General features: G+C 36.6%; 1 long non-coding RNA gene across 1 annotated transcript; it reads right to left on the bottom strand.

Annotated features, from left to right (window-relative positions):
• Positions 1-32,586: 32,586 nt before the first annotated feature.
• LOC125122199 (uncharacterized) lies at positions 32,587-115,768 on the bottom strand. Its single transcript, XR_007133726.1, has 3 exons — positions 115,706-115,768; positions 105,127-105,267; positions 32,587-32,677 (listed from the first exon to the last, which is right to left on the bottom strand). It is a non-coding gene; the product is annotated as an uncharacterized LOC125122199 (long non-coding RNA).
• Positions 115,769-144,179: the final 28,411 nt, after the last annotated feature.

A 144,179-nucleotide genomic window follows, 5' to 3' on the forward strand; every position in this document is an offset into this window, starting at 1 on the left:
TGATTTTGCAGAGGCAGCTCTTCACCAGTCAGCTCAGTTAGAGTTTTTGAGTGTATCTGATGGTAGTATCCTTGAGTAGGTGGGGCCTCCTATTATAGTCTATTTGGGGGCAAGGTACTGTTTGAACTCTGAGAATAGAAATGAGGAGGTGTCCCACTGGCTGAGAACAGTTGGATAGGACTTCTGGCTTGATTCTCTGCCAAATTGAGGCTGTAGGATGAGAGCTCTGAGCTCTGTGGTTGCCTGGACTCTATTGTCAGACTTATTAGATGGTCAGGACTGGGTACTATATTCAGTAGTAGATTGGGCTGTGAATTATCTTCCCTGCCCTTGCAGGGCAGTAGGATGAGACCCAGGGCCTGTACAGCTCATTGTTGGATTCTTGAATCAGGCCTGAGTGTTCACTGAATTCTCTGGTCAGGTGAGGCCCTGGTTTTGTTATTCAGGTGAGGGAAGCCATCAGCTGTGCTCTTGGTTCAAGTACCACTGTACATAGAGCTACTGAATGAGCTCTGCAGCTATGCCTCTTTTCTGCTTAGATTCCCAGCTTGAACAGGCTGAAGGATGGGCCATATTGAGCAATGAAGAGCACTATGAATTGGATTCCTCGACTGGTCATAGTGAGAGAAGCAGCCCCAAAGCTCTCTGTTGTCTTAAGCTTACCTGCACTCCAAGTTCCCTGAATGAACAGGACCACTAGGTTTTCTCAGCAAACTATCATCTCTACCTCTCTGCTTGAGTGCCACTGGGCCACACAGCCTCCAGGAGTTTCTGCCAGCCCTTCTTGTCAGGTGGGGCCAGAACATACTCTCCACTTCTGGTAGAGTTATGGGGAGAATTGGGAGGGGCCACTCCAGGCTACTTTCAATTTCTCAAATGGACTTCTCGCTCAGGAGAGGCTGGGAAAAACCCTGTGTTATCTATGAATTAATTCCCCTGCATGTGCATAGCACAGGGATGCTCCACACCCAGTACTGGCTTTTCTCTCAGGGCAATCTGTCTGCCTTCCTCTTGGTTTGAGCACTGCTGGACCACATGGTTTCCAAGAGTTGTCACTAGCACAACTTCTGTTCAGAAGGAGCAGGAAGACACTCTCCATAGCAGGTAGGGCTGTGATTCAGCTTCTTACCTGGGCTTGAGTAAACTGAGATCTAGGGCTGGCAAAATTCCTTGCTTGAGGGTTCAAATTAGGCCATCAGCACCCTGCTGGGTTTCTTGGTCAGAGTGGTTCTGCAGAGAAGCAAACTGCTGAATAGGATCACCACTTAGGCACTGTAGGTATGAACTGCTGCCAAGATCCATGTACTAGTTGTTGCAGGCCCCTCCCCTTCTCTGTCTTAGTCAGACTCGCAGTGGTTGAGCCCCACATATTCCCCTGAAATGCCTGTGGTGAGAGATTAGAGTAGGGACTACTGCAAAGCAGCCCACAATCCTGGAGCAGGAGGACTGGCAGGCCCCCACATTCTCTTTTACCACTGGAGGAATCAGAGGCTCAAGGGAGACCTCCCTCTGGTGTTGCACTGACCTGGGGGAGGGGCAATGTGGTCAGTGTATAGCTGCTTCTCTTACCTTTCTAATGAAATCTGTCTTGGACTCTGTGATGCAAGGGGTTGCTTCAAGTTCTGGGATCCTCTAGGTTGCATCTTGTTCTTCAATTGTTGTTACTTGTTAGTTCTTCTTCTGAGGGAGAGACAAGTCAGGAGCAATGTCTGTTGCCATCTTTGTGATGTCACTCCTTTGTGAGATTTTACAAATGTAAATATTGTTTTAAATACACAATTATGTGCAAAAATGGGCAGAAAAAAATGCAAATTCCTTTGGAATCCTGAGTATGGAGGTGAAAGGGAACTGGCACAGTCAAAGAAAGATTCAAGGAGTAAAATTTAACCTGGTCCTCAAAGATTGGTTAAGATTTGAATAGATAAGGAAATTGTGAGCATCACTCTCATTAAAAAGAATTGGTCTTTACAATTCCTACTTACTGTCTGGAAAAAGCAAGTCTCACCAAGAAGCTCTAAAATGACAGCAGAGGATAAGAAAATGATGTTCTCTCTACTAAGGACCTTTTCTTCCAGAAAGGAACTATGTCTTTTGATACTTTGCTTAGAAAAAAGGGAAGGTTAGGAGTTCCCGTTGTGGCGCAGTGGTTAACGAATCCAACTAGGAACCATGAGGTTGCAGGTTTGGTCCCTGCCCTTGCTCAGTGGGTTAACAATCCGGCGTTGCCGTGAGCTGTGGTGTAGGTTGCAGACGCGGCTCGGATCCCGCGTTGCTGTGGCTCTGGCGTAGGCCGGTGGCTACAGCTCCGATTCAACCCCTAGCCTGGGAACCTCCATATGCCGAGGGAGCGGCCCAAGAAATAGCAACAACAACAACAACAACAACAACAACAAAAAAGACAAAAAGAAAAAAGGGAAGGTTAGATGAGTTTCATTAAAAATAAAAATAGGAGTTCCCATTGTGGCGCAGCGGAAATGAATCTGACTAGGAACCATGAGGTTGCGGGTTTGATCCCTGGCCTCGCTCAGTGGGTTAAGGATCCAGCATTGCCATGAGTTGTGGTTTAGGTCACAGATGCGGCTCAGATCTGGCATTGCTGTGGCTGTGGCGTAGGCCAGCGGCTACAGCTCCTATTAGACCCCTAGCCTGGGAACCTCCATGTACCATGGGTGTGGCCCTAAAAAAAAATAAATAAAAAGACAAAAAAATAAAAATACAAAGACATGTCTATATCAAAGGTACAATCAAACATGGATCAAAAACATACTGACTCTGTTGAAAACAAGTGTTGAACAACAATTTACTTCTATAAAAAAGTTAAAAATTCCAGTTAAAATATATCATTATATGTGTCAGCCAAGAGCAAAACAGGAATACAAAACATTTTTAAAACACCAGCAAAGATTAAAGATCTCTAAAAGTTATTTTAAATGGATCTTCTACTTCCTCCCACAATTCATTTTTGTTAATTTTATACAGTTTGGATTAGACTCATGAAGGCTGTAAATTGTTGGAATTATAATACAGATGTTTTAGATGTTCCTGACAAGTTGCAAATAGTAACTCTCTATAATTTTACTGACTGAAGTAAATTCTTAAATAAAGCAAATAATTTCTTTCTTATTATGACTCAAATGCTCATAAATTTTTGTTTAGAGTCTTAGATGATGCCAAGTTTTATTAAAGTTAAATATGACATAGCATTCTCTTTAACTAAAAATGAATACAGACCTCTCTATGAGAATGAAGTATGAATAAGCATTATTGGCTCTTAAAGCATTGTGTAGGGATTTGAAGGTATGAATTTTAGATAATTTATTTCTTTTAATTTTGGATAATTTATTTATTTTTTTCTCTCCATTATTATAAACTGACAGCATTAATGATAAATGGTATTCATCAAACTCTACTAACTGAAAAATACCATGCCTCTTTGAAACAGTCTCCTACATTTAATGTTGTTGAATACATGTGAAATACTTTTTACTCTTTGGTAGGACTTTCCCAAAAAAATCTGCCATGTTAAAAAAAAGAGAAAAAATTGATGTCATTTGTATGCAATAAAATCAGACTAGAAAGACCCTCTCATCACCCTCATAATACATTGATATTTTCTTGCATTTCTTCTCATGGTACATTTCAACAAGTTTCATTCATCTTCTCTCTCCCTCAGTAATAAGAACTACTCATTTTGCTTTTTGTAAGTGGATTCATTTGAAGATTTCCATTGAGTACTCTACGTAAACCCCACAGATGGATGCCATATAATTGTTGCTACATTCTTGATTATCATCAAGATACATTGCCATGATAACTTGAAATCCTTGACAAATTTAATGGATATTTTATATAGTACATCTTGGCTTGAAAATTTCAAGCAAAAAAAAAAAGTTAAAGCAACACAGTCTATATAAGCTCTCCACTGAATGTGAAGGGCTGCCTCTAACTGCCAGGTTTCTAATCACAAAGCTAAATGACTCTGGACTTATCAAACTTATTTCTCCCAAGTACTCAAGTACTAAACTGACAAATCATAGGGGTGGCTGTTACCTGAAGACACTTCTGTTCTATTATTTAAAGTCTGTTTTTTTTTTAATGTCTGAGATTTCCATGTGGAAAAATAATGAACTTTAAGAAATGTCACTTTTACTAACAAAAATTATGGCTTGAACACCTGAATATGAATATTAAATACAAAAAAGTACATTTAAATAATGTTAAGGTTGTGACACAAACTGACAAAAGCAGCAAAATTCAAAGTTAAGGATGACACTCTACCTTAACTCACCCTGTTATGAGGGGAAAAAGGGCACCAGAGAGTACAGCTGGAAACGCTATCTTGGCCTTCATTCTCTGTCGCCTGATTGTGTCAGATAGTGTTTTACTCTTCACATTATTTAATTGGTTTTTGGCATTTGATTCCCTCTCTTTTGCTTAAGAGAATTTTTGGTGCCCATTTATAAAATGTCACTTGGAATCCTACACATACTGATACTGTACCTTTGGGGTCATTCTTGGAGGGAGATCATTTGAGTTACTTAAAGAACGTGTTATAGAGTGTGTGTTAGGAGATAAATATTTAAGAAAGGCATGTAAGGAAAAAGAGAAATAAAAGCTAACCATTTTGGGGTGATGACTCTATGCCAACCAGTATTTCAAATGTTTACGGGTATTAAATTCTTCAGCACTGACATACACAAAAAAATCTGTGAGAAAGTTACCACTGTCATCATCTTCATCACCATTATATTCATTACAGATGAGGAAACTGAGACACAAAGTCTCTGGCTAAGGTCACATAGCTAATGGCTGCCAAAGTCAAGATTCAAACATGGACTCAAAGCAGTCAAGTTCTTAGTCACCATGGCCAACAGATATAAAAATGACAGGAATATCATAAAAACCCCTTCTATAGAAACTAGTGCAATAGCCAATTTTAGAATTTCTAGGTCCCACCAAGCAGGCATCTGATATATATAAAGCACCTATTATATTCAAGGTATTGTAGTATGACCTTTGAATAAACAGAAGGTGAGAGGGACTGACAATTATAAGGAATCTGCTAAACACCAGATGCTTCACTGAAGAATATTTATATAAAATCTATCCTAATTGTTTCAAATTCACTCGAAATGTATTATAATCCTACTCTTAAAGAAGAGTAAACTGAGGGAGAGGATAAAGACGGCAGAATAGAAGGACTGGAGCTCAACTTCTCCCCTAAAAACAACAAAATTCACAACTAAAGACTGAGCAATCTTCAACCAAATGGACCAGAAACCTTAAAAAAGATACCCTAATCCAGAAGACAAAGAGGAGGCCACATGAAGAGGTAGGAGGGGCGATTTCACAATATAAACAACCCCATACTTCCTGGGTGGGAAGCCCTACAGACTGGAAACTAACTGGTTCACAGAGACTCACCTACAGGAGTAAGAGTTCTGAGCCCCATATCAAGCTCTCACATGTAGGGATCTGGCACTGGGAGAAAGAGCCCCTGGAGCATCTAGCATTGAAGTCCAGTGGGGCTTGTGCGCAGGAGCTCCACAGGACTGGGGGAAATGGAGACACCATTCTTAAAAGGCAAACACAGATTTTCACGTGCACTGGGTCCCAGGGCAGAGCAAGGTCTCCATAGGGATCTGGGTCAAACCTGACTGCAGTACTTGGAGGACATCCTGGGAAAACAGGGGTGAATGTGGCTTGTTGTGAGGGAGGGACATTGAAGGCAAAGCTCTTGGGAATATTCTGCAGCTGCCTTTCTCTGGAAGTGGCCATTTTGGGAAAATCTGGCCCCACCCATCAGTCAGCCATGAGTAGCCCCAGGGAAAATAACAATACAGGTGGGATCACTGCCCCACCCCTCAGTAAACAGGCAACCTTTAGACCCCTCAGGCACACAGCTGCCTCTAACCCCATCCAGAGACTAAGCCCTACCCACCAGAGGGATTAGAATTGGCTCCACCTACCAGTGGGCAGGCATCAGCCCCTCCCATCAGGAAGCCTACAGCAAGCCCCCCATACTCACTTCAGCCACAAGGGGGGCAGACACCAGAAGTAAGAGAGACTACAACTCTATTATCTATAAAAAGGTCACCACACCAAAAACCTATAAAAGTGAAAAGACAGAGACCTGTAACTCAAATGAGAGAGAAAGGAAAAACCCCCAAAATCAGCTAAGCGATGAGGAGATTCTCAGCATCCAGGAAAAAGACTTTAGACTGTCAATGCTGAAGATGATGCAAGACATTGGAAATAAACTGGAGGCAAAGATGGATAACTTACAGGAAACACTGAGCAAAGAGATACAAGATATAAAACTTAAACAAGAAGAGATGCAAAATACAATAACTGAAATAAAAAAATCACTAGAAGCAGCTAACAGCAGAATACAGGAGGCAGAAGAACGAATAAGTGAGGTGGAGGACAGATTAGTGGAAATTACAGATGCAGAACAGAAAAGAGAAAAAAGATTGAAAACAAATGAAGAGAGTCTCAGAGAACTCTGGGACAACGTGAAACGCACCAACATCCGTATTATAGGGGTGCCAGAAGGAGAAGAGAGAGAGAAGGGGACAGAAAAAATAGTCCAAGAGATATTAGCCGAAAACTTCCCTAACATAGGAAAGGAACCACTCACTCAAATCCAGGAAGCACAATGAGTACCACATAAAATAAACCCAAGGAGGAATACCCCGAGACACATAATAATCAAACTGACCAAAATTAAAGACAAAGAGAAAATCTTGAAAGCAGCTAGGGGAAAGAAACAAGTAACATACAAGGGAACCCTGATAAGGTTATTGGCAGATTTTTCAGCAGAAACTCTGCAGGCCAGAAGGGAGTGGCATGATATACTTAACATGATGAAAGGGAAAAACCTCCAACCAAGATTACTCTACCCAGCAAGGCTCTCACTCAGATTTGAAGGAGAAATCAAAACCTTCACAGATAAGCAAGAGTTGAGAGAATTCAGCAACACTAAACCAGCCTTACAACAAATACTAAAGGAACTTCTCTAGGCAGAAAAGAAAACACAGCAACAGGAAACAAAAATGCCACAAATGACAAGGCTCACCAGTAAAGGTATATATACAGTAAAGATACGAAATCATCCATGCACAATTATACCACCAAAATCAGAAATCATGAGACGAGGTGGGTACAAATGCAGGACAGTGGAGATGAACTTGCAATTAAGAGAACAACTTAAAACAATCTCATATACATATAGACTCGTCTATCAAAACTTCAGAATAACTGCAAACCAAAAATCTACAATTGATATACAAACAAGGAATCTCTGGAGAAGAAATATATCTCATAGTAAATAAGAGCATAATCCACCATGAAAGGGGTCATTTGACATCATTCTTGGAATGCTGAAGTCTTCTTACATCTGATTCTGATTTCCTCTCCATCAAAGAATTTATGAGAATTATAATTAAACAATGCAACTGTATAATTAAATAATACAGTTCTACAATTGTATTATTAATAACCATTTCTGTCCATGGTACAATGTAAGGTCTATACTGTCTTGTTTATCACATCACCTAGAATGGTGTAATGCCTATATTGAAGAATCAATAAGATGTAACAAATTGTGAGGACATATTTATATAGTTACACTGTTTTTTAACCAATTTATGCATTTTATATTTTACTTATTTTCAGAGGGTGTATTATTTTCGTTATTCTACCAGTCATTCTTTTTATTATGCTATATAAAATATTTAATGGTATATAAGGCCTTCTTTATAAATTTTAGTTGCATAATATACACAATTTTAAGCTAATTGTTAGAGAAAAATTGGGGCGTTCCTGTCATGGCTTAGTGGTTAACGAATCCGACTAGGAACCATGAAGTTGCAGGTTCGATCCCTGGCCTCACTCACTGGGTTGAGGATCTGGCATTGCCATGAGCTGTGGTGTAGGTTGCAGACATGGCTCAGATCCTGCGTTGCTGTGGCTTTGGTGTAGGCTGGCGGATATAGCTCCGATTGGACCCCTATCCTGGAGACCTCCAAATGCCACAGGAGTGGCCCTAGAAAACGCACAAAGACAAAAAAAAATTGAAATTTAATAGATAATACTAAATAGTAAAAATGAAAGCCATATAAAATGGGATAAAGTATAGAATAAATTTCCTATTTGTCTCAGCATATTTTCCATTCCACTTCTCCAGAGGGAGTCACTTAATCTGTTTCTTAAGATCCATGATATAATAATCTATGTGAATGTAATTGTGTTTAAATATATGTATTTTATTCTGTAAAAAAATAAAATTTCAAAAAAAAATAAGAGTAAACTGAGGCTCAAAAAGATTTTTAAAAACTGGGCAAGATTACACACAAATTCTAGTGTTCCTATATGCTAGCCGTGTACACTTTTTCAAGATACCTAACTTCTCTGTCTCTTGCTGTTCTTAATATAGAGATAAATGACTCTTTAGAATTATTGCGGTTTACTCTATATTGCATTTTCCAAGGGAATCCTACTGCCAATCTAGAAATCAAGAAACATTTGCTTGAAACCAACAATATGTCAACTTATTTTTCCTGGGATTGAAATATTTAAGGATAAATTAATGCTGGTCATGGTATATATCTAGACTTTCTTGGTGAAAAAATGGTGACCAACTCTATCTTGCTTCCACCTCTATTAATATTCATCTAATAAAAAAGCAAATGAGACATAAAAGCATTGTGTTGTATTACTAAAAAGGATCCTAAAAACTATCTCAAACAATCTTTTTTTTATTGATGCATAAACTGCATTTTCCCCACAATTGTTAGCCTGCCTACAGTAGACCAAGCATTAGAATTAAAGTTCCTAACTCCCCAGTAAATACATTTTTTCACTTCATCATTCTTCATCATGAATTGTAGAAGCTATCTCTGCTTTAGAAATTATACACTGTCTTCTGATCCTTTTCATCCAAATCTACTGAAGCAAACTTATTTGACACTGATGACAATGGTACCAAATTATGCTATGGTGATTAAAAAATAAACACCCGTCTAATTCAAGATATTTGCAGCAACATGGATCAACTAGACATCCTCATGTAAGTCCAAAAGAGAAAGACAAATACCATATGATATCACTTATGTGTTAAATCTAAAATATGGCACAAATGTACCTATCTACAGAACAGAAACAAACTCATGGACATAGAGAACAGACTTGTGGGTGTCAAGGTGGAGAGGGAAGGAGCAGGAAGCACTGGGAGTTTGGGGTTACTAGATGCAAACTATTCCATTTGGAGTGGACAAGCAATGAGGTCCTGCTGTATAACACAAGGAACTATATCCAATCACTTGTGATGGAATATGATAAAAAGAATATATATTTTAAAATATTTATATATATATATATATATATATATATATATATATATATATCTGAGTCACTTGGTTGTATGGCAGAAATAGAACATTGTAAATCTACTATAATTAAATTTTTTAAGATAATTAGAATTATATTTAACTCAGCAGGACATCAAATTTGTATAATGTGGGATATACAAGGTAAAGATAAAAACTTTTCATACTTGGTCAGTTCGCATTCCTGCACATTAATGAGTGGAAAAGAGTATAGAGATGATTAGACAGCATATAAATTAAAAGTCACTAATGAAAACTACTTATAAATTGGTAATTCTGTTTGCTGCCAACCCCAGATCCAGGCTCTACACTTTCCTGCCCTGTTCTGGGCCACAATGGAATGACCTGTGCAGACACAAGAGGAGTTTGGAGGCTTCTGTTTCTGTGCCTCTTTTAAGCAATGGCTATCCTCACTACATATTTTCTTTCCTACTGAGCCTTCTTCCAGTGGTCCAAGTTGTCCCAGCCTCCAGAAACTCTTTATTTTTCCATGACTTTTTCTAGCCTGGAAGTGGTGATATAGGTCGTATTATTTTTTACCTGTAATCCAAGGCATCTCACTATAAGTGAAATATACATCCACATCCTGACTTATTAAAGTTGAGCATGACAACACAACCAAATTTGGCCTATAAAGAGCAAAATAACTTTGTCATTTCTCAGCCAGCCTCTGTTATATTACCAATCCGCTCCTCCATGGTGACAAGTAGTGTTGTCCAGAGGAATTGTTTTTCAGCTTATTTCCTAAAATGAAGACAAGGAGAAAAGCTGCAATTCACCTATAACAAACATGTCCAAAATGGATATGCAGCATGAGCTGGAAATAATGTTTTTGGACTCATTTATTTGGAGCCCCTTAATACCAGAAAATAACTTAGCTCAGTGATTGTCAATCTTCAGCATCTATCACAATCACTTAGTTCACATCTACAGTTTCTCATTCAGTGAATCTGGGGTAAAACCTGAGAATTTGCATTTCTAACGATTCTACGATTCTAACAATTCTGCTAGTTCAGGGACCAGACATTGAGAGTCACTAACCTAGGCTACTCTGACTGATACAAGTGCAATGTTTTCATGCTGTTGTTAGCCTCTGTTGTTAGTCTCCATTACCTTTTTTTGCTTTTCTAACCTTGCCATCATTTCTGTACAGACTGATTAAATGTGATTAAATGATCTTCAGTTGAAACCATCTAAATGGAAATTCTCCTTCATCTCCTGAATGATGCACTTTGTATGAAATTAGTCTTGATGTTATCCAAAAGCTGTCCACGTAGGTTATCTCTTATTACCCACACAACTACCTTGAAAGTTGATAGGGTAAATAAAACTTAGCAAATGAGGAAATTGAATTTCAGACAGAGTGAGACTAGTCCCTCCCTGATGGCTAATTTGTTTCAGATCTTGGATTGAATTTAAATAGCTCCTACTTCATATATTTGTTCCATGATGATGTGTTATAGATCTTGTTAGAAGATATCCTATGAGTTTCTTTTTGGTTTTCCTCATTGTAGTTTATTGCATTCCTAATTACATTTTACTGCAAAATTACAGGAACTAGTTTCAATTTCCAGAGGACAAAAACCACATTACAAGCTTTCTGAAAGATCCACAAAAGTAAATATGTTATGGGAGCAAAATTAATTTGACCAATAGTGGTTCAGCAAAGAATGGAAAGGCACTTAGTAAGGGGATTTAGCTAAACCTGAATTAGTTTTACTCTCTGATCATTACACACTAGGAAGATGCAGCACATTTCCCAGTGCTCAACATTGAATTAGATATTTTTATTAGTAGTATAATAATCCTGGATTCCTCTCATCAGGACCACTATTCACATACATAAATAAAGTAAATTATGAACTTGAGACATTTCACTTTTATGGGAGAATATGTAAAGAAGGTATATAACCTTATTAGATTGCTTAGGGTTAGGGTTAGGGGTTAGGGGTATTTGTAAAAATTTCAATATCAAACACTAGGAATTATTGTACAAATATAAAAGTATATGTAAAAGAATGTTCAATGCAATAAAAAATTATAGATAATCTAAATGCCTGTCAATAATGAAGTAAATTACAGTACATCCATTTGATGAATGCATATATCATAAAGTTAAAGAAAAGTATAAATTGAATAACAGTGTGCAAATTATGCCTCCATTTTTTCCAAAGTGTGTGTGTATGGGATGTGTGAATATACACAATTATACAGTAAATATTTGCTAGTATTTATAGCAAAAAGTAAAAAATGGTCATCTTAGCTTTGGGTAATTATACATATATTCATTCTGAATTTGTAAATTTCTGCATTTTCAAATTTTCTAAATTTTTGACAATAAACAGTATTACCTTTATAATATTTATGTAACAGTGTACAGGGAAATATAATGGCATTATATTAAAATTAAAAAACAGTATTAGAAAGGCAAATATCATATGTAACCATAAAGGACCCAGAATTTCCAAAGCAATCCTGAGGAACAAAAACCAAGCAGGAGGGCATCACTCTCCCAGACTTAAGGCAATATTACAAAGCCACAGTCATCAAGACAGTGTGGCACAGGTACCAAAACAGACATACTGACCAACGGAACAGAACAGAGAACCCAGAAATAAACCCAGACACCTATAGTCAATTAATCTTCAACAAAGGAGGCAAGAATATAAAATGGGGAAAAGACAGTTTTTTCAGAAGTGGTGCTGGGAAAACTGGACAGCTGCATGTAAATCAATGAAACTGGAACACACCCTCACACCATGCACAAAAAGAAACTCAAAATGGCTTAAGGATTGAAACATAAGACAAGACACCATCAAACTCCTGGAAGAGAACATAAGCAAAACATTCTCTGACATCAACCATACAAATGTTTTCTTAGGTCAGTCTCCCAAGGCAACAGAAATAAAAGCAAAAATAAACCAATGGGACCTGATCAAACTGGCAAGCTTTTGCACAGCAAAGGAAACCATCTAAAAAACAAAACAAAAAAAAAAACCCCATGGAATGGGAGAAAATGGTCTCAAACAATGCAACTGACAAGGGCTTCATCTATAAACTATACAAGCAACTTATACAACTCAACAGCAAAAAAAAAAAAAAAATCAACAGCCCAATGGAAAAATGGGCAAAAGGCCCAAATAGACATTTCTCTAAAAAAGACATGCAGGTGGCCAATAAGCAGATGAAAAAATGCTCAACATCACTGATTATTAGAGAAATGCAAATCAAAACTACAGTGAGATATTACCTCACACCAGTCAGAATGGCCATTATTAATGTCTACAAATAACAAATGCTGGTGAGGGTGTGGAGAAAGGGTACCCTCCTACACTCTTGGTGGGAATGTAAATTGGTACAACCACTACGGAAAACAGTATGGACGTACCTCAGAAAACTTAATATAGAAGTACCACATGATCCACCAATCCCACTCTTGGGCATATATCCAGATAAAACTTTCCTTGAAAAAGACACATGGACCCATACATTCACTGCACCACTATTCACAATAGTCAAGATGTGAAAAAACATCTAAATGTCCATCGACAGATGATTGGATTAGGAAGATGTGGTATTCAGACATAATGGAATACTACTCAGTCATAAAAAAATAAAATAATGCCATCTGCAGCAACGTGGATAGAACTAGAGCCTCTCATACTAAGTGAAGTAAGTTTGAAAGAGAAAGACAAATACCATATGATATCACTTGTATCTGGATTCTAATATATGGCACAAATAAACCTTTCCACAGAAAAGAAAATCATGGACATGAGAACAGACTTGTGGTTGCCAAGGGGGATGGGGAGGGAGTGGGATGAACTGGGAATTTGGGGTTAATAGATGCAAACTATTGCCTTTGGAATGGATAATCAATAGATGATGCAGTATAGCACTGGGAACTATACCTAGTCACTTATGATGGAGCATGACAATGTGAGAAAAAAGAATATATATATATATATATATATATATATATATATATATATATATGTATGACTGGGTCACCTTGCTGTACAGGAGAAAACTGACAGAACACTGTAAACCAGATAGAATGTAAAAAATAAAAATAATTTTAAAAAAGACATTGTGGTACATATACTTAATGGAATACTACTCAACCATAAAAGGGAATAAAATAGTGTCATTTGTGGCAACCAGAATGGAACTAGAGATTCTCATACTATGTGAAGTAAATCAGAAGAAGAAAGACAAATACCATATGATATCACATATATGTGGAATCTAAAATATGGCACAGATGATCCCACCTACAAAACAGAAGCAGATCACTGACATGGAGAGCAGACTTGTGGTTGCCAGGGGGGAGGAGAAGGAAGGGAGTGGAATGGAGGAGGATTTGGGGGTTGGTGGATACAAACTGCAACACTGGGAGTGGATAGCAGTGGGCTCCTACTGTTCAGTAGATGGAACTGTGTGTGATTGTTTCACCTTGCTGTACAAAAGAAATTGAAGAAACATTGTAAATCAACCATATTTTTTAAAAATATATACAATCACGGTCCTTAGAGCAGGGTAAATTGATGGTTTAGGCCAAGTTGTGAACTACATATGCATCTTGGTATTGAGGTTCTGAAATGCCTCTTCTTCTTCCAAATGTCTAATGGTTTACCATGGTGACCCTCCAAGGTCACTATGAATAGGCTCAATACCTGGGAAACACATAGGAACTTACTAACAATTTAAATCACATCAGCATACTTGATAATGTTTCACACTGTATAGTCAGAGTCTTTTAAATCAGAAATCTGAGAAAACGTAAATGCAAGCCCATTCACTTTGGTTACATGGAGGAAAATAAACAAAACTCCCCATCCCAATCATTAGCTGTGGCTGCTGATGGGCAAGTCAGGGAAATCCTGCCTTGAGGCCTCTCTGTATCTGGGTCTAGACACAGGAGGTATGAGTATGGGGGTGTTGAACTAAGGTAAAGATGCAGCCTAGGACTTCCCAAAGCCTATTCATCAAACAGAGATTGCTGGAGAAATTAATAATTTTTTTTTAACAAAAAAAGAGTTCTTGGGATACGGTATCTTCAAGTTAAACAAATATCTTCCTATCAGAGTTTGTCAGAACCTTTAATATACTAACTTTCATCACAAATCTTTAAGAGTATTCTATAATATGTTTAGTTTCCCAGTGTTATTAGAGAGCTGCTCAACAGTAAAAAATTTTTTCACTCTTCTCTGTGTATCTTTTGCCATCCTAACACCTAGTACAGTGCTTTGAGCAGAAAATTTTAAAAGTAAATAAATTCATCTTCCTAATTCTCCAATTAACTTATGCTTAATGAAGGCTACAAAGGTACATGGCTTTATCTTAATACATAAAATATCAGAGAGCGATAGCATCCCCAGAAAGAAGAGTCATAGGCTGTGGCTTTAATCATTCTGCTTTCTTTTTCTCTACAGACCCTGGATTGTGTAATATACAAAATCTTTCTCAGTAGTTAGTCCATGAATACTAAATGCTAATACACGCACATATATGTGTATAAATGTATACATACACACACACACATACATACACATTCCTAGAATTATGATGTATCTTTTCGAAATAAGCTCTTAACTTCAAGGCCTACCATATACATCATGATTGCTCTATCTCTTGAATAATAGTAGTTGAAGCAATTAGGATACTTGTCCTCTGTCATCCACTATGCAAGATAAAATGAATAAGAATTTAACCCAGCGTGTGCTGAGTCAAAGTCAATGTTTTATCTACTTCTAAAAAGTATAGCATGAAAACAGAATATAAAATAGGCTAGGTATTAAACTATTTTTATAACACACTTATAACAAGTGATGTGAAATTCATATTACCACACATTTTTAATCCATTAAGTAGTTTTGTTTCAACTATCTGAATAACTATAGATATCATTAAAAATCTTTGAGCCAATCATTTAGAAACTTCAGTACACCCATAATTCTGTTCTTCAAGAACACACATATGGGCTTGCCATTGTAACTAATGAATTTACATATGTTAAGTCCTTGCGCCCATATACCACATACCATAAAGGTCGGGTTTACTTCCTGAATATACTGTCTCTAGTATGAGCATTGAAATAAATATACAGGAAATATTTTTCTTTCTATAAAATAACAGCAACAGTTTCCTTTGTATAAAATAAAAGCCAATGTTCTTCCACCTGTTATGTCATGTTCATTCTAAAATGAACAATAAATTCATAGTAAAATATCTTTTACTATGTAATTAGAAACAGATTCTTCGAACAAGTAAAATGACTTCTAAATTAAAAGCATCTACCAAAAGTCCTAACTTCTAAGAAGAAAAGGAACTCTTGAAAGTTTTTGGAAACTTAACCAGTCAATATACTGGCCACAGGATGTCTCCAAAAAAAGTATATGTACCTCTACCCAAAAGGGGTCCTGGAAAACCCTCTTCTGAAAGTCTGCACTCCCATAATGGGGCAGGAGCATCTTCTTCCAATACATAGGATGGAACTTTATGGCATCAATGGGAGAGGTACGCAATCATATAGGTTTGCACACCTGTGGAATGCAAAGTTCCTGGGCCAGAGATCAACCCAAAGTCATGGTAGTGACAATGCCAGATTCTTAACCCACTGAGACACCAGGGAACTCCAAGGACTTTTGATATTGAATAACACTTTTTATTAATACAGTTGACAGCATTTGATATGCTGTAGGTAGAGCTTATGCATCACCCATAACAATTCCCAAAACTCCTTAAGGTGAAAAAAAATTTTAATGAAAAGAAAATGAAACTTCTTGAAGAGATGCACATTGGGAAAATTATGATGTCCTTTTAGTAAGTCAGAATGTCAGCTGAGTAAATAAATAAACAACAAAAAACACTCCTGAACTTTCTCTGTAAGTTAAAATGGTTTAAATAAATTTAGTCAAAGTAAATGATACCTGGTAAGGAACACAAAAAAACTGTATTTACCTATAAATGTATTCTAAACTTAAATTCTAAACAAGTAATTTACCAAGCTATAATTTTAAGAATTTGTGACGTGGTTCTGACAAAGAAGATCAAAAATTTTAAATGGCAGGAGGTGGTAGGTGGAAAAAAGAATATAGGTTGATAAAAAGATTAATCTACAGGCTCGGGCATCTTAATGTTACATTCTATGGCTATGAGTAATCATTTGGAAACAAAAACTCCTTAAGTGGCTCTTGTCCTTTTCCTGCCCTCACAGTACCTAACCAGCTGTAGCTGACATCAGTTTAGAAATAAGCCATGTTTCTACAAATCAGAGGCTATAAAAAGAGATATATGTTGTTAGCCAACCCACAAGATTTTAATGGCGTATTGAGATGCAAACATTACTATCTAACGCAGACTGAAGATTAGCTTAGTTGTGATTTTAAATGATTGTTTTACTTAGCAGATCTTTAAATTTAACCAAACAAAAATCAACGTGAAATGCAAAGATGAAAAATAACAATGTGAGTAGGTTATTAAGAATTAAAACTAAATGTACCTAAACCAGCTTGTTCCCAAATGAGTCTGACATCAGAGTGTAACGTGATTAATCAGTGTCACGGATAAAATAAATGCCATAGACAGAAGAAGTCCGATGTGGTACAGGACAAATAACATAATTATTCAGCATTTTGCTTTAAGATAAGTTTGATCTCTTGGTTGTAGTTTTGCGTTTCTTTAAACCTTACCGAAAGACTCTTAGCCTTTGAATGTCATCTTACCAATACTCAAGTTCAGATATTCATGATACATGGAACTCTCTGTGTGTTGTAAAAAAAAAAAATTGTTGTGACACCCTTGTGTGGTCATTTATCAACATCCAGAATCACTTCCCACACTTCTTAAAACACTTGAACACGAGGCTCATTGTCACCCTTCCCAGAGTTACTTTCAAGGGTCTGGGTAATGTCAGTATCCACACTGATGGCTCTTTTAACACTCAGGTCCTTCATTCCTTGATCCCTCTCAACTTCAGCAGTCTTATATCCCATTCTACTCCAGTAACTCAGGCTCATGGGCATACATACCACAGACCAAGAGGATGACAATTACTCCCATGGGCCAGCCATTTGTTTTTTCTTAAAAGACTTTATTTTTAAAAAGCAGCTTTAGGTTCACAGAAAATTTGAGCAAAAGGTACAGATTTTTCCACATATATACTGCCTGTCCCCAAACATGCAGAGACTCCCCTACTATCAGTTTTCCTCACCAGAGTGGTACATTCGTTACAATGAACCTACAATGACATGTCATTATTATCCAAAGTTCATAGTTTACATTAGAGTTTACTTTTGGTGTTGTGCATTATATGAGTTTTGACAAATGTATAGTGACATGCACCCACCATTGTAGTATCGTGTTATGCAGAATTGTTTGACTGCTTTAAAAATCCTCTGTGCTTTGTCTATCCATCCCTCCCTCCCCTAATCCCTGGTAACTACTAGTCTTTTCACCCTCTTCATAATTTCACATTTGCAGCCTATCATATAGCTGGAATCATATAGCCCCTTCAGATTGGCTTCTGATACTTAGTAATATGCATTTAAGTTCCCTCTATGTCTTTTCATGACTTGATTACTAATGCTTTTAGTATTGAATAATACTCCTTCATTTGGATGTACCACAGTTTACCCATCTACTTATCTATTCAAGGATATCTTAGTTGCTTCTAAATTTTGCCAATTATGAATAAAACTGTTATAAACATCTATGTGCAGGTTTTTGTGTAAACATAGTTTCAACTCATTTAAGTAAATGCCAAGGAGTGTGACTGCTGAATCATATGGCAAGAGTATAATTAATTTTGCAAAAAACTTGACAAACTGTTTTTCTCAAAACGGCTGTACCATTTTTCATCCCTGCAAACAGTAAATGAAGGTTCTTGTTGTTCCGCATCCCTTGACAGGATTTAGTGTTGTCAGTGTTCTGCATTTTGACCACTCTAATAGGTATGTATTGATAATTTGAAATTCCCTAGTGGTATATGATGCTGAACATCTTTACCTATGTTTATCTACCTTGTGTATATCTTCTGTGGTGAGGTATCTACTCAGGTCTTGTGGTCTATTTTTTAAAATCAGTTGTTTGTTTCCTCATTATTGAGTTTTAGGCATTCTTTGTACATTTTGGATAACAGTATTTGTTAGATACATCTTTTGCAAATATTTTCTCCCAGTCTGTGACTTGTCTTCTCATTCTCTTGACATTGACTGTCACAGAGCAGTTTTTATTTTTAATGAGGTCCACATAATCAATTATTTCTTTCATGGATCATGCTTTAGAGTAGTAGCTAAAAAGTAATTGCCAAGTCTAAGGTCATCTAGGTTTTCTCCTATGTTTATCTCTAGGAGTATTACAGTTTCATGGTTTGTATTTTGGTCTATGATCCATTTTAAACTACTTTTTATAAAGGGTGCAAGATCTGTATCTAGATTCTTTTTTTTTTTTTTTTTTGGCATGTGAATATCTAGTTGCTCTGACACCATTTTTTGAAAAGATTTTGTTCCATTGTTTTGCTTTTGCTCCTTTGTCAAAAATCAGTGACTGGGTTGAATGGGTCCTTTATTCTGTTCCATGGGTCTGTTTTTCCTTTCTGTTGCCAATACCACACTATCTTAATTATTGCAGCTTTATCAAAGGTCCTAAGACTACATAGGGTCAGTTCTCCAATTTTGTTATTCTTCCTCAATATTGTGTTAGCTATTCTGGGTTTTTTGCCTATTTCCTACTTTTTCCATCTTCCTCCAAATATTTTACCCTCTCCCCTCCTGTATGTCACAACTGATAAATGAAAACAGAAGAAATCAGAAATTTCACAAACTCCTACCACATCTAGTCACTTATCCAAATTTGTATCCTTGTACTCTTTTTCCTTTGTTTTCCATAGATGACTGTCCATGCTCCCAACAACTTATCCACTCTTTCCTTCTAGACTACTCAAAAGCATTATTCCAGGAATTATCTCTTCTTTTTTATACACCATTATTTTACCCTGTCTACTGGATCAACTGCATCAACACACAAACATGCTGTAATTCCTTACATGTTAAAACAAAACAAAACAAAACAAAATCTCTTGACTCTATATTACTTCCAATTACCTTTCTGTTTCCCTTTACCATAAATTCCCTAAAAGAGTAGAGTATAATTCACATCCTTACTTCATTTCCTTCTCTTCTTTCTTGAAGGCAATCTAATAAAACTTTCACTCTAAACCTTCCATTGAAACCATTCTTCTCAAGGCCACTAACACTAACTCCAAGGAACCAAACACTGCCCTCAATCAACTTCCTGAATCTTTCAGCAGCATTAGTTTGGGTTTTTCCTGATACAAAGTTTCAAATGAAAGTATTTATTTAGAAATTGCAATAAACACTAATAGGTAAGTGGAAAGTTATACAGGAAAGGAAAGCCAGCCAATGAAGGGTGTATTATTAAAATAGCTACCACTGTAATTTAGTCCATTTAAGACACTCTTAGAAACATTATAAATATTCAACTCAGCAGTATTCCCACCTATGAATCTAGAACTGGAATATTTATACACTGATGCCCCCAGTCATTGATTAAGGGCTTCCGAGTAGGAGGATTGTACTAATTTCCCAGCATTTCTGGGTCATGCTTGGGCACAGTGCATTTTCCTTTGTTTTGGAAACAATCCCCAGGTATGAAAGTGTGCATATTGATAACTGAAAGTTGTCAGGAACACTCAGAATAGCAAGGTCCAAAGGATGTGAATGAGGCACCAACTTCCCGTTAAGCTGTCAACCTTCTCCTTCTTAAAATACTTCCTCTGTTGGCTTTAGAAGTAACATAGACTCTTGGTTTCCCTTTTATCTTTCTGATCCGTCTTATCAGTCTCCTTTACCTCTTCTCCTCATCCCTAACTACCAAATATTCTCCTTGTTAGCTACACACATTCCCAAGATAATCTTATCCAGTTTCTACATGTTGATATCTTCAAGATGTACAACTTTAACCTAGATTTTTCTTTTCTTAAAAGTCAGACTTATATATCCAACCATCTAGTTGACATCACCACTTAGAAGCATCTCAAACATATTATGCCTAGGACCTGATCTCCCTATAGTCCTCCTTATCTTAATGGAATTCCCATTTTCAAATTCCTCAAGCCCAAACCTGGGAAACAAGCTTAACTCCTTTCTTTCTCTCAAATCCATTCCTAATCCATCATAAATTCTATGAAATCAACAGTCAACTTAGATATTAAGGATCCTATCTTCTCACCACCCCCTCCATTAATAACCTTGTCCCATGTTTTGTCAACAAATTAACTACAATGGCCTTTTAATGTGTCTAGCTGTTTTCATCCTTACCACTCCTAATCCACACACATGCAAATACACAGTGTATGCTCAATGTAACACTTTGAATGATCTTTAAACTTTAGATCTTAGGACTCCTCTCTTCAACTCTCTAACAGTTTTCTATCTCACCAAGAATAAAATCATTCTTTAGTGATCTGGCCTCCACTACCTAAGTGATCTCATCTGCTGCCATATCCCTTTCACTCAGCTTTGCCCTGTCAATGCTGACCCTTTACTTTTCCTCAAACATACTAACCATACTCTTATGTCAGGACCTTACTGGTCCCTCTGCCTGAAAGACCTTCTCTCCAATATCAGCATGGTTCATATCCTTACCATCTCTGTCATCTATACAAATATCTCTGTAACAATGACCCTTGCCCTGACCAGCCTATTAAAAGAAACAAACAAATCCCTGGCACACACACACACAAAAGTTCTCCTTTTCTCTTCCTGCCATAATTATTTGATATATTACACATTTTATTTTTTGATCTCTCTCTCTTCATCTGAATGTAAGCCCAGTAGAGTTAGGATTTTTCTTCATTATTCGCCACTTTATTTTCAGACACCAAAATAGTACATGTCACAAGGCTGACACTCAATTAATACATCAAAAATAGGTAAAAGAATTAATGAAAATAATTAAAATTTAACAATTAGCGTTTTGTCATGGAACTTACTCAGATTACCTAATTATAAACAAATCCAGATGAAAGAAAAAAGTACAACCCTTTTGGTCTCTTTACTTTTTTACATCTTTTTAGCAAAAAGTTCACATTTATGAAAAGATGGATCTAACCAAAAAATAAGGTCAAACAATTTCCTCATCTTTCATTGAATTTGTATTTTTTATAATTTATTATAAATTGGGGAGTTCCCATCACAGCTTAGCAGAAACAATCTAACTAATATCCATGAGGATCCAGGTTCTATCCCTGGCCTTGCTCAGTGGGTTAAGGATCCAGCATTGGCATGAACTGTGGTGTAGGTCACAGATGCAGCTCAGATCTGGTGTTGCTATGGCTGTGGCATAGGCCAGAGGCTGCAGCTCCAATTTGATTCCTAGCCTGGGAACTTCCATATGCTGTGGGTATGGCCCTAAAAAGATAAATAAATTAAATATTTCAAAAGAACTAAGTAAAATAAATAAATAAAAATAATTTGGAGAGGGTAAGATGAGAAGATGATATATGCTTTATGGCCTGTAATTATTTAAGTTGAAATGTTTTCAACTTCCTAGGGCTTTAATCATTTCCTCACTATTGCTTCATAAATTTTCCAAATTCTAATTACTCCGAATATCACACTTTGATATGTGACACATATGTAATTTCTACTCTTTGGATCAAACATTGCGTTTTTTTCCTCCCTTACACTATTTTACAAACAATGTTGGCTAGAGTTAAATTAACAGAAGGCAATATGACAAAATAAAACAGAAATTCCTCCTTTCTTGAAATTACATGGTTCTTTCTTTTTTGTGTTTTGCATGTGTCTTACCTTGTTCATGACTATAAACATGGAAATTTTTTAGTTTGGCACTGGCCACCTCTTCCACATGTGCCCTGGTATCCACCCTATGTGTGCTCCACACCCTCCATCACATGCTAGAACCATGTGCTTCCTACCACGTTGACCCCCATGGGCCAGTCACTGATTTCACATATTAAAAACCAAAGGGACACATTCATATCACTCTTCTTTTATTACCATGTTCTCTTACCATCCACACCAATGTATTTTCTTCCACTTTAATACTTTGCTTAATTTCACTGTTTTTTTTTTTTCTGCTTCTGTGATATTAATGCCTAACTATGATCTTCTATGGAATAGTTATTGTGCTTATTTACTTATCCTAAAATGAATCAATAATTTGGGTTTTTTCAAATAATTATTTGTAGAGCAATCTATTTCTAAATTATTCCATGAAAATATTATTAAATTTACTTTAGAATGTTAACAAAGATTTAAAAAAAATAAGGTAGAAAGAAAGAACTTTTATGTAATGGTTAGTGCTTTTTTTTTTTTTTTTGGCTTTTCAGAGCCATACCCATGGCATATGGAAGTTCCCAGGCTAGGGTTTGAAACAGAGCTACAGCTGACGGCCTACACCACAGCCACAGCAACATGGAATCTGAGCTGCATCTGTGACCTATACCACAGCTCGCCACAATGTGGAATCCTTAACCCACTGAGTGAGGCCAGAGATCGAACCCACATCCTAATGGATACTAGTCGGATTCATTACTGATGAGCCTTGACGGGAGCTGATTAGTTCTTCTATGTAATGGTTAGTGCATATTTTGAAACCCAGTCCCCAAGGCGATGGTACTTGGAAGTGGGGACTTTGGCAAGTGATTAAGTCTTGAGGGCAGATCTGTCATGAATGGGATTGGTGCCTTTTTAAGAGATCACAAAGAAATCCCTTCTCCCTTCCCCCACTGAGAACACAGGGAGAAGACAGCCATCTATAAACTAGGAAGTGAGCCCTTTTAAGAAACTGAATCTGATAGACCTCATTCTTAGACTTCCAAACCTCCAGAACTGTGAGAAATAAAGTTCTGTTGTTTATCAGCCACCCAGTCTATAATTTTGTTATAGTAGTCCAAATAGACTAAGACAGCCTAATCTATAAGATAATCTTCAGTAGCATGTAATAAGAGTGATATCTTCCCAAAATTATTGTGAGAATTAAATGATATAATGCATCAAAAAGACATCAGGGTTTGGATTTCCCATTGTGGCTCAGTAGTTAATGAATCTGACTAGAATCCATGAGGATGTGGGTTCTATCCCTGGCCTTGCTCAGTGGGTTAAGGATCCAGCATTGTGTGAGCTGTGGTGTAGGTCACAGATGCAGCTCAGATCCCGTGTTGCTGTGAAGCAGGCCAGTGGCTACAGCTCCAATTCAACCCCTAGCCTGGAAACCTCCACATGCCACAGATGGGGCCTAAAAAGAAAAAAAAAAAAAAAAAAAAAAGGAAATCAGAGTTGACATTAGTTCATCATAGATGCTTCATAGAAGGTGAATCTAGTGCAAGATCTTTCCATAATGTGTCCACATTAGCTAGGCAGATATCATGACTTTGCTCAAAATGTCTGAGAAATTGATAACCTTGGAATGGCTGAGCACTATTTGATATAGTCTAAAGAAATTAATGGAAAAGCTCAAGAATATTAAACCTCCTCATTAATATTGAGTAAGTGTACCATTTTGAAAGTAATTGAAATTTAAAGCACAATAGCCTCATCAGGATGAAAAAATGATTACAGTATAGTATAACTGTTTCATATTAAATTACAATAACATATTGTATTTTCAACAATCAAGATTTTTTAAGCCAAACAAAATAAAAGCATGCACTGTTTTTTTAATGCATATATCAATAAAACTTCTGAAATCAAACTATCATTTATCAAATCTTGAAATTACCTTTCAAGAAGAAGTCTAAAAATAAACACAAGTGAAATATTTGAAGCTTTCAAGTTGTCCCTAAATAATCAAAACTATAAATATAGTATTGATGATGAAGAACTATTAACATATAATCTACATTTCCTCTTTCTATTAGATATCAGAAAACAAAGTCTTCAATCTCAGTTTAGAATAATACTCAATTTTATTTTTCTTCTTAGGTCCACACCTGAAGCATATGGCAGTTCCCAGACTAGGGATCACATCGGAATTCACAGCTTCCAGCCTACACCACAGCCACACCAGATTCAAGATGCATCTGTGACCTACACCACAGCTCGCCACAATGTTGGATCCTTAACGCACTAAGCAAGGCCAGAGACCACACCTGCAGCCTCATGGATACTAGTCAGGTTCTTAACACACTTAGCCACAATGGTAACACCCTCAAATTTTTATATGCATTTTAAAATCTTTTGTTAAATTGTACCAATTCTCATTTCAGACCATAAAAATTAATTTAATGATTTACTCAAATCACCTGTATGAAATACTTTATAAACTAATTTTTTTGTAAATTTTGGTAGAATTATTTCTAATAAACATAACATTCAATATCTTCTACTGTTTTTATATTCTTCCCTAAAATTTAGTTCAAAACTTCAAATGTGTTTAAACAATAATTCTGCTCAATTTTGTTAAATGGAAGTAAAATACCACTAAGATAATTTTTTAAATAAATGGTTTAAAGAATACATACTCTTCATTTTAAAAAACAATGTATAAACAGCTGGTTCAAAAATTATCAAAGCGGAATTCCCGTCGTGGAGCAGTGGTTAACGAATCCGACTAGGAATCATGAGGTTGCGGGTTCGGTCCCTGCCCTTGCTCAGTGGGTTAACGATCCGGCGTTGCCATGAGCTGTGGTGTAGGTTGCAGATGCGGCTCGGATCCCGCATTGCTGTGGCTCTGGCGTAGGCCGGTGGCTACAGCTCCGATTCAACCCCTAGCCTGGGAACCTCCATATGCCGCGGGAGTGGCCCAAGAAATAGCAACAACAACAACAACAACAACAACAAAAATTATCAAAGCACTTCTTGAGCAATCTCTATCCTCACTAAGAAAATGATCTAAATATAATGAGACTGTTTGTGTGCTTTCAGGTATGCTTGGTATATATGGAAGATGAAAGAGAAAGTCTCACTGAGAAAACAGAATCAACAAAGAAATAAGATATTTCTAAAGGGGGAAATTTTCTCACTGATCAGAGGGATTATTCTTTTAAGAGTATGGTAGGAAATCCTGCTGTGCTTCTTCTCTCCCTCCAATTTCTCCACTCCTCTACCATTTTTTCCTCTCTCTCCCCTTACTGCTTAACCCTAGAAACAGGTATAGTCACACGAGAGGCATGTCAAAGCAAAGAAACTAAAACCCAAAATTTCCAGCTGAGGAAAACAGAAACACGTTGGGAAATCAGAGAGGAGGGATTTAAAAAAATGATTCTATGAAGTTGTGTGTGAACTCCTAGGCTCACCACTAAGCTGAGCATGCATAGACCTGATCTTGCCAAAACAAACAAAAAACAAGAGATATTCTCCATAGGATTAAATGAGACCTAGAGTCATAAAACTAATATTAAAATGTCTAAGATACAATCCAAAATAAACTGACATGCAAGTACCAAAAAAATTTCAGCTTCTCATGTTTAGGATAGTCAACAGATGGTAAACTTAAGATGACACCAATATTGGACTTATTAGACAAAAAGGCTAAATCAACTGTTAAAACCTTGCTAAAAGAAGAAACGTGAAAGAACTGTCTTTCAAGCAGATATTTTTCACTGTTGATTTCTAGCAATAATTTAAAGAATAAATGACACCAATTCTAAACAATTTCTCCAGGAAAATAAAAGAGGACAGATCATATCTCATTCATTATATATACCAGCATTACTCACAATACAGACCATAACAGAAGAAACTTAACTATTAGCCAATATCCTTTAGAAATATTCAAAACAAAGTTACCTAAAAATATTAACATATCAAATCCACCAATAAATTTAAAAAATAATTCATCATGACCAAGTGGGGTTTATCTCAGGAATATAAGGTTAGTTCAATATTGAAAATCAATTTCTGTAATCCATCATATCAACAGATTAACAAAGATAAATTAGATGATTATATTAATCAGTGCGGAGAAAAATCTGACCAAATTTAATACCCATTCATGGTTAAAAAAAAAAAAAAACTCTCGGCAAATGAGAAATAGAATAAACTTCCTTAGTCTGATAAAGGAAATTTAAAAACAAAAATAAAACAAAACAAAAACACACATAGCACACATTATTCTTAATGCTAAAGAGTAATTGTTTTCACCTTAAAATCAACCACAGGACAAAAATATCATTCTCATCCATGCTTGCCAACAGTTTATTGGAAATTCTAGCCAGTGTAGTCAGTAAGAAAAAATAAAGTAAAAGCAATACTGTTTAGAAAAGAAGAAATAATATGTGTGTGTAACTGCGTTACCTTGATGTACAGTAGAAAATTGACAGAACATCCAGCTATAATGGAAAAAAATAAAAATAATTATAAAATTTAAAAAAGAAAAGAAGAAATAAAACTACTCCCATAGGTTGATAATATGACTGTCTATGTAGAAATCTCCTGGAATGAAAATTAAATTCTTATAACTACCAAATAAGTTCAGCAAGTTCATAGGAAGATAAAATGCCAATATTTAAAAAAAAATAAAAACTTATGCTCACACCAACACCTGTACTTGAATATTTATTTATAACATTTTTAATAGTATTATCCAAAAATTAATTTTAAAAAAAAGTTCCAATGTCCTTCAATGGATGAGTGAAAACAAACTGTGGTACAGCCATACAATGATGGTATAGCTGTGTAATGAAATACTATTGAGTAATGAAAAGGAGCAGCATAGAGTTGCACACAGTTACATGGACAAACCTCAAAAGCAGTAATGCTGAGTGAAAGAAGCCAGTCTCAAAGGTTATAAATTCTATTTGTATGACATTCTATAAAAGGCAAAACCATGAGGATATAGAACATCAGTGACTGCCCAAGGTTAGGGGAGGGGGAAGTTTTTGACAACAGACATCACAGAGAAGTTTTTGGAGCAATGGAACTATTCTTTACCCTGAATGTTATGGTGATTACATAAATCTATATATGTATGGAAATTCACAGAACTGAACACCAAAAAATAAAAGTTAAGTTACATATGTAAAGTTTCAAATTTTTTTAAAAAAAACAAAGCATACATCTAACCTATGACCCAGAAATTTCACTCTTAGGTATTTACCAAGATAAATTAAAACATGTCTCCACAAAATGCATGTATTTAATTGCCTTATTCATAGTAACCAGAAAGTGGAAACAGGCTGCATATCCTATAACAGAATTAATAAACAAATTGTTCTGTTTTAGATAATAAAATACTACTCAGAAATAAAAAGGAACAATATGAATGAATCTCAAAAATATTATTTTGAGTAAGAGGAACCAAATAAAAAACAGAACATATGAGTGCTATGACTCCATTTATAAGAAGTCCAAAAACAGGTACACACATACAAACTATATATACAGAGAGAAAGAGAGTCATGTATTATTGTACAACATATATATATACATATATATATATATAGTATGGGTTTTGGGTGAGGGGTATAGTTGTTTATTAAAAATCAAAACATTTGATTACCTAAGGACATAAGGGAGGAGTATGGAACTAATTAAAAGAACATTGGGGGAGCTTTCAGAAGTGATATATATGTTGTATATCTTATTTGGGTTATGGTAACATGAGTGTATATAATTCTCAAAAGTCATCAAACTGAACATGTGAAGTATACTTCAATACTAAAAAGTACAGCAGAAATTGACAGAACACTGTAAATCAATTATAATTTAAAAAATTAAAAAATCAACTAAAAGAAGAAACCTGTATAAACTTTGAAATTAAACTGAGACACTATAATTGCTTCATCCCCACAAACACAAAATGGAGCACATGTGGGGGATGTGGATCAAAAAGTCAGCCTTAGACATGAATTCCCTGAAAAGTCATTCATTCCCTAAATGTAGTTTATTAAAATAACACTAACCTTAATTAGTTTCAATGGCTTCTGCTCATAAGAGCTGAATCACGTTTTGGACATTTGATAGTACCTTTTAAATTATATCTCATACAAAGTCACTATATTGACTCTGAGAGAAATCCTGTATGGCTTCTAAACAAAATATTTCCTTTTTTATCTCTCCTAAACTTAAGGGTATAAAAAGTTTACATCCTTAGGCATGAGATTTTAATTTCCTTTATGTTAACCACAGCTTCATAACGTACTTTTAATTCCCTGGGCCATAAAGGAAATGAAAAGTATTTGGAAAAAATGAATTTTTGTAACGTCAGTGCCTTCGGTAAAAGGGCACCTGCTCCGTAGTACTACCAACCTGTTCCCCCCTCCGAGGTTTTAACTTGCCAACACCACTGTTGTGCCATTGGAGTAAATGAAGACCCTGGCTCCCCTAGTAATCACACTGCCTCAATACCACTTCCCTTGCCCATCACAAATTACCCTTAACTATGGAGATTTCTGTGAGACAAACATGTGTGGAAGAGAAGTCAGAGAAGAGCAAAGATAAAAGTTATATACAAATTACTATAACAATTAGCTATGACTTACACCACTTTGAAAAAAGTAAAGTGGTCATGTGCTATAACTTTCCCATCCTACGTTTAAGGCAATTGTCACTAACACCTCATTGTATTTGTTCCTGCTAAGCTTGGATAGAACCCCAGAATCATCCTCCTCTCATCATGTCAGGAAAACACTACAAACTGGTCACAATTAGTATGCAAGGAAAAATCTATCTGCCATCCTTTGAGAGTTTTATGGTAACTTTATAAGAATTATTTTTGAAAATTATTTATTACTGGTATTATTTACTGAGGAAAACTTTAAAAGGCATTTTTAAAATTGGCCCTCACATAGCTGGGTTGCATAAGAAATTACTCTTTCTACAAAAACCATATCACAACCATTTGAAACCTAAGAGTGTCATGAAAGCAATTCCTAAATCCTTCTAATAATGAAACTATTTCCTCTCTTTTACCCCACGGACACACTACAAACCTCACCATTTCTACAGGATTTCTAACCCAGTATTTTTCAAGTCAACACACTAAAATAATGTGAAATACAGTGTGGTCTCCAAAGTTCCAAATAGTGAATATTAATGAAACTATTCATTTAAAAGCAAATGTCTGCTTCTATAAATTGTTCTCAATCGGCTATGGAGCCATTCCCATTGTCAGTGATGAAAATTTTATAAATAATCAAAGAGCAATGAGCATCCTTAGGTCTAAAGAGCTTTAAATAGTCTTAACTAGTTCCATTAAGTCAACATCTAAAATTATGACTCTTCTAGTTCTGCAAACAAAATATCCACTATGGCTTATGTATTTAGGTTCTTCAGGAAAATTCAGATTGATATTATTTGCAAATGTACAAATACTTTCATTTCAAGAAAGCATGAAAGATATCCTTTGGATATGATGTGAGAAAGCAAAGGTTCAATAAAGATACACAAATTATAGTTTTAATTTCCAAACCACCACAAATCCAATTATGCAGCATTTTCATCTCAAATACACCAAGAAATTAAAGATTATTTGACTTGCAGCAATTAAACAAAAGCACAGTCATTATGGAAGCATTGCTTTTCAGGCACGTAGACTAGTTTTAAAGATTTGTTTATTTTGTTTTGTTTTTAAAGCAAAGACATTATCTGCTCAATTGCCCAGCAAGAAGGTTTTACAAATTTCTCTCAAGTTTCCATAGAAATGCATTGATTAGGGCATAATTTCCGTTAATATTTTCTTCTTCTTCAGACTCCTCTGCCCGCTTAAACTAACAGTGCACCTGCCCCTTGCAGTCGTTTTCATCTTTTGTTCGGCTCAGTAGGTTACCTAACTGGTGGATTTTATTGAGTTAAATCAAGCTGTCACTTCATCTGCCTGAAGGATGACTCAAATACTACACATAATAATAAAAGAAAAGTAGGATAAAATAATCTTGTCAAGCCAGAAAAACTGATTGCTTGAAGTTGTAGCCTTCAATCAATACACTAATTCCACAATTTATACCTTTTTCAATTGAAGAGGAAAGAAACCCTGATATGGTATTTCTTGGCTCACTGACCAACTTTGACCTTCTATCTATGTGAATGTAGGATTAACAAGGGCTTCTGCTTAGTGAAATCATCTATGAAAATAAGAAAACAAATGTGGGCATTTGTGGCTGCAAGTAACTATTAATTTCAGAAAGGCAATGAGCACACAGTATTTGTTTTGTATGTCTACTAAAATAAAGATTTTATTTAGCTAGAGGTAGATGCTCTTTCCTATTTAGAAATAATTTGAGGCTGGAATTGTGGCACAAAATGTTTTAGAATTTGGCATGGTGTTATCCGCTAAGGATTTTTTTCTATTTGATCTATTCATTAAAGGCTTATGCAAAAGAATGGGTAACTAAGCAATATACCCCTCTGTCTTTCAAACTGTATACTTATTTGGCTTCTAACAAAATCTGTCATCTATGATAAAACAGAGTTATATCCTTCTACTGAGCTTGAACTATCAGTTCTTAGAAAGTATAATGAACTGTCTTTTTATGGTATTTTTTAATAATCTATTATTTTCAAAAAGCTTAGGTTTTTTGTAAATTGTAATTAATTTGCATACCTTTTAAAATCAATAAAAATGCTTTATTTTAAAACTCTGGACTCTCTTTGGCTGTCAGATTTCTGTTTTCCTTTTGTACTTCCTCTCCTGAAGGCACCAACCAGGAAATAAAATTCTTTGTTTAGCAACCCTTTTATATTTCACTAGGCCACCTGCTTACCTTGAACTGTGGCATGCAGTCAAGCAGGGTCCCCCAAAATTAGTACTTTTTCTCCCACCTCGTATCTTAAACGGGTGTATGAGCGTGTGTTTGTGTACAGGTTGTTTGTGTAAAGCAACCTATAAGCTGGGCCATTAAAATTCTGGTTAAAAACACTGTCAATTACAAAAGCTAAGATAGATTTTTTTCAAATAGTTTTGGCTTTAAATAAGTCATATTATCGAGCAATAATATTTTCATCAAAACGAGAGCTATATTATATGTAATATACATGCATTGTATATATGCATCTACATATATATATATATATTTCTAAAATAAGCTTCTTTATTGGCTGCTGTGTAAACACAAGACTGCCTTTGTCCTTCTGATATGCTTAATCACATCTCACTTCCAGTTTTAGCTTCTTAAGCCCAGATTTAAACTTCTGAAAAAGCTGGATGAGACCATCCTGTCATACAAACCATCTGAACAGGCTGAGGTCACTGAATGAAGCTGAACACAGATCTCTAAATGTTGCTAGGTTTTAAGAGCAGTAAATCAGAGTTTGAGATGGGTGAACAAAAAAAAATGGGTCTTTTTTTTCTGCACAGCAAGCATATACTTGCCTTGCCTAACCCAAAGCACAGCCCTCAAATGAGACTATGGTTTCTTACTTCTACATATTTGGATTTGTAAGAGGGAGAAAGAAGGGGGGAAAGAGAACCAAGAAAAAAGTTTAAAATCTTAAGTGCTTCTCCTCCCTACCAGTCACCTACACCCATACGCATACATTTCTTCTTCTTACCTTCAGTAAGAATTAAGCCAAATCATCTCTTAGAAAAGTTTGTATTTACACATATGGAAACATATGTTCATTTCTAAATGGTGAAGTACATTTAAATCAGTACCAAAATTATCTAGCAACTAAATTCTAGGATGTATTTAAAGATCATCAATGGCTTCCTGTTTGCACAATCCAATGAACTTGATGCACACTTTATTCTATATGATATTTCTGTAGAATTTCATTCGTTTGACTAATTTCTTCATGAATATATTTATTCCCCTTTATGCTCTTCCACCTTTTCTGTGTCTTTTATCCCCTTTTTATTCTCTACTTCCTTTCCTTTACTTTGAGCATTTCACAAGGTTTGACCCAGAGACCTGTACTTATGTATTTCTCCTCTCTTTGATAATTCATTTATTCTAAAGGCTTCCATTTTCTGACTGAGCTGTGGACAGCAGTCAATCTAGGTTCAGGGTATGGTTCCTAGGAGTCATGGAGAGGTCAAGCATTAAGCACAAGGTCAGGCCAAGCAGACAGTCTGGAACCAAAAAGAGTACGAAAGTCAGCAGTCAAAGGCCAATTGGGAGATCAAGGCTGAATGAAATGAAAAGAAAGGGATCATGCCTCAGCCAGATGTCAAGCTAGTACAGTGGGCTTTAAACTGGGACAGGTAGCACAGGCCAGAAACACGCAGTTTCATATACCAAACACCTTAAAGAAGGAAATCCTACCTTCTGTACCCTTCATGCCAGGCAGAAGCCAGTGACCAGCTTTCCCAGAGATCCAACCTCCAGAATATGGATATCCTCACTGTTGTCTTTAAGTCACCTGAAAAAAATGAAAAGATCCCAATAATTTTCTCCTTTATATAAATATCTCCCAAATCCCTATTCTTATCTGACCTTTCTACAGTCTCATATTTTCAAAAGCCAGCTCTCCCTGGAAGCTCTGTTTTTACTTCAATTTTTTTTTTTGTCTTTTTGTTTTAGGGCCTGCACTCGTGGCATATGGAGGTTCCCAGGCTAGGGTATGAATCGGAACTGTAGTCTCTGTCTTGTGCCATAGCCACAGCAATGCCAGATCGGAGCCATGCTGTCACAGCTCGCGGCAACACTGGATCCTTAACCCACTGAGTGAGGCCAGAGGTCGAACCTGGGTCCTCATGGATGGTAGTCAGATTTGTTTCTGCTGAGCTACACTGGGAACTCCTGTTGTTACTTCAGTTTGACAGAAGCCAACTATCTCCTCACTTGAGTTCTCTATTTCTGTTCATTCATTTGTTTATTTAACAACATGTATCAAGTGACTACACTGTAATAGACAGTGTTCTGGGAAATAGCAGAGAAAAAGGTGACAAAAATTTCATCCCTTGTGGAGCTTGCATTCTAGGGGTGGAGGGAAACAGACAATAAATAAATGGGGAAATCATATAAAACGTTCCATTAGACTATGATGAATAGGGAGTTCCCATTGTGGCTCAGCAGTAATGAATCCAACTAATATCCATGAGGATGCAGATTTGATCTATGGCCTTGCTCAATGGGTTAAGAATCCAGCACTCCCATGAGCTGTGGTGCAGGCCAGCAGCTATAGCTCTGATTCCACTCTTAGCCCAGGAACTTCCAAATTCTGCTGCAGCTGCAGGTATAACCCTAAAAAGCAAAAAAAAAAAAAAAAGAATAAGAATAAGATGCATAAACAAGGCAGTGTGGATATAGCATCAAGAGAGAAAAATAGGTCCCATCAGGGCTCAGTGGTTAACAAATGTGACTAGGAACCATGAGGTTGCGGGTTCAATCCCTGGCCTCGCTTAGTGAGTTAAGGATCTGGCGTTGCTGTGAGCTGTGGTGTAGGTTGCAGACTGGGCTCGGATCCCGCGTTGCTTTGGCTGCGGCCATAGGCCAGCAGCTGTAGCTCCGATTTAACCCATAGCCCCGGAACCGCCATATGCCGCATGTGCAGCCCTAGAAAAAAGATTAAAAAAAAAAAAAAAAGATAGAAAAGTAGATCAGTAGAACAGAATAGGAAAACCAGAGATAGACCCACACATATATAGGCAACTGATTTTTGCCAAAGAGGAGAAAGCAATTTAGTGGAATAACAGTATTCTCAATAAATAGAGCTGGAAAAATTGAACTTTCACCAATATTCATAGTTCATGCCATTTATATAAGTTAGCTGAAAAAGCGCCATGGACCTAAATGTAAGCCTTCAAACTATAAGATTTCTGAAAGAAAATATAAGAAAGAAATTTTGTGATTTTTACTTAGGCTAAGATTCTTAACTACAACACCAAAAATAGAATCCTTAAAAAAGAAATTGATAATTTGGATTCCATCGGAATTTAATACTTTGTTTTTCAAAAGATACTATGAAAATAATGAAAATACAAAACACAAATCAGGAGAAAATATTTGTAAATGATATATCTGATAAAAAAAAATACTTACGTCTAAAATATGTTTTTTAAAAGTTCTCAAAACTCAACAATAAGAGAATAATCCAATAAGAAAATGGGCAAAAGGGATTTTCTCTTAGCGGGTTAAAGATCTGGTGTTGTCCCTACTGTGGCTCAGGTTGCTATTGTGGTATAGGTTCAGTCCCTGGCCTGGGAACTTCCACAGCCTGCAGGTGCAGTCAGAAAGAAAAATAAAAAAGAAAAGAAAAGAAAACAGGCAAAAGATTTAAAGGTACTTCACCAAAGATGTAGGGGTGGAATTTATTGTGGCACAGTGAATTAAGGATCTAATGTTGTCACTGCAGTGGCTCAGATCACCACTGTGGCGCAGGTTCAACCCCTGACCTCGGAATTTTCACATGCCTTGGGCACAGCCAAAAAAAAGATATAGGGCATGTAAAAATATGCAAATTGGCTCCATCCATGTTGCTGCAAATGGCATTAGTTTGGTCTCTTTTATGGCTGAGTAGTATTCTATTGTATATATATATATATATATATATATATATATATATATATATATATACCACATCTTAATCCAATCAATCATCTGTCGATGGACATTTAGATTTTTCCATGTCTTGGCTATTGTGAATAGAGCTGCAATGAACATGCAGGTTCATGTGTCTTTTTCAAGGAAAGTTTTGTCCAGATATACACCCAAGAGTGGGATTGCTGGGTCATATGGTAGTTCTATGCTTAGTTTTCTAAGGTACCTCCACACTGTTTTCCATAGTGGTTGGTACATTCCTACCAACAGTGCAGGAAGTTTCCCTTTTCTCCACACCTCTTCAGCACTTGTTATTTGTGGACTTATTAATGATGGTCATTCTGACTGGTGTGAGGTGGTACCTCACTGTAGTTTTGGTTTACATTTCTCTAATAATCAGTGATGTTGCTGTACAGTAGAAAATTGACAGAACGCTGTCAATAAGCTATAATGGAAAACATAAAAATCATTAAAATAAATAAAATTTTTTAAAAATGCAAATTAAAAGCATATTGATATGCCACCACAGACGTACCAGAATGACTAAATGACCAGCCATACTAAGTATTAAAATGTGAAGAAACTGGAACACTCATATGCTACTGGCGGGTACATAAAGTGATACAAACACTTTGGAAAACAGTTTGGCAGTTACATAAAAAGTGAAACATCCACCTACCATATGATTTGGTCATTCCACCCCTGGGTGTTTACCCACATCACCTTCAAAAAAGTGAAAGCCTGTTTCCATGAAAAGACTTGTACATGAATGTTCACAGCAGCCTTATCTGTTGGTACCAAAAATTGGAAATAACGCAAATGTTTATCAACAGATGAATAGAAAAATAAACAATGGTGTATTGATATGGTGGAATAGTACTCAGCAACAAAAAGGAATGGACAATTGATACACAGAAAACATGGATAAATCTCAAAACAATTATGCTGCATAAAGGAATTAAGACAGTAGAAAATGCATGCTGTATTATTTCATATTTAAAATTCTGGAAAATTCAAACAACTTATAGTAACAAAATGCCTATCAGTGGTTGCCTGAGACATGGGGGTAGGTGAAGAGCAGGAGGTATGGACTACAAGGGAGCAGGATTTTTTCATGTATGTACACATATGTCAAAACTAATCAAGGAGTTCCCGTCGTGGCGCAGTGGTTAACGAATCCGACTAGGAACCATGAGGTTGCGGGTTCGGTCCCTGCCCTTGCTCAGTGGGTTAACGATCCGGCGTTGCCATGAGCTGTGGTGTAGGTTGCAGACGCGGCTCGGATCCTGCATTGCTGTGGCTCTGGCGTAGGCCGGTGGCTACAGCTCCGATTCAACCCCTAGCCTGGGAACCTCCATATGCCGCGGGAATGGCCCAAGAAATAGCAACAACAGCCATTTGGAGTTTATTTTTGTGCATGGTGTGAGGGTGTGTTCTAGTTTCATTGCTTTGCATGCAGCTGTCCAGGTTTCCCAGCAATGCTTGCTGAATAGACTTTCTTTTTCCCATTTGATGTTCTTGCCTCCCTTGTCAAAGATGAATTGACCATAGGTGTCAGGGTTTATTTCCGGGTTCTCTATTCTGTTCCATTGGTCTGTCTGTCTGTTTTGATACCAGTACCACACTGTTTTGATGACTGTGGCTTTGTACTATTTCTTGAAGTCTGGGAGAGTTATGCCTCCTGCTTGGTTTTTGTTTCTCAGGATTGCTTTGGCGATTCTGGGTCTTTTGTTGTTCCATATAAATGTTTGGATTGTTTGTTCTAGTTCTGTGAGGTCAGTCCCCCAAAGCAATAGAAATTAGAGCAAAAATAAACCCATGGGACCTCATCAAACTGAAAAGCTTTTGCACAGCAAAGGAAACCAAAAAGAAAATAAAAAGACAACTTACAGAATGGGAGAAAATAGTTTCAAATGATGCAACCGACAAGGGCTTAATCTCTAGAATATATAAACAACTTATACAACCCAACAGCAAAAAAACCAATCAATCAATGGAAAAATGGGCAAAAGACCTGAATAGACTGTTCTCCAAAGAAGATATACAGATGGCCAACAAACACATGAAAAAATGCTCAACATCGCTGATTATAAGAGAAATGCAAATCAAAACTACCACGAGATATCACCTCACACCAGTCAGAATGGCCATCATTCATAAATCCACAAATAACAAGTGCTAGAGGGGCTGTGGAGAAAAGGGAACCCTCCTGCACTGTTGGTGGGAATGTAAACTGGTACAGCCACTATGGAGAACAGTTTGGACATACCTTCGAAATCTATACATAGAACTTCCATATGACCCCGCAATCCCACTCTTGGGCATCTATCCAGACAAAACTCTACTTAAAAGAGACACGTGCACCCGCATGTTCATTGCAGCACTATTCACAATAGCCAGGACATGGAAACAACCCAAATGTCCATCGACAGAGGATTGGGTTCAGAAGAGGTGGTATATATACACAATGGAATACTACTCGGTCATAAAAAAGAACGACATAATGCCATTTGCAGCAACATGGATGGAACTAGAGAACCTCATACTGAGTGAAATGAGCCAGAAAGACAAAGACAAATACCATATGATATCACTTATAACTGGAATCTAATATCCAGCACAAATGAACATCTCCTTAGAAAAGAAAATCATGGACTTGGAGAAGAGACTTGTGGCTGCCTGATGGGAAGGGGAGGGAGTGGGAGAGATCGGGAGCTTGGGCTTATCAGACACAACTTAGAATAGATTTACAAGGAGATCCTGCTGAATAGCATTGAGAACTTTGTCTAGATACTCATGTTGCAACAGAAGAAAGGGTGGGGAAAAAAATGTAATTGTAATGTATACATGTAAGGATAACCTGACCCCCTTGCTGTACAGTGGGAAAATAAAAAAAAATTAAAAAAATAAAAAATAAATAGCAACAACAACAACAATAACAACAACAAAAAGACAAAAAAAAACTAATCAAACTCAACCCTTCAAATATATAGTTTATTGCATAATGATTATACCTCAATAAAAATATATATGATAATAGAACTGGAGAACAGTTTAAATAGATATTAAATATGTGAATTGACAGAACAATGACATGATATTACTGATTTTTTATCAACTTGTCTGAAAAGAAACTATAGGGAGACAAGTAGAAGGAAACATAAATTATGAGGATAAGGCAATAATCTAGGTATAGTATAACTGTCTCTTGTATCAGGAATATAGAGGTATGGTGGAGAGAAGCCAATGAATTCCAGATATATTTTAGATAGAGTCAACAAATTTAGCTCATGGATTAGTTATATAATGTGAGAGGACTCAAGAATGACTTCAAGATTTTTGGCTTTAACAACATAAAGTACTGAATTGATAATATCCTGAAGAAAGTGAGTGCAAATTGAGGGTAACACTCTGCTCTAGGACACACCTACAACAGTTTAAAAAGAAGAAAACTAACAAAAGAGGCTGAGAAGGAGAAGCAAGTATGAAAGGAGGAAAACCAGCAGAGTATGGTTTCCTGGAAGAAAAGTAAAAAAAGGGGTTTTAAGAAAGAAATTCTGTTGACCCTTGAACAACACGTTTGAACTGCATGGATCCATTTAAATGCAGATTTTTTCAATAAATACATTGGAAAATTTTTTGAAGATCTGCAGCTATTTGAAAAACTCTCAGTTGAACCACATAGCCTAGAAATATTGAAAAAATAAGAAAAATTTTGGCATGTTTCGAATGAATGAAATGTATGTGGACACTAGTCTAACTTTACATAGTTATAATATGAATAATATTTAAGATAAAATTAATAATGTATTAGTTTATTTATTGTTTTATAACTTTTCTTTCAAATAATTACATTATTATATAGTACACTGCTTTCTAAAAATTACAAAAACTAAGTATCAGCCTATTGTCACAGGCTTTTTTTTAGGTAACAAATTTTCCAATACTGTACTGTAAAAATGACTCCAATACTGTATGCCATAAAATTTTAGAATGATTCATTTATTAGTATATAGGCCAGGCTACCAGGAAGCAACAGTGGTGATAATGCTAGGCTACCATAAAGCAATCATATTGAGGCTTATTCATTATCAAAATATATACTGTTATAAATAAATATGAATTTCTTTTTCACATTATCTTTTTGCTTTTGATTTCTATGTTAGAAATATGTATACCATCTACAGTGTTTTTTATCACATAAGACATCATCAGTGTGGTATTGACAGAGACGACATCTTGTAAACATGATGTAATTTTATGATTTTTATAAGTACAGTTCTATAACTGTATTTTCTCTTATTATGATTTTCTTAATAATATTTTCTTTTCTCTAGCTTACCTTATTTTGAGAATACAATATATAATACTTATGCAAAATACGTGTTAATCAACTGTGATCTGTTAAGACTTGCGATCAACAGTAGGCTAATAGTGGTTAAGTTTTGGGGGAGTCAAAAATTACATATTGATTTTCTACTGTGTAGGGGTTGGTGCCCCAAACCACTGCATTGTTCAAGGGTCAACTGCAACAAAAAAGGACTGATGAGTGATAAGAAGATGGAGAAAGATGAGGACTGAGAATTGACCAACCTATGAGAGCAACTCATACAGTTTTACTAGATTGCAACTGCATAGAGCCACTAAGTTAATTCTATGATTAATTTTCAACCTGTATTTAGTACTGAAATGTCAGGCATTGTGCTATGTCCTGGATGGTACAAAAAATACATAGCAGGAAAGGTACCTGAAATTGGAAATTGGAGCTTTCAATAGGTGGGGAAAGAAAAGGGTAAAGAGCAAAGGAAAAAAAAAATACAGAGCAAACCTAGACTCAAAGTGCTCAAAAATGGTTAAAATAAGAAGAAAGAAATAAAGACTCAAAGGCAGGTGTGAATCCAAGAGGTAAATGTGCACACAAAATGGCAGATTCAGGGAAAGCACATTTCTTAGAACTGGGGAACAAGGCAGGGATGCACTAGGAAAAAAAGGAGAATTACACTCATCACTCATAGAGCATTTATTAAGGACATAATATGCTGAGAACTACGACACAAATAGAGAGCTAGGTTCTGTTATGACGTATCAACATTCTACCTGTCCTATATTTTCTTCTTTTGTTCTTTAATTCACTTTAAAAAATAGGTATTTTTAAATTAAAACCAGTAACACTTGCCGAGGTACAAAATACAAATTCAAATAACGAATCCCAGAAAATAAGGTCCTCGATGAGAAGAGTAGAATTATTTATGATCACCTGCTAAGTAGTGACTATTAATATCAGTGTCCCTTATTTTGGTACAAAATGAGATTCTATGTCAATAAGATCATTTACTCTTTTAAGTTCACTCTTAATCAACTAAGAAATCCCAAACCCTGTGGGCATATGAGAGAAAAGTTTAAAATTTTTCCTTCCTTCTCTGAAAAATAAAATGCTGAGAATTAATACCTAACCAAATAGTATGGACTTACTCAGTAAGAAGCTATCTAAGGTGATCTCCAGAATTTGTTCTTCTGAAAATGTTAAATACCTTGGAACTATCCAAAAAGTGATGGGAAAGGGTTTCTCATCCATTCACAGCTGTCATTTCATTTGGGAAAAATATTACAATTAACTTTTATCGTCTTTCAAAATATTTCCAGTGATACTCCAGATGGTTATATACTCAGGATGTTAAGACAACCAAAATGTCCTTAACACTTGTTGGGTGGCTGAGTGGAAAATAAGGTTTAGGGCCACCATGCCCTAGATGTGTGATGTCTTCACACATAATAAAATAGCTATCATTTATTTACTGATAACCAAGTATCAGACACAATTCTCATTCAATATATTATTATTAATTGTGAGAATTATTCTCACAATAACCATATAAGGCAGCTATTACTATTTTTTTTTTTTTTGGTCTTTTTAGGGCCACACCCACAGCACATGGAGGTTCCCAGGCTAGGGATCCAATCAGAGCTGTAGCCTCTGGCCTATACCACAGCCACAGCAATGCCATATCCAAGCCACATCTGTGACCTATACCACAGCTCACAGCAATGCCAGATCCTTAACCCACTAGCCACAACGAGAACTGCTACTATCTTTTTTATAGTTAAGGCAAATTTGTTTCAGTAGGGTGAAGTAAATGCCCAGGATCATACAGCTAGTAAGTTGTAGAGAAGTGACTTGAACAAAGATCTGCGTCCAGACTGTCTCTCTCTCTTTTCTTTTTTTTTTTAAAGTATAATTGATTTACAGTGTTGTATCAATTTCTGCTGTATGGCATAGTGACCCAGTCATACATATATATACATTCTTTTTCACATACTATCTTCTATCATGTTCTACCCCCAGAGATTGGATATAGCTGCCTGTGCTGCACAGTAGGACCTCATTGTTTATCCAATCTAAATATAATTGTTTGCATCTACCACTCCAGACTCCCTATCCATCTTACTTCCTCCCACCTCCAGATATGGAGAAAAGACCATCTCTTAAGCCCCAGTACTTCTCTCTAACTAGAAGCTGCAGCTCTTGCATTGTTCCCAGGGTATCTGATTCAGACTAAAGTGCTTAAAAGCCCCAGATCCCGGTTGTGTAGCAAGCCCTTCTGTTCAAGCACTTGGGGACCCTAGCCCTTAGGAACATTCCTGGGGGTTCTCACCTCTACAGGTTCACCCCGCCCAGAAATCTCAAGTGTGGCCTCGGAGAAGGGAAGTGTTGTGAAAAGGGAGTGTTGGAAGGAGGTCGCCATGAGAACTACTGCTCTGTAGCAGAGCAAAGAAAACGAAACTATCACCACATCAGCCACCTGCTATGCCTGATTCCACCACACCCGACTCCCTATTTCCTTCCCTTCCTCACCCTTCCCTCTCCTCCCAAAGGCTTTCCAAGCCAAATTCGTGTGTCTGTCCAGCCATATCCACCTCTTCTCTAGATATTACACTAATTTAAAGAATCTCATGTCCTCCAGGGCTTTAAGTAATAAGTCCTGGATGATATGTCCTGGATGATAAACCTATCAGACTCAGGCAACAATGCACCAAGAGAAGCTGTCTATCAACATGAAAGTATTCCACATGTTTATGGGTTGAAGAAATATAGCCTTTAATACAATTTTCAAACTAATAATTCTTAGTGCTAAATCTAAAGATTTATCTATGGATTGTAGAAGGTAAATAAAAAGAAAATATAAACAAAAAAAAATGGGGAAACTAGGAGTTCCCATTATTGCTCAGTGGTAACCCAACTAGTATCAATGAGGTTGCAGGTTCAATCCCTGGCCCTGCTCTGTGGGTTAAGGATCCAGCATTGCCTTGAGGTGCAGTGTGGGTTGGGGACACGGCTTGGATGTGGCATTGCTGTGGCTGTGGTGTAGGCCAGCAGCTGCAGCTCCAATTCAACCCCTAGCCTGGGAACAGCCCTAAAAAGAAAAAAAAAAAATGGGGAAACTATTCAGGAAAGTGTTCTGGAGTTGGGATGGTTTGGTAGTGGGTAGGTCTGACACACTGGCATGCATGCTTTAAGACATTTTATGTAACAATATCGATAGCCATATTCTAAGATTTCTGTCCCCAAAATTCAGGAATAGTCTCTTATGTTTTAGTTTTAAGAAGAAGAAGCCTATAATGTTTCCAGATTTGATTTGTTTAGTTTGTGATTCAGCTTACTCTCACCCTGTGATATTAAGATGTCTTAGCTTATACGCTAGGAGTCAATATGGGTTTAGTTTGAGCAAAAACTCCAATCCACAGCCTGCTCTGCTTAACACAATTCTGTTCTCATGATTCTAAAAAAAACTTGCTTTAGGAAATCTTATTCTTTAAGTTTAGAGTGTACACTCTAACACAAATCTAACATGAAACACAAATTTTAGAGTTAATAATCATGGATTAAAATGTTACACAACAAACATTTATTAAGAGTCTGAATGCATGTGGCCAATGTTTAGTTAGTTGAGCTTTTCTGTAACAGTTTCAGTGAGATATAATTCACATACCATACAATTCACCCATTTAAGGTATATGATTTAAAGGTTTTCAGTATCAATCATACAGATGTGCAACTATAACCACAATCAGTTGCAAAACATTTTCATCCTCTCAAAAAGAAATCCTGTTTTTAGCTATCACCTCCCAAACTTCCCATCCACACCTGCCTAAGCCCAAAACAACCACTAATGTATTTTCTGTCTTTATATATTTGCCTATTCTGGACATGTCGTGTAAAATGAATCATATACTATATGGTCTTTTTTTTTTTTTTTCTTTTAGTGCCACACCCACAGCATGTGGAAGGTCCCAGGCTATGGGTCAAATAGGAGCTGGAGCTGCAGGTTTACCCCACAACCACGGCAAGGCAGGATCCGAGCTGCATCTGCGACCTACAACACAGCTCACCACAATGCTGGATCTTTAATGCACTGAACAAGGCCAGGGATGGAAGCTGCATCCTCTTAGATCCTAGTCGGGATCATTAACTGCTGAGCCATGAAGGGACTCCTACTATATGGTCTTTGATGTGGTTTCTTTCACTTAGCATAATGTTTTCATCCATACTGTAACATGTATTGGTACTTCCTTACTTTTTATGACAAATAATATTCCATTGTATGCAAACACCACATTGTATTTCCTATTCACTGGATGATGGATACTTGGGTTGTTTTTGCCCTTAAGATATTATAAGTAATTCTGCCATAAACATTTATGTACGAATTTTTGCATGGACATGTGTTTTCATTTCTCTCTGGTATACACATAATAGTAGAATTATTGGATCAAATGTTATCTCTAAATTTAACTTTTCAGAAACTGCTAGACTATTTCCCAGAGTGACTGCACCATTTTATGCCCCCGGCAGTGTATGAGGGTGGGTTCTTTTTTCTCCACATCCTTGTCAACACTTGTTATTAGCTGACATTTTGATTACAATAATTCTAGTTTGTGTGAAGTGCTATCTCATCGGGATTTTGCTTTGTATTTCCCTGATGATTAATGATATGAAGTACTTTTCCATGTGTATATTTCCATTTTCATATCTTCTTTGAAGAAATGTCTATCCAGATCCTCTTTTGAGTATGAGCTGTAAGAGTTCTTGATACATTCTAGATAAAAGCATCTTATGAGATATATGATTTTCAAACATTTTTCCCCACCACATTGATTGTCTTCTCACTTTCATGATAATGTTCTTTGATGCATGAATATTTAAAATTTTGAGTGATTATAATTATTTTTTTGTTTTTGCTTATATATTAGTTTTCTGTTATTTGGTACATATATGTATACATAAATAATTGCTTCATCTTCCAGACATACTGATCATTTAATCATTACAAAATTTTCTTTATTTCTAGTAACATTTTTTATTTTAAAGTCTATTTTGTCTGATACTAGAATAGCCACTCCAACTTTCTTATGGTTCAGTTAGATTTTGCTGCTAAGAAAGAATTTATTTTGAATAGTGATTACATCAGTTTTGACTTTAAAAATTAGTCATTACTCATTGCCTACCCTAAACAATAAAGGCCTAGGTCTTTAATACCCATTTTGAATTTGTTTAAAAAAGTTGCTAGTCCTTTGGCCCCCTGGCCAACAAATTTAGAATCTTCAGGAATAGGATTTAGATGCCTCAATATTAACAGACTCTCTGAATGATGTTCATTTCTATGGCATTTGGCAGCAATTGTGCTAAAGATTTAATTACAAAAATGTTTTTATTCTGGATTTTTTTGTTTATTGACTTACACCTTATGATTTTCTGTTTGAGATCATTTAATCAACTCCTCATTCTGGATTATACATTCCCTTCAAGAGCAAGCCTACACTCAGCAATTAAAGAGTATATGTGATTCTTAACCCATAAAATTATACAAGAAAAGTTAAACAAGAGATAAACAACATTCTAAGCAAAGGCCTTAGAACTGTGACACGGGCTAGCTTAACTGGAGATCTGTAATCAGTTAGATCATAAGATGAGCTTGGCAGGGACAAAATATGTTATTGTAGAGATATTCAGGGGCCAGGTCATCAAGTGCAAGCAGAAGAGTTTAGATAATATCCTATAAGTAATGTCTTTTAAAAAGATTATTTCACTGGCATATGTCTTAAATTCTGCAGTATTCCACAGAATATAAGACAAGGGCTTAACTACAGAGGGAACAGAGAGAGGATGGACAATAAAGATGTTAAAGGTATAAAATCAACCAATTTGGATGAAGATAAAAGAAAAGGGAGCTTACAACCATAATTGCATAGTTTCCTTAAATGGCTTGGGTGCCGTGGATTTATTAACTAAATTTTACCAATGAAAGCATTATGGCACCAAAGGTAAGTTACAGTTATACAAGATAGATAAATTCTAGAGATCTTTTGCACAACATAGAGCCTACAGTGAGCAGCATAGTGTTGAGCACTTTAAAAATTGTTTAAGGAGTTCCCGTCGTGGCGCAGTGGTTAACGAATCCGACTAGGAACCATGAGGTTGCGGGTTCAGTCCCTGCCCTTGCTCAGTGGGTTAACGATCTGGCGTTGCCGTGAGCTGTGGTGTAGGTTGCAGACACGGCTAGGATCCTGCGTTGCTGTGGCTCTGGCGTGGGCCGGTGGCTACAGCTCCGATTCGACCCCTAGCCTGGGAACCTCCATATGCCGCAGGAGCGGCCCAAGAAATAGCAAAAAGACAAAAAAAAAAACTTGTTTAAGAGGGTAAATCTCACTATTAATGCTCTTGACATTAAAAAAAAGGCAAGGAGACCCAAGAAATCTTTTGGAGGTGATGGATGTGTTTATTATCTTGTGTATGTATAGGTCAAAACTCAAAATATACACATTAATATACATATACATTAAGTATATGCAAGTTTTTGCATCTTAAATAATAAAGTTGAACACTAAAATAAGTATTTTTGTAATTTCAAAACAAGTGAAAAACTTTGTAACCGTTGTTGAAAACTAAACAGCATTAAAGAGATATGATACCTGAGTAATGTGTAATCAGTGTCTTTCTTTAAAGGACAGTATTTGCCACAATTTGAATAAGGTCTACTGACTAGGCAACAGTATTATATCACGTAACATATTTAAGATGTGGGTGGGTCTACATTTGGACTCTTAAGTTAGTTCTTCTTAAGAACTAATTTGCCTTGATCAGCTGCTGTACCAAAATCTGATTATTTATAAGTTTGTTTTAATAAATACTATGTAAATTTTACCCTTTTCTTATTATGTGTAATCGTTATCTATCACTGTGAAACAAATTATTTCAAAACTGGGTAGTTTATGACAAGTAATATTTTAATCTCAGGTTTTCTCAAGGTTAAAAATTTGAGAGAAGGAGTTCCCATCTCTCAGCGGTAATGAACACATCTAGTACCTATGAAGGACAAGGGTTCAATCTCTGGCCTTGCTCAGGGGGTTAAGGATGTGGTGTTGCCTTGAGTTGTGGTGTAGGTCACAGGTGCAACTTGGATCCCACATTGCTGTGGCTGTGGTATAGGCTGGCAGCTACAGCTCCAATTCAACCTCTAGTCTTGGAACTTCCATATGCTGTGGGTGTGGCCATAAAAAAACAAACAAAAAAAAAAAATTCAAGAGCAGTTGAGCTGGAAGGCTCTGCCTTGAATCCTTCATAATGTTTCAGTTAAGATACTGGGCTGGCTAATCCTCTTCCAAGGTAGCTCATTCACATGGCTGATAAGTTGGTGCTGCTGGTCAATGATGGGAAACAGTTACTGAGCAGGTGACCCTCTCCATAGGACTGCTTGATTGTCCTCATATTTTCTGATCTCCTCCAGAATGAATGTTCTGAGAGAGAGAATGAAGTAGAGATTCTATTTTTCAAAGGTCTAGCTTCAAAAGTCACTTGGCATCCCTTCCACTACCATCCATTCATTAGAAGCAAATCACTGTCTGGCCTTTTTTTTTTTTTTTGTCTTTTTTGCCATTTCTTGGGCCGCTCCCGTGGCATATGGAGGTTCCCAGGCTAGGGGTCCAATCGGAGCTGTAGCCACCGGCCTACGCCAGAGCCACAGCAACTCGGGATCCGAGCCGCGTCTGCCACCTACACCACAGCTCACGGCAACGCCGGATCCTTAACCCACTGAGCAAGGCCAGGGATCGAACCCACAACCTCATGGTTCCTAGTCAGATTCGTTAACCACTGAACCACGACGGGAACTCCAGTCTGGCCTTTTTCAATTGAACAAAAAGCAAATGGCACTTCATACAGAGGTCTAATAAACAGACTAATTAGTTAGAACTAATTAGTTAGAATATGGGTGCCACCTTTTAAAGGAAGTGTGGAGTCAAAGATTTTGTAGACATATTTTAAAACCACCATATTATGTATTTAGCTTCCAAGTTGACATACTTTATTTGAACAATCTAAAAATCCTAATACTTTATAAAATTTCAGTCCTCAAAGTATTTACATATAATTCAAATGTCTCTATTTATTTGGATCATGGACAAAATGAAATGGAAGATGCAGAAGAAGGTGTTTATAGGAATCTAAATATGAATGGACCAGAATTTGCAGATGGTTTGATGATGAAAATGAAGCAGAAAAAGATCCTTGCAAAATACTCTGCACAAAGTCACCAAATCTCACAGGCTGTGAGGCTTTTCCATCAAGACCTTACCCTTGTTTAATTTCTCTAATCATTATGCCACGTATCACATTTTACAGTTGGATTTTAATTACCTAAATATTCAGTTCATTGTGCATCAATTAGCCTTTTCTAGTGACTTAAAAACAATTTAATATTTTTCACATTTCCGTGGGGACTTGGCACTCTGGTCTAGGTGGTTAAGCTGAGGGCTGGCTGGTCTAGTTTGTCTTTACTCAAATTAGCTGCGGCTGTGGAAAGGATGGCTGGAGTGCGTGAGCCTCTCTCTCTACACATTGTTCTGATAGAGAGAATAGAATGTTTGAGCCTATCCTTCTGGTCTCTCTCCTGGAAGTAGCCCAAGCTTTTGCACTTGGTGCACGCAGGATTCTCAGCAATAAGAGAGGGTGAGCTCCCATATAAGTAAAGATTCTCCAGAGAAACAGATTTATACAAAAGGACATTTATTATAGGAATTGACTCCCACAGTTATGGAGACTGAAAAGTTCCACAGTCTGCCCTCTGCAAGCTGGAAAATTAGGAAAGCTAATAGCATAAATCAGTCTGAGTAAAAAGGTCCAAGAAGGGAGGATGGAGGAAGGGGTAGAGTGTGTAATTTCCAATAAGCCTGAGAACCGGAAGTAGGAGATGGATGTCTCAACTCAAGCTGGGGTGGGGAGGGAGCAATTTGCACCCCCCTTTTGTTCTATTCAGTTCTTCAAGGGATTGGATGATGCCAACCCACACTGGGGAGGGACATTTGCTCTCACCAATGCAAATGCTAATATCTTCTGGAAACACCCTCACAGACACACACAGAAATGTTTTACTAGCTATTTGGGCATTTACTAGCTATTAATGCCCAGTGAAGCTGCTTGTAAAATTAACTATCACAGGCCCTAGTGTACAAAGACTTTTCAAGTCTCTGCTTGAGCTATTTGCTAATGTTCCACTGACCCAAGCAAGTCACATAGGCAGATAGAATGGGCAGAGAAATAAAGTTCACTGCTCAAGAGGACTAGAGAAGTCACATTTCAAATGGATGTATTTCCAGGAATGAGAATAGTTTTTAATCATCTTCTATACTTTGTTTCTGGCTTGACAGTTATTTACTATTTTTGCACATTTTTTTGACTTGTAGCACTCTGAAGTTTCGTGAATAACTCAGAAATCAACAATGTGCCTGTAACTCCAGAGTAAGTGGGAATTCAAGAAATAGCCCCTGAGTTGATAACCCCCACAATTTTGCTCTGAGGTTTTATGAGGGTGCATATTTATCATTTCTAGTAGAACACTTTAATATACATCTCTTCTTTATCACACAACAAAAAGAGGTGAACTGGCAATGGGCTGACATGTAATCCACACTTTGTGGCTTCATTTTCCTACTTGAACTAATCAGCTCACAAGTTTCCTACTTTTGAGGATGTAATACATAACACATATGTCCATTTTTCACTTTCTTGATATGATGCAGTAATGCTGGCAAGCACATAGGCTCATTAGTTATTTAAGTGATTTGTAACCTATTAATGAGATTGTACTGGGTTCCATTTAGGATTTTCATTACGTTATTTTTCCCTTTTGCTTCCAGCTTGTTTTGGCTAATAAAATCACCCACAGCTGCTTTAGACTGGCCATTCCTTCTGGGAGGAAAACCATATGGAATGCTTAGAACAGGTGCTTGGGACTTGACCAGCTTCATAAGTTTAAATGAGTTTGACCCATGGCACCTAATGTTGGAGTGCCAGCCTACAGATGTGTGTGCAAGAGTTGGAAAATTGCCTCTTTTATATTACAAGGACAAGGTTAAAAACTTTTGCCTCCATTTAAGATTTTCTCAGTCGATGTGAGTCCATGATGTAGTAAACTTGGAAATTCTGGTAGTATTTAAACTGGTGACTGAGCAGGGGGAAAAAACAACCCTGTTTCCTCAGCCCTTCCATTACCATAACACTGGGCATATTACCACGACCAAAGAGCAAGGAATGGAATTATTATTGTCCATGAAAGCCTGCAGTAATGAATTTTTACACCCTTAAAAGAAGTACTTGGAGGAACTGGAGATTATCCAGAGAAAGGGAATTAGGGGAAAAAATTAATGCTGGGGGGCTTCAGAGAAGTTAAGACCACTTAACCTAGAGGGGAAAAAAAATCTGAGAGGTTTCTACATTAATGAATTGAAATTATAAGGAAGGTGTTGAGCAGCTGTTCTCTGACTCTATAGAGCACTGAACTAAAGAAAAAAAAATGTTCTTGACAGACAACAATAGATGTATCAGTTGAAATGTAATTCCAAAAATCTTGTCTCTAAGTGCTATTAATCAGTGAATAATACCAAATCCACTTAAGAAGTCTCATAGAATAAAACAAAAAAATTGACTTTCTGAGTATCATAGCATATAATTCTGCCCCAAGGATGGTGGCTGGACTCTATTTCTTCGTTTACCAATCAAAATAAAGATTGTTGAGCCTCTGCTATGTGCCAGACACTGTGTGTGTGAGTTTATATAAAGACAGCTTGGTCCCAGTTCTCAGGCTCCTCCCTAGAGCTAGGATGTCTCCTGCAACCCAGTCCTGTGCTCTGCACACAGTGGTTTCTAATCTTCTTCTGGGTCAAACATTTCTCCAACTTCTTGGCTGGAATATCATTTGGGGAATACATGCCTTAATGGGAAAACAAAGTATGTTGAGAATAACCTGCAAGGCTCTGACCTGTGGACATGTTAGACTATATGCTTCTGTACCAAAAAAAAAAAAAAAAAAAAAAAAAAAAAACAGAAAAAGTGTCTTTGTTTGCTTCTTCCTGAAATACTAATGAATCAGAATAGACTACCTTATATCTTTGGCTGCTCATTTCAATTAATTTAAAACTCTGAGCTTCGGTAATCAAAACTGCCGATTTCTTGCCCAGACAGGTCATTTGGTTTCTAACTCTGGCCAGAAGCCTGTAGGTAGTCCTGGCTCTAGGGACAGCCATAACCTTTCATTTAGCCCAAATTTCCTCAGCAGAAATACTAGACAATATATAAGAATGTTGAAATCAACTCATTAGAATGACATTAATCTACAAATTCCAAAACATGGCATTTCTGTTAAATCAGTGGAACCACCCTCTATTTTTTAACCAATATACACCAAAGAAGAACTCAAATCAAAGTTATAAATTCAAATAGAGATATTTCAATAATTTCTTCCAGGCTTTTGATAAGGAGCCAAATTTTGTCAAACTCCTTTATAGACACTTATTCAAAATTCTAGTGTGATCATTGTATTATTATAGAATATAGTATAAAATGTTAAAATATGTTTTGTAGTGATTGGAGTTTATCCTTTGAAAGAACACTAAAAGAGTAGACATACTGCAAACATTTTGTTCAGTAATATCAACATCTTTCTTTAAAATAGTATGCAATAAATTCTATTTCTGATGTTCAAATAAAAATAGACAATTTCACTTTAATTCAACAATTGTTTCTCAAACGTTTACCAAATGACTACAGGATATCAGAAGGTCAATACTATGTAAGACATAAAGATGAGTATAATATACAGCCTTTAAGCTGAGATAGCTTACAGTCCAACAAAGGAGATAAAAAATTTCTAAATCTATGACACACTATACAGATTAGAGTACAATAAAATCCATGTATGAGAGAACTCAACATTGCAAATGACTAAAACTGCCTTAAGGGGAAAGGAAGAATACATTGCTTCACAAACTGCAAATTCCACAAGCCTTAGTAAGTTCAGAACCAGCTGGGTCCAGGCATTCAAATCATGTTGATAGACATCTGTCTTTGGCTAATTTTTAGCTCCCCTAGGTTCAGGATTGGCTCGGTTCTCAGGCCAGTTCTCCTATGTGTTGGCAAAATAACCACCGATAGTTCCACACTTACAGTCTACCAGACTATCAAACTCAGAGACAGGCAAATCTTGTTCCTAATAATTCTTATGGTAAACCTGGGCTGGTGCCACTGATTTATTCGGTCATTTAACAAATATTAAGCACATACTAAGTACTAGGCAGTGTTGCAGGCTTAAGAGCTTGTGTTATGAACAAAACAAAGTTTCGGCCTTCATGGAGCTCATATTCCAATGGGGAAAATAGATATTGGACAAATACAGAAATAAACATTTATTATATAAGGGCCAGAATGAAAAGTAAAGCAGGGTGAAGGGTAGAAAGTGATTCACCTGCCCAGTTAGTGTTGCCTGTTCATCCTTGAAGCATTAAATGGGCTGTCTGGGCAGGCCTGGAACATATGACCATCTCTGTCATCAACAGGAATGCCCTCAATACCTCTCAAATCACCTGAGAGAAGAAAATGGAATAAATAGCTCCCCCAAGAGAAACTCAAGATGTTGTTACCAGAAGAAGGCATAGCTTCTCAAATGACAAAACTAACCAAACCCCACTGGGGTATAAGAAAAGTCTACACAAAATTTTCTCAGGGGCATGAGATAGTGCATGTGGACTGGGGATTAATAAAAGTTCTGTGGTCCAGGTTTGAGTGCCACATATGAAATGGGCCTGGAAAGATGGCTAGGATTTAGACAAAGATTAGGAAGGAAAGTAGAGTGACAGTGAAAGGACAACAAGCAGAAGAGTTTAGTGTCTGCAAAAGTGTGTGTACAGGGGGCAGAGAGCACAAGATTGTAAATAAAGATGTGACTGCACTTGGATATGCCTTGAAATATTCATCTGGTAGGCAAAGGGGAGATATGGAGGAGTTTGTGTGGAAAATAGCATTACTGAGCTCTGCTTTATGAAAGTTAAACTTACAACAGTACACAGGGTTGATTTGAAGGGAGAGCTAGAAGAAGCAGACAGAGAGTGTAGAGACCTATTGTAATGTTGAGAGTCTGAATTATGATGTTATCTGGATCAAGGCAGAAAGAGTCATATGTGTTTTTGATGTTTCAAGCCTGGGTCACTGGAGGAATGGTGCTGCCATTGTCAGCATCCCAAAGGCAGCAGTGAGGTCTGAATTGATCAAAGGGCTTGAAAGAGAATTAGCATCATAGTACATGGAATTAAAGGCTCTGTCCAACTATGGTAGGGTGTTAAAATGACAGTGTAAAATGCAATCTAGGGCTTAGGGAGAGGCTGGGACTGGTGAGGTATATTTAATAATTACCTAAATAAAAACAATTAAAGCCATCAGAATGGGAATGAAATCTAAGGTTGCTTCTTCTCAGGCTCCTTTATAGCCTCTCACCTCCCTAACCTCTAAAGGTTGAAAAGCCCAGCACTCAGTCTTTGAAACTCTTCTCACGTCTTACCATACTCTGATGATTTAAAAGTCTCACGGTTTTCATTATTGTCTGCTGGTGAGTCTAGACCACTCCCTGAATACCCAACTAGTGTTCAACAACCTTCCCTTTGAGTATCAAATGAATGTATCCCCAGAACCATGGTCTTGATTTTTCCCAAGACCTCCTTCTCTTACAATAGTTTTTTTTTTTTTCTCAGCAAATAACACCTCTATTTTTCCAGTTGTTCAGACTGAAAATTTTGAAGGCATTTCTTACTCTTCTTCTCCTTTATAGCATACATAATCCATCATCAAATTTTATCACCTATTCTATAGTCTATTCTGGATATTTCATATAAATCAAATTATACAATATATGATCTTTTGTGTTCAGCTTCTTTCACTTAGCATAATGTTTTCACAGTTTATCCATATTGTAGCATGTATCAGCATTTCATTCAGTTTCATAGCATTGTATTCCATTGTACTGATACACCACACTTGCCACATTTTCTTTACCTACTTATTTTTCGATAGACATTTGTGTTACTTCTTCCTTCTGGCTATTATAAATAGCGACACTATGAACATTCATGGACAAGTTTTGTTTGAATAGTTGTTTTCAGTTCTTTTGCATATATGCCTAGAAATGGAATTGCTGGATCATACAGTAATTCTATGTTTAACTTTGTGAGGACCTGCTGAAGTGTTATTCAAAGTGGCAGCACAATTTTACACTCCTACCAGCAATATATAGACAAGGGTATCAATTTCTTAACATTCTGGCCAACACTTGTTATTTTCCATTTGTTTATAGCCATCCTTATTGGTTGTGAAGTGGCATCTTTTTGTGAGTTTTATTGAAATGTCCCTAATGACTAACAATGTTGAATATTTTTTCTCATGCTTGCTGGTCATTTGTATATCTTCTTTAGAAAAATATCTATTTAAGTCCTTTGCTCACTTTTTGACTGAGATATTTGTGGTTTTGTTGTAAATTGTAAGAGTTTTTAATATACTTTGCATACTAGACCTTATCAGATATATGACTTACAAGTATTTATTCCAATCTTTTGATTATCTTTTCACTTTCCTGATGGTGTCCTTTGATGCATGATACATTTTAATTTTGCTAAAATCCAATTTACCTACTTTTATCCCATGTGCTTTTGTGTCATAAGTAAGAATCCCTCCCCCATGGGCATTTGTGTTGTGGCTCAGGGAGTTAAAACCCTGATATTGTGTCCATAAGGATACAGGTTAGATTCCTGGACATACTCAGTGGGATTGCCACAAGCTGTGGTGTAGGTCACAGAAGTGGTTCAGATCAGGTGTTGCCATGGCTGCAGCATAGGCCTTCAGCTGCAGCTCCAATTTGGCCCCTAGCCTAGGAAATTTCATATGCCACAGGTATGGTCCCCCCCCCCAACCAAAAGAAAAAAAATCCCTTGCCTAATCCAAGGTGCTGAAACGTTAATTCTGTGGTTTCTTCTGACAGTTTTATAGTTTTAACTCTCATATTTTAGTTCTTTGATTCATTCTGAGTTAATGCTTTTATGTAGTGCCAGGTAGGACTAATATACTATGTTTTGTAATTTACTTCTTTACCTCATTTATTTTCTGTGCTTCACACTAGAATGTAAACTCCACCAGGGCAGGAAAGTATTTTGTTCACTACTCTATTGCTAGCCTGGCTATCGTGACTTGTACTAGTAGAGGGACATTATTTGTGAAAGGAATAAATTAATTAACCAAAAGTGTTCAGAAGGGAAGGCAGCTAACATGATCCTATATCAATATATTACCATTTAAAAGTGTATCTATGATGAAAAAAAGTTTAACAAATTTTACCACAGAAAAATGGAACATACACAAAATAGTAAACTATGCCCTTAATATTATAAAGAATAAAAATGTAGCATCACCACACAAAAGCGCTGCTATTGGACAATCAAGCAAAGTGTCCAAGAGCTGATAGAAAATATTTATTTGTGCCGGCAGTTGCCTATCAATCACATCTAGTCTGTTTCCTATGGACATCAAGGGACACTTTCTCTCTGACCTCTCCTCTCCATGTTCTCCAAAATCTCCTTGCACTTTGTTCTTTCTGAGCTCCAACAGGTTTCTGAGTCTTTCTTCACTGTGCTTTGACCCATGTAGGCAATCCCCTAGTAAGCTGAGGGAAAGGGAGCAGGCCTCCATATTCTGGGGGAAAAGATGAAGAAAATGGTCCTTCCCAGTCTAGCCTCCATGAAAATAATTTCTAGCACAAATCAAGTCCTTTCCCGCTGATATGGATTTTCCTCATTATATAACTCCTGTTATTATGCTATGAAAATATCTTTCTCTTTTGCCTGCATTCCCAAATTAAGCATGGAACAACTCTATTATCCTAGTTGTACATTGTCCAGATCTCAAAAATGGGGTGGGTATATGAGGAGAGGGAGTATTAGAAAACTCTATTTTTCATAATAATACTAACATTTAGTACTTCTAGTACAAGTCTGATAAATGACAAATAAAGCTGCAGTTATTTAGCCCAAACCAAGACTGACAATCTGCTAGCTCTAGTCTGGAGAGCCTTATTGATTGGTTCCTGTCTATGATGGCTCTGTTTGGTTGGTGATAAAACATACCAGTTGATAAACATTTTAAATATCACTTGTGGCTAACCTTAGGAACACTGTTAGGGGAAATTTCTCAAAAGAGTTAACAAGAAACAGAAGATTAAACCAACACCTTACCAGGGTACACCAACTTTTTAAATTATTGTTAGAAATTTAAATTGAGTTTATTGTAGATACCCATAAAAGATCTCATTTACCCCCAATCACATTGTCTATGGAAAACCCCAAAGCAAACTGGTTGGCATTAGGCATTATACCCAACCCAGTCAGTGAAAAACCACCTAGGCCTTCACTTTCTGTACACAGTGGTGAAATCGAATACATTTGGAAAACAAAATGGTCTCCAGCTCAGTAATAAAACTAATCCCTCTTTAATTACTGAAAGCACTATGTATTCAAAATCCAAAAGAATCTTGAAAGTTGATCACTAATGCATAAAAAGCTACAAGTACACAAATTAACTAAACATCCATTGTCAACAATCCTCTTTTAGAGTTATAAAAAAAATGGCTTTAATAAAACTAGATACTCCTACCTATAAAGAATCTGGTTCTCTTCTGAACTCAAACTCACTTTACTGAAACGTTGTCAGATATCTTGCTTTTTATTTAGTCCCACATACAGATATGGAGGTGAGGGGGAGGAAATATTATTTTTATTTATTATGAGGCCTATCCAGGGGGAAAAGTTAATAAAATCCTCCATCTTACCAAAAACTAGTATTAAGTCTGTCTCCTCTGGTTCAGAGTCATCGATTTCTGGTAATTATAAAGATAACTCAAAGTTCAGTGCCCTTTCAAGACACCTCTTTTCCTTCCCAAGGAGGGCATCTGGGTGTGAAGTGAAGCTAGCCACACCTCATAGCACTGAGGAAGGGGCCTCATGCTTTACTTCCCTTTAGATTTTTATCCCTCAGGCTGTAGGGAGAAAGCAGCCTCTAACCTCATTGGCTTCAGGGCTAAAGTGGCTACAGTTTTAATTTGTCTATTCTGTTCTGTCCTTAGAGAAAGGAATTATGATTTCTAGCAGGAAACTTGTCCACCCATCTATTGTACAGAACCCCTCTTCTTTTCTCATTGAGGTTACAAGCCTCCTGTGGACTGGCTATGATTCCCATTGTATCCCCAACATTAACATTCCTTTTGCCCTCTTCAATTGAAGATATGTGGAAATTTTTCAAGTCCTTTCCATCTCTCGTGCAAAGAAGGAGACTCATGAGAATTATTTCAGGTCCCTCTTTGCATAGACATCCCACACAGCCATTTCTGTGTCATGATGAGAGGTAGTCAAAGAGGCCATACTCAGTCACAGTTGAGCAAGGCACAACTCCAGTGGCACAACTACGATAGACTATAATTTGACTAACACTCCCTAAATTTGTGTTGTGCCCACAGGTACATGGTAGGCCATTCTGACAGTCTTCCTTCCAGAGTTCCTAAGAAAAATGAAGAAGCAAAACTTCATAACTTTTAGCTCAATTTATATTGTTTTCAATCTTTCCATCTTTCTATAACTACCTTCTAGGTCCAAAACTAAAAAGAGGCTTTGAGCCACCTGAGGAATGCCTTTCTTTTCTACAGTTCTTTAATGCTTTTGTGATTTTATACCCCCAGAGTAAAAAAAATTCCCTGCTACTTGCATAAGAATTTTTCTTACATCATGTCTTATAATCTCCATACATTATACTTTATAATAAGACACTAAGATCTCTAAGTTTTGCTCCTGCTCTGTAAAGGCACACTTTAGGCTCTTTGAATGCCATTTTCTTTCTCAACAAAGCTTGGTTTTTAAAACTTTTGTCTCCTTAATTTAAAATCACTTGTGAAACTTATGCGTGAATAATAACTTCTTTATTTTCTCTGAGTGGTCCATGGGCTCTGGGAATGGTAGAATCACAATGCAAAAAGATTCATGGGATATAAAAAACAAATCAGGTAAATATTAACCTTTTTTTAAATAATATGTATTTTTAAAATATTTATTATATTGGACTTTAAACTTCTTAAAGATAATGTCCATGACAAGTTCATTTTGATATTATGCTAATTATACATTGTATAGGCCCTCAACTAGTGTTTGAGTGAATTAAAAAATATGTTTCCTCCTAATCAAGTCCAGACCCTAGTCTTAATAAAGACTGAATAGAGAAAAAAGTTGCTTCTCAGACAAATGCTGTGGAGTTTTAGAGTGTATACCAATAAAAGTATTTGGATAAGAAAACTGAGAGAGAGATTCCATGTGAAATCCAAAAGAGAAGACACTCCAGTAACCAAGACATGCTGATTCCAGAGAGAATGAACAACACTGAACAGAACTTTAAAAACAACTATTTGTTCTTCCTCTGATCTTGCTAGATCTCTAAATAGATAAGGCTTTTGCAGAAGAACTATTCTTGAGACATGGCTAACAGGGGTTCCCTTTCCTTTTCATCAAACATACTAAGCTTCTTTCTGCTTTAGGAAGTTTGCACTAGTGTTTGCATAGCATGTTGCTGCTCATCCTACAGGTCTTCTCTCAAATGTCACCTCTTCCCAAATCCTTCCCTAACCACCTGATTGACACATTATAATCCCTGCCTTCCTGCATCCAAGCCCCATTATTCTCATCACCGATTTTGACTTTTTTTACATGCACTATTTTTCATGTACTTGTTCACTGTGCTTCAACCCTCCTCAACTCCTATACACATCATTTACTAGTTATGTGATCTTGTTGATTTAATGTCTGTATTCGCCTTTTCATTTGGTAAAACATGAATAAAAATAATACCTATTTCAAAGTGTAGTCTAGAAGACTTAAGTGAGATGATACACATAATTAAGACAGTATCTGGCATAGGGTACACTCAAAAACAGCTTTTGTTAAATCAAAGAATGAACATTTGAGCAAACAAATAATCTTTGAAAAACAAAGAACTGTATCTTCCAAAATTAAATGTATTAAATATCGTATAAAATCTTTATATCTCAAAACAATTCATTAGTAATACCTTGCCTTAGAGTCTAATCTACACAAAATGATGAAAAATGCAAAACTGTGAAGTTATTTCTTTTTGTGCAATTAAACAGGCTCTTCCTCTACATCCCAGAGGGATTAAGACCCTATCCTTCAACACTTTCCTCTCCAGCCCAATACCTTTGCTGGCTTCAAATGTTAATGCCTCTGTTAATAACTGTATATGTTATCCTCACGGGCCTTTCTAGAAATAATGAGCTAATGATAAGGTGGCTCACTTTATGGGAATTATAGTACTTGTTTCAAGAGACTCTGTGATAAAAGAAGTTTTAGTAGGTCCAGGGGGCCTTCTGGCTGCCCCTCAACTATAGCACACAGATGCCTGCTCATAAAGTCAGTCCAGATTAAACTGCCTGGAAAATGTGAAAACAATTCACAATAAACTGAAATATAATCCCTTATCTAAAACTCAACACTAATCTTGTAATATCATCTTAATTCTATACATAAAATCCAAAAGCATATACATTATGATACAAGATAATTTAGAAAATGATTAAAAAGTACCATAGGCTACCAGATTTGGCCCAATTTAGAACAACCCAATAACTTGCTGAAGAGAAATGCTGCCTATTTGTAATGGTAGATCAAGAAGGAATTATAGAGAATTATCTACAAAACAGATTTATAATCCTAAATCTATTCAATCATATCAAGATCACAGACACTTAACTGTGGTCCTAAAGTCTAGAATTTTGTAATTCTGATAAAATAGTGCTGAAAATCATGATGGAAAAATGCCTTCTTTTGCTAGAAACAACAGAATATAAAGAATAATTTCCGGAGTTCCTGTCGTGGCTCTGTGGTTAACGAATCCGACTAGGAACCATGAGGTTGCACGTTCGATCCCTGGCCTCGCTCAGTGGGTTAAGGATCTGGCGTTGCCACGAGCTGTGGTGTAGGTTGCAGACATGGCTCGGATCCTGAGTTGCTGTGGCTCTAGCGTAGGCCAGCAGCTACAGCTCCGATTAGATCCCTAGCCTGGGAACCTCCATATGCCACAGGAGCAGCCTTAGAAAAGGCAAAAAAGGCCAAAAAAAAAAAAAAAGAATTTCTTCTTTCAGTAGTAGGTTTCAAAAGACAAAGCAAAGTTGAATAAGACAATGGTTCTAAACTATGAAAAATAAAACAAAATAATTTATTCATGAATTAAATTTAAATTAATGTATTCTAGACTTCAAAATTTTCAGATAATAATCACAATACACCCCCAGCTAAAGAATATCTTCTGTGGGAAAAATGTGCCACTTCCGCTCTTTCCCACTTTTGACTCTCAGTTGCGTTCAACACCAAAGTCCAGATTAAATTAAAAATAGGTAAATCTGTGTATGTTGTTTCCTCTCTTAGTCTGACCTACTTCAAAAATAACATATTGGCCACATTTCTCAACCACAGAATTAAATAAATTCCAAGATATTTTGGTAGACCTGGCTCTTTTGTAATGCTATGCAGTTTTTGGTATAGTAGTTGGAGATTGCCCTTGAGAAAACCCCAGTCATTTAGCAAGAATGAGTTCAGAGCTTCTTTCACAGGTTTTCATTTTTTGTAATCCTCTTCCTAATATTCCTATTTTTTTTGTCTACATTTATTGCAATGTCATCTATTGTTGCTATCTTCCCAAGAGCTCCTTATTTCTTCTGGAAATATTAACTTTATGCTTCCTAGAGAGCCGTCTTTCTTTCCACTCAGTTCTCTGATTCAGCTCATGCTAATCCTACTCCTGAATCCAAGCATTAGACTTAGGACCCAAGACAGAGCATTCCATTCCACTGGCAACACGAATTGAATTATGAAAGAGGATATGATCCAGACATTAAAATGCATATTCCATTTGCATGGTCACAGTGTTTGGGTCAAAGATGGGTACAGGACCCAAGCAAGTCAAGGAAATTCCAACTCAGGAATTTTGATAAGAATATTGGAATGGAGATTCTGTTTCCACTGGATTGAGTTTAGTAATTAGGCAGCTTTGAGTTGATGAGGGCCATCTAATCTTCCTCTGGGAAGAGCTATTTGAGTAGGAAGCCAACAAAGGAAATCATAGCCAAGAGGTAAAGAAAGTCTGCATTCTGATGACATTACCTGAGCTCCTTTATCTAACTATGCCTGAAGACCTCCTGCCAATTTTCAGTTATATTAGTTTATATAAACTAATTTTTTTTCTGCAGTTTGTTTCAGTTTGGTTTTATATCACCTGGAATTGAAACATTTCTCTCAAAATATTTTTCCATTACTTTTCCAGAATGTCAGAATAGCCAAGAAGATAAAAACAAAGATCACTAAATTATTTAAATAGAATATTCACTGGAAATTTTACCTGTTAACCCAGAGATTACTGAGGAAATGAGCATATTAAACTAGAGTCTCATGGCTCCAGAGGAAGGCTATTACAATCTTTCTAAGTAATATGACATATATTTGTGGAATTATAATTACATAGTTCCTATTCAAAAATTGGCTTTCTATAAAGCAAACCAAAATAATGCGGCAAGTTTTGAGAATCAAATTATTTCCAGGTTTTAAAAATGCATAGTTGAGCCAACTCATAATTCAGTTACATTTTCAATTCTCCATTTATTCATTCATAGAAATATTTGTTGGGTACCAACTCTGGACCAGTCATTTGGCTTCTTGCTGAGTGTGCAATATTTGCATAGACTAATAAGGATATGTTTTGCCTCTCGACCCCAATGGGTTACTTTCGTATTCATTGGTATTTCCTTTACAAGATGGATAAGTGGGTGGGGAAGATATTGAAATCCTTTCAGTTAAATGTCATCACTTGTAAATTATTTTACTGGTGGCTAAGTAGAAAAGCACTTTTAAATGAATAAACAATGTGAAATTTGGAGATTATTTGTCATTTCCATCTTCCTCTAACTTCTTTTTCACCTACTCTAATAAATCATTGATAATTGGCCATATTCCAAGTGAATAGATTTGTATTCAAAATCTATTTCAAAAATTGCCATCTCTTAAATATTTTTGTCTACAAAGATTGGAAAGTGGACAACTTTATAAAATGATATGCATAATTCAAGTGTTCTAATTGTTGATACCCAATGAGGTTTTTGATGATGATAATATCAGAGCAAGCTTAACTTTGAGAAATTCAAAATATCAAGCAGTTTGAACATTAAATTATGACTATGGTTCCAGGAATCCAAAATTTGAACCTCCATAACTTTGCCCCCAATCATTAGAAAGAGGGAGATATTTAGTGCTAATAGTTGCAATCATTGTGTTTGAAGGCAAAGGTAAAATGCTGTAAACAAAGCAGTAAAATATTTTTGGTGTGTAGCATAAACACACAAACAATTATCTTAAAATGTAATCTTCATGTGACTTATTAAAGTAGATTACATTTTAATGTGCATTGCAATTTGCACATTATAGAGAGCACTCTATATGCAGCGTTAACTGTGTGACCAGCCTGACAACCTGCACAACTGAAGATATAAAAAAAGAAAAAACCCTCTGCTATCTTTCTCTAAATGGATGTATTTGGTGTTGATAGTCAGATACAGTTTTCACCTTTATCCCAGCTTGTTTCTGACCCAGTGGGTTAGTGTTAATCACCACTGTAGGCACCAATAATTTCCCCATATGTGGAATTTGATAAGTTAGAGCACCCACTTCAATTCAAGAAGATTCCAGCTGACTATCCAGTTATCGCTATGGACAGCTTCAAGCACATCCATGGCTGGGCTTGTATTCTTAGCTTTATCAAGTGCTTTGCACTTTTTGTCTTTTATCTCTTAATTGAGACCTGACTGCAAGAAATGCCTATCTCTTCAACTGGGTTGCATTAAGTATTAACTTTAACTGCTTTGGGTACTTGAGGTACAGAAGAGGGAAAAAAAGCCTTAAGAAGCTGTATAGAGTGGAAAATCTTCCCAAATCTCTATTTATAAATTGTGTAAATGCTACAGCATTTTTTAAAAAGTAAATAAATCTTTATCTCTTTTCCAGATTTAAAAAAAAACGTGTTTTATTACCAACTGGAGGAAAGTTTATGAATCCTTCATCATATTTGACAGTAATAATAATCCTACAATTCTGGCCAAAAGAGATAATATTTAGGAAAAATAAATAATTCAGTAATAATAGATGAGAAATGACTTTGTATTTTATGTCTCTGGAATGACTACGAACTAACTCTTTTCTAAAGGATATGGAAATAGGTTTTTATTTGCGCCTAGAGTATGCCAATCCAAAGATTCAGGATAGCTTGTACAGGCTCCAAGTCTTGCAAGATCTTTTTCTAAATATTTCCCACTTCTAAATATTACCCTATTTGTACCATTCTTGAATTCCTTGAGAGCTGTCAGTGCCCTTTTCATGTTTTCATCTCGGGTTCCTGCAGATAGTAAATATTCAGCTAACACTCATTGACTTAAATAACATTAACATGGGGTCTTGCTCAGTGTTTACAAAAACCTCCCTTTGACTCCTCTTTGCTTTCCTCTGTAAAAGATGTCAATTCTGCCAGCACTGTACCATCTATGACAAGTGTTCCTCCAAGAATAATATAGAAGCAATACTTGGAAAATATACGTCATGAACAAAACAATAGCTTTAGATAATAGCACTGAAAAACCAAAACTCTAGAAAAATGGCAATTTACTAGTGGGATAAGTGCCTGATTGAAATGGCTCTACTCAATTTTTATACCAATTCCTAAAAATTCAGAATAATGCTACACACTAGTGTTTAGATATCCCTTCAGTCAAAATGTCTCCAACTAAATCCAAGTACAGACAAGAAACATCTCCCTAAGAATCAGATTAAAGATAAAGCTCTAAAATAAATTTAAAGCTAGGAAGTTTCAAGAAAACATAGAATAACAAATAAAACTTCACAAATGCATGAGTTATTACGAACCAAATTAACATTACCAATAGTGAAAGTAAATTCCCCATATTGCATGTAATTTCAATTAAAAACTCAGTGATGAAACAAATTGAAGGGTGCATAATGAAAAGCATTTATATTAACAGATTTTATGTTTTGAAATTTTGATATGTAGCAATTAGTCCTCAAGTCCATGTTTCAACTAGAAGTGTTGGTTACCAAAGACTTATCCTAGATCTGAGAAGGGGATGAAAAAGAAAAGAGAATCATAATTCTAAAGACGAACAGAATATTAAGCACAAATGAGAAGGAATTCAATCCCCCACCACGCATGTGGAACCAGAGTACAATAGGATAAATTAATGTTTCACTCACTCATTCACTCCTTTCATGAATTTCTGAGGACTTTCTAAATCAAGGCAGCAGAGTAGCAAAACAAACAAGCTTTTCATACTGTCCTCTAGGCATAGTTGGCAGAGCACACTGCTTATATTAAAAACTGTGAATCATTAAAATTTGAATCACAAGGACTCTAAAAATAGCGTTAACTGACAGCAAATAACACAACCTATTCATCATCTATACCATCTACAATGGAATCTCCAAGATTTGTAATTCTCTCATTGTTCAGGTGCATTCATGCTTCTTGTACTCACTCCAAGTCCCAATCTCTGCAAGAATTACAGTGTAATTCACTAATATTCATGAGTAAAACCTGTATTTGTTATGAGGAAAAATAATACTATTAACAAGGCTTTAACATTCTGCTTTTCTATACTCATGGAGAAGACGTGAAAAGAAGAATATTTTCTTTTATGCTTTTAACTTCAACTTCTAAAAATCCCCCTCCCCACTTAAAAGGAAAGACAAAATACCCTCATTTTATTGTTTTCTTATAGGCTCATAAAATTTTAGCTTTGTGTTACTTTTTCAAAGACTCTATTAAACTTGATACATGAGACTGGTAGACTGCCACAAACTCATAAAAATCTTTTCAAAGAATTGCTGCCTAGCAGTGGAAATTGAATGGCAATTTCTAAGAATCAAGCTAATGGCTTAAACTATAGAAAATGTGAAGCCTACTAATAGATAATTTAGGATTTCCCCTCTCCCCTCCACCACTGGAGAGAACAGAACATGAGCTTGAATAAAATTGCACCAAGATCTTATTAATCTTCTGTCTGTAAAAGCTCAATTTTCCTAAGCAATGGTCTATGGTACACATACCACATTTAAATCTATGCTTAAAATATTCTTCATATTTTGTAGCGAGAATTCTTCACCTTTTGACTATGTGGACACTTGTATTATTGTCAGTTTCAAGAGTTAAATATTCCAGCAGGAATTTGTTACTACACAGCGGTACATAATGCCTGAAAACCCCCTGCACCAATATTGCTCTCAAATTGGCAGCAAGTGAACAAGGGACATGAAGGATGCTTCAGCACAGTAACCTATCCTTCCTTCTCTCCTGGGAGCCACTTGGCCAGCTTTCATCCTCATAATTATAATAAATTTGACATTTCATAGATAATATTGATTTCTGTATTTTAGCATTTCACCATAGGTGACAGTCTAGCGTCAAGAATGAAATTTCTATTGATCTCCTGCGCATTAATCTCTCATGTGTATGTGATCATTTTTATAAGACCTTTTACTGCACATAAATCAATATTTCATATTTCCAGCTATGCCAGAGGAGATGTCATATTTGTAAACTGTGAGTTGACACCTGCAATTCCTTCCTGTTCAGCTTCAACTGTTCAGTAACAGTCGATTCAGGGTTGGGAAAGGATCAAGCTCATGAAACAAGGTAGATGAAAGGCATGTATGTAGACTAGAGTAATTAGCTTAATGAACAAAGAAAACAAGTAAGTGAAATAAATTGAAATAATATTTCTTCCATTAAAATTGCTTTCGTGGGCATAAGCATCTGTAAAACAGTTTGGCTTTCCATGCTTGCTGGAGACCTGATACTAGATTTAAATGTCTATGTTAATAAGGAACATTGTAGTACTTTTAAATAATTGCTTAAAAAGTACTAACAAATCTTGTTGGATAAGAAGTCACTATAATTCAAGAATGTTTAACACATAAGTATGCGATCTTCTTACCCACAAATCCAATAGGTGGCCAATACTGATGAAATGGTTTTCAGAACTGTGATCTCCTTGCTAATTTAGCAAGTATTTTAGAAAATAAGTAAATTGTTTTTATAACTTAATATTTAATGATTTTTGTATTTCAACAATAAGATCTTGGAATTATACATGAAAATTCTGCTAAATCAAAATACAGTAGTATTATGAACAGAATGTGTGGTCTTTGTATAAATTTTAATGCAGAACAGGAACTAGCAGCTATTTTCAGCAGGTAAATTCTTCAGTCTGAAGAGATACTACTCTTATAGCTACTTAGGGATCCACTAAAGTATTCATTTTACCAACTTCAATGATATGTAAAAAATTAGTGTGCATTTGTACATAATGCTTTTAGATTTGTCTATGCTTTATTATTTTCAAAAATGTTTCCTATCTATTAAATAACTGGAGTCTATACATGACATATTTTAAAAGCTTTTGGAATAAACTATTGCACACACGCTGATCTATGTGGATGTTTATGTTTCTATCTCTAAATTTTCCCTGTCTATTCTTACACTTTTCAATAGAGGTTATTAAATGCCAAAGTCAGTTTGGACATGGTCTAATATAAATGAAAAGGTATTGAGAATAGAATATTACCTTGTACAGTATTAACATTTATTCTTTACAAAATTGCTATTCCACATATTTAGAGAAGTTCAGAACTCCAAACCCTGGGCAATAAACATTTTCAGAATATGACAAAGATGCTTTTAATTCAATAAAGTGTTTGCTGGTTTAAAAAGAACTACTTTTTCCCAGATAAATGTGGACTTAGAAATGTCCACTTTCTAGCAATTTCCTATAGTCACTATTGACACACTATTATTTCAAATTATATGTCGTTTCACTAGAAGGAAATGCTACTCTTGCTTATTTTTTAAAGGCCAATCCTTTTTGCTGGTTTCTGAAACAGGTTCATGGCCATAAAATATGTCAGCAAATGACTGTTTTAACATGATGACAGACACATTATCGGAATGTGACTGACTAGTGTATGAGTGACTATATTTCGACAGTTGTGTCAGCTTTTGACTGAAGGACTACAATTAAAAAAAAAAAAAAAAAAACCTAGACTGAATAGTAGGGTATTACTGAAGAAAAGTCAGCAGGTGAAATGTATCTTTACAAATACTTTAGTTTTTTCCAGTGTCAAAGGAATTAGTAGTGAAGCATTATAAAATTTATTTTATTTGAGAACAAATTAACATTACAAAGACCTGGGCGTCAGGACTTTGTGTACTCAAAACTTGAGAACTTTGACTTTTATGTCCAAATTCATGGATCCAACACTCTCACTTAGACTTAATTAACTTTCCTTGCACGTCTTGGCATTTTATTCCTCTAAGGTGGAAATTTCTGAGCCCTGAAATCCCAAGGCTTAAATGGCCACCTACATTCCTTACTAATATTTAAGAAATTTGAATAAAAAACTAGAAATTCATTCTTTTAGGGGAAAAACATTACTCTAATTTTGTGAGCAAAAAGTTTAAGCGGTAACAGGGTATATGAAGCAATGCTCCCAAAATTATGGAGGGCATTTTTAAATGGTGTTTTAATTTGCACTTGATAATACTGCTACTTCTTTGTGTTCCTTTCCCTCGTCACAATTGCCAGTTGCCTTTTCTAGTCCAGAATCCACAGAGATTTCTCCAAGACACGAAATAGCATTACTTCTGTTCTCATGCCTCTCCCCTCCATTACCTTGATATGATATTTACTATTCTTGGTAAAGCTGGAGTGTACATATCCTTGGTTCCTATGACTCCCATGGATACTTTGGTCATCATACTCAACTGTACTATTATTTAAAGCATTTATATTTCTTTCTTTTCCACTATTTGCGAAATCTTTTTTTCTGTAAATATTCCCATTGTCTTGTACATAGTATATGTTTAGCGACCTCAGGTAAATAATCAAATCATTGTGGAATTAATGGACGAATGAATAACAACCAGTGGTGCATTTAAAACAAGATGCTTCACAATGAGAGGAGTCCTTAATTCAGTAATGTGGATTGCACAAAGGATCCACTTCCTTATCTGAACAATACTGTAAATGCAAGTTCCTTAACACTAATTTTTTGTAATCAAAAAGTACTTATCACCTGGTATAGACTCAGTAAATAATCTGGACAATGTAGCACAAAGAAATTTTTAATTTTTAGCTCATATATAAACAACATTTTAATTTTAAGTGCACAAAAATATTGCCCCATAGTGTCAATATTTTAAAAATAAGCACACAGTGTTTTAATATGGGAAGAAATAAAGATTCTTATGATAATATTTAGAGTGTATTTTTAAGATCTTTACAATTATAAAAGAGAAATTTTTTCCAGATAGGATATCAAAAATTATTTTCTTCACATTAATTCGTTTAAATATATATGTTGATAGATTATAACTTTTAGGAAAATTTTAGTTTAATTTTTCAAATTAATTATCCATTATTCAAAATTTCATAATATGTAAGTCAAAATTATAAGTTTTAACTAAAATTTAACAGGAAAATGCATACAGAAATTATTCAAAGTCATATAAAGTCTTAAATTATGGTGAAATTTAGAAATGTCTATAGAGTAAACATAGATTACAAAGTTTTAGCAGCTATAATAAGTTTATTTGGAACCAATTAACTGCCTCTGTATAAATTACATTTGAAGTAATTGATAACAAACCAAAAGATCCAATTTTTAAAATAAATTTGACGTCCTAAAATTAAGAGATTGGCAATGAAAACATGAATGCTGAGTGAAAAAAATGCTTTCTATAATGAAATTAGAAAGGACGAAATTAATATTTTGGTAGGTTTCATAATAAATAAAAACAATTAAAGTATTTCAATGAAATTCAAGAAGTTAATATGCTGCAGCAATAAAAATTCCGAGGATTAATATTAAATGACAGATTATCAGGAATTTCTTCATTCATATAAAAAGGGGTTTATTAAATATACATAAATTGAAATATATATTTTTACTAAAGTAGTATACAGGGTACATTTACCCCAAAATTTCTTTAAGTAATTCATATCAACCACACATAAAAATTAACCTCAAATTTCCATAGTTTTTTAAAGTGTCTTAAAATTAAAATATTGAAGCATGTTACAATTAGAAAGAATTAAAGAGACAGCTATATAAATTAATGTTTCAATGGATATATTTTGTTGTTTTTACCAAAAATAATATGGAAATTTTTATAGTGCATAAAAATGGAGAAAAAGGAAATGATTCAGTTGCTTCAGTTGCTCATGCAGAGCTAAAATTATAAGTAAAAGGAAGAACATTTATTTTAATTATAATCAGAGCACAGTATGGAATATTTTTGTTCATGTCTTACAGAATCTTTTAAGAAATTCTCTCATTGATTATGGTTTCCCAAAATTTAAATGTTAACAAAAAAATCAAAGAACATGGAGGATTTACTTAGTAAGTGCTGAGCTTAAAAAAACAATAGTTCTAGAGAGAACATGTCAAAGTATATATTACCATATAAATATGTATCAAAATATAATCAAAAGTGGTAGTCAAATCTAGAGCATAGAAGACTATCAAAAAGAATTACCATGTAACAAGACCTCTTTTCTTCAGTTTAATTTCTCTCCTTTACTATTTACTCTATTTTCTTAGAAGCATGTTATCTATCACCTATCCCCTTACTAAGTCCCTTCTGGTAAACTTTGGAGCAAAATATTTTATAAGAAATTAAGAAAACCTTTATCTGCCCTATTTTACAGAGCTACTTAACAAAATTCCTTATTGGAAGGCCAAGAATATTTTGTAAAAGGAAAGTATTAAGGAAATAAATGATAGAATGCTCAAGTAAACCAGTAATTTAATACAACACAAAAAAATAGCAAAATAATTTTACAGTAAGAGAAATAATAAATATGAGATGTTCAAACTTATCCACAATTAACTAATTAAAATAGGATACTAATTTTTGGCCCATCAGATAGATAGTTTTAATTTTAAGTCTGTTGATAAATAGGATGGGGAAAAGGGAATTTCCCATGTTCTACTGGTGAGCATAAAAATTGGTGTCACCTCCATCAGACTCCTGGAAGAGAACACAGGCAAAACATTCTCTGACATCAACCTTATGAATATTTTCTCAGGTCAGTCTCCCAAAGCAACAGAAATAAGAGCAAAAATAAACCAATGGGACCTAATCAAACTGACAAGCTTTTGCACAGCAAAGAAAATCAAAAAGAAACCAAAAAGACAATTTACAGAATGGGAGAAAAATAGTTTCAAATGATGCAGCTGACAAGGGCTTAATTTCTAAAATATCGGAACGACTTATACAACTCAACAGCAAAAAAGCCAACAACCCAATGGAAAAATGGGCAAAAGATCTGAATAGACATTTCTCCAAGGAAGATAGGCCGGATGGCCAACAAGCTTACGAAACAATCCTTAACAGCACTGATTATTAGAGAAATGCAAATCAAAACTACCACGAGATACCACCTCACACCAGTCAAAATGGCCATCACTAATAAGTCCACAAATAACAAATGCTGAAGGGGGTGTGGAGAAAACGGAACCCTCCTGCACTGTTGGTGGGAATGTAAGCTGATATGACCACTACGGAGATCAGTATGGAGATACCTTAGAAAACTATATGTAGAACTACCATATGACTCAGCAATCCCACTCTTGGGCATATATCCGGACAAAACTTTCCTTAAAAAAGACACATGCACCCGCATGTTCATTGCAGCTCTGTTCACAGCAGCCAAGACATGGAAACAACTCAAATGTCCACTGACAGACGATTGGACTAGGAAGATGTGCTATATACACACAACGGAATACTACTCAGCTATAAAAAAGAACAAAATCATGCCATTTGCAGCAACATGGATGGAACTAGAGACTCTCATACCAAGTGAAGTAAGTCAGAAAGAGAAAGACAAATATCATATGATATCACTCATATCTGGTATCTAATATACAGCACAAATGAACCTTTCCATAGAAAAGAAAATTGTGGGCTTGGAGAATAGACTTGTGGTTGCCAAGTGGGGGGGAGGGAGTGGGGTGGTTGGGGAACTTGGGGTTAACGGATGCAAACTATTGCTTTTGGAATGGATCGGCAATGAGATCCTGCTGTGTAGCACTAGGAACTATGCCTAGTCGCTTATGATGGAGCATGATAATGTGCGAAAATAGAATGTGTACATGTATGTGTAACTGGGTCCCCATGCTGTACAGTAGAAAAAAACTGTATTGGGGAAATAACTATTCAAAAAATAGGAATAATAATAAAAAGCTAAAAAAATTGGTGTCACCTTTTAAGAGAAACTTGGCAATACCTCTCAAAATTAAAAATGTGCATACAACTAGACTGAGAAAAGCTATGACAAAAATTTGCAGCATATTTATAAATATATACATACACAGCAATGCCCACAAGAGTTAAACTGGACAATTACATGTAAAAGAATGACATTAGAACACTAACGCTATACACAAAAATAAACTCAAAATGGATTAAGATCTAATTATAAGATCAGATACTATAAATGTCTTAGAGGAAAACACAGGCAGAACACTCTCTGACATAAACCACAGCAACATCTTTTTGGATCCACCTCCTACAGTAATGAAAATAAAAACAAAAATGAACAAACGGAATCTAATTAAACTTAAACGCTTTTGCACAGCAAAGAAAACCATAAACAAAATGAAAAGACAACCCACAGAATGGGAGAAAATACTTACAAATGAGGCACCTAATAAGGGATTAATCTCCAAAATATACAAACAACACATGCAGCTCAATATCAAAAAAAAAAAAAATCAAAAACTGGGCAGAAGATCTAAACAGACATTTCTTAAAAAGAGACATACATATGACCACAAAAACATATGAAAAGCTGCTCAACCCTGCTAATTATTGGAGAAATGCAAATCAAACCTACTATGAAGTACCCCTTACCCCAGTCAAAATGGCCATCATCAAAATGTCTACAAACAATAAATGCTGAAGAGGGTGCAGAGAAAAGGGAACACTCTTACACTCTCTGTGAGAATTTAAGTTGGTAAACCACATTATGGAGGTTTCTCAAAAACTAAAAATAGAATTACTATATGATCCAGCAACACCACTCCTGGGCATATATCCAGACAAAACTATAATTCAAAAAGATATATGCACCCCAACGTTCACTGCAGCACTATTTGCAATAGCCAAGACATGCAAGCAACTTAAAACGTCCATCAACAGAGTCATAGATAAAGAAGACGTAGTGCATATATACAATGGAATATTAGCCATTAAAAAATGAAATAATGTCATTTGCAGAAACATGGATGTACTTAGCGATTATCATACTAAGCGAAGTTACTCAGAAAAGACAAACATTAAATGATATCACTTACATGTGGAATCAAAAAAAGAGATACAAATGAAGCTATTTGCAGAACAGAAATTGACTCACAGATTTTGAAAACAAACTATGGTTACCAAAGGGGACAGGTGTTGGGGAGGGATGGATTGGGAGTTTAGGATTGGCATATGCACAGTGGTATATGTAATGACTGGCTAATGAGGACCTGCTGTATAGCACAAGGAACTCTACCTAAGATTCTGTGATAATCTATATGGGAAAAGAATCTGAAAAAGAATGGATGTATATACATGAATAATCAAATCAGTTTGTTGTACAGCAGAAATTATCACAGCACTGTATATCAGCTATACTTCAATAAAACTTTAAACATAAAAATTTAAAATGTATATCTAACTAGACTGAGAAAATCTATGATAAGAATTTGCAGCATATTTATAAAAATATGCACAGGGATACACATAAGAGTTATAAAAGTGCAGTTAATTTTATAAAATTAAAAAACCAAAAACAACTGAAATGTCAATCAATAAAAGGCTAGATACAGAGTTCCCGTCGTGGCGCAGTGGTTAACGAATCTGACTAAGAACCATGAGGTTGCGGGTTCGGTCCCTAGCCTTGCTCAGTGGGTTAAAGGATCTGACGTTGCCATGAGCTGTGGTGTAGGGTGCAGACGCGGCTTGGATCCCGCGTTGCTGTGGCTCTGGCGTAGGCTGGTGGCTACAGCTCCGATTGGACCCCTAGCCTGGGAACATCCATATGCTGCAGGAGCAGCCCAGGTAAATGGCAAAAAGACCAAAAAAAAAAAAAAAAAAGGCTAGATAACTAATATGTGATATATACAGACAATGAAACAGTCTTTGTTCTTTTGGTAAAATTTTTAAATGTATAATATATTCATGTAAATTTATCATGTAAAATTGATGATACTTGATTAAACTGAGTAAACAAGTCATTTTAAGGAATATAAGTCTGGGGTTTGCAGTGAAGGGAAAGGAAGTTTTAGATTTTTACCTTTTTTCCTTCTAACTTAAAATTTTCTAAATATGTTCAATTATTACTTTTATAATTTTAATAAAAAAATTGATTATCCAGTAACAGTGACTATAGCTTCTTTTTTCCTCTCTTAAAATCTGTGTCTAAAATTGTTTTTTAAAAAATATTGTATACACACAAAGTATAAATGAGAACCAAAAAGATCATATACATAGCCAAATGTTTAATTGATAAAAGCATATAGAGAGATAGATAGATAGATATGTAATGTTATATATATGGGTTAGCACGCATGTGTGTATATCTAACATATCTGGATTAACATGCATGCAAATAATGAAGTAGCATTTCTTATTTAAAAATGCCTATTACTGACATATCCTTCTTTATCTTTGGGCTCAAAATATGTCCACTTCTCTTTTAATATTTAAGCTAATATATTTTCAAACCCCCATTCCTCAAGCTCACAATGGCACAGTGGATTAAGGGTGCACTTTAGAACCCACTTCTGCCCCACACTAATACAGGGCTTTGAGCAAGTTAGTTTCTCTGTGTTTTGGTTTCTCTTCTGTAAGATGAAGAACATTTACTACCCCTAGTTTCTAGTGTTGTAAGGATGAAATATGTTAACAGAAGTAAAGCCCTCAGAAGAATAAATTGCTGTGCAAACATTAGCTAAGATTAGCAGTCTCCCTCCAGATGTTCCCAAAGATTCCCAGGGTTTACTGAGTCCACTTCAACAAGATCTTGTTATTCTCAAAAGTCTGGTCAGGCAGCTAGAGAAACTCGTTTTCTCAGTTTTACTACTGTCACAGTTGCACAGTATCACCAACAAATATAGGCAGTCTGGGTAATAGCATAAAACTGCATTTGTTCAATAAATATGGGTTGAGTGCTTCCTATTGCCAAGAATTATACTAAGCAATGAGAATACAGTAGTGAACAAAACCAACTGCTTTGGGGGCATTTCTATATATTTTATTGACCAAGCTTATAATCAAACCTCCACAATTTATCAGTCTAAAACTGAAATCACCAAGTAGGTTGATTTTTCCAAGCTATTTCTAATTTTGAATCATGTTGTAATGGGAAGCAACAGAAAGAAGCACTAAACAGTTTTCTGACAGTTCTTCCCCAAAAGAATGACTTAAACTAATTTCAACTGAAGATGTTTCATGTTGCAAAACTAAGAATATTCCATGTATGACTGTATATTTGTGTATTATGCATGAGTAAACATAGGTCAGTAGAATGTGTTAAAGGAAACTGCACCTGCAAACAATGAAAGAGCTTTCATTTAATTTTTCTTTTATTTAGAATGTAAACTTAAACCCTCCAATTTCCAATTTCCACTCACAAGAAACAAAAACATTTAAATGCAATCAGGTATCAACAGAAAATTTTAATCAAAGTAAATATTTTGTAGCAAATGCTAAAAACTTAAGCCTAAACACAAATATATATGAATATAGGATTTCCCCCCTAGGATATGTTAACATATTGTACTCTTTGTCCATGGCACCTATCCTTGAAAAACTGATTCTACATGCCAGTGATATAATTTCACAGAATTCAAGGAACAGTGTAAACCCACCAGCAAAACTCTAGCCAGGCCAAGTTGTTGCATAATTTCATCACCATAGAAAAATGAAGAATGCAAAATGTCAATGCATAGCTATCCCTAATCAAATTTGCATTACTTGGACAGAAATTTTCAGTTCTATAAGAAAGAAAATTCTAAGCAATGAAAGAGAGATGTCTACCTATTTGCTAAACTGAAAATTCTCTGTGCACAACCAGACTGAGATTAGTCACATATTTATTGACTCTTGCAATACTTTCCCAAGTGGGACTACATTTCCCATTTGAAAGAGAAACACAAAACTGCATTCATCTGGAAAACAGTTTGGAGTGATTCAGTACATCCTACTGCTTCAAATGGGAGTGACTTCAACAAGCATTTGTTTATTCTACATATTTCAAAACAAGTCTTTTTCATACTGTAAACTCAATATTTTAGGAATTATTTGTTCTTATGATGAGAAGTATTCACAACTGAAATCACAAATCATGCAAAGTTCACTGTTTTTAACTCCAAATTTACGTGTCTATACAGTATACATTCATTCCTTCAAAATGTTATTGAACATATCATATGGTAGACACAAGACTACATTTAGCAGTGTGTAAGACTCATGTAAGCCTTACCTTCATGTAACTTGAAGTAGTATAGGGCAGAATGTAAATACACTAATAAATATCTAATTACAAATGATGATGGATGTGTTGTAAATAATAAAGAGCCATGAGAGAGGAAGGCCATGTGATTGGAGAAAGTCTCTAGGAATAAGAGGGTTTGAAAATGAGACCAGAAAGATGAGAAGCTTTCTAGCAAACTGGAGGCTATGAGCATGTGTGAAGGTCTTGCTGGGAGATTATTTGACTTATTTATGAAACTACAAAATAAACTGTTAAAACTTGGTGAGATGGGAAGAACAATTCCAGGAGAAAATGGAGAGAGAAGTAGGAGCCACTGGATGGAAGACATTGAGACCAATTGTTTTAATTGGGAGAATGACACTTTCAAATTTATGATATAAAATAATCACAGCAGAGAGAGTTCTGAGGAGGGCAGGAGTAGAATGGAGACCAATGGAAATAATACCAGCAATGTAAAAAATGTTTAAAAGCCTTGGTTTTTGTACTGATGACTTTATTATTTTTATTGTTATTTCCCCAATACAATTTTTTTTTCCACTGTACAGCATGGGGACCCAGTTACACATACATGTACACATTCTATTTTCGCACATTATCATGCTCCATCATAAGCGACTAGGCATAGTTCCTAGTGCTACACAGCAGGATCTCATTGCCGATCCATTCCAAAAGCAATAGTTTGCATCCGTTAACCCCAAGTTCCCCAACCACCCCACTCCCTCCCCCCCACTTGGCAACCACAAGTCTATTCTCCAAGCCCACAATTTTCTTTTCTATGGAAAGGTTCATTTGTGCTGTATATTAGATACCAGATATGAGTGATATCATATGATATTTGTCTTTCTCTTTCTGACTTACTTCACTTGGTATGAGAGTCTCTAGTTCCATCCATGTTGCTGCAAATGGCATGATTTTGTTCTTTTTTATAGCTGAGTAGTATTCCGTTGTGTGTATATAGCACATCTTCCTAGTCCAATCGTCTGTCAGTGGACATTTGAGTTGTTTCCATGTCTTGGCTGCTGTGAACAGAGCTGCAATGAACATGCGGGTGCATGTGTCTTTTTTAAGGAAAGTTTTGTCCGGATATATGCCCAAGAGTGGGATTGCTGAGTCATATGGTAGTTCTACATATAGTTTTCTAAGGTATCTCCATACTGATCTCCGTAGTGGTCATATCAGCTTACATTCCCACCAACAGTGCAGGAGGGTTCCGTTTTCTCCACACCCCCTTCAGCATTTGTTATTTGTGGACTTATTAGTGATGGCCATTTTGACTGGTGTGAGGTGGTATCTCGTGGTAGTTTTGATTTGCATTTCTCTAATAATCAGTGCTGTTAAGGATTGTTTCGTAAGCTTGTTGGCCATCCGGCCTATCTTCCTTGGAGAAATGTCTATTCAGATCTTTTGCCCATTTTTCCATTGGGTTGTTGGCTTTTTTGCTGTTGAGTTGTATAAGTCGTTCCGATATTTTAGAAATTAAGCCCTTGTCAGCTGCATCATTTGAAACTTTTTTCTCCCATTCTGTAAATTGTCTTTTTGGTTTCTTTTTGATTTTCTTTGCTGTGCAAAAGCTTGTCAGTTTGATCAGGTCCCATGTACTGACGACTTTAGACACCTCCCTCAGATTGGCTTCTATACAATTAGTACAAATAAAATTTCATTTTCTTTGGAGATCTTGTTCTGCTAACTCATTAACAGTTATCAAAAACTACTGTCTCTCCATATTTCAGGTATGTTTATATGAGTTGTCATGGGACCCTAACTGACATCTATTATATTTTAATTTGGGATATATGTCTCATGTGTTGGGGGTCATGGCTAACCAAGGGCATTCTCCATCTGAAGGGGAATCCACACCTCATCTTTATTTTGAAGAAATGAGGGTTGAGTGTTGATAAATTTCTAGTTTTCTAATATAAATTGGAAATGTGAATTTTGATGTGAAATCTCTCAATATTTCTTTCAATATTGGCTCAATTTCAAAAACAACTACATTTATACAAACTTCCAGACCATGTCAACAATTAAATTCTCGACCATGATAAGCCTTGTCTGGGAGTTCCCTGGTGGCTCACTGAGTTAAAGGATCCAGTTTTGTCATTGCTCTGGCTCAGGTCACTGCTGTGACACAGGTTCAATCCCTGGCCTGGGAACTTCCGCATGTCATGGGCAGGGCCAAAAAAAAAAAAAAGGGCTCATCTGGCTTGTGTGGTAAAGTACATAATGATGATTTCATAGTATAAAAGGATAAATTTCATTAAGCAACAACATAATACACAAGGTACCTTTCTAACTCTAAATTATTCTAAGAAATCCTTAACAGTTAATAGTTTGCTCCAATACCAAAAATACGTCTTTTCTACAAGTGAATTCTGCAGAAAATTCTGACATTTTCAAGAATGCCCACTGTATCCAACCTCTTGGAATAGAGTTTAAATGATTTTAGTATACTCGAATAATTATTTATGTATTCATTCATTTATTAAACCAGTACGATGGGCCATTGTGTTTGGCATTAACATAAATAGAATATAAGATAAAATTTTTCTCCTCATAAGGCTTGCAGTCATTGGATGGGAGAGGCAAGTCAACAAGTAGCTTCATTATAGCATGTGGAATGTTTTACAGTGGGAAAGTACATGGTGCTATGGAACTATATAGAAGGAGCCCATATCCCACACTTGGAAATATGTGGGAGTGGGAAAATGGAGCCAGCAATGTTCCTTGTAGAAGCACTTCATAGCACAAGGATAAGTATGAATTGCCTAGATATGTGTGAAGAGTGAGCATCTTTAAAGAACCAATAATTACCAAGAGTATAAATCATTGAATGGCAAACAGAAATGGGTCAACTATAAGAAAGAGGAGAACAGGGCATGAACCACACACAAAAGCAATAGTTTCAAACAACATGGCATTGGGTGAAATTTGGGAACAAGTAGCAGCATTAAGATCCTCAAGATAAGCAGCCATGAGAAATGGGGAAGCTCTTCTCAACCATCATTCCAGGCAACCACACATTTTAGAGTTGAGAGTACAAAACGCAAGATTCTTCAAAGATTCCTGAAACTGAGACCGTTTCTCATGTATGCTGTATAGTTAGGAATACCCACCTTTTCAGTGACACCTTGCACAAAAAAGCACAGCATCTTCACTGGAAGTGGACCAGAATTTATACCAACAAGGAAGGGCCTTTGGGTAATTGACACCACCCCAAAGATACTCAGCCCTAGTCAACCAGTATCCCACCTTTTACTGAAGCTCTGGAGAACTCACATTTCCTCAGTAGGAAATCCCATAACTACTGTGACTGGTTATATATTGTTACTCAATTTCTGTCTTCAAATGTTCTATGAAATCCTCTTCTCAGCAGTTAGGCAGGGAACACTTGATTTCAAAAGAAAGAAGTAGCAGAAACAAATTTTAAAGCTACACAAGCTTTGCTTATTTCTACTAGGAAGGAAAAGATGCTTTGGGAGCACGGTTAGATAGGGAATGATGCAGAGGAGGACTAGGATACCAACTGCAGAAGTGTTCTGGTGAGGTAGGTAATTAAGGGATCACTAGCTAGATCCTGGGGGAGACAGGACAGAAAGTCATTAAGTGGAGAAACGAAGAATAAGTCTAGATGGAGTTGTGACATGTAGTTGTTCTATACACAATGATCTAGATAGCTACAGATTGTATCCATGAATGGTCTTTTTAATTATAAAATCCAATTTAAATTGGATTACCAAAAATTATTTATTGGTTCACATAACTGAAAGTTCCAACAAGTATGTTAGGCTTCAGACAGCAGAAGTTGAGAAGTTCAAATGAGGTCATTGAAACCAGATTTTTCTCTTTTCTGTGCTTTTTAGTTAGATCACTTTAATACATAGGCACAACATGTTGACTTCTGACAGCTTCAGGCTTGCCCTTATGACAGTAAGATATTTAATACTTTTTCAGTTTTATGCCTTTATTTTACTAATTTATATTATCATTCGGCCTGCTTTTTTTACAATTTTTTATTACGGTAAAATATATACAACATAAAATTTGCCATCACTGCCACTATGTGTACAAGCTCAGTAGCATTAAATATATTAATAATATTGTGCTATCATCACAACTATCCATCTCCAAAATCTTTTTCATCTTTTAAAACTAAAATTCTATAATCCTTAAACATTAACTTCCCTTCCCCTCTTTTCCCCAGACCCTGGTATACACCATTCTACTTTCTTTTTCTATGATTTGAAATACTCGAAGTACCTCATATAAGTGGAATCATGCAGTTTAGCTTTTTGTGACTAGCTTACACTTAGCATAATATCTTCAGTGTACATCATGCTGTAGCATATATCAGAACTTTTTTCTTTGTAAGGATAAATAATAGTCCTTTGTGTATGTATGTGTATGTATATATATATATATATATATCATATTTTGCTTGTCTATTCATTCATGGATGAACATTTAGGTTGCTTCCACATTTTACTTGCCGTGAATAATGTTACTATGAACATAAGTACATAAATATCACTTCAAGACCTTGCTTCAACTATTTTAGGTATATACCCAGAAGTGGAATTTCTGGGTCATATGGTAATTCTATCCCTTTTTTTTTTTTTTTTTAAGAACTACCTTACTGTTTTCCACAGCAGCTGTACCATTTCACAATTTTACATTCCCTCCAACAGTGTACTAGGGTTCCAATTCCTCCATGTTCTCACCAACACTCATTTTCTGTTTGTTTTTGATAGCCATTTTTAAAGGTTTTGGTGTCTTGTTTTCATGTGCATCTCCTTAATGATTAGAATGTTGAGAATCTTTTCATGTGCCTTATTGGTCATCTGTATATCTTCTTTGGAGAAATGTCAATTGGGAGTTCCCGTCGTGGCGCAGTGGTTAACGAATCCGACTAGGAACCATGAGGTTGCGGGTTCGGTCCCAGCCCTTGCTCATTGGGTTAACAATCCGGTGTTGCCGTGAGCTGTGGTGTAGATTGCAGACGCGGCTCGGATCCCGCGTTGCTGTGGCTCTGGCGTAGGCCGGCAGCTACAGCTCCGATTCAACCCCTAGCCTGGGAACCTCCATATGCCACGGGAGCGGCCCAAGAAATAGCAACAACAACAACAACAACAAAAGACACACACACACACACAAAAAAAAGAAATGTCAATTGATGTCCTTTGCCCATTTTTGAAATTAAGTTGGTTGTTTTTGTTGTTGTTGTTGACTTTTATGAGTTCTCTATATATTCTGAATATTAATCCTTTATCAGTATGTGAAGTCCTATTTTTCTATTTTTTTTTTCTTTTGTGGTCTGTTGTCTGTATCTTTGGTATCACAAGATATTTAGCTTTGATAGTGGAGTTCCCATTGTATCTCACCAGGCTAAGAACCCAACATAGTGTCCATGAGGATGAAGGTTCAAACCCTGGCCTCACTCAGTGGGTTAAGCATTTTGTGTTGCCATGAGCTGTGATGTAGGTTGCAGATGCAGCTCAGATCCAGTGTTGCTGTGGCCATGGCATAGGCTGGCAGCTGCAGCTCCAATTTGACCCCAGCCTGGGAATTTCCATATGCCACAGGTACCACCATAAAAAGAAGAAAGAAAAAAAAAAAAAACTTTTTTTGATAGAAAAAAAAAAAAGACTCTATCCTAGGATTTTTAAAAAATGACTCATTGACTCCCTGGCTCTGATTAGGTGTCATGCACATATCTAGAGCAATTACTGTCACCAGAGCTGTATTTAGAATGCATACAGAAATAGGAAGCACTAGAAAGAGAAAAAGATTTGGGGAAATGTCCTTTAACTGAAAAGTTCTGAAATGATCATTCAGAATACAACCCACACTATTTCACAGGTTTACATCAAATCAGAGCTTCAGCCTATTTTTTGTACAAGACCTGTAAACATTTTGCCAAAAAGACACCCAACAATGAAGACTTCCTCTGCAGCTACAACTTAAAACACATTCCGCTATGCTACACTTTGATCAGTAGGCATCAAGAGGTACTGAAACAAACACTTAAAATAAGTTAAAAAATACTATATCGAATATTCTTCTAGAACACTATCTTTCCATCTCAAGAATGATGTGGAACCAGAATAATTTCAAAGACCAATTACAGCACACACTGAAGTAGGGGAAAGAAATATGTTCTAGTCTGTTCAGATGGCTGTAACAGAATACGATAGACTGAGAGGCTTATACACAACAGAATTTATTTCTCACAGTGCTAGATGTTGGGAAGTCCAAGATAAAGGTGCCATGAAATTAGGTGTGGAGAGGCCCACTTCCTGTTTCATAGATAATCATCTTCCCTCTGTGTCCTCATAAGAGAGAAAGGACCAAGGGAATTATCTGAAGTCTTTTTTATAAAGGCACTAATTCCATTTATGAGTGTCCCACCTTTATGACCTTATCACCTCCCAATGGCCAAAATTCCAAACACCATCACAGAAGGGATTAGGCTTCAACATATGAATTTGAGGTGGAGGGTGTGTGTACAAATATTCAGTCTATATAAAAGTCAAACTAGTTTAAATAAGTTATGATTCAAAGAATGCACTAGGAAAATCTATTAACTCATAAATGATGTAAAGATAAAAATAAATATAGACTTTACAAGTAGAAACCCTAGGGTTTGTTGAAAATAGAGTGCATAACATAAGAAAAGAGAAGTTATAAACAACTCTAATTGAAAATGTTAGCTGGAGTTCCCGTCGTGGCGCAGTGGTTAATGAATCCGACTAGGAACCATGAGGTTGCAGGTTCGGTCCCTGCCCTTGCTCAGTGGGTTAATGATCTGGCGTTGCTATGAGCTGTGGTGTAGGTTGCAGACACGGCTCAGATCCAGCATTGCTGTGGCTCTGGCGTAGGCCGGAGGCTGCAGCTCAGATTTAACCCCTAGCCTGGGAACCTCCATATGCCGCGGGAGCGGCCCAAGAAATAGCAAAAAGACAAAAAAAGAAAATGTTAGCTAGTAATAATCACTTATCCATAATTCAGAAATAATAGGGCAAGGGATATCCACCGAAACTCCAGCCTATTACAATTAGAGTAAACTAAAAGACATGGCATTTAACTCAGCAAAAACTAAATATAAAGAACTTATTAGAAGCACAAGATTTATGTTCTTTTCATATTTAAATCTGAAAATCTAACCAAATCAGAAAATATTTTCTCCAATTATGAATTACAGAAACCTTAAATGAAACTGGCATGGATAGAACTTTAAAGACTTCACAGACAATAATCACATGCCTTCTTAATTTCATGCCCATCAGTGTCTGTCATTATTTCCTAAGACAGCATGTTCCATTACAGAATGATTCTTAAAGTTAGGAAGTTCTAGCATTTGAACTAAACTACTGGTTACTTCCACCCTACCTTAGAATGTCTCAGGAAAAAAAGAAATTTTAAAGAGTTATAATCGGAATTTAAATCACTGATTTCCATGTATTCCATCAAGTACAGACTAGAACAGAAATGTGGCTTCCTTTTTCAGGACATACCTTCATTAATGCTCAAAGATCAAAATCCATTAACTTTATTGACAACTTCGTGTTACTGAAGTCTGTGCTGGATACTGATTGGTTTATAACCAGCCTTCATTTTCATTTCTTTGTATGCTCTCCCCTATACTGCTGAATAGTACCCCCTCTTTCCACCTCCTATTCCCCTCATCTCCAGATATCCAGCTCCTAATCCCTGGGACCTGTATTACTTTATAAGACAACAGGGACTTCACAGATGTTATTAAGAATATTAAGATTGGGAGATTATTCTGGATTATCCAAGTTGACCCTAAATGTTATCATATACATCCTTATAAGAGAGAAGCAAAGGAAGATTTCAAACACAAGGAGAAGAAGACAGTGTGATGAAAAGAAATAGGAAGAGGAAAAAGGTGATATGATGCAGGGAACCAAAGAAGGGTATTCTCCAAAAGCTGGAAAAAGTCAAGAAAATGGATTCCCCCTAGAGTCCCCAGAAGAAGTGTCGCCCTGCCAACACATTGGTTTCAGCCCAGTGAAACCCATTTTAGACTTCTGGCCTCCAGAATATTGAGAGAATAATGTATGTTGCTTTAAGCCACCACATGTTTTGATAATTTGTTACAGCAGCCATAGGAAACTAAGACACCTTCTTTTTGTGAGAGCACTCACATAAAATTTGGAAGACAGAAGAAAATCCAAACCATGATTATTCTTCCAATAGTAATGTGCAGGCACAGAGAATTTGGAAGTGGGCTTCCAGGATTTCTTTATATCTCATCCCCTTCCATGCTGAAGGCTACTGAGTCCATTGGCAATGGGTATCTACAATAGACTGCAATTCTCTGATTTCCCAAAACCGAGCAACAACTTTCTGTGAGTTCTACCACATCCTCAGTTCTTCCAACTGATTTTAAGCTCTTAAATTTAAACTCTTCCTTTAACAAAAATGTTAATAAATAAATAAACCTTTCCTGTTTGAAACACATGGAGTGCCTTCTATCTTCCTAACCAAATGCTGACTAATAAGATACCAAGCTCTGAATGTCCCACCACTTACTTAGAATGAACATAAAATATTCAAAAACTTCACAAAATCCTCATTTCCATAATTAGAATTCATGTGGAGACTTAAACATTTTCCAAAGCAATATAAATAAATGTGCATAAAAGATATATTTAGCATTTACTTTTTCCTTCATTCATTCAACAAATATTTATCAAACCCAATTCAGTAATAAATGCTATACACAGTGTTAGAGATGCAGTGATGAGCAAGACAGACATGATTCTTCCTAACAGAGTAGACAGAAAGAGGAGAAGAAAGGCAAATATATAAGCAATTGAGTAGAACATAACATTCTGTGAAAGGGTAAGTTCAAGGTGCTACAAGAGTACACAAACATAGCAGGACAAAAGAATACTTCTTGGAAGAAGTTATATCTAAGTCAAGGTCAAAAGCATAATACGTACTACTAAGGCATTATGTGAATGGAAAAAGATACAATCCTCTCCTTGGCTTGCCATGTCTGCCATCTGTCCTCCCTCCTACATCAGTGAATTCCCACATGAGTCAAGCCATCTCCCTCTTCTTTCCAACTGCACTTACACATAGAAAATTATACAGCAAGCAAAAGAAAATATTATTGAAAGGAAATGAGCTTTTCCTCTAGATATGAGTTCCTGAGATAAAGATCTAGAAAACAGCGTAATCATTTAAGGAAAGAGTTTAGCATAAAACAGGAGACACACCAAATGTAGCTTTTTCTTCTTGCTGCTGTTGTTATTGTTGTTATTTGAATTTTAATATTGGCCAGCACAGGATTTTAAAAATTTCTGAAAGTGAATGTCCATTCAAAATTCTGCAATTTACCAGAGTCTTATAACTTGAATTAAGTATTTCATACACCTGCTTCATTTATCATGCTCTTAAAACATCTACTCATGAATCTTGGTTGTATAATAGAAAAAGTACGTAGACTAAAGTCAGATAAACCTGGGCTTAGAGCTGAGTTTGGCACTTACTGCACGTGTAATCTGAGGCAAGGTACTTAAATTTTCTGCTTTTTTTTCTTTTTCAATGGTAAAGTGAATATAATAATATCTACCTTACATAAACTAATGTCTGAAATGCCCAGCTTGATAGCTGACCTGCCTTTCCTTCCATTTCCCCTCCTTCCCATATTTTTCCTTTCATTCTTTCTTTTAAAACAGTGTTGTATATCATGATATTGTAATAGTTACTTGCTACCATCTTAGATAAATATTAAAACATTTTTATATCTTGAATATGAGCTATAATCAGCAAAGTCTCCAGATTTTAGATTTGAAAGTCTGTCAGATCAATTAAGTGGGAACAGGAGGGCCCATACTTGTCCTTCTTCCACCCTCAGAGAACCGTCTTCTCATTTAACATGGTCCTCTTTTTTTTGAATCATGAATAGTAACAAGAAAAAATTCTTTCTTGTTAGGTCAGTAAATCCAATTTTCTACTGCCCATGTCAAGCATTAAATCAAGTTCCAAATAATGATAGCATTATATTTAAGTAATGGACAAAACAGTCTACATCATGTAAAATTAAAATGTGAATTGATTTTCAAAGAAAAAATATTTTAAGTGATATCCTTTCATTCTTAAACACTACTGGGAAGGAAAAAAAACTGCTCTCAAATCATCTACATTTTCATAATCTGTCTTGTTTTGGAAGTACTTTTCTTAATCACTCACTAGATTATGAGAACCCAAAGGGCAAGAACCCTTTTGAAATTTTGTACCCTGAAAGATTTCCTAGCAAAATGTTTTGAACAAAGTATATGCATATCAAAAGTAATGGAATCAAAAGCTTAAGACAATTATGTAACTCCTAGCACATCACTGAGTGACCTCAAGTTTTGTCAATTGTCCAAGTATTTGGACAATTATTTGGGCAATGTATTTGTCCAGGGAAATGTTTTAATGTTTGGGAAATATTAATTTTCTTTACACAAGTTCTTAAATAACCAAGAGCCAAAGTAGGTCCCAGACGCTAGACCCTGCATCAGGACAGGGATAGGAACTTGTTGGGTAAAAAATGGAGGGTGCTACACATCACCCAAGACAGTCACAGAAAATATAGTTTCGGAAGACTGTCCCTTCCTGCCCTTGGAAATGGTGTAGTTGGGAAGGCTCCAGTGCTGTGATGAGGTAGCCAGAAGAAGACAAAGTTTGAAGGAAATGGGCTATATTGTTTCTATGGAAGCCACAAATGGGAAAATGAGATAATGAAAACAAATTGTAAACACCACAGCTATTCAGTATTAGGATAATTTTTCTCCAATATGAGGCTGGATAAAATAGCTACCTGTTGGATTCTTCAGAAGTAATTGTTTCTACTCAAGGTACCATGAGATATTCATTTTCCCAAATCAGCTAAAAGCCTAGATCAACAGTCAGTACCCTTTTCTCCCCATTATTCTCATTTAATCTTTCAGATTTAGGAAAGGAGATGTATGCTCCAACTTTTCAGAAAATTCTGGCACTTCAGTCTACAGAATTTACAAGGATATAAGAACAGCCTTTTAGGAATTTTTAAAGACACAGGAATACTGATTTAGTTTGGGTTTTTTTGCTTTTTTTTTTTTTTTTTTTTTTTAATGTGACTGTCTCCTTTGCTATAGCAGAATCCTTGAGAGCTGCAACTTTGATATAGTCATTTTTGTTTTTACAACTCTTGGCACAGTTCCTGGCATATAAAAGATATTCAATGTATTTTAGGTAGATTGATGGGTAGGGAGATGAATGGATAGATTTTCATGGAAGAACTGTGGCAATAACAGGTACTTAGAAATACCCTATAATTAAGAGAAATGACTTATGTTCTTAAGTTCCCAGGCACATTTTCTTTCTTAAAGCATGAAAATTCCTAGGAGATTTTCTTTATTGGAGGATGGAGAGTTTTCTGATCCCCAGACTAACCCACAAAATACCTTAGAGCCAGAGCATAACCTTAAATACCAGAACCTAAAGCACCAAAATGAGGAAACTAGAATATGGTGAGAGCGTACAGTCTATAAAAATGAGCTTAAAAGCAGCAGAGCCGTTTTATCAAGGTTAAGTGCAAGGTAATGCAGTAATAAAAGTGTTAAAATGTCTAATTTGGAGTCCCAACTACCTTGCCTTCATCAAGAACCATTAAGTTCTTCTCTCTCTTATGAGATAAACTAGGTAATAGGTTCAATAACTGTTCTCATGTGGAGGATATCTGGCTTAGGTTTCACATCTTAAAAGACTTATTTATATTTCAGCTCAGAAAAATTCTTCCTAGAAAAATTAACAGAAAACTAGATGCTGAACATCTCATGTAAAAAGAAAACATATATAAATACATTGGCCCTTTAAGTCTCATTAGTGGAAATGTGGACAATATTAAACTTTAGGCTTTTTAAAGCACAAAATTATCAAATTTTACTAAAGAAGTGACTGTGTGGGTCTTTACACACATTTAAATATTCACTGTCACGTGGTCACCACTTTCAACCATGGGGTATGTGTCACTTAGATCCATCTCGCTTAATTTTGCTAACTAATTATAGTTACATACCAGAGACAATGAAGGAAGGAAATTATTCTAAAGAGCTAATCAAAATATAAAAGCCACATGTCATTAAAAATGCAAAATTAACACATAAATAGCTATTCTCAGAGTTGGGGAAAAAATTGTTCTAAAGATAATCATTTGCTTTATATTTCAAAGAAATATCGCCATGACCATGGATGTCAATAAAAAGATATCTGTGACTGTAAGAACCAAATCATACCTTTCTTCCTTAGGTGTAATGAATTGCAGATGAATCTAAAACTATTTGAATGGATTTATTTCTTATCCACCCTAAGGGGATTTTTTCTTCCTCGAGAATACTGCTCTTTCATCCTGAAACTTTTCCTGGAGCTCATTGTTGTTTGGGTTTTCATTTATTTGTTACACAGACACATTTTTAAGAATTATTTTCTCTTAATAGTGAACATAATCACTTTTCCTTTCATTTCAATGGTTGAAATATGTGCTCCTGTTGGTAAATGTGGCTCAGGAAAATGACTGACCTTTTCAAACAAAATTTATAATTTTAGAAATGTAAAACTTAACATTCTTTAGCAATCCAATATTAAAATACATTTAGGTTGATCTATGAAAATGCTATGATTTCAACTATTCTTTTTTTGAGTGTGCAATAGACAAACATTAACAATGCGTGTGGTTTAGAAAAATTCATTTATATAGCCGTTTGCCATGTCATGATGTATTTTAAACAAAAGAGGTACAGACAAAGGTATTGATTTTAGGGACTTAACTAAATAAACAGTATGTAAATTGTGTCTTTTTCTATAAAATTAGATCAGGACACACATATTACACTGCCTTTTTCTATAAGAATGACAGCTATTGAATTTGGCAGACATTGGAATTTGGTTAAAGAGTTACAGACCTTTGATCTTTGGATTACAATTAAATGAAACCATTGTAAAAGGACAGTAGTGGGCCAGCCAATTTCTCAAGCACGACACAGCAGCCAGGAGGCGTTATCGCTTAGTGCTGTCAAGAAATCAACTCTGCATTTGGTTCTAGTCCCATGTCTTCTAGGAGATGATGAGGATGGTGATGATATGCTCATTAAAATACACAGTAACACCTTGAGAAAACAGTTTGGCATTTTTTCTCCCTTTTAGTTTCGATTAGCTACTCATGTTGATCTATTATCCCTCCCAGTAATGATATAATACCTGGGGGGAGTGGGTGGCTCATTTATATATATTTTTTCTTAAGACTCTCTACATAGGGTTACTTTTAGAGGGAGCGGAGATGAGCACCAAATCTCAGATTCAAATCCATTGATATTTTAAGGAAAACAAATGTAGGAAATGTACTTAAGGTTAATCTTACTCTAGTTACTTCCTATTTGAGGGAATTTGTTTTGGTTTGTTTTGGGTTTTTTTTGATAACACTTCTTTAATCAACCTAGCTGCTAATAAATTAACTTTCAGAGTCATACCCAAGGGAGTCATTCCCTTTAAGTCTTTGCTTTTTAAGCTAAATTCCCCAAGTTACAAATAATGCCAGTATACCATGACAACACCTGACCACCATTTTAAAAAAGATATTTATTGATAACCTTTCGAATAAAAAGGATGCTTAGTCCCCAAGTTCCCTAGTAATTCACATTTTTCTCAGATAATTATGACTAATTTGAGGAAGAAGTACCCTAATAAGCTGATAATAAACAGTGACTTAGCAAGTTTTCTTAATCTAAAATCATATATTCATAGCAACAAATAGGCAAGTTAGATCTCTCTTAGGTCTTTTTATCCTGCCCACCAGATCTGTGTTCTTTTTTTTTTTTTTTAAAACCTTCTTTGTTATGTCATTCCGCAGACAGAGCTCAGGCTGTTTCCTGTCACCCACTGGAGCAAACTGCTCAACAGAAAGCACAGTTGGACAGCCCTTAATTAGTGCTACTTGGGATAGTCAGTGTGTGAGCTTATGTCAGCATCTCACTTAAACAGGAATAGAGCAGTGAGAATCAGCTGACAGTTTGAAATGCAAGACACCAGGTCTTCCACTTCCACCTACAGTCATACATTGCATGCTGCATGCCTATGAATGTTATGAAAAATGTTGGAAATAATGTTCTGTATGTAAATTGGACTCAAATTATTCCATCACTTTTTACAGAGTGTTTATTTCTTCAAGTTACCCAGGTACTTGTTCTCTAATCAAAATCTAATGTGCAAAAATAAATAAAATATATCTTGAAATCAGTTTTCTGACAATTTTTAAAAATCAACTATATCTGGCATCATTTTTAATATTTTAAAAAACATAGAACAGCACTTAATAGTTAAAAGGAGCAATAGAATGCAATTAACTTAAAACCAAATGAACAGTATCCTTAGAATTTGTACTTTATTTTGTGTGGATATTAAATATGCCAAAATGACTACTGATTACTATGACATAAAAACCATATATGTAACTTAAAAAACAGAAGCCAAATTATATCCAGGTAGACTACATAACTAACATCTTAGCCAAAATCTGAGTGGGGGAGATGACATAAACAAAATTTTCACATCCATGAACATAAAGGAAAATTTACATCTTCACACACCTCTTGCAAGATGAAAACCTGAACACGGAGCTCTATTGCCTATTTGCACCCCTAAAGTTAAGGTGACTAGCTATTCTGCTATTTTATTACAATTCTGTTCCTACAACCAAAACCAAAATTCTATGCAGAATTTGGCTCAGCTTTGTGATATTGGGATTTTCTTTGTTATGGAGCAGACACTGTTTAGTCTGGGTAAAAAAAAAAATGAGATAAATATATTCTAAACCTGTAACTTACTATAAACATAACCTCCCCCCAAAGTGTTTTAAATTAATATTTTTCTAGTGGGTAATAGAGTCCCTTTAGGTTAAATGTAAAGGGAATCTACCATGTATGCTTTCAGAGAGTAAACAGCCACCACTACCTTTTTTTTTATTTTTCAATTTCTCTGGAAAGTATTTTACTTTATATGGTAGACATTTTTAGAAACTATTTTTGCTTTTTGTTGTTGCAGTTCAGAGGCAGGGTGGCGTTTCAGTGCTGGTGGCAGTACAGCCTTCTTTATAAGGATGAATGAAGATGAAAAGCAAGACAAATAGAAGCGAATGAGACACTGCTTTATGTGATTCATGATAGCTTGCGGTAAGCCTGTTAGCCTCTGCCTGGCTCTCCTCTCTGAGAAAATAATGGATAGTTACAATGTGTATAGTGACATTGTCAAACCATCAGGAATTGCTGATTATAGTGCTAAATATTGATCTCTGCTTCACATGTGTCAAAATTCTTTCTTCCCTTAATTAGAACTTCCCTAAGCACCATACAAGAACAAACTGAATATATCAGATCTCTGTGAAAGGGAATGTGATACTAGAATATAATTGTGACCTCTTGTCTTCTCCTTTTCTCTTGAGTTCTGAGATGACTTCAGCTGTCTCTCCTGCCCTTCCCAGCACATGTGATCATCATGCTCATTTTTCCCAATCTAAGCATAGGAAGATTTCTCCCAGCCTCTGCTTTTCATCATTCTGAACCACTAGGGTAGTAGTCAGATGGCAGTGAGACTTAAAGTGCCAGAAGGTGCCTTTTTCTATTTGTTTGTTTCATGGTACAACGCACCAGGCAATGACCTGTGGCAACAATGTCATACAAAACGGAGACAGGTTCACCCAATCAAAGGGAGGTTTAAAATTAATACAGATCCCTTCATTTCTTCATGCGATATCTGGGAAGAGCAATTTCAGGGTGCCATGGTCTTCCTGATTATCAACTGTATTCACTCAAAAAATATCTTTAAGAAACTTTTGTTATGGAAATAATCCCCTTTTAGCTCCACATTCCACCATCAACTGAAGCAGGCTCCCCACTAATTTGATATTACCATTCAATCAGTTTCCATATTATGTACTCTAGCAATAATGTAATATAATGAAAGTTTGTGATATATGGTTTCAATTTGCACCGCAAACTGAGCACTTAACTCATTTATCTTAGTTTACCTGTAATATATTGTTATTTTTTAATCATGACACCATGGTGCATTTGCCTTTAGTTTGGTGTGCCTGATAAAATCAATATTTCATTAAAAGATTTTCAAAAATTGTTTGTTTCAAACACACAGCCAGACCAGTTTGCCAGCCATTTCTCAGAAGCATCATCTTGCCTGAATCTACAAGTAAACGTCTCCATGAGCACCACTAGACCCATAAATACCTTGTGTGAAGGATCTTGGTCTGCAGTTACCTCTCTGGTAAACTGGCAAGGTCCTTACTCATAATATGTGGTTCACAGAGGCTATAAATAGCAAATTCCAATTGTGACCTTTTCATAATAAATCTAGGAGAGGATGATGAACAGAAGGTTATTAAGCCTCCTCAATTTTTTTTTAAAACAGTTCAGTCAGGGATCTCTGTCCCCATGCAGAAAAAGCTCCAAGTGTCCTGAACAAATGCCGGTCTCTTCCCACTGCTGCCACGTCATCTGGCTACATTGCACTACAGGTGATCTCCATCAGCGGTAATGATCAGGTTAGCAAAGTGCAGAGAACTAAATTTTAAATTGGGCTGAAAGGCCTGAGATTGCAATGGAGAGGTGCCAACGTTTCAAACATCCTGATGCACAATGACACGGAATGCTTGTTTTAATGTAGCATAGTTTGCAAGTAGAGCTACTTACATGAGAAATGTTAACTAATGGCAGCCATCGACTTTTTCTTCCTTTGCTCAGGGATGTAGGAAGAAAAATGACCATTGGTCTGCCTGGTTAAAACACATATTACCTATTCTCTGGAAGCTATTCAGCTCACAGAAATAATACTTTTGCCTGTTTCCCCCTTCATGTTACACATAAAATATAAATTTATCACTATAAATCAATATCTAGCTATCTTCACAGGCTACATTTATGCCCTTTGGAGCTAAATATAGAATATGATAACTGAAGTCACTATAATATTTCTGAATAGATCCTTAGCTATTATATATAAATACAATGAAGGTGATGAAGTATAAGCTTATATTTGTAGATTTAAATAAGTTTGTTCTATAATAAAAGAAGAAAATGGTCATTGATAAAACCACACATAATTCTTGAAATCTGGTTCATTCTACTTTAAGGTGACAGCAATTTTATAAAAATACCAAAAAAAATGATGACTAGGATGGGTACATTGACAATTGCATATAGAGATTTCCATCAAAAACAATTACAGGTTGAAATGACTAACTTGCCTTCTCCTTTGGTAATAATGAGATGGAGCAGGATTTGCAAGAGCAGGTGTGCATGATTCTTTATTAGTCAATAGCATGTAAGGATGCCTAGCTTTTCTTTAATATCATCACAACTGTGTATCACCCCAAATCTGGAACAAATTAGTCATTCCTCTATTTCTATAAGAAATATTCATGACAATTCACAGCTGAGGCAGATAGGACATCAATAAAAAGCCTACTAGTCTTCAGTACTTATGTCCATCGCATGAATCTTAACCAAAAGAAGTAATAAATAAGTGGCACGTATGAATAGTACCTTTAAATAAGCAAGTGAGCCTTCTTCGGCAATAAGCAACATTCTCTGAATATCAAAAATAATAACTGGTTTTGCAGCAATGCAGCATGGAAACACGAGGGTATAAGATATACTGTACTTTAAGCTCTGTTTGATGAATCTGAGCACAGTTCCTGGGGGATAGATTACTTTAAACCATGCTCTTTTACTTTCTAATCCTGACTTGATTTGATTTGTACTTTAATACAGCTGCCTGGCAATTCAACAGCAAATACAGACTATTTATGTAATCAGATTGTAAGTAGTGGGACAAGAAGAAACTCTCTAGAACCTTTTTGGAAAATAGTTTGTTGTACTTTTTATTTATTGAACAGCAGGGCTCCAGGCTTTCCAGTGCTCATTATAATTGGTTTTCTGCTTGAACTTTCAAAAACTGTCATGTCAATACTCAAACAGAATTTTTTTTGCTTACTATATGGCCATGGGCTCTATTTTCTCATGTGCAACTTGACAAAGTTCTTGTAATACCTTGGAGGCAAAGTTCTAGAGTTTCTCTTGCTATTTAAGAAAACTAGGCATCAGAGGTCTTTAGTGTTTTCCACATTTGTGTTCTCATTTTGCAATTAAGTGCCTTAGACTAAGATACTGTTTTCTTTTCTGCCCACACCTGCCTATTCATATGTCTCTATTGTTCTGTGGGAGGAGTTCTCCTTTGCTTTTGTTTTACCTCCCAACAATATGCTCTTAATTCTACAACCATGAGGCACCCCTACTGGTAGGTCAGGTTGTTTCTCCAACAATGTGTTCATAATCATACTTCATATTCTGGTTACCATTTGATAAAGAATTTGCCCTTTCCCTAAAGTTTCATTTTCTGTATCACTACCTAGAGTGCAAATGTGAATTTTATATTTCCCAACCCTTCCCTTCAGAAACCCTAAAAATCCACCCAACCACTTATGCATAAGAACCTCAAATGAATTTCAAAGTAAAACATGTATCTAAATTAGAAATGAATTTTTAAACTCCATCCCTGGCAATTACCTCTTTTGATCAACATAAATATGTTTTCAAAGAGGTTAGCCCTATCAGATTCTATTTTTAAACTACAGTGAGATCTCTAGTGTACTGTAGCATTATTTATAGTAATTTTCTATGGGGCCAGAACAGAGGTAATTGCAAGACAAAGGATTTGTGCTAGAAATTAGTGCTCTATATTTCATTTTATTTTCTATTCTTTTTCACTTCATCCTACCTAAAGCAGTCATCTCTTGGGAACTATACAAGAAGTGGGTGTTTTCTCTTCATGATAAAAATACAGTACTGGAGTTCCCATCATGGCGCAGCAGAAACAAATCCGACTAGGAACAATGAGGTTGCAGGTTCAATCCCTGGCCTCGCTGAATGGGTAAAGGATCCGGCATTGCCGTGAGTTGTGGTACAGGTCATAGACGCGGCTCAGATCCTGTGTTGCTGTGGCTATGGCATAGGCCAGCAGCTGTAGCTCCAACTGGACCCTTAGCCTGGGAACCTCCCACATGCCACCTGTGTGGCTCTGAAAAAAAAAAAAAAAGTACTGAAAATAAATAAAAGAAGGCCATTGAATAATATCAAAATTTTGGTAACTTTTAAGGTATCAAACCAGCTTTGCCTCAACTGAACAACAGATCACATAGATTCCATAACATTTCACATAGAAGTTGACCCCTGTCTTTGTGTGTCAATTATCTGGTTTTCTTTAAAGATTATTTAAGAGAGACATTGCACCATTAAACTAAAACTTCGCATCTGATTTGGTTCAATTTCATCCTCATTTTGTTATGGCGCTGGTTAAATGTATGATTATGAAGCTGAAACCATTTTTCTCTCAAAGCCAACCCAGGTGCTGCAATCTCAAAATCCAAATGTTCACTGACAAAGCAGCTATCCACAAACACAAGCTTAACTTTAAACTCAATCAAAGAAATGTGTCTGCAAGGAAAAATAAGCATCATTAAAATGCTGTAGCTGCCGATCAAATTTACAGCCATATTCTCAAGTATGATCCTTATGAAACAGCGATGCAAGCTACAGCTTACTTTAGAATGCACTTGTGTTCTTTTAACACTATTGTGGAAAGATGGGCACCTCTGGGGTTAGGAGAATCCTTATGCAGTATGAAAAAAGTATCAATTCCTTTTAAGCACTCAGAACTTTTAATGTTCAGTATCCAGAAAAAGAGTCCCAAAACATTGGCGGGAACCAGGTTGTAACTAAGAACATAAAGGATAATTCAACATAATGAGAGTATGACTAGGAATTTTTTTTTAAGAAATTCAAGAAATGGAAAGAATTCCTGACAATACTTACTAGAAACAACAATAGCCATGGAGGCTCTTGCTGGACTCTACTATTTATTTCAAATATTTAACTGGAGTGGATTTGTACATTTATACAATCATATCTGTGAGGGTGGGCATGTTTAACCACAGTATGATTTGCAGCTTGATCCTGGAAATATAAGTTTGCTGTGCTATACTACAGGTTTAAGGTGACCATCAGAATCAAATAAAAATATGAAACCCATTAAATTCTTAGGGTAAAACTCATTCTCTGGATCTCAAATAAAAAATTACTTGTGTATGGCAGCTTTTTACTTTCACAACTTTATGTCTATTCTCTTCCATGTGTGAGTGAAAATATACTTTCTGTTATATAAAAACTGGAAAAATCTATCATAACTTTAAAAAAATTGAAAGATACACATTTATCTTAGATGTATACACCTATATATGTATAAAACAACAAATCTGTTTGCTGGCTATTAGTAAAGAATTCATTTTATGTTTTCCTTATAGAACATGCTCAGCTCTTTTAAGAACCTGTATGACTGTATTATATATTCTATTAACTATTTTAGTAATAGACAGAGGGGATGGACTAGTGTTTGTTTTATCACACGGAACAACTGGCTGAGATTCGCTATTCCCGTACACTAAACTCAGAAGACAGACTGGATTCTCTGTCTTTAGCTCCCAAAACTACATCAAGGCTACTCTTTTAGTCAACTTGGAAATTTATATACTATACACTAACCCTCCTTTAATATCCTCTCTCTCTTTCCTCTGGGCATTTATTGCTGTTCTTTCTAGTTCAGTAACCAGTGAGCAGAAGGTTCATTAAAACTAATTGAATTGGAAACTTGTCTGCCCTGGGAAATATTAACTCTTTGTTGTTATCTGTAGGAAATTCCTTTTGTTATGTTCCTTTGAATTGAATTATTGGATCTTAATGTTACAAACACTGTGTTAAAAGCAATTTCCATCTTTTTGATGGTCTAGACAGCAAGTTTCAGGAAAATGTCCTTATATCGGATTGGATTTTACAAAATAAAGCAGCATTTTATCCAATGATGTAAACAGCAAGATTGCACACTGTTCAAAAACTGGAACGGTGTTGCCCTGTTAACTCTTGTAGTTCTTCTAGTCGCTGCTACACTGACTGGATTCTTTTTTTAAGAGGTTTCTCTTATGGTTCATTTTCACGTGGTAAAGCAAATAACACAACTGCAGGTTAGCAAGTCAATGGTAGTGGAATATAGATTATCAAAGAACATTAATCCCACAATTGCTGCCATTCTATGCATTTGAACAAATGTCAAAATGAAAAGATGATAATTATTCTTAATGATATAGGGTACCTCACTTTAACTTGTCATTTGTAATCATTCGGAAATTGTGCTGAAAAAAAAAATACACTGAAATAAGGGTTTAGGAGGCTGTGTGTGTTCTGGAATTGTTTAGAGCAGAGAAATATTGACAAAATTGTGAACATTTGAAAATAGTCACAGTGGTAGACTTTTGCCTGCTTTAAAAATCAATTGAAAATAACAGGCAACCCACTGTTGCTAATAAAAGTAAATATTTATGACTGATTTGACTGTGCTTCAATACCAGTCAATCACTTTCTAAAGGATCTTTGCAATTCATTAACCTCTTTTTACTAGTCTTGTCCCTGTTGGTATTAGCCATTAAAAAAGAATAAGGGAGGGGGTTTTGATTTTTCTGTTCTCATCATTCATAGCTTATTTGTTCCTTCCCTTCATTCCCATACATTGCCACTAAATTGATTGTCTGTTTAGCCATATGAATGATAAAGTAGCGGTGCCAGCAAGATTGAAAGCTTCCATTAATTTCTGAGGAAGGTGAGTTCCTCTGCTTCAACCACAACTGAAAACAAACCTACTCCTCCTCACAGTGTCTTCTATCACTAGTAAGTCTTGTTGTGATAGAGTCCACATTATTCTCAGAGCTCCTTTTTGCACTTCTTCCTGGGCAAACTTTAAGAAAACAGATATTTATTAACATCATTTCAAAGTCGCCTATCATTCTATGCTTTCGACCTGGCTACAATCTTTATGCGCAAAAAGTCAATACCTGCAAATTTTTATTTAAGCAATATTGAAAACAATGTTGAATATGTATTTTTTAAAGATGCTACAAAATTACATTAATTCAGTAATCAGGTACTCAAAGGTAGATCTTTCATGCAGTGAGAAACATCTGCCTTTATTAAAAGGCTTTTTAGAGTTCTTCCATAACAGTTTTAGATTTCTGGGTTTAAAATAATAGCACTACACTTTACTGCTGTTTTTTACTTCTTAAAATATTTATAAAATAGTGAGCATCTAAAATTATCTACAGCAACTGTTTCCTTACAAAGATACTCTGTGATGTATTACAGTGGTACTTTAAGTTGCTTTAATTGCTGTTGTAAATACGCATTTTGTCACTGAATAACAGACTGAACAGACATGCAAAACCTGCATAACTTACCAGTATATGTAAATTAAATCCACCTCTAGGTAGCCTTAAATTATAATCATCTATGAAAACATATTTATTTTACTCTTTCAATCATACATACATCTTAGCACCCCATATTCCCGTGGGACTTTGTTTATAAGGATAGGCAACACTTATTTAGCTATAAGGATTGTTGTGTGGCTGACATTATGTCTTAGAAAAAATTAACATAAGTTATTGTAATTATTTGCAATAGCTAAGATAAGAAAGCAACCTAAGTGTGCATGAATTGATAAATGAACAGATAGAGAAGACATGGTTTACAAATAAAATGGAATATTACCCAACCATAAAAAAAAATCTTGTCATTTGCAACAACATGGATGGACCTAGAGGGTGTCATACTAAGTAAAACAAGTCCTACAGAGAAAGACAAATACCATATGGCCTCACTCATATGTGAAGTCTAAAAAACAAAGCAAAACAAAATGAAGATAGATTCATAGAACAAAGGAGTGGTTTTCAGAGGGGAGGAGGGTGGGAGGTTAAGCGAAATAGATGAAGGAGATTAAGAGGCACAAACTTCCAGATATACAATATATATAAGCCACAGGGATGTAATATATAGCATAAAGAATATGGGGAATAATACTGTAATAATTTTGTATGGGAAGAGATGGTTACTAGACTTATCACATGACCATTCATAATGCATGTAAATGTCAAATCACTACGTAGTACACTTGAAACATAATATTGTACGTCAATAGTATTTCAATAAAAATAAAATAATAAATTAAATAAATTTAAAAGGAACTTTAACATAAATACCATGTTTAATCCTCTCAACAACTCCACAGGGTAGGTCCCATTTTAACTGCAATTTTTCAGATGAGGAAACTGAGGCTGCCAGAGATTAAATCATTTTCCAAGATCACATGCATGTTAAGCTACAAGAACTGAATTTGCAAGACAGTCTGAAGCCAGAGCCCATGTTCTCAATGCTGTACCTCACCTCTATGGGGCCATTCATCCTGGTCTCCCCTGCAGAAGAACTACTTCTAGATTTGCCTATTTCACCACCCCAGATTACAGTATCCCAAAAGGGCTGAGTTATCTTATTCCACCTTGAACCCTACCTATCCCTTCGCTTGGCATTTTGCATATAGTGAGTAATTTTGAATTGCCAGAGTGTGTAAACGCTACCAATTCTAATTATTCATAATTTGTGTTTTCTTTCTTTGCAATGGCTCTAAGCAGTTAGAAAAAATAAATAAGTAATGCTACAGATGCTAATTTCAGAGAAAGGAATAGAAATACACACACATGCACAAACATACACCAGCACACAAGAGATGGGTGATGATAAATGTGGCACAACCAGCAACACAGCAGTACAGTAGAATTTTGCAGCCCTGTCCATAAGCCTACCACTACCTTCACATGGAGAGTTCTGGGCATGGCCTGTAGCATAAGATCATATCTAAATGTACCACTGTTTCTGCATAAAAAAAGAATAAGCCTAGGAGTTCCTGTAGTGGCGCAGTGGAAACAAATCTGACTAGGAACCATGAGGTTGTGGGTTCAATCCCTGGCCTCGTTCAGTGGGTTAAGGATCCGGCATTGCTGTAAGCTGTAGTGTAGGTCACAGACACAGTTTGGATCTGGCATTGCTATGGCTCTGGCATAGGCCGGCAGCAACAGCTCCAATTAGACCACTAGCCTGGGAACCTCCATATGCACAGGCACGGCCCTTAAAGGATAAAATACAGAAAAAAAAACAAAAACAAAAAAAAAAAGCCTAAATCACTGATTTCATCCACACTGGCATCTTGGCCTTCCATATGAACCAAGATTTCTGAAAGCCTCGTCACTACCCTTTCTATGGAGAATCAGCATCATCAAAGTTAATTAGAAATGAGAATATATTCCATTTTTATAATCTTATTTTTGGGGACTGTGCCTGAATCATATGGAAGTTATGAAGCCAGGGATCAAACCCACACCATAGCAGTGACCCAAGCCACAGTAGTAATAATGCCAATACTTAACCCACTGAGCCACCAGGGAACACCAAGTTTGTTTTTTGTTTGTTTTTTCAGCTTTTCTAATCTTAGATGGTAGAATTTGGTCCTTGGCAATCCCAAATTTGGAAACTTCCTTCCCATGGACTGGCATTTAAATTCACTTTGGTAGAAGAGACTAGCTTCTGTTGTTCTCCATAAAGGATGCACACAGGACATTGTCTTCATGCTTCCAAGAGTATACAGTAAGATTTTGTGTAGCAGCTAATCCACAGCAGCAGACCTAGAATGGCTCCAGACACTTTTAGGACACTGAATGAAAAGATGTCTTTACACATGCACCCGCATGTTCACTGCAGCACTATTCACAATAGCCAAGACATGGAAACAACCCAAGTGTCCATCAACAGATGATTGGATTCGGAAGATGTGGTATATATACACAATGGAATACTACTCAGCCATAAAAAAGAATGACATAATGCCATTTGCAGCAACATGGATGGAACTAGAGACTCTCATACTGAGTGAAATAAGTCAGAAAGACAAAGACAAATACCATATGATATCACTTATAACTGGAATCTAATATACAGCACAAAGGAACATTTCCACAGAAAAGAAAGTCATGGACTTGTAGAATAGACTTGTGGCTGCCCAGGAGGAGAGGGAGGGTGTGGGAGGGATGGGGATCTTGAGATTGTCAGATACAACTTGGAATGGATTTACAATGAGATCCTGCTGAGTAGCTTTGAGAACTATGTCTAGATAATTATATTGCAACAGAACAAAGGGCAGGAAAAAAATGTATACATATAAGTGTAATTTGGTCCCCATGCTGTAGAGTGGAAAAATAAATAAATAATAAAAAGAAAAGATGTATTTAAGGAAAGTAATTCAAATACCAGTAACACAAGCACAACCCACTACTGACAAGAATGGAAAGAGGTGAGAGTCCTTCACAGACAGACTTAAAGCCAAAAGTCTATGACCTTATTTGGCAGGCTTTAATTTTTTTTTTTCTTTTTTGGTCTTTTTATAGTCACTCCCACGGCATATATAGGTTCCTAGGCTAGGGGTCAAATTAGAGCTGTAGCCCCTGGCCTACACCACAGTCATAGCAATGCCAGATCTGAGCCTCATCAGTGACCTACACCATAGCTCACAGCAATGCTGGATCCTTAACCCACTGAGGGACACCAGGGATTGAACCTGCATCCTCATGGATGCTGGTGAGATTCGTTTCCACTGAGCCATGATGAGAACTCCTAAATCTTTTTATTCACATTGTATGCATTTGTCTTTTCACATGTTCTACTTTCCATAAAAAAGAAATATTACCTCCTTAAAGAAGACTTCTAAAAATGTGTACCTGATTATTCAAATGACATAAATGGCTGATGGGAGGCACAGCAAATAGAAGAGGTTCTTCTTTGAAGTTACGTCTAATAAACCACTGAGTTTAGGAAGAGAAAAGTACACTCAGGGCAAATATGGCAAAGGCAAGAAGTCTGAGTGGTCTAGTTCTCCATTGAGGATTATAACATTAACCAACAACTTATATGCTGGTTTCTAAAAAAGGAACATTAAAAATAAGTATAAAATATTCATTAAATTTTTTTGCCTTTTTTTTTTTTTTTTTTTTAGGGCTGTACCCATGGCATGTGGAGGTTTCCAGGCTAGGGGTCAAATCAGAGCTGTAGCACCAGCCTACACCACAGCTCACCATATCTTCAACATACTGAGCGAGGCTGGGGATCGAACCCACATCCTCATGGATGCTAGTTGGGTTCATTAACCTCTGAGCCATGATGGGAACTCCTAAAATATTCATTAAATTGTTAAAAAAAAATCAGATACTCTGCTGATGTTTAATATTTCCTTTAATGTTAAATTATGATTTCTCAGTATGTTAAGACCCTGTTTTAAGTTATAGAAAATGTTTTAATGTTTATTTTAATAAAATTAGTAACATTGACATCTAGGAGGATTTCTAATAAGTTCACAAAAATTATACAATTTTGTTTACTTCAGCACTAAAACATTTTATTGGAAAATATATCCAGGAGTTCCTGTCGTGGCGCAGTGGTTAACGAATCCGACTAGGAACCATGAGGTTGCGGGTTCGGTCCCTGCCCTTGCTCAGTGGGTTAACGATCCGGCGTTGCCGTGAGCTGTGGTGTAGGTTGCAGACGCGGCTCGGATCCCGCGTTGCTGTGGCTCTGGCGTAGGCCGGTGGCTATAGCTCCGATTCAACCCCTAGCCTGGGAACCTCCATATGCTGCGGGAGCAGCCCAAGAAATAGCAACAACAACAACAACAATAACAACAACAAAAGACCAAAAAAAAAAGAAAGAAAATATATCCAAAGATGCAACATTTACCTGAAAGACTAACAACTTCTTTTCCACACTAAAAATCCATCATAACTCTCTCTGACAGAGTTGACAAAATAAACTTGAGAAGACCAATTCAGCAGGTAGCGAAACCTTTACATTGGGAACAAGGACAAGGTGATGCAAATATGTCAATGATAAAAGATTCCGCTGAGGTTGCTTATTTGTAAGATTTCCCACATCAGTGGTTCTATAGAAAAGCCGAAGTTCATTTGGCAGGTAGAAGCCTCCTGGGAACCGTTTTGCATCAAGCAGGGTTACAAAAAATGTGGAGGAGATGGAAATAGCTGTCTTGAGCAAGATTGATAGCACTTTAGGATTCCTAGGCCAGATGCCTCTGCCTTCCAGTCTAGTCAACCTTGCATGCCAGCCCTGAGATGTCTTACCTACATGCTTACCCAAGAAGCAAGTAACCTAGTTTTTTTAATAGAAGTCCACCTGACAGTTGTGTTCACGCTCTACAGTATTTGAATCACTAATGTCTTGTTAATGTTTCACAAACTTAATTTGTTTACTCCTTTTTCTTAGATCTATACTCTTTAAGTGGAAGACAATTTTTACTTTCATAGTTTAAAATTGTTTTCAAAATAGTGGCAAAGAACTCATATCCCAAAAGATTTTGCTAAGAAGTTTTAAAAAATGAACGATAGGTGGAGATTTTATATATATATATATATATACACATAATATATATAAATATATATATTTAAATTGTCTTGAAACATACCTGCATTGACACTTGAATATCTGGAAATGATAAGCAGTACCAAATTAAAATTTTTGTGACCTACATATGAAACCAATTAATAATGATTCCCCAACATCAGTAACTCAGACGCCTTATATTGAAATCACCAAGAGGATTTAAAAGCATATCTTTAGGGAAGTCATCTAACCTCTTTAGATCTTAGTTTTCTCTTCTGAAAATGAAAAGATTAAATGATTTGATCGCTTTAAATCCTTAACAATCCCAAACACTTTGACGGAAAAGGAAGGCAGAGGACTTGAGTTACCAAGTGGGCAAGTAAAAAGGGAAGGTTGGAAAGGTCACTGATGACAAAATTCATAATTTGGTGCTAAGACTTGGCCTGGTAAACAGTGCTGAGAACTGGTAAATGTTCTGAGCTTATCTTCAAGATTAGGAGACAGAGTCAATCAAAAGGATTAATTTTTGTAAGTGTGAAGGCCCCTAAAGAGAGGCAGGAAATTCAACCCACTGATCTTGAGACCCCCTGTTGCCCTATGATGGTATCTGTCTCGGATGAGGGGCCAACTTCGACCTTTTGTGGAGGAATCTTCCCTGCATGCTTCTCTCCTATAGCCAGACCTTTGAATTTCAGGAGAAAGGAGACCTCTGGCCTTCAATAGGCCATCTTGAGAGCCCAGCCACAGATTTCTGCAGCATGCAGCAACTTCTCACACAAAGAGTAAGCCCCTTGCCTAATGCCTCTTTGTACATGGTGGAAGCAAACTTGGTTTGAAATTTTTACAAAAGAGTAAATGGGAATCTTACTTTTTCTTAATCCCTCTTATCCCTTTCAACTCATAATATGGAAGTAAAGTACCTGGAGTTTGCGAGGTTCACTCACAGAGTAATAGAAATGCAGTAACACATCAATCCATTCACAGATATATTGGAGAAATTCATATGACCTTTATCGCCTGGGAAGATTTTGCCAAAGCCAAAGTCATCCAGAATTTCTCTCTTAAATATGTCTCATAAAAGTAATCTTGTTCTCACACCCCTTCCCTTAACCTGCCAGAAACTTTGCTATTTGGATCATCTTTCTCAAGTGTTTGGTCCTTCAATTTCCCAGAGAGGAAAGATGGACATTTCAATAAAAATTCATGTTCAGGAGATTTCTTCTTTAATATATTTTGGTGAGTTCTAGATAAATGTCTCTCTCCCTTTTTAATATATTTATTACCCATTTCCCATCCTTCTCATAAGTAAAATTATTGCATTATTACAAAAGAGAATTTTCAAAGTTTATTCTTCCTTATTTTCCATAGTTGGGAATAATTATCAATATTTATTAAATGTTAAGGTTGGAAAAGGCCTAAGACATCATAAATTACAACACTTAATTTTCAGAGGAAGCAACTAAAATTTGGTGAAATTAACTGACATCCAAGGTTGTTAATTACAAAACACTCAGTCTTTGACTCCTAGTCCAGGGCTGTTTCATTTCAATAAAATGCCCCATTTTAGATGAAACTGTGGATTTTCAAAGCTAACAGGAAACTCAGAAATGCCATGCCATGACATGCCATGCATTTGGCCATGCACCTCCTCTCCTGCTAAAGAAACTAAAGATTCCCCAGTGGTCTTTGGCCTCCTGTTGTACTCAACAAGCAAGACCTACAAGACTGGAAGAGGAGATATAGATCTTGAGTAGAAGATGACAGACATAGGAACCTAAGACCACCAAAGGAGAGCTGTTTCATATTCCACATTACTCCTCACCACCCACCCCCAGAAGGCATCTCTCTTTAGTGTACCTTCACTTTCAAAGGAGTATTTCAATTGCTTTGGAATTCTGGCACAGTATGGACTAATAAGTTAGAGATCTTTAAAATAAGTGATTCCTTAAGTGTCTTCAGGCCATCTTCTGTAAACCGCCCCAGCTCCCTCTCTGTGAAAGGCCTACCTGGGTACAACCACGACTGCTTTCCCACACCTGAGCTTTGCCAAAAATAATAAAACAATCAAAATCAACATTGTCAATGTAGATATATATGAATCGTGACTGCCTGTGGGTAAATAGCTAGAGACAAAACTTACTTTTGATTAGGCCATAGCAATGCTTCCAAGTGCAAATGGTCCGAAGTACAGAACTGATTGATATGCATAATACGAATCTACCTCTCTCATTCCTCCTTTTGTGGCTATAGTTGGTTTCCTTCATTTGTTCAGACAAGGATATACATTAACTATTCATACTCCACTAAGCCCAGTGGTAGGTCCTGGAGTACAATTTTGAATAAGAGGTATTATTCCTGACACATTTTTGGGGGAGCAGGAATTTCAGAATAAGAAAGCACAGTATGGGAGGATAAAACCCCTAGGAATTTAAGGAAGAGCTCCCTAAAGGAGCAACATTAAGCTGAAACTTTGAAAGAATTAGTAGGAGTTAGTGAGTCACTGAACAGGAGGAAAAGTGTTTTGAGCAAATGGAACAATAAATGTAAAAGCCTAGACACAAAAGGAAACATGGCATTGTTAAAGAACTATAAAAGATCAGAGCAATTGAAACAGTTGAAGTGACAATGAAATAACCCATGGATTATGATTACCTAGGAGAAATATGTTTAAAAGGGGAAAGAACCTAAACATGCAATTGGAATCTACTCTGCTGATTTTGCTACGTGAAACCTACTGTGTGGCCATGCACAAACGCTGGTGCTCCCCAGGGCACAGGTGAGTGCCCTGAGATAGCTGGGGTGCAGCCCATCCCCATTTCAACTGATACCTGGTGTGGAAGACTTGTGTTGCTCAACCTCTTCTAACCCACTGGGTAGGCGTCCACCATGCCTCTTGCAGCAGGATCGCGCATTCAGTCCTCTTAGGTGGATCTTCAGCCAATTGGATGAGGTCTGGCCATTTTGTAAGACTGCAGAGATCCAGAGCAACAAACCACATTAGTGCCACACCAAACAGTCAGGTTGTAGGCTTCTCTCTGCCTGACATTTCTCTCCAACTCCCCTCTCCTCCTGCCCAAGTAGTCACACCAATCAGATTAGTCTAGATAAGGACCAGGATGCCTTAGTTTGTTGCAGGCACCTTCAATTTCTACAAGCAATTATATTGAAGGTCCCTCACTAAACTTGGATGAAAAATACTTCCCTTTCCTTTGCTCCTATGGGAAGAAAATATGGATTAAAAAAAACCTCAACTTTCTCTCTTCCCCAGATTAAAAATGACTCCATTTCCACCTATCTCCTTCTCCCCCAGCCTTTCTTCCTCTCTTCTCTATCTTCCTATGCACCACCCCTCCAGTCTTCCCCTTATAAATTAGGAAAGGGGAAGATCAGTTATGCATAAATAATAAATAGAAGTGTAAGAAGAGTTCTGATTACAGAAATAGATTTCTTTCCTATCACCATTCTCCATTGATCAATTTCCAAAAGGTGAATTTATCAAATGCATGTCCTTAAATCCTTAAATTCTGAAGGAAGCAACACTGGCTGTTCCTTTAAAATCTCTTGCCTCAGGGACCACAGAGATCTAAGCTCAGGCATTATAAAGCAATCTTGATTCAGAAGATGTTGACCCCTGGAATTAGTTTCCTTTTTAACTCCCTTTCTTCTGCCCCCTCATTTGCCTCTGATGTTTCCTGACTTTGATGTGTCTTCAGGATTCCAATTCTGGTATCCACGCCATTCTGCTCCTGGTGTCTTTCGTCCTGACACCCTGTAATTGAACTTGGCTTAACCTTCCAACTCTTCTGCCTCCTAGGCTTCATGCTGATCTTCTCTTTCCCTGATACTGGTCCCAGGATATCTCTGTTTTATATCTTAGTCTTGCGGATTTCTGATATTAATCTCCAGAATTAGGACACAAGAAATTCTCTGAAATTCCCCAAATCAAAGCATTCTGTATTTTTGGTAACATTTTATATTTAAAAATAAAAATGAAGTGACCTTAATAATAATAAACAACAAATCATTTTTCTGATAGAGGTTTTCTACTAAATTTTCACAGGTTTTCTAGTCAAAAGTCAGTAATACATGGGAGTTCCCGTCGTGGAGCAGTGGTTAACGAATCCGACTAGGTTGCAGGTTCGGTCCCTGGCCTTGCTCAGTGGGTTAGGGATCCAGCGTTGCCATGAGCTGTGGTATAGGTTGCAGACACGGCTCAGGTCCCACGCTGCTGTGGCTCTGGTGTAGGCCAGTGGCTACAGCTCCGATTAGACCCCTAGCCTGGAAACCTCCATATGCCACAGGAGCGGCCCTAGAAAAGGCAAAAAGACAAAAAAAAAAGTCAGTAATAAATAATAAATTCATGGTTTGTTAATATTATAAACAATATATATTAAAATTCACTAACAAAAATGATTTTTATGATATAAATATTTGATAACTGAAAATACAGAAGAAATCATTAGTACAAAAATGCCAATTAGAAACTATTTTAAAAATGAAAAGACAATGCCATAAAGATTTAAAAGTTATTACTCTTAAAATGAAATTCTAAACACAGAAACCATTAATGACCATATCAAATAGTCATAACATTTGTTCCATGACATATATTCCAGATGTAGAAAAGCTTCTTTCATTTTGCATTGTTCAGAATGCATCCAAAAGGACATTCAAGCTGGATATTTGGGTGCAAATAACTTGACACACACTAATCCATTTTTTTAATGACCAAAATATTTTATCTGCTTGCTCTGATTTTGGTTTGGCTCTTGAAATTGATATTGCTATTGATATTGCTATTTAGATTGTAGATTGGTATTTCACTTGTCAGATTACTGAATTCACTTCTTTTTTTCTTTGTACTTTTTCTGTTAAAGTACTTAGAACTATAGCCTCCAGCAAATACTAAATACTGGAAAACTCCAGGAGTAGTCAAATAGGTACTATTTGAATCACTTTTCTCCCAAAACTTATCACATGGAAGAGCACTCAGAGGACTTATGTAAAATATACTATGTGCATAAACTTATTAATATGTTTTATTTGCAAGAATGGCTGTGTCAGCAATAGAGCAATAAACACACCCTTAAAACCAAGCAACAGCTACCTACAAGACTGACTGATGAAATGGTGACCACTTCTCCTAGTTCCAGTTCTGCTGTTTGGAGTCCTCAACTCCCTTGTCGGTATTTCCTGCTCTTGTTTTTGACTTAACATCAGTTAATTCCTTCAAACCTGGAACCTCTTGATTACTAAGCTATTGTTCTCACAGGAAAATTATAATGCATTCTCTTGTTTTCCTGAATTCTGGACTCATCTTTTTCTGACGACTTGTCCTCGGCAAAGCCCATTAACTATTTCCGGGAAATTAAAATTGAATCTGGGTAATAAAATAAACTCTAACCTTTTTTTCCATTGTGCTCAGTCTAGCTGCACTTGTTAATTGGGTGCCGCGTGCAGAGGCCTCAGACTCAGCCCTTCAGAGCAGAGTTCCCGGTGCAAAACAGCAGCACCTACACCTCAACTCATTGGACCGTGAGCAGATGCGCTGCGCGGGACACCTCAGCTGGATGTTGCGACCAGGCACGTGTGGTGAGGCGTGTGCTGAGGCGTGTGCTGAGACGCTACTCTAGCACGAGGATCTTGAGCAGAGCTGCGCCTGCGCTAACCAGAGGAAGCTCCACCCACCATTCCCGCTGACAACAGCCCAGTAAAGCTGCGCCCGCCCACCTCCACCGCTGTCTAGGGGAGCACTATCTGGAGCTGAAACTCACAGCTCTCCATTCTTTGATCGAAGAATAAAGTTTTCCTTTGCTTCAGAACTCTACTCCATCTCCTCCTCTCCATGTGAGTAACACCTAGCAAAAGGACTTGGGCGGGGAGGGGGGGACTCGAAAAGGTCAGTAACATTCAGGATTTGAAAAACATAAATTTCCTGAGACCTGTTTAAAAGAAATTCATTCATAGAAATCAGGTCTCATTATGGGCCAACACATGCATGTCAAGGTTTAAATGATAAATTGAAATGTAGAGTTTTGTTTTCTAATAGATAGAATTTGCTAAGTAGAAAAATAATCCAATTTTGGACATGAAAACATATACCTCCCAAACTTTTTCATGTCATGGGACACGTAGCAAGTGATCACATTTGCAGTACATGCTGAGGTACCAGAGGAGGCTGCCATCTGGCATCTGCCACCCCAAAGCCATCCAGGCTTTCTGGGGACTGAGATCAGAATCTAAGCATATCAGCCAGCTTCCTCTGCCATGTGACCTGGGTGTTTGCCCTTGGGAGTGGGAGAGGATGGACAGTACACTAACAGGTCCTAGAGACGCACTAAGATAAGCTGGTCCCACAGGATCAGAACCAAGCTCCAGCCCTGAGAAAGGAATCAACAACATGGGAAGAAAGAAAGGCAGTGATTTTCTTTTTTATTTTCATTTCATTATGATTTATTTACAATGTTCTGTCAATTTCTGCTGTACAGCAAAGTGACCCAGTCATACATATGTATACATTCTTTTTCTTACATTATCTTCCATTATGTACTATCACAAGTGATTAGATATATAGTTCCCTGAGCTATACAGAAGGATCTCATTGCTCATCCACTCCAGATGCAAGAGTTTTCATCTACTAACCCCAGACTCCAAATCCATCCCACTCCCTCTCCTCCTCCCCCAGAAATCATGAGTCTATCCTACATGTCCGTGATATTTTCCGTTTTGTAGGTAGGTCATTTGTGCCATATTTTAGTCTCCACATATAGGTGATATCATGTCGTGTCTGTCTCTTTCTGACTTACTTCACTCAGTATGGGAGTCTCTAGTTCCACCCATATTGCTGCAAATGGCATTATTTTGTCCTTTTTTATGGCTAAGTAGTATCCCAATGTATATATGTACCATATCTTTCTGATCCATTCATCTGTCGATGGGCATTTAGGTTGTATCCATGTCTTAGCTATTGTGAATAGTGCTGTGCTAAATAGACATTTTACCAAATAAGACATACAGATAGCCAGTGGGCACATGAAAAAATCCTCAACGTCACTAATTATTAGAGAAATTATAAAAATAAAAAATACAATGAGATACCAGCTCACACCAGTTAGAGTGGCTATCATTAACAAGTCAACAAATAACAAATACTAGAGAGGGTGTGGAGAAAAGGGAACCCTCTTACACTGTTGGTGGGAATGTAAATTGGTACAACCACTATGAAAAACAGTAAGGAAGTACCTCAGAAAACTAAATATAAAACTACCATATGATCCAGCAATCCCACTCCTGGCCATATATCCAGACAAAAATTTCATTGAAAAAGATACATGCACCCATATGTTCATGGCAGTGATTTCATTGGGAATGATTCTGATGTAAACTACCCATCTGCTTATTCATCCAAATATTTACTACTCAGGCTTAATAGATTACAAAGGTTTTGGTTTGGTTTGGTTTAGCCTGGTCTTTTTCTGTTTTTAATTTTTTCCATGTAAACTCATTATATTGTTGTTAATAATTTACATTGGCATACCATACCTTCAAGTTCAAGATTTAGGTGAGATTTAACTGCCAGAGGAGGTTCATAAGAAATAAATGAGTGTCCTGGACCCCAAGGTTATAGAAAGTGGTATCTGAAAGTATGTGAAAGAAGGGGAGGAGCTGACCCATGTTTGGTTTTTTTTGTTGTTGTTGTTTTTCTTGACTTTCTGTTCCTACACTAAAGCTTCTGGGAGTGTAACCTGGTTTCACTCCATTCCTGGGAACCTGAAGCTCACAGTTCCTTTGGGGCAATCACAAGCTTTTGTTTGCCCTTGAATTGCCTTAACCAACTGGTCAGGTCAGCTCTTTGGCAGCACACACAGAGGTTGTTTCATACCCCAAGGTGTACTTTGTAGAATTAAAGTCCCAGGAGCCCAAAGCATTTCCTCAGGAGGTGACCCACAAGCCACAAAACCCAACTATTCAGCACCAACCTACACTCATAAAGAAAATCATTAGACTTAAGTTGACATTTGTCTAACTAGTGGTTCCCAGCTCTGGCCATATATCAGCATTTCTGAGGACTTTTAATGATGATGCCTGGGTTCCATATCCCTTCACTCCTTGGAGAGTCTGATTTAATTAGTTTGCAGTGACACCAGGGCATCACAATTCTTTTAAAGCACTTCAAGTGATTCTATTATACAAGCCAAGATTAAGAGCTAACATACTAATGGGGTCTTTACAAAAAAGATGTTAGCCTTTCCTCTTACCCAGGCAGCTACCTATGTAACAAGAATATTCTGCTTTTTATTTGTTTGGCACCAATGTATTTATGGAAGTATTAATATAACTCACATATTTAATACATGTCACTGTGTCACATAGTTGCATAAAGATGCTTCCTATTCCCTCAAGAAAGTAACAAGCTAAACAACAGCATTTGATCAATGGCAAATTAGAGTCAACTATAGGCTCCAAAATTTAGATGCAAGATGTTAGCATTTCTGGGTAGCAAGTTTTCTAAAATGCTGGGATATATGACAAAAAGAGCCCATGGACACTTCTCTCCCAATATTGTAGAAAATAGGCTATGGACAATTTTTCTGATCAAGGTTTAAGGTCAGGTCCACCTGAAGAACAAAGACAGGAAGAGTTCAAATATGCAGCACTTCCTAAAATGATTCGGCCACAGAAGCGTCTTTTCCCTCTGGAATATTCCAAAAGCTGATCTGTGGATATTCAGAGAAAGGTTTAAGTTGGTAACTGGATAAGTGGCCAGACATCCATACTCCTCTAAGTCCTCGCCCCTCAGGTGGGAAAGCCCCCGAAGTTATATTTCTATGTGGAATTTCAGGACCTGTTTAGACATTAATGACTCATGCAATTTTGCGAAAAATCAAACTTCATCTCACACAATTCAAGCAAGAGCAACTGACGAAAGTTTAAGCAATATTTACAGAAGAGAACATAAAATTGAGAAAGACTAGCCTTATCATTTTTCTGCCTGCATATTTATAGGAGAAAAATTAAGGGATTTATTGAGCATAAAAGCACAGAGAATCTAAAAACTTTAAGTCGATATAAGAGCTTTAGGAAAAATATATTCACAAGTTCTAAGATGACAGCACAGGCTTAAGGAATAAGAAACAATATCATACCAGAATTAGGCTGGTAGCACCTCAGATGTACTTCTTGTTTTATACATTCATTGGGGGGAAAAAAAAAAAACTTTGTTGACATATTTAAGAACTCAGAATTACACAAATGATTTGTTGAGAGAAAGATTCCCCAAGTTCATATTTATGCCATGCCGTGGGGATAGGGTCAGCCCATAGATACTTCATATGACAGCACGGCCAGCAGAAGTAGCAAGAGGACTTGGGAGATACACATCTTTAATATTTAGTTTTAAAATTTTCTGGCTATAGTGAAGGAACCCAAGTAGAGTAGAAAGATGATGAGGGAAGACAGAAGCAGACAGTTAGTCTAGGGCCGTAGGTTGAAAGAGAATGTGCTGGGGAAGATTAGGCTGAAATATACTCAAGTCCCAGACTCAGCAGTCCTGAGTAGCCAGAAGACCAAGAGCAACCTCAGAGTTGATGCATAACATTACCTCAGAGTTGTGGAGGAAGATAAGAAAGTTATGAAAATCGAAAGCTTTCTGCCTCAAACATGAGTGTACTAAAAGTCTATTTATTGACTTTGGTATGGAAAAAGAAGGATCACTGCTGATTGCAATAACTGAGTTATTTCACATTATGGATGATAATTCTCATTAATCCACCCCTTTAATATGTGTATTCACTATCAAACTACTAGTGCCCTTCTGTGGTATACAGAATTGTGATGGAAGGAAAAAATTCAAGATATTTGGGTGTGTTAACACAATTTTCCTCAATTATAAGAAATATCTGTAGAGTCAAGTGAAAATTGGAAATCAGCATGTGTCAGATCTATTTCTGAACCTGAAAAAGCTATTGAAATTTGGGTTTATTAAGATCTTAATCTATAAAATTATTATAATAACAAATACCTCCCTCTTACATTGCCTGGGAGAGTGAGAATTAATGATTTTTGTCTATAATGCTCTATAAGGTTTTAAAAAATAATTATTAAAAATTTATACATCACAGATGGACCTAGAGATTATTATACCGAGTAAAACAAGTTAAAGTAAAATATTATATCATGTCACTTACATGTGGAATCTAAAAAAAAAAAATACAAGTGAAATTATTTACAAAACAGAAACAGTCTCACAGATATAGAAAACAAATTTATGGTTATAAAAGGGAAGGGGGAGAGATCAATTAGGAGTATGGGATTAACACAAACACACCACGACATTTAAAAAAATAAATAAGGATGTACTGAATAGCACGTGGAACTCTAGTAAATATGTGTAATAACCTATAATGGAAAAGAATCTGAAAAAATATATGTATGTAAAATTGAATCACTATGCTGTACACCTGAAATTAATAGAATATTGTATATCAACTATACTTTAAAAAAACTAAAACATCACCCAAGTTTAAGGGCAGTATGCAATGATTTTTGTCTATCAAACTAAAAACAAAATACTCCCAAAACATATACATATCCATGCCTATATATATATATATAACTTGTTGAGACAGTAAGAAGGGAAAAAGGAAAGATAATTTCTCTTTCAGAAAACCCTCTCCAAACTTTAACAGCGGGGGTGGTCAGTTCACTTACAGAAGCTTTAATAAAATGAGGTATCTTGATACTCTAATCATCACTGTATCAATATATCTGAAAAGATGTGGAACTACTGAACCCAGAAGATCAAAGGGTATGGGCCTTTTTGTTCATCTAGTTCAAATTTAACTCAACAAATAAGAGATAAAAGTTCCTGCAACAGACCCAAGGTCAGAATAAATGGGAGAAGTCAAATTAATCCAAATGTCTTTCTCTTTCCACTACCAACATTCTCATGGTTCTGGTAAAACTGATTACCAAAATATATAGCATATTTTGGACTAACTTAAACCCAAGCTGTAATCCCTCATTACAAATCCCTCATTGCAAATTTACTTCATAAACATTTGTCTGAGGAATTAGGCTAGAATAAAGTTAAATTAGGAGACTAGAAATGCACTGATGTCACATTTCTGAATGACATTATTTTAAAAGGTGACCTTTAATTTTATTTTGTCTGTCATTAATTTTTATGGCACTTTTCATCTAGGAGGTAAAAAATTTCAGTATTTATCTTTTAGCTTTGCGATGCCATGCATCAAAATATCATGTTCCCACTTCCTTGAAATAATGAAATATGCTTAATTCAACTTTCCATCATGGACTGAGTCCAAATAATGTTTTGAACAAGTAGGTAATAAATACAGTCTTTGAAACAACTATCATTAGTGAATATCTGTGTTAGTGTGGGTGCTCTGAGAAGCATACACCAAGATGCAAAAGATTTCACAGACAGCTGTGAAAGAATGTGAGGAGGGAGCCAAAAAAGGCCGGGGGAGTCTTCAGACCACAATGCAAGTAAAAGAGAAGGAAACAAGGTTGGGTGGAAGTGTCCTAGACTGCCCTGCCATGTAAGGAAGGCTCAACAAGGCCAAGGTCATCAAGATGTCCTCGAGTCAAAGTGACTATGCTGAGGAGGCTCCTATCTTCCAGGAATGAACCTTCCTCACTCTTCTTGATTCACCCAGTCATTGGCTAGAGGCAGCCTACACATGGCCTCATTGTCAATGCTTTGCTGGATTTCAGATCACAGAAGCAGATGTTCTTGGTCATGCTCCTTGTAACTGGAAGTCTTCAAGTCACCTTCTCATGGCCACTATAGCTCATGTTAGGCACCAGGCCTTGGATCGAGGAGTTTATATACACATATCCTTCTGCATCACAGCAACCTTGTAAGGTAGTATAATCATCACATCCTCACCTATGAAGAAATTCACACTGGGCAAATTTCACTAAATTTCCTCCTGAATGAAAGTTAGCATGGAGTGGAACTAGGATTCAACTCCAGGTCCATCTGAGTCCAAAGCTTATATATTTATTGAATGACTTAATTAATGTATAAATAAATAAAGGGGAGTAGTCTAGATGTATGGGAGGCTTAAAGAGACAAATGCACAGATAGATTTACAACCTGATGCACCAAAAAGTAAGCAGAAAGTTAGTAGGTAATAAATGCATGTGTGTGTGTGTGTGTGTGTGTGTGTGTGTGTGTAGCCACTGCTGGGACATATGGAAGTTCCCTGGTGAGGGATCAAATCTGAGCCACAGCTGCAACCTATGCCACAGCTGTGGCAACACTGGATCCTTAACACAAGGCACCACAACAAGAACAACTTGGGTAATAAAAATATATTTAAAAAAAGATTTTCCATCTGATTTTCCATCTACTAAGTTTTAGTTTTTTTGTGTAGTTTCAGTTTTTAATGTGTGTGTATATGTATATATATATATATACATATATATGAAATGAGAGAAAGCTCAACTTTGTTCACAGTTCCCATCCTACTTATAGAACTGAATAATTAAAAATATATGCAAATTCACCTGTGTACTTCAAGAGTTCCTTACACTATGACCTATATTTGTTCAGCTCCATGGAAACCATTTCATTCCATTATCCACACATAATTTATATAAAACTAAGGGGAAAATGGTAAGAGATGTGAAGTGTCACAAGCTGAAAAGAAACAATAGGACAGCATTCATGACTGAGAATTGGGGGTGGGGGAGGGATCCAGAGGTATTGACTGAGCCTGTGCCTGTAAAAGACCTAGCCATTTGTCCCTGTGACTCTGTCTCTAATAGCATGAGATAGAGTGAAAAGAAAAATCCACACTCCTCCATTCCAAAACAGGCATCTGGACAATTCAGGTCTTCTTTATCAAGTTGTTGAATCTTGTTTAATACAAGAGTAAGCTGTGTGGAACTGCAAAATTATGAAAATAATAATAATAACAATGACATATATGTACACACATCTCAAAAAAGCACATCATTTAGCTGTTACTTATTCCACCAAAATAAAATAGAAAAGGAAAGAATAATCCAAATGACTCAGCCCTCAACCCTACTACTGCTTGAAATACTATAATTATAGGTAAATCACAGAATATTGCTTCAAATATATAGGTACTTGCTTCAATTGTTCACTGCCTTATGCCATAGAAATCTGGCCATCCCACAAATAGACTGCCAACCATGTGCTCAGAAAGGTAAACCTAGGCTGCCAGCCCCCATATTTGATTGTTCCATAAACACTGATTACATAACACCTTCTTTTTAAAAAGAAGTGGTTCTTTGAACACTTTTTTTCCATGGAGTTTACTGTTCTGAAGCATGAATGAGTTCTCTGCCTCTTTCTGAACAAGAAAAAATGGTTCTTACAGTGGAAAAATAAAGAACACATAGACTGACCTTGAGAATGTTTGCTCTGTGTGTGTATTCCACTTGAAGTAAAATGGTCCTGGATTTGGGTATCACTCGGTTGAGAAACACAGGCGTACCGTGCCCTTAGAGTAAAGCTGATTTAGCGCTGACACTTCCCTATTTGCCAAGCCAAAGCTGTTGCACAAATCACACACTCTATAAAGGGGAAGGGGGAAAAAAACTGCTTTGTCCAGTTTTTCTGCCTCAGGGCTGAATCGGATACACCCCAGCTTCAACTGAAAACCTCTCCCAGGATGTGAACTCCTAATTGTGACATCAGCAACCCTGCCTGGGACAAATACATTTTTGAAGAGTGACAGCTTGAAACAAAAATCCCAATCCATTTACCAAAAAGCATAGTGAATTACATACTTCAAGTAAATTGATCTAGAAAAGGATTCCTTTCCAGGCTATATTTCTAATTTTGTCTGGTTAGGAAATTTAGTGGTTAGGAAGGTGCAAAATCGGTTGAAGTAACAAAGATTATTATCTTTTCTAAATGAACTCCATAAGTGCTTGTTTTCTAAATAAACAGGGGATGAAAGTTGTATGCATATAGAAACATATTACCAGTTTTGAATTAATGGATTTTTAAATGCCAGTATGGCAGTTACCAAAACCATAATTTATTCTAACTGGTAGAAAAATTATCTGATTAAAATCTGAAATCGTACATTACTTACATAATGGTTAATACAATATTTCAGCTGTGGTTTCCGTTTCAAATGAAGACAACCATCCAACTACAGCAAAGAATGCTTTGTTTTTCTACTAAAAAAGGAATTTAAATGGTTACTATAGCAATAAAATGCAACTGTGGTTGAGGGTAAATAATAAGAAAACTTGTCACCTAAACTGATAAACAATGAAGAGGTCTACCAAACTGACATCAGTTCCAAACAAAACTCTATAACCAATGGTTTTATAAAGTATTTCAAAGAGAATTATGACAACCATGGCACATAAGTAAGGAGAGTAAATAATCCCAGTCAACACATTTTGTTTTCCTGATTTCATGGTGGGTCATTTAATCATCTAAGGACACTTAGGAAGTATTATTCTCTCCCACTGCAGCAAGAAAGGACAATTTCAATGCCAAGCTAAGGGGTTTTCAGTTACACTCAGTGTGTAACAAAGGTCTGTCAAAACCTTTAATGTGAAACAATAATTTAGTGATCTAATTGACAAGAGTAAAAAAAATTAATTGGAGGAGTTCCCATCATGGCGCAGTGGTTAACAAATCCGACTAGGAACCATGAGGTTTTGGGTTCGATCCCTGGCCTTGCTCAGTGGGTTAAGGATCCAGCATTGCCGTGAGCTGTGGTGTAGGTAGCAAACGTGGCTTGGATCCCACGTTGCTGTGGCTCTGGCTTAGGCCAGTGGCTACAGCTCTGATTAGACCCCTAGCCTGGGAACCTCCATATGCCTCGGGTGCGGCCCTAGAAAAGGCAAAAAGACAAAAAAAAATTTAATTGGAAGGAAAAGAATACAGAAAACAGAAAGATTATCTAGCAAACTAGTAAAATAGTACAAATTTTCATTTTGCACTGAGGAATGGGTAAGCAATGAGATCCTGCTGTAAAGCACAGGGAACTATATCTAGTCACTTGCAATGGAACATGATGGAGGATAATGTGAGAAAAAAAAAAGTGTGTGTGTGTGTATATATCTATATCTATATATGAGTGGGTCACTTTGCTGCTGTACAGTAGAAATTGACAGAACACTGTAAATCAACTATAATGGAAAAAATAAAAATCATAAAAAAAGAGAGACTGCACTGGAAGTTGAAGGGGGTAATGGGAGAGAGGCTGTGAAACTGTTGAGAACTTAACAAGTGATTGCATATAGAAACTGAGGGAGTCAGGACTATGAGAAAGTTTGGGGAAATGGTTAGAGAAAAAAACTGCAATTTTTTTTTTAGGTTTTTTTTTTTTTTTTGACCCCACCACGGCACATGGAAGTTCCTGGGCCAGGGAGTGAATCTGAGCCACACTGCAGCTGTGGCAAGGCCAGATTCTTTAACACACTGTGCTAGGCCAGAGATAGAACCCATGCCTCCTCAGTGACCCGAGCCACTGCCGTCAAGATTCTTAACCCACTGTGCCACAGCAGGAACACAATTTTTGTTTGGAACATGCTGCACTGGATTGGCAGCAGGCAGTTAACAGTATAAAGCAGAATCTCCACAAAGGTTAAAAAAAAAAAAAATGTGACAATAACATCATCACTAATTATCCTCCTTGAGGTAAGAGTTGAGTGTACCTGGAGTTCCTGTTGTGGCTCAGTGGTGCTGAACCCGACTAGTGTGCATGAGGATGCAGGTTCAATTCCTAGCCCAACTCGGTGGGTAAGGATCCTGCATTGCCCTGAGCCGCAATGCAGGTCATTGCAGATGCTGCTTGGATCAGGTGCTGCTGTGGATGTGGAGAAAGCTGGCAGCTACAGCTCCTATTTGACTCCTAGCCTGGGAACTTCTCTATGCCGCAGGTTTGACCCTAAAAAGACGAAGGAAGGAAGGAAGGAAGAAAGGGAGGGAGGGAGGGAAGGAGGGAGGAAGAAAGGAAGAAAGGAAGGGAAGGAAAAGAAAGAGTTGAGTGTACCTAATATTGCCAATATGGAGAAGCAGGGAAACTGATGATGAAGGACTGAAACTTGGAAACCACCTCCTTTTGGAAAGTTAGAAGAGGAAAATGTATGAAACAGAATGATTAACAGGTATGTGAAAAACCTAGGTTGCTTCCAGAGAGAACTTTATTTTCAAAAGATTAAAGAATTATTGAATGGTGAGGAAACAAAGATTGCAAACTTCAAGATGGGAGTGAGAAAAAAGACAAAGTAGCTTGAAAAACTTGGGTTAAGATGGACTGAAAACAAGTTAAATGGGCCAGTGTCCTGGCAGATGTACTAAATATGACTTGAAGATTAAAATACGGGGGGCTGGGGGGGGGTGCAGCGCTGAGGGGTGCATGAGAACACTTGTTCCTCAGAACCAAAAGAGTGGAAGGAAATGTAAGACAGACTTCGAGAGTATAAAATTGAGGAAGCTTGAGATGGAAGGTGTAAGGTAATTTGCAGAGGAAGCAGAGTTGGGGGATGTAGAAAGCATAGACTGAAGTCTTGAAATAAGTGAGAAAGTTTGAAAGGTGCATTACGGGCATTAGGGATATTTACATAATCACTTTAACTCTGTTTTTATTCTTGCATATATTCCCACCATTGGGAAGACATTTTTTTTCCCCATGTGTTTCCTTCATTCAAGATCCTGGTTTGCTTTCAAAATAATTAATACTCGGGGTAATAAGCTAACCCACTGAAATTTATACTCTGTAACTATGGACTAACTTGTGTCCATTTTTCTACAAATTAAGAAATTGTGGCATAGCAGAAACAAATCCAACTAGGAACCATGAGGTTGCGGGTTCAATCCCTGGCCTCACTCAGTGGGTTAAGGATCCAGTCTTGCCGTAAGCTGTGGTGTGGGTCACAGAGGCGGCTGGGATCTGGCCTTGCTATGGCTGTGGCATAGGCCAGCAGGTGTAGCTCTGATCAGACCCCTAGCCTGAGAACCTCCATATGCCGAGGGTATGGCCCTAAAAAGGCAAAAGAAAGAAAAGAAAGAAAGAAAAAGGAAGGAAGGAAGGAAGGAAGGAAGGAAAAGAAAAGAAAAGAAAAATTGAAAACTCTTAACCAGTTACTGCATTTTAAAGTAAAGAGGGAAAAAATTAAAGACTTAATTTCTTGCTTTATTTAAACACATTACCAGTGTATCAGGAAAGTCAGTGGTGACTCCTTAGAGAACAAGTGCCTTGGCAAATTAATTTGGCCCTTCAAATTGCTTTTATCATGTCAAACTCTATTGTAGTACAATACATACCATTGTTTTATTGTCCTCAATTGTCACATCCTGTTGCTCTGCATGAGTCTATAAGTGCCAAGTTACGCCCTGAAGAGGGATGTTTTCCAATGGTAGGTCTATGGCACTGTTTCTTAATAAGAATCTTAGTTCCAGATGAAAGAGCAGATCTGGGAAATAGACTTCTAAAGCATGTGAAAATGCCAAAGAGAACATATTAAGTTAAAATGGAATAGAGGTGGATTTTGAAGTTCCGGCCCATGATTACATGAGCACATGTGATATGAAATCTTTCTTTGGAAGTTATAATGAAATTACTTTAGCTAGCATTTGAGTCTTTAATATTAAAACATACCAAATATTTAGTTAAAAGTGTGTTCTATCACCTACCTGACAAAAATTGCCAGAATGACAAGATTCCATTAATGCCCCCCCCAAAAATTATTTCTGGACAGGAATAAGGAGAAGCCTAGTTCCAAGTGATCTGATTGGAAAACAAACTACACTAAATCCCTCAGGATAGTCAGAGCTAGCCAATACCTCTTTTCTCAAAGGAACCAACTTTTCTGTAATGATTATAAGATCCAGAATGGAAATAGTAGTTTAACTCAGTTTTGAGACACAGTATGTGTGCCACATTCATCGCAGGAGGGTAGAAAGGAATACTGAAGAATGGTCTGACTCAGCCCTGCTTTCATGAATAGCACCATCAAGGAGACACTCTCTCCTCCTCTTTCCCCTCCCCCTCCTCCTCTTTCTTCTTTATCCTCATTTTCTCATCTTCTGCTTTCTTTGTCTCTTCTCAAAGATGATCCACTCTAGTTTTTATTGCCACAATATTTAAACTCTTTGTTCAAACTTAATTTTTAAAAAATGTATCCACTCTAATAGTTGTTCAAGTGTTATACTTAGTTTTCTATGGGAAAAAATTTTACGTCTTCACCTTCAAAAAAATAAAACTCCCTTATAGAACAAAAGATATTTACTAGCTAAATATCCAAAGATCTTTTCATTTGCCTTGGAGGGCCTATTTCCTTTTTCTGAAATGGCTTTTTGTTGTTTTCCTCTAGGCTAGGTATTTTGTTTTCTCCACATACCTTTACAATTCAGTCATTAAAACCAGACATAGTCAAATTAAAAATGTAATCAAAGAGAAAGTGGCACATTATACAATTCTGAGCGCTTTCGCAGGATTGAGATGACTTTCACAAAGCCTGTCGCCTACTGGTGACTCTGCACTGAACACTAAGAAAACAGGAGCAGGGCCTGATCCATGTACAAGATAGCTCTTTCACCAAGTATAACACAAATATTCCACATGTATAACAAGCTGACAGTGAGAGTTCATTGATTCTCAAACTATAAGAAAATTACAGTTTTTAATTCCTTGAAATGTATGGCAGAGGCCACTAGTAGACCATCAAAATCTTGGGGGCGGGGGTGGTCTTTCCATAAGAACAAGAGAGGTGACTGGCATTGTTGAGCAGTGGTGTGTTGGTATGGAGATGACTCAGTAGGACTGGATTCACAGTATCTTTGAATTCACTCACAAATGGAAATGCAAATCTTCACGAAGACCTTAACCAGCAAGACCATCACCCTGGAGGTGGAGCCCAGTGACACCATGAGAATGTGAAGGCCAAGATCCAGGATAAGGAAGGCATCCAGCTGACCAGCAGTGGCTCATCTTTGCAGGCAAACAGCTGGAAGACAGTAACATCTCTCTGATTACAACATCTAAACAGAGTCGACCCTGCACCTGGTCCTGAACGCATAATTAAACCATTTTTCCCAGCCCCCCTTGAAGTTAGATGTGGCTACATGACTTAGGTCTCTCCAAAGGAATATGAGTGGAAGGGAGACCTCTCATTTCTGGATCTGAGAACAGATATGCCTCTTCTTTGCTGTCTTTAACTTCTGCCTGTTGAAGACAAATGGCAATAAGGCCCTAGAGCAAAGAATATCTTGTCCACTTGAGAACATCTTGCAATAGCTAGAGCCTTTTTTTTTTTTTTTTGGTCTTTTTGTCTTTTTATCTTTTTAGAGCCATACCACAGCATATGGAGGTTTCAGGTTAGGGGTCAAATCAGAGCTGTAGCCACTGGCCTACACCACAGCTCACTGCAACACTGGATCCTTAACCCACTGAGCAAGGCCAGGGATCAAATCCACATCCTCATGGATGCTAGTCTGGTTCACTAAACTGCTGAGCCATGATGGGAACACCAGCTAGAGACATTTTTGATTGCCACAAGGAGGAAAAGAGGGAGTGCTACTGGTTTCTGGTGACTAGAGACCAGGCACATTACTAAACATCCTATGATGCACAGGACATTCCCCCAAAAAAAATAAAATCAAAGTTGAGAAACCCGATTCTAGGATATGATAGAGCTATAATGTTGAATGAACCAGGGGTCTTTGGGCAACTGCATACAGCAGAGCTTTCTTGCCTGCCTGAACACTGCCCAGGACCATTTCTAGAGTAGATATCAATTTCTACTGTGTTGGACTTAAGACATTTTGAGTCCTTTGTTACCTCAAACCAGTCTACCCTAATAAGGAGGAGGCTAAATAACGCATGCTTTTCAATGTATATACGATCTTGAATATCAACGCCTATAGATCTTTATCAACCTTTGTCCCTTTTTTGGTTCCCTCAAAGATATATTAGCATTTTTTAATTCTTTTTTATGTCATAGGCTTATCTGCTGGGTACTCTTATTGTTTGTTCTCAGTTTTGTTTGGGTGCATTGTTCCTAGTGAATATAAACTCCATTGGGACAAGAACATGCCTCATGTGCAACAAGACTTATATATCTATATATCTGTATCTTAGCATTGTGCCTGTTATGGAGTTGCACTTACTAAACATTTGTTAAGTAAATAAATGGATCATAGCAAAGAATATTTGAGTAAAAGAAAATAGGCTGCAAGGGCAGTTTGATGTATTTCTAGTAAATTAGCTGAAAATGATCAAGGGTTCATTGTCTAAACACAAAACTATAGCTGAATAAATCATTCTAGAATTTTGCTTAGAAGTAACCTCACAGTCTACAGCTTATAATCTGTATGATCTACCTTCTTATTTTTGAAAAATCAGACATTAGGTAATAAAATCATCTGGTTCCTGCCCTTAGAAAAACACTTATTTCCTGTTTCAAGGAGATACATTACAAACTCTTACCAATGATAATTGTAATCCTGAACAACATCAACAATTTGAATGAGAAGATAACTTTAAAAAGAATGTGGGAGTTCCCTGGTTGCTCAGCAGGTTAAGGATCCAGCATTGTCACTGCTATGGCATGGGGTTCGATCCCTCGGCCGGCGGGGAAACTTCCTCATGCTGTGGGCACAGCCAAAACAAACAAACGAACAAAGAATATAACAGTCCATTGTCAGCATCCTTTTCTGGCTCTAAACAAGGACTTTCACCTGAGGGAAAAAGAGAGCAATAATATACATAAGTCACTTTCAGAAGACCTTTAAGTGGTAATTAAGAGACACACCTATGACTGGTGATTGATGGCAGGTATAACGCAGTTATCTGTGGAATAAAACAAACACCTCAACCAGCACTATGTACACAGGAGACTGTGGTGAATGGAGTGGTGTGTTTAGACAATGATTACTGGAGAACAGTGCACCCATGGTTGGCTCATTCCTGGGAAGGATATGCTATCAGGTGTTTCAGATTAGGAAAAAGTAATTTCGTTGTTGTTTCTTGCTGACATGGAATCCTAACTTCATTTAACTGAGCAATTTTTGTCCTTTCTCTGGGCTTGCCTTCCAACACCTAAAAGCAGACATTGATATTCATAGGTTACAGAGAGAGCACAAGTAGGCCTAGGAAATCTGAATAATCTTCAGTGGCTCAGAATTGAATAGGAGCTAAATGCAAACTCTTTAGTTTGTCATTCAAGGTCTACTATAGTCAGAATCCAACCTACTTTGGCTGAATTAGCTTCACAAATTTTTCACCACAATTGAACTCCTTTCTTCCTTCACTGTCCTCCAAACTCACAGCTCAATGTCATTTGTTCAAGCTGTTCCAAAATAGAAAGTCCATTCTTCTCTACTTCACCTATTGAGAGTTCACACATCTTTCAAAAGTAAACTTAAATCCTACCTCCTCACACCAATAAAATCTCCACCACGGCCTGAAGCACTCTCTCTGTCTCCTGAAATTCTTTCATTACTAAGTATGTCTTACTTTGTCACATTTCTTGCACTGTCATCTTAAAAACTATTATCTTAAATAATACACTAAAATGCTTCTCTAGTTTGTCATGGTATATATTTTATCTCCCCAATTACTTCGGAAGTTGTTAAAGAACAAGTTTCATGTGCTATATAGCCTATGTAGCGTATATATAGAGTGAGCACTTAATAAGTACTTAACATTTTTATTGAAATTAAAGCATTAAACTAGAGATGATTCCTTAGACTGGTGTAGTTTAAGAATAATACGATTTGAAAGAATATGTTCTTTTTTTTTGTCTTTTCTTGGGCCGCTCCCGCGGCATATGGAGGTTCCCAGGCTAGGGGTCCAATCAGAGCTGTAGCCACCAGCCTACACCAGAGCCACAGCAACGCGGGATCCGAGCCGCGTCTGCAACCTATACCACAGCTCACGGCAACGCTGGATTGTTAACCCACTGAGCAAGGGCAGGGACCGAACCCACAACATCATGGTTCCTAGTCAGATTCGTTAACCACTGTGCCACGACGGGAACTCCCGGAAAGAGTATGTTCTTAAATCCATTTGAACCCCAACTAAGGACTATGAATGCTATTACTATTGTTACAATTTATTATATTAATATTTATTGTTATACTACTTTCATTGGTGTAAATTACATCAAAAAGACATGTTCTGACCTTAAGTAGACAATTTGGTGTGGCTCCCATTGTGTTTGTTTAACCAATTTGGTGCAATGCCCAGTAGAACAACTGATGATGTTGGAGCCTTCCTACCTGTTACCTGAGACTGTTGTAGCTATAACCTAAATTAACCTTTGCTCCCAAGTGGTCACTCACTTGCAAAAGTTAGACTGAGTTCTCTCCAGAGCTCCGACGTCGTCCTAAGCTAAAAGCATTTTTAAACACAAAGGTCTTCTCATACTTTACCTGAGCCATAAAGTATTCTGAACCATGGCTCTTATAAGCAAAATTTTTTTTAAGATTTCTTTAAGATACTTAAAAAGAAAGATTGCATCTGCATTCTCACTCTGATCACTCACACTTACATCTCAGTTTCATGTTAGACCATTGTGTGATATAGTATTTGACCTTCTGCTATCCTCAGAAGGAACTTCCTTAATAATATATTGAGGAAAATAATAGTGCTATACTAACACCATAATTTAATATTGATATTCATCAATTTATGCACAGATCAAACATTGTAAATCCATGATTTACAAAAATTCTCTGAGTATAGCACTGAATAAGTGCTTCCAATCCACAATGAATATATCTTATAGTAGATGCATCCATTTCAAAACATATTTATACAGGAACTTTCCGTGCTCAGTTTGTTTTAAAAATAAATTTGCCACCTTTTATTATTCTGACGATCAGAGTTTACCTATTTATGAATCTAGGAGCCCTCATTGAATTGTGACTATACAAACTTAAATCACATAATCCTCTCTCAAGAACATAGAAATGTCGAGGGTAGAAAAATCTTATATTAATATCAGAGCAGTCCCTTCTGCCTTACCCAACCCCCACTGCAAGCAGTCTAGAGAACATTTGTGTGTTCAAACTGCACAAGAGTAGAGAGTCAGACAACTGGCAACTTCTAAGGAAAGGGAAATTGAGGATTACTGTGTGTCCGGTTCTTGTGTAATTTTGTCATGGGAGAAAGCAAATTTGCATGTTTCCAAAGTCAACTGCAGGAGCCACTGTTGCCCTCCCACTGTGTTCCACACACAGGATGATGATGTGGAGAGGTGGCAGTGCATCTGCCTTTCCATCTGCCTGGAAAGAGACACATCTTAACCCTTTAAGAAGCATATAAATGAACCTTCAGTGTAATCAAGACCAGACCAGAATCCCCATGTGTAGAAAAAAACACAAAAAGTTGCACTCCTCTTTTCTTATTTATATACAAATTTCCCTTATATTTAATCCCAAATTGCATTACATCCCATGTAAGAAAAACACATAATTAAATGAGATTATTTTAAGGCTAAAAAATCAAATGAAGGCAGAGTTGGATGAAAACAGAGTTGCAACTCATCTTTGGCAAGCAAGAGAAGTAAAAGTCTGAAAGTGACCTCTCAGGACCCTTGGCACCCATTTGTGTAAAAGACAGAATAAAAGGACAAAGCAAACCTTATGTCCCAGGCAGCACATAACAATTCTACAAGCAGTTGCCATAGACCGAACTAGTGATTAGGCAGCTCCCTTTTAAACATAGTACACCTTCTCCTGAAGCCACACAAATGACAGAATTCCTACAGTAGGACCCGTACATGCCCTAAATAACTGTCTCAGATATTTTCAAGTCACAATCCTTTCAAGATCCTGATAAAGCTATGAACCACTCTCATTGAGAAATTATTAAATTTGCATACATATCAATCTTGTATATATTTCCAGTGAATCAGAAACCCCCTGAAATTCAACATGTGAATATGTAGGTCAATGAAACCAGGTCAAGAATCAATGCCTATTTTTGTTTGGTTGTTTTTGGTTGTTTTTAGGGCCACACTCATGGCATATAGAAGTTCCCATGCTAGGAGTTGAATCAGAGCTGCAGCAGCCATCCTACACCACAGCCACAACAATGTGGGATCTGAGCTGCTTCTGCGACCTACACTACAGTTCTTGGCAACGCTGTATCCTTAACCCATTGAGACAACGGATTGAACACATAATCAGGTTCGTAAACTGCTGAGCTACAATGGGAACTCCCAAAAACAAATGCTCTAAAGGATAATGAAAGTGGCAAATGAAGGGCCACAAAAGAATCATTGATCATGAGCAGAATAAATTATTCTCCTGAAAGGCACTGAAGTCCTCAGAGCCCCTTAAATTTTCTCCATTTCTTATTTTGTTTCTTTAGTCTCTTCATTTCTTCAAGTGAAGGTCAAAGACTCAGATACTGAACTTTCCAGAAACCACCTAGAGAAACCGCTGCACCTTTCACATGCCAGAGGGGGTCACTATGCTGCTAACTGTTCATTTACAAAAATAGAGCATACCTTTTTCTTTTCCATAACTGCACCCAGAAGAATTACTTTAAAATGCATTCTCCACACTGTAAAGTGTGTCCTAACAAAATACAATAAACTCACAGCAATGCGATTACTGTGCTTGTAAAACAGTTGGTGTTTTAAAAGCAATATGCCCTTAAAAAAAAAAAAAGTATGCTTGGAAAAATGGATTTTGTTTCAACGTTAAAAGGACATAATTATTTTTCTGCTGCATAACAATTTTTAAATGTTAATGAGTTAAAATACAGCACCAAAACAGCTTCCATGTAATAATACTATGTATCATTTGGCTGCCTGGTTCCCTTCTTTTGTTTTTCCTTTAATAGTCAGACAGTATGCAACAACCTAAAAAGACAAGAGGTATCAAGCAACTACAATATGACCATCACATGAGACGGCTTGCTCTTCATGAACTTTCCCTGAATTTATACAGACTGGGATTTCTCAACTTTAGCCCCATCAATATTTGGGGCCTGATGAGTTTGTTGGGGTAGCTGCACTGTACAATGTTGACTGATCAGCAGCATCCTTGGCCTTTACCCACTAAAGATCAGCAGTAGCCCCATGTCCAGCCCCAAGCCATGACAATGAAAATGTCTCCAGATAGATACTACCATGAGCCCTCTAGGGGGTAAAATCATCCCCAGTTGAGAATTATTGATATGGTTATAGGAAAGTGATCATTGGTAAAGCAGAAAGCATTAGATCACTCTACCTAAACAATCCACCTACTTGAATGGGGGCTAATCTTCTGGAATTCTATTTATCTAATATTGTGGTCATTGACAGTGGCAAAACTCATATCTGTTAAAAGTGTTACCAGGTTCATTGAGTATAATGCAATTGATTTGCAACGTCAACAATTTCATAGAGCAGATAAAGGAAATCCTAAAATCTCATGAAAGGCTTCCATTCATTTATTCAACAAGTGTCCACTCAAAGCCTAGACTATGTCAGGCACTGCGTTAGAAGCTAGTTTCCACGGACTCTCCATGTCAATGTGGATGTCAGATAAAGGAATGGGCAACTATGATATAAAGTGTTAACATAGGGAAAGTAGCTAGGACACTTAATTAGATTTAAGGGATTTAAAGTGATTCCTAGAAGCATTCTGTCCAGGCGGAGAACCAAAAGGATGGGTAGACATGAAGCAGAGGAAAGACAGTGAGGATATTACTAAGAAGATAGAAGGGCATGAGAGGTAGCTCAGAGAGGTGTTAAAGCACAGAGTGTTCAAGGAAATATAAATATAACAATATGGAGAGAGTGTAGGAAATGAGGGATATATTTAGAGAAGCAGAAAGCAGGGACTGAATCATGAAGAAAACCATTAAGGAGTCTGAGGTTTACTGCAAGGCAGTAGGAACTCACTAAATAATTCCAAGGGGGAAAACAGAATTACTAGATTTTTGTGGAGAGATCACTTTAGCTATAGTAATTGGATTAGTCATGACTCTCCAGAGAGATAGAACCAATAGCAGATGCACATATTATCTCCTAGACAGACAGAGAGACAGAGACAGACAGAAAGGCAGAGGGAGAGATTATGAGGAATTGGCTCACGGGATGATGGATACCAAGAAATCACAAAATCTATTGTCTTTGAACTTGAGACTCAGGAGAGCTGGTGATGTAGTTCTAGTCCAAGTCCAAAAGCCTGAGAACCAGTGAGTCAGTGGTGTGGTTCCAGTCCAAAGGCAGTTAGGAAGGAGAGATTCTCTCTTACTTGGAGGCAGGGGGGAGAAAAGCCTCTTGTTCTGTTCAGACCTTCAACTAATTGGTTGATGCTGACCCACCTAAGAAGAGCAATCCGCTGTACTCAGTCTACTGATTTAAATCCTAATCTCATTCAAAAACACCCTTGCAGAAACACCAGGATAATATCTGATCAAATCTCCAGGCACCCCATGGCTGAGTCAAGTTGACACACAGAATTAACCATCACAGTTGGTAAAGTGAAAAAGAAACACTGGATCCAGGAAAAACACAAGAAAACCAGTGCAATAAACTAGGCAAGACATTTTAGTGACCTGAAAAGGAAATTTAAACCACCACTCTTGTAATAGAGGTCACAGCCTAACACATAGTAGGTGCTTATCAGATACACAGATAATATTTGTCAAATATTATGAATGAATGTAATGCTTGAAACAAAAGCATTTATTTAATTTAAAAGCTTGGAAGGTAGTCTCATATGCCCAAGATAATATGCCTACCTAGGAATAATTTCATCAGTACTGTTCAAATTGGAAACATTTAATGATATTCCACACTTTGTGTGTTGTTAACAGTCAATACTGGTTAAGGTGCATTGAAAAAAAAAACACTCATATGCTCTTGATGGAATTTCTGGATAGAATTAGAAGCATCAAAAATGTTCTTACCCTTTGACTTGGTAACTTTCTAAGTTTCTATCTGAAGGCTGTTCATTTCGGTGGAAAAAAAAACGAAAGCAACTAAATTTCCAACATGGAGAAAAGCACTAATTTGGAACCACCAAGTAAAAACCTTGTTTTCAATGTCAGTTTGCAGAAATATACAATACTTTAAAAAATATGTTAACAAATTAGAATAACTCGCTACATAATATAACCCTAAATGGTCATCCATTTCTTTCCAGGCTTATCTATATTAACTGAGATAGAGAGCTCAGCTATGGACAAATGAAAGCAATAATCTTCATTTATATATGTATTTACATAATTGCATGTACTCAAATTTTCATTTATTCACTGTTTTACTGAAATGAGTCAGACTCTAGCACTGAAATAGCCACTCAAAAAATGTTTAAAAAGAAGGAATAAAAGAATGGATGAGTGAATCGTTGCCCCTAATTGCAAATGACCAGATGTCTGCCTATGAACTGAAAACTCTCTATTTGGCTCACAGGAGAGGAAAGTAATAAGCCTGCAAAGACTGTCTTTCCAGTGATCCTTGCGTATCCTGACTGTTTTGAAAGGACTTTAAGACCTTGGGTTTGGAAAGGCAGAATAGTTTACCAGAATTTTTTGTTCTCAGAGTCACATAATTCCATTCAGTTAGTTTTCAAATTTCTATAAAACTGTAAAGGGCCTCAAAAGGTCTTGCAGCCTGGTCTCTGTCAACTGAGAATAACAGCGGAACATGTATGTGTGTATCAAGGGACAAGGACAGAACCTCCTTTCATAAGTGTTTCCAGTACTGAAGAACCTCCTTTGTCAATTCTTACTTCAAGTTCAGTCCATTCCTTCTTGGCCTTCATAAAGTATAGAACAGCTGGGTTCCATACTTTTATATAATCCTTCAAACACTGTCAGAGAGTTACTTCATCTATTAATTCTCAACTCTCTCCAACCCCATGCCCTATAGAGTTCTTTTACCCTTGTTGGCCTTATATCATGCTTTTCCCATCCTTAAGGTATATGCCCTACACCTCTCTTCTCATCTCCTCTTGAAAGCCTTTCCTGATTATAAGGCTAGAACAGAATTCACTGATATGGTAAACTCTGCTTTTAAAAAGTCAGTCCTTGGAGGTTAACTGTAAAATGGGAATAAGGAGATAGACCCCTGGTATTTGTTTCCTAGAGTACTCTCCTAATGAAGAGGGATGAAATATTTTTAGGGGGCTTGATCGTTTGTCTAATACATTGCTTATAGAGAGTCTTTACAAGAATGTGTTTTGAAGTGTTTTTTGGTTTTTTTTTTGTTTTTTCATTAAATCACTGTTCCATTACCCTAAAAAAGTCTTGTTCAAAAAAGTTGGAGTCCCCACTGCGGCTCAGCAGGCCATGAACCTGACTAGTATCCATGAGGATGCAGTTTCAATCCCTGGCCTCGCTCTGTGGGTTAAGGATCCAGTGTTGCTGTGAGCTGTGGTGTGGGTTGCAGACGTGGCTCACACAGATGTGGCTCGCACCCTGTGTTGCTGTGGCTATGGCATAGGCCAATAATAGGCCAGCAGTTATAGCTTCAATTTGACCCCTAGCCTGGGAATTTCTATATAACACATTTATGGCCCTGAAAAGCAAGAAGAAAAAACTGAAAAAGTTAATACAACAAATAGAAGTGCCCACCTGTGACATATGGAAGTTCCCAGGCTAGGGGTTGAAACAGAGCTGTAGCTATAGGCCTATGCCACAGCCACAGCAACTCAGGATCTGAGCTGAATTTGCAACGCCACTGAAAGAGACCAGGGATCAAACCTGCATCCTCACGGAGACAATACATGTTCTTAATCCATTGAGCCACAATGGGAACTCCTAAGAGTGTCCACTTTTCTCCCAGGAGTGGATTGTCCCTTAGAAGAATCAAGCTCACTGAATGCCCCCATCCAATCAATAAATTTGTTGAGAGGGCCCACCTCTCAATGATTGCTAAAATAAAGTGCTATCCAAAAAGCAGCTAATAGGAAGAGCTTCATATTTCTCCCTACTTCTTACACACAAACACACACATACACTTCCAAGATAAGATTACTGCATTGTTGCTCTTTGAACCAAACAAATCACTAAAGCCAGCTTATCTTCAAAACTGCTGCAAAGAATTAAAATAAAACTGCAAATACATTGCTTTATTAGTTGGAAATGACTAAAATAAAAACACCTGGTAGTTTAATATAATCCATCTGTGTGACTGATCTGTTACTTAAATGCGTGTTTGTAATCAATTGCCAAGAAGTTCTCCAGATAAATAGACATTAGTCTAGGTGGTCTTTTATATCATCAATAAAATTTGTTAAAAAAAAAAACAGTTATCTACAAACAATTAGGTAGCCTCTACTTTCTAAATTAATCTAAATACTAAATCCATTTTTTGCATTAGATAGTAAAACTGTGCTCTTTCAATAGCATTGAATATTAATTATAGCTCATACACAAAGTACGTTTGATTCTGGCTAATTGTCAAACTAAATGAGTTAACTATAAATAGTTTTCACACTTTTTTTTACTTTGTCAGTATTATAGTGTCTCGGAAGCATAAAGTTTTGTAAAATAAAATATTTTACCTGTGAGAGAACACATCCAAAATATTTTGTGAGAACTGCAAAGCTAAGAGAGCTAAAAGATTCTCTAGGGTTACCAGGGGAACTAAATCTGCAGATGGGAGACAGGAAGAAAGTAAGTCAGTGGTTTTCCATGGAACGTGACTACCCAAAAGCTCTCAGTCCATTGCACTCATAAGAAGTGATCAATACAGACTTGTTAATCACAGAAATCCTGGTGACCACTCCAATGATATATTTTACTATATGTGATTGACTAAAAAAGGATAAAGGCCTTCTATTTTTTAACCAAGATATATAAAATTTTCTTCAAAACCTGGATTAAGTAGACATTTCTATGGTTATCTTTGGATAAAGATTTTCTTTTTTCAGCTTGTCTATTTTTTTTTCCTTTTGACAGCTAGAGTTCCCAAAGGAACAAATGAGAATAGCATTTCATAGATGAGAAATCATATCCCCTTCATCAAACATCTCACCTCTTGACATTACTTGCAATTGGATAAACATGGGGGATAGTCCTATTGAACTGATTCCAATTTTGGCTGGACAATTATAATTCGCCTGCTACATTTCTGAAGCAAAGTGATTCTACTGCCAGTAGAGTCTTTAAAATGCTGTGCATGGTAGAGAGATACTCTTATCAAATGAGACATTACAGTTCAGTAAATATTTATATTAAAGTCCATACTCTTCACGAGGTAATATTTCTCTTCTTTGAACAAAATGTTTTAATGTAAAGGAGGATGACACAACATTTTAATCAGCTTAATTGCATTAATTTTTTCCAGTCTTTTACTATTACTTATTCCAAGTGAAACATACACCAACACCTTATTTAATTTTGCACCAATTATCAGGTTGTTGACTGAGTCTTGAATGAAATGTCTTTGTCCAAACCAATTTCTTTGCATATGCTGGTGACTGCACAACAAATTCCAATACTACTTAAAATTAGAAAGCTAATGCTGTTTCAAGAATATTTACATTTTCACCATTTCACTTATTGCATACTTTTGTAGTTTAAAAAAAAAATCAAATACCACATTGTGATTTCATTTTAAAAGACTAAACGAATACCTAGCCCCACACCAAGAAGAGAAAGACATGTCTGTTTTTTTTTCTAACACATTCCATAGTTCATACTTCTAACTATACTTCTCACTCAAGGAGGTTGCCCCAGGAAAAGAAGCATGTCTTCACTTTTGAAAACTCCTAACAACAGTAGGGTAAGGTGAAGCGTGAGAAACAGAGCATCTCCTCTCTGCTTGGAGGGTATGTGGTTAGCAGAGGTGAAGTGACACTCTGGCTAACTCAGCAGCCACCAGGCGTTAAAGCCATTTTGCCATGGCTGTAACAACAGTCCTGCTGAAGCTATCTCAACATTTTAAATATAGGACTTTGGATAGAAAAAAGTATCATAAGCAAATGACTTCTTCATCATGACTCACAAATTCATTTATTTTCCACTCCAGCTGATTTGGGAAGGACTCAAGCCATATTCATAAATCATACTTCTAACATGACATCTTATTAGGTAGGGTTTGAGTAAGGAAAAATTGCTACAAGTAGATTGGCAATGACAGCATGAGGAAAGAAAAACCCCTCCTAGCAGTTCTTAGAGGATTTCATTCCACATCAAAAAGCAAAATCAAACCCATATGCATAATGTAGTAGATATAGAGCCTTGTGCAATGGACACAAGTAGAAACTTTTTGACCCATTTCTTCTTCTTCTTTTTTTTTTTTTTTTGCTTTTTAGAGCCACACCTGAGCCATATGGAAGTTCCCAGGCTAGGGGTTTAATTAGAGCTAGAAGCTGCCAGACTACACTACAACCCCAGCAATGCGGGATACAAGATGCATCTGCGACCCCACCTGCACAGCTCATGGCAATGCCAGATCCCCAACCCACTGAGTGAGACTAAGGATTGAACCCACATCCTCATGAATACTAGTGGGATTCATTTCCGCTGCTCCATGATGGAAACTCCCCCATTTCTTCCACTTTAATAGCTATTTGAGTACCATCAATATACCTGTCTTTTTAAAAGCTTATATTCAAAGGTGTGATTTGAAATGTCTTCCAAGTGAAAACTCTAATATGTGATGTGATAATTCACCATATTGGCTGTTCTCAAATTTCCATATTCGAGCTCTCACACTTACCTTAGTCCTCTCCCCTATTAATACCCCTGAACTTCTCAAAATATATCCCATTGAGTAGTGTCTTTAGTGATTATTCATTGTGAATTGAATGGACTTGTTCAAAATATTGAAAAACTGGAGTTCCTGCTGTGACTCAGTGGTAATGAACCCAACTACTATCCATGAGGATGCGGGTTCAATCCCTAACTCCGCTCAGTGGGTTAAGGATCCAGCATTGTTGTGACTCAGATCCCGTGTTGCTGTGGCTGTGGCATAGGTTGGCAGCTGCAGCTCTGATTCGACCCCTAGTCTGGGAACTTGCATATACTGCAGGTATGGCCCAGAAAAGCAAAAATATATGTATATATAAAAATGGTTATCCATCTCAAATGCGCATACAGAATATCCACTTTAAATACAAATATCTTGCTAATCCCTTCCTTAACATTGTGGTCCAAGAGCATTCAATGATGATATTCTGAGAAATACGATAGACAGTTCAACTGTAGCTAATTCATTACAAAATAAGGACAAACCCCCTTTGTAAAGATGGCTGGTCCCGCATAATTACTGAATAACCTGTCCTTTTTTAATCACAAATTTGATCTAAAGCCAACAGGGCACTAGTGCCTAAGGAGTTAATTAGTGTAAATGCAAGGATACACCCTGGGACTTCTCCTCTGGGGTTCTTTCTCTGCTTAAAGAAGCCAGAAGTGCACACACCCATTATTCAAGAAAACACCTCTCTTCTATTCAAGCTGAAAGGTTCCTATTTTGAAACTACACAGGACTGACTAATTACATATTTGGGCCTCTCAGATATGCAGGAGAAAAGGATTGTTTATCTTCTAAAGAAACTCATTTAGTGAGTTTCATAGTAAGCATATACCTAAAAATTGTGTTTTGTTAAATGACTCTAAAGCCACAGGAACAATAATATTTTATACTCCTCTTTTTTCTTACTTTACTACTTTTCATTCTAGAACTATGAACTTCAAGCAGAGAAGCCAGATTGAAATAGAAAAGAAATAATTATATTTCTACATAGATCCTCAGTCATCTGAAAACTAATTCAAAAAACTTATTTTGTACCAAAACAGACAGACAGACCAATGGAACAGAATAGAGAACCCGGAAATAAACCCTGACACCTATGGTCAATTCATCTTTGACAAGGGAGGCAAGACCATAAAATGGGAAAAAGAAAGTCTATTCAGCAAGCACTGCTGGGAAACCTGGACAGCTGCATGCAAAGCAATGAAACTAGAACACACCCTCACACCATGCACACAAATAAACTCAAAATGGCTGAAAGACTTAAATATACGACAGGACACCATCAAACTCCTAGAAGAAAACATAGGCAAAACACTCTCGGACATCAACATCATGAATATTTTCTCAGGGCAGTCTCCCAAAGCAATAGAAATTAGAGCAAAAATAAACCCATGGGGCCTCATCAAACTGAAAAGCTTTTGCACAGCAAAGGAAACCAAAAAGAAACCAAAAAGACAACTTACAGAATGGGAGAAAACAGTTTCAAACGATGCAACTGACAAGGGCTTAATCTCTAGAATATATAAACAACTTATACAACCCAACAGCAAAAAAGCCAATCAATCAATGGAAAAATGGGCAAAAGACCTGAATAGACTGTTCTCCAAAGAAGATATACAGATGGCCAACAAACACATGAAAAAATGCTCAACATCACTGATTATAAGAGAAATGCAAATCAAAACTACCATGAGATATCACCTCACACCAGTCAGAATGGCCATCATTAATAAATCCACAAATAACAAGTGCTGGAGGGGCTGTGGAGAAAAGGGAACCCTCCTGCACTGTTGGTGGGAATGTAAACTGGTACAGCCACTATGGAGAACAGTTTGGAGATACCTTCGAAATCTATACATAGAACTTCCATATGACCCCGCAATCCCACTCTTGGGCATCTATCCGGACAAAACTCTACTTCAAAGAGACACGTGCACCCGCATGTTCATTGCAGCACTATTCACAATAGCCAGGACATGGAAACAACCCAAATGTCCATCGACAGAGGATTGGATTCGGAAGATGTGGTGTATATACACAATGGAATACTACTCAGTCATAAAAAAGAACGACATAATGCCATTTGCAGCAACATGGATGGAACTAGAGAATCTCATACTGAGTGAAATGACTCAGAAAGACAAAGACAAATACCATATGATATCACTTATAACTGGAATCTAATATCCAGCACAAATGAACATCTCCTCAGAAAAGAAAATCATGGACTTGGAGAAGAGACTTGTGGCTGCCTGATGGGAAGGGGAGGGAGTGGGAGGGCTCGGGAGCTTGGGCTTATCAGACACAACTTAGAATAGATTTACAAGGAGATCCTGCTGAATAGCATTGAGAACTTTGTCTAGATACTCATGTTGCAACAGAAGAAAGGGTGGGGAAAAAATGTAATTGTAATGTATACATGTAAGGATAACCTGACCCCCTTGCTGTACAGTGGGAAAATAAAAAAATATATATTAAAAAAAAAAGAATGGAAAAAGATATATATTGTGCTAAAAAAAAACTTATTTTGGTTAAAAAATAATAGAGGTTATGGGACAGTAATCATTAATGATAGCTTGGAAGTAAGTGGATTTCAACATAAATGGATACTATCCTATATGTGTTTTTTCATTGATTTAAGTCCAAAAAAATATTTGTTGAGGTGTCTAAAAAGGCAATCTGGAAGTTCTCTTGTGGCACAGTGGGGTAAGGATCTGGCATTTTCATTGCAGAGGCTCAGGTTGCTACTGTGGTGCAGGCTCAATCCCTGACCCAGGAACTTCCACATGCCATGGGAATGGCAAAAAAAAAAAAAAAACAATCTAGGATATAGGCCCAAGATCTAAAGCAGCAGATTGGAAGGATGGTATTAGAGAGAAAAGAAAATGACAACCCAGCAATCCCACTCTTGGGCATATATCTGGACAAAACTTTCCTTAAAAAAGACATATGCACCCGCATGTTCATTGCGGCACTATTCACAATAGCCAAGATATGGAAACAACCCAAATATCCATAGACAGATGACTAGGAAGATGTGGTGTATATACACAATGGACTACTACTTGGCCATAAAAAAGAACAAAATCATGCCATTTGCAGCAACATGGATGGAACTAGAGACTTTCATACTGAGTGAAGTAAGTCAGAAAAAGAAAGACAAATACTGCATGATATCACTTATATCTGGAATCTAATATATGGCACGAATGAACCTTTCCATAGAAAAGAAAATCATGGACTTGGAGAATAGACTTGTGGTTGCCAAGAGGGAGTGGGGTGGTTGGGATCTTAGGATTAATAGATAAAAACTTTTGCCTTTGGAATGGATTAGCAATGAGATCCTGCTGTGTAGCACTTGGAACTATGTCTAGTCACTTATGATGGAGCATGATAATGTGTGAAAATAGAATGTGTACATGTATGTGTAACTGGGTCACCATGCTGTACAGTAGAAAAAAAAATTGTATTGTGGAAATAACTATTAAAAATAATAATAATAATAAAGAAAAGGAAAAAAAGAAAATGATAGCTGTTCTGTCATTGTATACCTTACTCAAAATACAAATGCTTCATGGACATTGTAACCTTAAAAGAATGACCTCATAAGAGGTGTATGCGTGTGTTTCTCTATTCCTTCTTTACATTTAGCTGACAGCAGAGTCCACTTCACTCAGTGCAAAAGTTGGCTTACACACCAACACTGAATCCCAAAGTCTAGATGTGACTTTCTTTTAATATATTAAAACCCTGTAGCTATTGACTCTGCATGTGAAAAGTTATCTGTAGCTAAACTTTCCATAATAATCTGCTGAAAAAGAAGGGCTGCTTGCATCTTGCTGACAATTTTCATGAGAGGAATTCTCTGATCATTAGTACTGAGCATCCATCTTGGCAGAACCCAAGTACCCCCACCACAGAGAAGCTGGTCTAACAGACAAGTGCTCAGTCTGTTGCGTGGAACTCAAAACTAATTTAGCCAAAAAAAAGTGATGTGTTCGTGACAGCTAGGCCCACACTCTCTCCATAATAACCTGCTTAGCCTATTGTATAATGTGATGTGTAATACCCTGGAAATTTAAGTCCAGAGAGATGTGGGTGATAATCCAAGAGGTACAAGAAAGAATAGAAGGGAAGCTTCCTTCTAACTTGAATGAAGAGCCCATGTCAGGCAAAAAATTGAAGTCAGTAAAATTCTTCATGCTTAAATCTCCTTTTGGTGCTCCTTTTCCATCTCCTAATTTCCCCGACCCCATCCCTCCATTACTTATGATTGTGCTCCATGCTCAGCCTTCACTAAGCACCTCACCCAACAGCTCCAAACTGTCCTACTGCCTTTTCCTTTTTTAAATTTTTAGGTCCACCCCTCCTCGTCTCGCCCTCCCCAACAATGGTGCCTTGCTTCTCCTGCAGTCTAAGACTTCCTCCCCAGTTCCCTGGGCCGTAATGCTCAGCTCACCAGCCTCTGGTGCACCACTCCCTACCCCCTCAGGCTGTCCCCACCCAGCCAATCCTAGTCCTCTCCCCCGTACTGACCTCCGGAGCCTGAGTCTCAATTCCCAGCCCCAGCCCAAGAAGAGGTACTGATGGTTGGTGCTGCTCAATCTCTGCTTTGCCCTCCTCAGTCCAGCTCTGCGCTTTTTTCTGAGGCTTTGAGGTCCCTCATCTCAGTTGATCTCCCATCAGTTAGGAGGCTTCCCCAGGTGGGGGTTCCTTACTGTTTTCACAGCTCCCTCTCAGGAGTGCTAGTGCCATCCTGTCTCTCTCTCTCTCGCTCTCTCGCTCTCTTTTTTTTTTTTTCTTCCTCCTTTTGTTCTACCCAGTTATGTGGAGGCTTTCTTCTCCTTTTTGTAGGTTTAAGGTCTTCTGCCAGGGTTCAGTAGATGTTCTGTGCCAATCATCCTACATGTAGATGGGGGGTTTTATGTGTTTGCAGAAGAAGGTCGTGAGCATGTCTTACTCCTCCGCCATCTTGATCCTGCCTCCCTACTGCCTTTTCCACTTCAAATAAAATACGCTTTTGCTCTGTGCAGCACCCCTCAACTGGATTTTTGGAAGAAAGCAAACAACTGACTAATCACTTTCATTAATGTGTGAGTAACTTTAACTTCTCAAACATTCCTCGAATAATTTTAAGTGGTTCTCTTTATTCATTTGTTTTGTTTGAACTTTTATTAGAATTCTATCCCTATATATCTACAGTGTTTTGGGGGTGTATCTCCATGTACAGATTTTCCGTAGTTGTTCTAGGTGTTACATTCTCTCACATATATAGTTTTCACAGCTTTTCAGTGTTGATACCTATCTGTACAAGTGGCAAATAGAAAGCTTAACTCTGTTGAAGTCCCTTTGCTCTCCCTCATTCACAACATAATTATCTTAAATATTTATTCTACATACACTGAAAGCCACACCAAACATTGAGAACTACCCAAGAAAATTTAGAAAACTCAAGATGAAAAGGAATACTGATTACACGCTCCCATATTTTTCTCTTTCCATTGTCTTTTCTTCTTTCCTAATGTTCTAAGATAACTTCTTATATTATTTCCGTTCTGTTTAAAAGACTTCTTTTAGTCATTATTTTAGGGTAATTCTGCTAACAACAAATTCTCTTGCTTTTCCTTTGTTTGAGAATGGCTATTCTTTTCTTCATTCTCAGAGGATATTTTCAGTAGCTGTAGACTTCTGAGTTGACAGTCATTTTCTCTCAGCACTTGAAAACTGCTGTTGCACTTGTTTCTGATCTCCCTAGTTCCTGAGAAATCTTCAGTCGTTTGAATCCTTTTCCCCTATAGGGAAGATGTCATTTCTTTCTTACTGCTTTAAAAGTTTTTTCTTGATCCTTAGGTTTCAGGAGTTTAACCATGACTCTGACGACACAGTTGTTAGATATTTTATTATAGTCTCAAACATATCTAAGCCTCCATTTACTTTTTTTACATTAATTTTCTCTCTTATATTCAAGTTATATAACTTGTATTGTTTTTATCTTCAAGTTCACTGAGTCCTTCTTCTGTCCTCTTTAAGCTACTGTTGAGCCCATTCTGTAAGTTGTTTGTTGTTTCTTTTGGGGATTTTGGTTTACCATATTTTAAGTTTAAAATTTCAATTTGTCTCTACAGCTTTTATATCTCTACTAAAACTTTCCATTTTTTCATTTTTATCAAGCTTGTTTGTAATTGTTCCTTGAAGCATTTTTAGGATGACCACCATTTCAAAATCCTCATCAGATAATTCCAACATTGTATCATCTCAGTCTTGGCATCTGTTGATTATCTTTTCTCATTCAAATTAAGGTTTTTCTGTTTCTTCGAATAATAAGTACATTTCTCATAGCTGGGGGCTGGTGGAATTCCTGAATCCCACTGTAAGAGAGGGAGAAGGGTGTTCCTTGCAGTCAATGGGACTGCAAGTCTAGCTTCTACTCAGCCATCTCTGATACCAGCTCTAATCTGTTCCATCCTGAGATGCGATCATCCATACTTTTCTTCTTTTTCTCTTCCTCTTTTATCTTCCTTACCCTCTGAACCCACAGACTTTTCTTAAGGGTCTAAGTTTTTTTCTTTTTTTTTTTTTGTCTTTTTCTAGGGCCACACTCACGGCACATAGAGGTTCCCAGGCTAGGGGTCCAATCGGAGCTGCAGCCGCCAGCCTACACCAGAGCCACAGCAACATGGGATCCAAGCCACGTCTGCAACCTACACCATAGCTTATGGCAACACCGAATCCCCAACCCACTGAGCGAGGCCAGGGATCAAAACCGCAACCTCATGGTTCCTAGTCGGATTTGTTAACCACTGAGCCACAACGGGAAACTCCAAGGTCTAAGATTTTCCACAGAGAATAGTAGAATTAGATTGGGGAATGGTGGCAGTCAGCTTAATTCATTGTTTTTTTCTTTGTGCACATGGATTATTTTGAAGAGAATCAACTTCCTATAAGTATCTACAGAGCAGATTAGGAAAGTAAATCTGCTAGTTTTTTTGTCCCCCCCCCCCCTCTTTCTGAAGGCAGATTCCCATTTAGGAGAGATCTAGAGTAAAATATACATATTTATGTCTTTAGTTTAAGTGAGACAAGAGAAAGAACACAAAAAAAATGACAAAAAGGAAAAAGGAAATACTTTCTAATTATTCTGTACTCTTCATCTCCAATTTGAGTTTCTGGGTGTGTTTTTTATTTATTTGACTCCCAGACTTTTATTGTCTCCACCTATAATTTCTCCAATGACCTGAATTTCCTGAGTCCAAAGATTAGGGAAATTATATCAACAGAAAAAAATTAAGTTGCTTACTCAGTAGGTATGCAGAGTGTCTCATAAATCAAAACAAATGGCCAAGATTTATTTATTTATTTATTGGTCTTTTTAGGGCCACACCCACAGCATATGGATGTTCCCAGGCTAGGGATCCAATCGGATTTGTAGCTACTGCCCTACACCACAACCACAGCACCGTAGGATCTGAGCCATGTCTATGACCTACACCAAGCTCATGGCTACGCCAGATCCTTAACCCACTGAGTGAGGCCAGGAATCAAACCTGAGTCCTCATGGATGCTAGTCAGATTTGTTTCTGATGAGCCATGAGAGGAACTCCCAAGATGCTTTTTTTTAACATGATTTTTTTCTAAAATAGGAAACAATTCTTTGTGAAAATAAACAAGAAAATAAATAAATTAAAAGTGTCTACACACAAAGATCACAATATTACAATATTATAATACAATATTAACTTAAGTCTATAAAAGCCACAGTCACTTCACTTCACATTATTGGAAGGGAGGGGAAGTGAAATGATTAGCTTTCAAACCCTTTTCTGCAAATGCTTCTCATAAACAGAGTTTCAAAATTAAGATCAAGCAAAAGAGAATCATTTCTGACTTTTACTTTTACTTCTCTTCCAAAACCAGTACTTATTTTTTAAACCCCAATTTGAAAAAAATAAAATAAAATTGGGCAGAGGACAAAGTGGAAGCAGTATTTGCAAAATCTGTGGAAGCATGGCTGTACTTTGCAGAACTCAGATTGTAACCCTTTCTTAGAATATGCAAGAGAAACTGTCACACAATTATAAGTGTGTTTCTTTAAGCACATATACCATGACAACTAAATGCCATCACTATAAAGCGTATCATTTAGAATAGCATCCAGGAAGCATGCAATGATGCTAAAACAATTCAGACAGCCAAATACCTTCTTTTCTCTAAATACCCTCTTGGGTGTGCCCCCACTTAATAGGCCTAGTATGAGGAGATAATATAATCCTAATAGAAAATAATTATACTGAATTGCCAAAAGGAGAGAAATGTCAAGTTCTACCAAATCTGGAAGGTATGTAGTCATTATCCCTTTCTGTGTTAAATGAAAGAAAGGTAAGGGGGGATGTTCCAAAAAAAATTTCAAATTTTTCATTCAGCACTTAATTTTTGGAAAGATCACACTCCATCACATTAATTGACCTATTTGTATTTAAAATATAACTCTAAGAGATAATTTAGTCCACTTTTTTATTTTACAGATGAGGAGGCAGAGATGATTTTCCACAGTTAATCTCCAGAAGTTTTCCTTTTTATATTTATCATTCATAAAATATATATTCATGCATGCTTTCTCTGTACACCTAACGAATAGAGAGGAAAGGATAGATTCTTCTATGAAATAGTAAAATGAGAACATATCTCAGGGATAGTCCTGGAGTTGCCTTCTGGCTTCTGTCAGGTCTCACAACATGACAGTTTCTTTCACCATTTTAAGAGAAAGAGAAACCAGTCTGGGAAGTGCTTCTGACTCAGAGATTGTTCAGTTTGGGGCAAGTCATTAATCAGCCCAAGTCACAATTTCATCATCTTATCCTAAAAAAATCATACATACCTGAGTTCCCTGGTGGCTCAGCAGGTTGAGGCCCCAGTGTTGTCACTGCTGTGGCTCAGGTCGCTGCTATGGTGCAGGTTGGATCCCCGGCCCCAGGACTTTCACATGCCACAGTCCTGACCAAAAAAATAATACATACTTTCTAGAAGAACTTTGACAATAATAAAATCACAATAATAATTATAATTTATGGTATATGTTTTGTATGAGGTCTACATTGAAAGTAGCACTGTTATTGGTATAATCTCTATGGAGAGCAATTCAGCAAACCCAACAACTGCACTTCTAGAAACTTATCCTACCAACATACTTGCACATAAATAAATTGACATATGTAAATGGTTATTCACTGCAGTGTTGTTTGTCAGAGCCAAAGATTGGAAATAAATCAAGTGCCCATCATTAGTGGATGGGTTAAATGAATTTAATAATAAAATACAGTAGAATTTCTGGAGCAATTTTTTTTAAAGTGCTGCTTTGGAATGTTTTACAAGATTTATAGGTGATAGAAAAGTAAACAGATTATTGATAGGTGATAGATCAATTGAAAAATGATGTTTATGCTTATATGTGAATAGAAAATTTATGGAACAAAAGGGAACTAGAACAATTGAACAACTGTTCCTCTGAGGAAGGGAAATGAGTCACTGGAAACAGAAATGGAAGAAAAACTTATTTCTTGCTTATGCTCTCTTATATGTTTTACTTTGTTCTATAGGCATTTTATGTTTATTAAAAAAATAAAGAAAATTCTCATTATTTATTAAAAACAAATAAATAAAATTCTCATTATTAAAATTCTCATTATTAAAGAAGCTGATAAAGAGTGTAAGATTATGCAGTTGGATTTTTTTGTTTTCTTTTTGCTTTTTTTTTTTTTTGCTTTTTAGAGCCTCACTCGCAGCATATGGAAGTTCCCAGGCTAGGGGTCTAATTGGAGCTGCAGCTGCCGGCCTACATCACAGCCACAGCAATGTTGGTTCCAAGCCACATCTGCAACCGACATCGCAGTTGACAGCAACGCCGGATCCTTAAACCCACTGAGTGAGGCCAGGGATCAAACCCGCAACCTCATGGTTCCTAGTCGGATTCGTTTCCACTGAGCCATGACAGGAACTCCATATTTTTTTCTTTGTGTGCTTGCTTTTGTTAATTTTTTAGACTTTTTGACATACATAAAGAATAGCAGTGGTAGGAGTTTCCACTGTGGCACAGCAGGTTAATGATCCGGCTTGTCAGTGGAGGCACTGGTTCAGTCTCCAGCCCAGTGCAGTTAGCTAAAGGATCCAGTGTTGCCACACCTGTGGTCACAGTTCCAATTCT

This window comes from Phacochoerus africanus, chromosome 3, assembly GCF_016906955.1.
Source record: "Phacochoerus africanus isolate WHEZ1 chromosome 3, ROS_Pafr_v1, whole genome shotgun sequence".
NCBI lineage: Eukaryota > Metazoa > Chordata > Mammalia > Artiodactyla > Suidae > Phacochoerus > Phacochoerus africanus.